This window comes from Phoxinus phoxinus (genome assembly GCF_949152265.1).
Source record: "Phoxinus phoxinus genome assembly, chromosome: 1".
NCBI classification, from domain to species: Eukaryota; Metazoa; Chordata; class Actinopteri; order Cypriniformes; family Leuciscidae; genus Phoxinus; species Phoxinus phoxinus.
Window position 1 is genome coordinate 35,049,582 of NC_136876.1, and position 144,179 is coordinate 35,193,760.

Genomic DNA, 144,179 nt, shown 5'->3' on the forward strand with positions numbered 1-144,179 from the left:
ACTGTCAAAAGGTTGGAGAGATGATTTGCTTCTCCTTCTTGTATGTAAATACCACAAATGGTTCCAATGCCTCTTAAAAAAAGTGTTTAATTGCGGTTCCAAATGGTTATTCCTTATGATTGTAATGAATGGTGATTCGTGTCAGTGAAATATTTAATATCACTTAGAAGTGTTCTGGGAGCACTACATGTGTTATTTAATTTTGCCACATTTCGTACATTGAGCATTTGCAGTTGAGGACAAGCCCGGACTAGTCAGGGGTGCAATCTGACCCCCCACTGCTACAGAAAGGCCATTTAATCCATTGCTAAATTTCCCATAATCCATTTGACATGGTGGAAACAAAGCACAAGTTACAGCAACAGCAGCTGGCACTGTGACACATACCCTGGCGTCCAACATCTGCAATAAATGACAGTCCAACAATCTGCAATTCTCAGAACAACAAAATTAAGTCTCCTCTAAAGGATCGTAGGATCTGGCGAGAATGACGGGTGAATCAAAGGCTTGGATGAGCCCTGGGAAAACAGACAATGTTTATTTGTTATAGTTGCAGAAAAACAGAGGTGCAAACCCAAGTCATCCGAGAGCATTTTCTCATTCAGGAATATTTATTCCAAGGCTGAAATAAATGCGCTGTGAGAGAGAAGGACATGATGTATAAAAAAGGCCGTGGCAGAAGCCAATAGCTCTGTTTATTCTCCCAGCATGGCTGTGCTAGCATTGATAGGATTACAGGTCACACCAGAAGTGAGAGCCAGGGGACTCCGCGGCCCCTCAGAAGCTGCATTATGTTTCCCTGCTCTGGATGCAACCGTAGAGGATATGCTCCACGGGATTTATAGCCCCAAAAAAGACAAATAAATAGAGAATGTTTTTCCCTCATCTGGCTAGAGTACATAGATACTTTTTTCCATCAACTGAAATAGATTTTACCCAGATGGGATGAATATAGTTTCATTGTATCACTGTGTACTTACAAGAATGATATCCAGGGCCATCACTGTCTGGAATCCCATTTCATCCAAGGGCTTTGGAGAAATAAACCTGGAAAAAAAGAAGGAAAGAAACAAGACAGTGAGACACTGAAGCTCCAAGGACAGTCTCACACTTGGCATGAATTGGTGCTTGCATTATTCAATCGAACATTTCACAGATCCCCATTAAATATGTCAAGCGTCCATGACCACCATCTCAAAGAGCCATTTCCCCTTTAGTTGGGGAAAGAGATGACTGTATGTAATATATTGTCAACCCCCCAAAAACAGATAAATGTTCCATTATGTGGATCAGAATGATAAACAGGAGACTGTAGACTGACAGACAACCACTAACCATCCCACTGTACAAGGATACAGTGGGACGCCTTGTAGCCGTCATCCTCACATACAGCTGTTGTGAATTTAACCTCCATCTTCAAAGAATCTGCCCAATGGTTGGAGGGAAAAGAAAAGACAGAGATAAAATAAATAAATATGGAACGGATGAAGGAAGGATGTGCCTTTATCAACATGATGCCATTTTACCACTCCGAACAGACCGCTCTCATTACCCAGAGTATCTATGTTTGTACTTGTGGGTATTAAGATCAAAGGGAGTCAGTTTGCATCAAGGGAACTGTTTAAACTGAATGGCCAGATAAGACAACTCTGTCCTCGAATACAGCTAACATGCTGAAATTGCTTTGTTTACCCTGCGCAAACATTCAAATCCCAAATCAAACAGTTGCGCCAAGCCTTAAGAGTTTGTGTTTGGAAGGTGGGAAAAGGGGATATTCAGACAGGGAGCATCCAGTCTCATTTAGCCTTGCCACACGCATTGAAATGCCATACACCTCTGTTTTGTGCTACACACATTTAAGTGATTATAAATAGCATATTGGTAATCATATCCATTCCTCTGAGATTCTCCATCATTCTGCTCCAGATGCCATGGTGGGATAGTGGGAAGGGGTTGCAGGGTTGCTGCAGGAATGGGGTTGTAGCAGGATCACTGGGCATTCTTGTGGGGAAGCGGGTTGCGCTTGATGGGATATTTCATTTAATTGGAATTCAGCGGTAATGTCTTCAAACGGGGAAGGATCCGGGATGTGGTATGGAGGGCAGATGGGGGAGCCTTTTTTTTTGAGAATGAAAGAGAGGATGGAAGAAAAGAAACTTTTTTCTTCCCTTTTTTGTTATCCACCAGAGGAGGGGGGGAAGGGGGTGAGTGGCATGAATCTGGGAAACAAGCGGAACTTTCGCATTGTGTGGTTTAGTCCTGCTTTTCATTGCACAGATTGTCTGAGGAGTTGGACAAGGAGCCTGTCAAAGTGTTCCTCTATACCAGAGTAAAAAAAGGGTGCTGATCCTAAAAAAAAGAACAGAGGCCGGGGGAGGTTGAACCCTCTGCCTGGTTTCTTATACTTGTTTTAACACATTTTTTTGTTGGCCGCTTCAAAAGATTAACAAAAGATGCTGTCAGTCTGTTAGCAGCACTGGAAATTTTCACGCTTTGTCTTGGACCTGTAGAATTTCTGAATGAGCAACACATTTTTTAAATTCTTAATTATATGTTCCAAATGACCATTTCTTGAGTGTTAATTATCTCGGCTGCTTGTTTTGCAATCAAGCTGTTGAGATGGCAAGGACCTAAAGCATTTAAGTCTGTCACCGGCAGTTGCCGAGCTGTCAGCTGGAAGTCATGGTCAGGGTCGTGCTCCCAGTTCTACAGGCTCTTCATCGCAGAAGAGGCGCCATTTTAAAGCAAGCATAAGGATCATACGGTTGTTTGAAGGCCTCACGAGGTCAGCTGCTGTTGATTGACTGGAGCGCGCCATCATTGTGAGCTTGATTTGAATGTTGACGTTGAGGAATGGCTGGTACTTTGATGTGATTCAACATGCCTGCAGTTGATGCTCCATGTCAGTAGCAATCTTATTCTTCAGAGTTGAATCTAACAAAGAAGTTTTTATTTTTATTTTGCAATAACAAACTGATGTCTGTTTGTGGGACCATTTTGCTTTCTGATAGTCATGTTCTCGTTACTGTAAATGTAAAGAGGTTTGCAAATTTAAAGAGTGCAGTGAACTCTTTACTGTGGGCTGTGACTTTAAATTTACGTTAGCAATAAACTTCACAGAAATCTCAATCATTTACATTTTCATTTACTTCATGCAAAAATAAACAAATTGATATATAGTATTGATAGAAAAAAATAAAATGAATAGATTATTATTTTTTTATTTTTTTGTGGAAAATAAGACCCCGCTTATGTATTATGTATACATTCTAACAGCATCATGTTGCAATGAATAAAAACCTATACATTTACATATTTGTACAATTATTTTCAGCTGCTCCTAATAATGAAACATAAGAAATTAACTGTGATTCTAGCACATACATAGTTTGTTTTAAAAGAGCATGTAGCCTACTACGTCTTGGAAAATGTTTAGGCCTGTTTGCCCTCTTCACCCTCCCCCTCTTTGTCCCGCGTCTGCTGTCCTTTAACGCGTCCTCCCATTGACAGTCTCTCTGCGGTTCCCACAGCACAATAGCCATCGACGCCCCACCTACTGGGCGTGACCAATGCTGTGGGGCAGTTTATAAAAGCCCCTCCGAGTTACAATGAGGAGACTCTCTCAGTGTTACTATGCTGCAGTTGCATGACACGCTTGTTTTTTAGAGTAGGCTATTGGAGCGAATTTTAGATTAATGCTGTGTATAAGAGAGCGTCCTTCTCTTACAGTTTAATAAACATGCTGAAAACGTACGGCAGTAAAGTTGCGCTCTCCCTCGCGGGAGCGACCGTCACCTGTCTCGCGCTACTGTTATTTTTGTCGCAGCATCAGCGGATTCAGATGGATGAGATGCAGAACGAGAGTGAGATCGGGTTGCGCTCACTGCAGAGTCTGGGGGAATCAGAGGTTGACGATGGAGCTCAGCCTGAGCAGAATGGAAAGAAAGGATTCTCTGCCTATTTTTCTAAGCTGACCCGCAGCAGGAGGGATGCGGATAAGCCCACCGAGGCGTCTGGAGCGGCGACAGACGCGCCGCCTGCTGAGGACATCAGCGCGGATGACATCTTCATCGCAGTAAAGACCACTAAGAAGTTTCACCGGCCCAGACTGGATCTACTGCTGGACACCTGGATCTCCAGAAATATGCAGCAGGTATGTCAGTTTACACGGTTACAAAAATGTTTCCATAACTTGTTGCCAGTTTTGGTTAGGTACATATTTCACCAGCCGGAAATAAATGGGATTTTATTTTCGTGATGGCTACGAGTGTTTAATATAAAGTCACGCTTGTATGTATACATTTATTTTACATAAAATATCTTCAACGAGATAAACATATTATATGTAAATATAATTGATTTCAATAGTATCCTACTCATTTGAGATAGATCAGTATTATATACATAATGTAGCACGAATATTTGTTTGCATTTTTTTCCATCAAAATTTTTGCAAGTTTATTTTCCTTTCTGTAGCTTACATTAATGAAATTACTTTACCTGTGAACATTGCTGTTTCATGTTAAACACACAGTAGCCTAGTATAATTGTATTCCACTTCAGAGACCCTTTGGATGATGCCATTTATTAACATACCTAATAATAATAATAATAATAATAATAATAATAGACAGCGATTAAGTAAAAATGTGTGGAAAAATATCTTATCAGCCTATCTATGGTCTTAATACTAACAAAGTGTATCTACAAGCAGGACCCTAAAACTTTTTAAATTGTTGTTCAATATTATAATTTTCATGGCATATTAAAAAAGGGGGAATAAAAAAAACTCATATTCATAGTCTCTCTGTGCTGTCTGTAGCAATTGCTGTGTTGCTCACAGAGTGATGGGTGGCTGTAAGTCCCCCCTTCTCCCCTCCTGCTCCATTGTTTGGGGTGTCCCCGTGAATACGCCAGGGCTAAGGATGCATCACAGCAGCGGCTTCAGAGCTGTCCCCTTCTCAGCACTAACAAAGCGTCTTTCTGAAGGGGGAAAGAAAAGCTTTGCCAGCCCCTTGTCTCCCACTCTCCATGGGAACCGGGGATCTGGAGCAGAGGCTGGGTCAAGCTACCCAAGCGGTGGGAAAAGAGAGTCTTCGTTATAGAGATGCTGGGTGGCACAAAGGGACAGCATCTATAGGCAAGGAAAGGCTTTTCAGCAGCATGCCGAGTGGCTCACAGTATGAAAATACAGCTCTGAGAAACAGGCCTCTTTTGCAGCCAGCACAAAAGCACTCTCGGCACCTCGACAGCAGCAAGCACAGAGCAGTCAAAGTGATTTTACCCACCACCTAGAGTAGTCGCTTATACATTTTTACAAAAGTCAGTTAAATTTGCCTCGGGGCTCTGTCACAATCAGTTTCTCTCACACCTTAGACAAGAGGGGGTTTTATTATTGTCATTTGAATATGACACAGCTATAGCAACACGTTTATATGCTTGCAGAGTCTGAGTACAAAGATCATTATGTCTGTGAAGGTACTCTGAATATAAGAGCACGTGGAAAGTGAAAATTTAAATCAGACAACTTTAGCTTCTGCACTCATTCAGTCAGCTCAGATTTGTTTTTCACTATCCAGCTAAACTGATATGACCACTCCAGGCTTCAGGCGAGATTGGAAAACTAAGAGTTGATGGAAGTTAACCCACAGAAGAGAGAGTTAACAGCAGGGATTAATAGCAGCAGCTGGTGGGGAGCAGTGCAGACATAAAAGACCAGTGCAGACCAGAATACAAGGGGGAGTTCTAGGAGAATGAGTGCCAGGTGGCCTGGTCTCAAAGAACAAAAGATGGCTCGAATGCAGCTATATTAATCCTCACATGTACACATGGAGGGCCGCTCTCAAATTATTTCAACATTCATCAGTGCAACACCTGAGTATGTTAAATCCCAATTATTGTCATCTGAACGGCCAGGGATTATCCCAAGGACTCCGGTGTACTGTTTGGCCACTTGCCACAATGGCTGGCACCAGACAAGTGTTTCAATGGGCCAGGCATTGTCCCAGACCTACAGCATGGGAACTTTGTCACATATGCCAAGTGAGATGTTGCGTGACCGACATTGTGAACATGTTCATAGGGGTTAGAATCTTGTGTAGGAAGGATCTTGCTTACCTACTTCAAATGATGCCCTGACGGGGGATGAACAGCTCACTGTCTTGGGCTGTTTACATGTAAACACTGAGAGTAGATCAAATCTGTGTCTGCTGTTGACACTTATGGCAGCCTGTGGCTCTTCTTGGTGGGAAACTGTCTTGTCTTTGTTTAGAGTTAGTCACGGTCAGCTAGAAGCTCCCCTACCCTTGTCAGTATTTCTCTGAGAGAATGAAACCCTAGAGCTCTGTTGCTTTCTGAGTAATTTTTTTCCCTAATTATTAAAAGCATGCTTTATAATTGTCTTGACTTGATGAGTCAGGACTCTTAAGTAGTGTTATTCTTTTCAGTCAGATCTGCACCATTTTGAATTGTTCACGCTGCAGCTTCTGGCTTCCTCTGTTTCTCTAAATTTCCCCCCTGGAACAATGCAGCTTCCCCAGTGAGAGAAATTCACAACAATGAGAGAACAGCCTGTGCCGTGGCTGTGGTATCCGGTGTCCAGTTACACAGACAGCTACCAAATGCCATTAAGATCAAATGCACACTTGGTTGACGCAGAAGAAGTACCATGTCCAACCTCATTACTTCTATCTGAAATACTTAACTGCATAATTAGTTACTCACTGTTTAAAGCAGTAGTTTCTCTGGCTTAAGCACAAGATGGTGAAAGCTGTGCAGATCTATTGTGGCACGAGTCTGTGCAAGTTTCTGGTCTCTTACTGGCACAGGTAGAGGGAGCAGGGCTGTGTGGTGTTTAATAGAGGGAGTGACATCTATCCACTTCCTTCCTGGGTAGAAGGAGACAGACAGCCAGGCTCCTTGCTCTCCCTGCCCTATGCCAGACCTGTCTTTGGGGGTGTGGGAAGTCCTACCAACCTCTGCCCGCTCATCAGAACTCTAAGCAATCGAACGAAAACCCTCATCTTTCCTTGTGTGCCGAGAATGCTGGGAAAAGTGCATTTAGAAGAAAAGACTTGACATTTTTGAAAGAAACCACAAAAGGGTCATTTTGGCTCACAATATCTTCAATAAAAGGGAAACAGAGAAACAAAGCCTTGTACCACGAGAGGCCCCTCTTTAGTTAACCACTGCAGCTGTATGCAAATCCAGGCAAACATATTTAGGATTTACCCAGTGACAGCTTTACCCACTCCTCATTGTCTCAATGCAAAGGGACCGTAGAAGCAGGGTCGGGGGAGAGTGACCACACACACACATTGTAATGCACTAATCAGCTCTGAGGTTTCTCTCTCTGTCAGTGCCCGGCCTGCCTTGGCAGCTGCCTGTGTGATTAGTCTGTCCTTTCAGCAGAACTCTGTGCAAACAGCGCCAGCCTCTGATCCTTTACCCGGCCCAACCGCCAGCCCTCCCTAAACAAACAGAGGCATTGGGCCTTGGCCCCCGAGTGCTGCGCTAAACATCTGCTTAGAGTTTGTTCTGCAAACCAATCAAACATTATCTGGCCATGTTTGAACATTCAAAAAAATGCGACTGTGGAAAGGAGGAATCAGTCCACGTGTGTGTGCGTGTGTGTGCTGGCATTTGAAAGGCAACAAAAAATGAATCCACTGTTGAGATAAAGATCACAAAAGAGCTGAAGCTCATAAGAGAACTGTTTTGTAGCGTAGGTGTACATGTTCAAGGGCAGTTGGGTGTGTGGAGGTTGATCTGTTCAGACACGTGGCTGTGATAAGGCGGCGGGTGGCAGGTGCTGTCTCACCTGAGGTGGAAAGTAAACAGGTTAACGACAGTGCATGACCAGGGGCATGCCGCCTTTTCATCAGTCTGTCTGAGGCGTGTGGCGTCTTCTTCTCAATGGCTCCTTTGAGCTGAAGCTGCTGCCTTGCACCTGCTCTGTCTTATCTCCCACAATAAGATCCTGATCCCACCCCTTCTATTTTAACGTTAACAAAACCCTGAGGGGTCAGACGTCAGTGAATGCACACTGGGGAGAATGTATATTCATCAATCCGAGTATGTTTGGGAGAATAGGACATGGCGCTCCTTTCTATTCTTCCAAATGACTTGGCCATTCTTTTTTGGGACATTTTTAACATGTCTGAAGTGGATAGAGGGATGAATAATGGAAAGACTTGGGAGGCGGTGAGGGCCAATGGAATGGGGGTGGAGTGTTGGGGGTGGTGGGGGTAATTGGGGTGGTCTACTCCCCGCTTTGTTCTAGGCCTGGGATGCTTTGGGACGCAGAGCAGTTGCCATGGAGAGACTGACAACAAGAACAAGGGGCCTTTATTTTTGGGGGAAGAGTTTGGCTTGTTTAACTTGCTGAGTTTTCCATAGCGTAAAACTCAGACAATGGTTCCTAATCAGTCCGCTTGGCATAAATAGCCCTTGAAGGCACATGATTCCAGTTTGGAACACGCCAATTCCTGTTTCGTCTTTGCTCTGGTGCAGTGATTCATTGATGAACTTGTGTGACTGCATTGAAAAAGCTAACCGGGCTTTGTCTTTGTTTTTGCAGACGTACATCTTCACGGACGGCGAGGATGAGGAACTAAAGAAGAAAATTGGTGAGTGCAGCTTCTTCAAGGAGAAGTCACAAGGCTAGAAATAAGCAGACATTCCCTCTTTGATATGCACATAGTTTGGACTAGTCTTCTAATCCTCTTAAAAATCCTGTGCTTAGCTTACGGGGGCTGGGCTGTTAGGAGGGAAATGGTAATAGGGCGCGTGCAAAGTCACCTGACCTATCAGATAATGGCCATTTCTCAAGTGATTGTCAGTGTTCATGTAAAAATTCACTTATGTCTAAGTATCCATCTTCTTGTCCAAACAGGAAGCCATGCCATCAACACCAACTGCTCTGCTGCCCACAGCCGCCAGGCTTTGTCCTGCAAGATGGCAGTGGAGTACGACAAGTTCATTGAGTCCAGAAAAAAGTAAGCATTGTATGATTATTGTTACATTATGAGTACTTGTTTTTAGCGTCAAAGCAAACCATATTGGATGTTCTAATGCTATCTCTGTCTGGTTTAGGTGGTTCTGTCATGTGGATGATGATAACTATGTGAATGTGAAGACATTGGTGAAGTTGCTGTCCAACTACCCTCACACTCAGGATTTGTACATTGGCAAACCCAGCTTGGACAGGCCAATTGAAGCCACAGAAAGACTTGGGGACAACAAGATGGTAGGTTTCCTAAATATCCTCAATTTGTATATACATTGGTTGTAAAGATGAGGAGGAGTGTTAAGAACAGAAGCTGATGTTTTTGTTTCTCTATTGCAGAGACCCGTCAATTTCTGGTTTGCCACGGGAGGTGCAGGCTTCTGTGTCAGCCGTGGGCTAGCTTTGAAGATGAGCCCTTGGGCAAGGTGCAAAAACTTTTGAACTATCAAAATGCAGCATCTAAGAACACAATGTTTTAAGATATTAATAAACTTTATGTTGACTTTTTTATGACAGTGGTGGCCATTTCATGAACACTGCTGAGAAGATCCGTCTTCCTGATGACTGTACCATTGGATACATCATCGAGTCAGTTCTTGGGGTTCCTTTGACTCGAAGCAGCTTATTCCACTCACACTTGGAGAACCTGCAACAGGTGTCCAAATCAGAAGTACACAAACAGGTAATGCACTTTAATGAAAGCTTGATACAGGAACATCTCGGTTCTGTTAAATACAGTATAGTTGTATTAACGCAGTGTTTCATTCGATTTCATTTAGATTACATTGAGTTATGGAATGTTTGAGAACAAGAGGAATATCATCAACATGAAAGGGGCTTTCTCTGTTGAGGAGGATCCATCCAGGTAAGACAATTTTCTTCACATTCTAGATCATATTTGGATGTTTCTCTTATTTAAGTCTGCATGCATGTACTAATATAACCTCTTTCTTTAAAACTCTCTCTCAGGTTTAAGTCAGTGCACTGTTTGCTGTACCCAGACACTCCGTGGTGCCCTCCTCAGGTTGCCTATTGAGGCGACCGGCTCCTCTGTTGTATCCTCGTCCCTCACTGCCTCGGTATCTGAAAGGCATGAGGGACCAGTGTGTTATTGAGCCGTGTGGCCTCTGCATTTACTCTGCAGTGGCGCACGGCATTCCGTGGTTATACTGGGCTGCTGTGCGGCCCGCCTTTAAACTGTTCCTTCCTGCCTGGTGCCTGATCTTCCTGTCCAACTCAGACATGAGGGAGGGCCCGGCTTTCAGAAGGACGCTTTCAGCAGCAAGCTTTGCAGGCAATCAACTGTGCTTTATGTCGTTATTGTTGCTTGTATCCCATTTGCAATTCTCATAGAATGTAACTTTCTAGTATACCCAAGCCTTTTGCCAGCTTTATGTGCTTAGTTAAGTTCTAATGAGCAAATTAGAGCATACTTTATATTTTATTCTCTCCAAATACCATTCAGGATGTTCTTTCCCTCAGGTTTGATTTAACGATTGAAATCTTTAAAATAGTCGGAGCAGATAAGTAACATGGGTGCTTTATTATTTAGTTCTAAAGGACTCCGGACAAAATTAACGAAATGAAGGTCTTTTATTTGCAAATTTATTTCTTTGATGTCAGTGTTATTATAAATATTATTGCTATTAGTTTTTTTTATGATATTTTGTGCTGGCAATAGGCAAATTTTCCAAATATGCTGTCAGGTTATTTTAATCTGTGGCGTATATGGATTAAGCACTTTTCTCCCTAAATCCTCTGGGCATTTTATGGTGATTGAACTGTTATAACTTAAAGCTGTGTGAAAATGCACCAAGTGGCCCACATTTTTAGATCTTTACATTATTTAATGCCAATGCATTTACACAATCTTGGCAGATAGATATGAGATTTCTGGCATGATTTATTATATATATTTTTTAGCTTTCGCTCAAAGATGTACTGAAGTGGGAGTTGCACAGCTTGGTTTGAATGAACTGTTAGTTGCTCAAGTAAAGTATCGCTTAGCAATCGCTAACTATTTTGAATTGGCACCAAGGCCACTGTCAACACAATGTACATTGTTAAAACAGATGGCAGCTAAAGTTTAAGACGTGTTTATAGCACAGATCTGAGTTCTATGATTCCTCTTGCTCAAAGCGGTCTGGCCTAGAGCCATGGTTTTCCCCATTCCTTCACGGCTGGCAGTTGGACATCACTATGCCGACTATACAAAACATGTTAATGTGTGAGCTTTACATGAGCAACAACAGTGATCCTAACAGAGTTTCGGTTTCTCTGTGGGAATGACCCATATTGGGTGAGTCTGTATATATTATGTAATAGCAGTATTTATGTACTGTGCCATTTTAAAACAATTGTATTTGTACATAATTGTTTAGATATTCTATGCATTTTGGTCTGCTATGAATCAGGCCTAGCTCTGATGAGTCCTTTAAAATGTCTCTCTCTTTTTTAAATGCTCTGAAATTTGCTAATGGCTGTAATTTATAATCCAGTATCTGGATTCTTTGTTCAAATGTTGTCCTCTCAGGGATCACAATCCTGATTTTTTTTGCCATGGGCTGCCTTGGTAATTCCCCAGCTTTTGAATAAAGCAGCATATTCGCTAAGAAACTTTACTGCACTGTTGTTTGTTTTCTTTCTGACACACTACATACATATTGCAGATTTAAAGGCATAATTGACCCAAAAATTAAAACTCCGTCATAATTTACTTACCCCCATGTTGTTCCATACCTGCACAAATGTCTCTATTCTGTAAAAAAACAACAGGAATTTTTTTTATTTATTTTTTATTTTATACAATCCCGTCGAATGGTAACAACAGATTTTCAGTAGTTAAAAACTAAAATTTTTGTTTGTTTCTCACACAAATCTAACATATGATTCATAGGGACCACTTTTTTTTCACCCACAATGAATGGTGACCAGGTGCTGACATAATCTACTTTCAATGTATGGAAGAAAGCAGCGTGGTCCAGTTCCTCAAATGAAAGAAAATCATACTGGCAACGAGTACAAAATGACATAATTTTCACTTTTCTTTGGTGATCTATCACTTTCAACAACATCTAAGACAAACAGTGAAAAGGACAAACTTAGCGCAACACAGACGACTTGCATCAATCACTGGAAGTAAAATCATTGCCAGACCGCAGAAGTTCAGAGGCCAGTGTCTCTTACTCTGTCAAAACTGTTGTGAACTGTTACTGAAGCATGCAAACAAAACAAACTTGGCCTCTCGTGGGTTTCGAGTGCTGGCACTGACCCATTGTGTGTTGCTTGCTGAATTAGTGAAACACATTTGAAAGTTTAGTCTCACTCACACATAATTTATTATTCTACAACAAATGCCATGGGAAAGAACATTTCCTCACTACCGGTTCTTTCAACACACTATATAGGCCTAAGTAACCTCATCTGAGGCCTTGAATATATAGGGGAGAACGAGTTATTAATTTAGCAAGCTGTGACCATGAAAATATTCTAATATAGAAATATGAAATGTTTAATATAGCGGTTCTAATATTAAAACATTTTATTGCGGGTAAGTGAGCAAGTAAAAGGCCTTTTAGTATAATTTTTAAAAATGTTCACCTTCAAGTCATGGCACATGTATTTTAGTTGTAAAATCTTACATTTTTATAAAATAAATGTAAGAATAACTTTTTACATTGTTATATTTCAAGATTATAATTTACTCTGCAGTTACTTGATTATCTATTCATCAATAGAAAAAATCATGTTAAAATGTATCAAATATGACACATTTGAGGTATGCTATTTATACATCTCTTGATCATCATAGTATTTGGCGCCCACAATTAAAAGTACAGAGCTGCGATCATAAAATGTTATCTTACTAAGACATAGTATTGAGAGATATAGAGTTACAACTGGTATTTATATGCATTTTATGCAAATAGTCTGATATACTGGTTAAAAGATTGAATTACATAAGCTGTCAGAATCTTATCATACTGTAAAAAGCCCTCAGTTGACTTAACTTAAAGAGACGAAACCCGTTGCCTAAAAATTATTACGTAAATAAACATTATGCGTAGGCCTAATTGAAAAAAATAAGTTATGTGAACTTGACAAATCCACTTTTTTTTTTAGTTCATTACTTAAATAAAAAAAGTTAGAACCTTAAATGTATTAAGTCAACCAGTCACTTTTTACAGTAACAACAACAAAAACTGCAACAAATATTAGAAAGCATATTTTGTTCTGCTCTACTGTAATGGATGGACACATATGGAGCTGCATGAAAAAAGTTAGATTTAGTTAGTCTGTTCTCATTGAAAACGTCAACAGAGAAAGAATATAATATGATTTACATAATCTGAATCAATAAGTGCAGCAGCCTAGAAAATGCCTAAAAGAAACTGAATTTCTTTCATTGGATGCATTAATACATTTTGAAGACTTTTTCTTGGGATGAAGGAATTCCTCCACATAAATGGGAGGTCAACAACAGAGATGTTGTAAATGTTATTGCAAGTAGATACAAATCCTTTTATTCCTTCAAACATTAATAACAGGCTGAGGTCATATTTTGAGAACTCAACCACAAACATTAATTCCACACCCCGATGACACTATTTAATATACTTTTGAAACCACAATTTTTTACATTCCAGTCAGATCACAAAGATCCTATAACAAACATAATCATGTTTTTATTAAGTCACATCTGTGCCTATTTTAATGGTGTGAGAGTTTATATTCTTAAGCCACGACTGCCTGTTTTCCCATGAGTCTGAGGGCAGAGAGGGGCTTTCTGCATTCTTTAGGGGAAGTCTGAGACACGGATCACCCCAAAATTAACCACTGCACCGAAAAGACTTACTTCAATGAGTCTGAATCATATTTCTTCCTCCCAAAACCCTCTTTAAAGACTTCACACACTCCATATGTCATATGTGGCAGCAGATGTCAGAAAACATGTCTGCAAGAGCCGAAGCATCAGACACATTTGAGCATGTGTTTGCTCTCACTATACTGTAATAAACCAAACCTGTGATTATGGGTACTGACCTTGAAGTCTGCATTCCAAGAAGCCCGACATCTTTTTTATTTAGGCTGAATACTACATTCACACTTAAGGTGGATATAGAGAGATTGGATTATGCAAAGCACTCTTTGCAGGGCAGACAGCCAGAGAAAGGTAATCTGCCTAAAGGAAAGATAACTGCCTAACACTACTGAGGTAGTTATCAGTTAAAAGAGACCAGGTGCCTCTAACCCGACTGTACGCAAAACACCCAAAACATTACGTCTTCAGTGTGGCATATAAACAAAGCTGCCTGTACCGTAACCAAAACTACTTGCTTATGACCTCAAAATTATAGTGAGGGTTATCAATGTGTAAGCTACACCCAAACATTCATGCCATTCATCAACCTGAAGGGTTTATTAATGAGTTCTGCTAACCACTTAGCTAGTTGGTATGACAAACATTACAGAGAACCGAGCTTTAGAAATAGAATCCATTTCCGTTCTCATCCTCATTTGTAATTAAGACCTCGGGGTCTGTTTTGACTGCTTCTGCACTGATGCGTGAAATACAGTCAGACCACACAATGTCTGAGTCCGAAAGAGACTGGAAAATGACTCAAAAAGTAAAATAAAATAAATAAATCTTGGATTAAAACACAACTGATTGCTCCCTTTGACACTTGACCTTGATGTATCTCGCAATGCCAGTTCCACCTCAGAGAGCCCAACAAAAACACAAGAGCTTTACCGAATGCAAAAACATCAGGCCACAAACCCACATAGTGGTTCGCCAGACAAATAAATGGTTGCTTGAGCAAAGCGACCGTGTCATGGTTTCTTGGAAAGAAGATGGCTGTTTTTATTATGAGTCAGAGGGTCCTGGGGTCCTCATATCTTTACATTCTCAAACCTTTTGAACTCTCGAAACTGATCACAGCAAACGGTCTATTTTTTCCCCTGTTTTTGTTCAAGCTACATTCATATCAAACTTGATATTATCTGTCTCCAAGTAGATTTTGTTTTTACTCAAATCCAGTGGCATATTCTATATCCGATTAAAAAAAGGTGGTGAAAGAAATGATGTAACGCCAAATGTATATGTACAGTCCAACATCACAAAACTTTTGGGGTGCGTAAATCCAACAGAAAAAAAGGATCCACACATAGAACCAAGAACAAAAGGATCCTTTTGATCCACAAGAACAAAATAATCCACACATAACGAATAAGGCAAAAGCTCTACAACTGTTCGGTTATTACTTCAACAGAGGCCTCAAAAAGACATTCAAAAAAAGTGCAGTGCAAAATCGTTTTGAGTGCCATATACGATTAAAAAAGGTAACAAAACTGTGTTCAGTGAAGTAAAAGGGCTTGCTAACTCATAGTGAAAGCTTCTGTTAGATAGCAATCAGACAGGCTTAATGCAGAAATAACTCCTCTCATAAAGATGTTACTTTCACTAGCGTTATCATCTTTGTATCGGACGTGGTTACTAAAACGTTCTGAGCATTTTTTACATGTTGTTGTGCGGTTATTAAGGTGTTTTGAGCACTGCTATTGTTTATGTAGTTTGCAGAGTTAGAATACTTTAGGGTTAGGGGTTTGTTCAAGTGAGGTACTTTGTGATTATCCAGATATAAGTTTGAATATTTAATAAATAGAAAGCAATGGAAAGGTTGCTTTAACGTTAAATTTGAAAGTAAACATTTAAGATTAGCATTTACACAACACCGCTGTCATGCTAATCTTAAATGCTTACTTTTAGTCACTTTTAGAAATAGTAATCCCAGAACTAAATTACCAGAACAAATTATTTGTAAATACACAAATATCAGGCCATTCACACATCAGCAAAAAAATACTGGTAAATTCTGTAGGTATTGGAAATGATCTTTAAAAGCAGAGGAGAGGAGAAGCACTTTAGTTTTTCAATCTGGTCAATTTGGCATGTTATTTTTTACATCTGACAGCCATATGGTATGATCACACTGAACGCAATTAAAAATGTGAGACGCGCATATCTAACTGCAGAGCCGTAGCGCTGATGATGATTGGAAAAGAAAACCGGGTCAATAGCACGATGCGGAAAAAGCGGTCAAAGATCTCTATCTAGCGCATATTTACATAGAAAAACTTTAAAAGCATGCAGTGGAACTTTTATGATTGACCCAAAGCACGTTCGGACCTCGTATGTGCTCATACCTGTAATCTTCATTCTTTGTTCACACACAGCATCATACCGGTAATTTACTCTGTTTCAACTTCTCATACCGGTAAATTGCCAGAACTGAATTACTGGTAGATTTTACAAGGTCCTGTTCACACATGATCTCCTACCGGTAATTCTCTTCAGTCAACTCTTTTGAGAGGATATAATTACAGCGAGCAAGCGCCTGCACACCACAGCAGTTCTCCAGGCCTCTCAGCCACTGGCTGGATCTGTAATCCCTATGAACATGTGCTCAAAGGAACTGAGGGACAATCTCCTGATCCAGCTATCAGATATCCTCGGCCATAGAGCCTTTACCTAACAGAGCAAAAATGTCTGTTTCAGGGATTCTCATGGTGGGTTATCAAGCATGCTGAGAGATGTCTCCTGGGTGTCCCACGTGTTGAACTTTTTTTTTTTTACTTCCTTGGCAAAGCTGCCTAGATGAACTCTCACCTGGATGTCAACAAACAGTTAACTAATTTCAAGGTTTTGTTCCACATTTTAGAAACCAGCATACATTTGAAATACAACACCAGGAGACGATGTTCGGCCAATAACGAGGCTAAATGTTATGCGTGATCTCATTCTCTACTTCCTACAAGCAGATCTTTCCAATGGCTCATTCTGGAAAATGTGATCTTTCTTTGGGCCCTTTTAACTTTCTATCATCCGTGTCTGGCATAGACATCTGCATAAATTAACATTTGACGATTTTTAATTGAAACATTAAGGATACAGTCCCACCCAATTTTCTCTCACACACACACACACGCACACGCACGCACATGCACGGACGCACACGCACGCACACACACACGCACACACACCTAAGTGCATTTCATTCGGTCATATTTTACATTGGTTATTGAGGAGGCTGCATCATGTTTTTTAGTGTCCTTGTTACACTGGTTTACATGTTACTGTAGTTATAACTATAAATTATGCATAATTACATGCAACTAACCCTAACCCTATATGTAGTTAATTATTGTCACACAGTTACACGGACACAAAGTGTAATCAAAATATTTTACTAAAATCATATGAGGTACTAAGCTTCATCCAATGGAATGAGAATCTTGCTCCCCCAAAGCTGGGATGAGTGTGTGAACTACTCAGGGGAAAGCGATCTTTTGGTGATTCTCTGATGCAAAGCAGAATGCAAATAAGCAAAAAATCAGTTAAACTCAAAGATTTCTCTCAGGGCAGGACAGGACAGGATGGTGCTTTTAACTGATAAACAAGTTTATTCCCTCTAACATCTTCAGTTTAGCCAACCAGCCACTGGATTGATAAACATCCTGCAAAGGTGCATGACAGGACAGTAATCAATTAGCCCCTTTCACACAGCAATCCCGGTAAATTACCGTAAAATTGCCAGAATGACTTTATTTGTAAATACACAAATATGCTGTTCACACAAAATTCCGGTAAATTCTGTGATGTCAGTCATCGGAAGTGATCTTTAAACGCCGCGTCGTTGGCTTAATCCGCCCACAAAGAGCACATTACCAGTAATGTTACAACTTCCCTTACTGGTAAATTGCCGGAACCAATTTGTCAGGATTTTTGAAAAGGTTCTGTTCACACATGATCTCTTACCGGTAATTCACCAGTAAAGACTGTATGTGTGAAAGGAGCTAATATCAACAACCAACTGTTATGAGTAATAAACCCAACTGCTTTCCTCCCTCCTCAAAGTTTCAGTTTTGATCATCTTCAACGGACACAACAGACCGAACCTCCTTTAAAAGAAATGAGTCATGTTCACTTTAACTGGAGAGCTCAACTCTCCTGCCCTTTAGCACAATGCTGTTTTGGTGTAGAGACGCTTTTCCTGCAGTTGTTCATTCTTGAGGTATTCTGGGGTATTCAGAGGCAACGTGGTGCACTAATGTGGGTTATACCTTGTTAACTTTCCCTTGTCCCTGCGCTGTGGTGGGAAAGAACACGGAGGTATATAAATCGCGACAGTGAGGGGGAATAAAGCTGACAAAATGGGTAAGAAAAGAGCGCAAGGCTCAGAATAAGCAGCCTTAGATGTTTCTGAATGGTGTGGGTATTAGAGAAGATCAATGGGGGGAGTTTGAGAGAAGTTAACTGACAATCAAAGCCAGCACTGGAGGAATGCCTGCTTCTCCACACTGCTCTTCAATAAAGGAGAGGGGACAACAGGATTGAGTCTTTCAGAGCGGCCTGCTCTTTCCTGCTGGTGGAGAATGATGTTAAAAAGAGCCAGTGGGGTGTGAGGAATGGGTATGCAGACCCCCTGAAGACAGCTGCCCCTCTGTATGGATATGAGGAATCTGCCCTGTCACCATGACTCAAAATCTTCTCCATCAAGATTAACTGAAATGGACCTTTCGTTAGGCCCGCCCTCATTGGTTGCTGTTGCATTCTTTATTCTTACACGGGCCGGATTGAATTTTGATATCGGAAAACATTTTTAGGTAACACTTTTCAATAAGATCTCATTTGTTAACAGTAGTTCATGCATTAACTAACATGAACTAACAATGAGCTACATCTTTTTTACAGCATTTATTAACCTTAAAAAAATGTACGTTCATGTTATTCACAGTGCATTAACGTTAATTGATACAAATTTGGATCTTAAAAAATTAAAATTAACATTAAATCAAGATTAATAAATGCTGTACAAGTAGGCTACTGTTCACTGTTTCTTTAAATTAACTAATGTAGTTAACTAATGGAAACAAACCTTATTGTAAAATGTTTTTATTTTCAATGCAGTTTTTATTTTACTTAAAATAAATTGTTAAATTATGCAATGACGTGGCTTTAAAAATGTGGGGACTGGAAAAGTTCTCCAATATTGACAGCATAACAAAATTAACATCCGTTAGGATTAGGAAAGCCCCCAATAGTTTCCTGACAAACAGAAATCATTTTTCAAGCAGATGGTTGCAGATGATAAAACCCCTGAAGATATATCACCTATGATCAGAAACATTGATATGTCCACAAATAAAAGAGCACATCAACAGAAAAGGCCCAACCGTGAAGCGAGAGGAAGCCACACTAAATGTGCTGGCATTAAGCCCTGTGTCTCCGCAAATCTGCTGTGGGGGGTGTTTTACAGGAGCCTGCATGGCATCACCCTCATTTCCATTCACTTAACCACTCCGCTGCATTCGCAATGCATTCCTGAGGCTCAACAATAGGGGCCTAACTCAATTTCCAATTAGGCTGTGCAGAATTCCATTTGCGAGCCCAGTTACGGAATAAACATGTGGCATTTTTGTATTAGAGGGAAAAGGGGTCCTGTAACACATACGCAAGCGTTTCATTTGTGTGGATTGGTAAGCTAATTTGTTTCTTTGATGGCTGTTCACATTTTAAGTTTGTGACTTTGTCTGGCTCTCAAAAACAATATACGCTTTACATTTTTATGGACAATGGAAGGAGACAAGCAGGGTGTGCTCTGTGTAGAGATCCCTTCATTATGTGCTTTGTGTTTTCCCAGAAGTCCACCCTCTTCCCCTTCATGCACACACAGGCCCAGTGAGGCCGCAGCTGCCTGGTGGCTGACAGGAAAGCCACTACGGAGGGTGTCTGTCCTGTTTGTGACACTGACCCCATGACTCATAAACACAACACTGGGATTTCTGTTTTCCTGTCAGCCCCCAGACAGCATTCGATACGTTTGACTTGACGGAAAAATCTTTAGGCAACATTTTAAAACGTAACACACGGAGCTCCAAACATACGCACATTCACATTCAGTGAAGTAGTAGGACATTTTGGTTAGATGTTACAGTGGGTCTTAACAGATCAAACACTAAAGGCACATGAAAAATTATAAAAAATAAAATAACTTTTAACAGTAGCTAATATATCTTTGTGTATGTATGTATATGAAATACATAAAAGATTAATTAAATGCATTATGTAGTGAAATTCAAAACAGCATTGGCCTACTCTTAGTCTTCAGTGTTAGCCTATAGTGAGTGTACATATTTTCAGTAGCCTACGTAAACAATTCCCTATAGAATAGACCAACTACATGATATAATATGAGCAGCAAATATTATAGGCCTACCTTTTTTTTGTGGAGAAATGCATCCCACAATTCTCTCGACCATCCATTTCCAGTGTATTTGATGAATCTGTTGCAATTTTTACCATCTCTTTCTTGACTCATTATTAGCCTACTTAATGAGACTGAGAAAAGCTATTATTATAAGATTATTATTACACAACGTTTGATTAAAAGTTTTAAATGACTAGACAACTCACCAGAAACAGTGAAGGTAAACATGCTACGTGATGCCACGTGACAACAATAATAAAACAAATAGCGTTTGAAACGGTCTTGGAATAATAAACTGTTTCACTTACTGTTTTTATTTTATTTTATAGGTGGTAGGCTATATAGCAAGTAGTAAGCTGGTATAGCCTACCCTTCCGAACTTGTCCATTGTAAAGTACTTTCTTTTTGAATGACACAATGCTGCCCTCTTGTGTTAAGGTTTATACGCTAGAACGAAATCAACGGTGCGCTTATATCCACAAGCCATAGGGGGAGTCATTGAGTATAAAAGATGAAAGGAGAACGTAGGCTACACTCATAATAGGCTAAATACACTCAAAACTTATATACATTTTAGAAGCCGCTTTCATGAAGACAATATAATTGAATAAGTGTTAAAGCTAACGTTGGAGATGATGCTGTAGTACATGGATTCTTTTGCAGATAGGCTACATTATGAAGCAATATATATATATAAAAAAATTTAACCTAAAAAAATTATCATCCTATCACTTTCTCAGGTCTTATATTTCATATAGCAAATAAGTTATACAATATTTCTGATCCTGAACAAAAGACAAAACAATTAAGCTGAAGCTCAAGTGCACAAGTAAAAGAAAAAAAAGTCTAAAAGCTGCTTTAATCACATACATTCTAATATATATATATATATATATATATATATATATATATATATATATATATATATATATATATATATATATATATATATATATTATCTCTGTAAAGTCTTTGCTGTAGTGACACACAATATGTCCATGGCCATTATTTTAAAGAGTGCGGCTTATGTGGTGTGATATAGCCTATAAAAAAAGGTTAATGACAAGTAAGCTAAATATGATTAAATAATTAAATGATCTTTCACACTTCCCATGATGTTGGATTAATCAGAATAAACACCATTAAAATACTGTAATATAAACATACTCACCATTTATAAATGAAAGTTCTGCAGCAGAGAGATCAACAAGCTAAGCTAAACATAAGACACATGCATCAGTTAATGTTAGGTTTAATCTTAAAGTTCAAGCTCAATGAAACATTTACAAAATTTTAGTAACTGAAAAAGGTCATCCTACAGTGAAGTCATATAAAACATCTTGATAAAAGACCAAAATCATTTATTCGCATGAAAGAGACAAAATATGTTGTGTTTGCTAATGTCTAAAAATATGCCAGACAAAAAATTAAAAAAAGATAATTAAAAATGATCTGTTTGTACTAAAACAATTTCATGTCCTTAATGGGCCATTTTCTTGCAAATATTTATTTAATGTACTGTATACATTATTTTTGCAGTATGACAAATTTACCGAGGAGTAAATGGCGACATAAACTCAAAGATCGCATCATCACAAACGTGGTAATTTACAGAGAAAAATAAAGATACTCCCACAACGTCAGGCTCATGTTCACAGGTGTCTCATTTGGTTGCTCAGGCCACACAGAGCTCATAGAAAAAAAGTCCACTTTAAAGATGAAAAACATTTAGAGATTCACAGAAGGTACAAAGCTGTTGGTTATTGGCACAGTCAAGGATGTACAGACCTAGTCTTTGATAAAAAAAAAAGCATCAACCGAGAAACCAATGCAAGCGTCAGTAGCACACAACATGGCTCCACTCCACATTTATAGGATGACCATGCTTTGAGAAGCAGAAAAAGAAATAAAATGCTCACAGTCAAATAATGAGCTCTGTTTGTTTATAGCTGTGATCCATCCCTTTAATTCTCTTCACCATTAAGTTCTTGCTTGTTTTTATAAAAGTCTGGGAGTCTCTGAGCAACTTTGCCAGATTGGGATTAGTTTTAAGTCCCACATCCCCATCCGCATTTACAAAGCATGCATGCATGCAGTGCCCACACGACTTTCTGTGAGATGGAAAATCAGGACTCAACAATATAAACTTATTGTTGAGCCCTGAACATGTGGTAAGGACATGACATGGACTAGTGTCCTGGAATCCAGACGTTGGCAGTATGAGGGAAGGATGTGGTCCTGAGGTGTGTGAACGTGAGACAGATTATGCCTATGGGACGAGAACATTGGCACCTTTACATGAGGTCCAGAGCGGGGACATGCTCACACTAGACTCAGTCTATGAGGTCTTTTGAGGAGAAAGGGAGTTCACCCGGATCAGATGCCAGCTGTTGGCCTCGTCTCCTGTGTGTCTGTGCTCTCATCAAGGGGAAAATATTCAATTTGACAGCACATCACTTTTATGTCTTCTTCAGGGATGGCAAGATTCCTCTTAACTCTGGGAATGAAAGCAATTTGTGGTACAGAAGCAACAAGCCCAGGAAATTGTAGGCTTTTGAAAGTCACACTGAATTACAGCAAAAGTTACTGAGGCTTGTGGCCGCTCTTCTGTTTCTTTGAGTAGAAAAAACAAGACAGGCTACTGATGACTTCACTTCCTGCCATATTGGTGCCCCCCTCCCTGAGGACTCAACCGATCAGCAAAATGAAGGTTCAGATGTTCAGTTTACATTGTGTACAGTACAATGAACTCCTCTCCCAGCCTCTTGCCTGGATATGATAAGCGGTGATGAATCATCTTTGAGCTGGTCCCAGTGTCTCCGTGTTTGTACAGTATTAGGACAAATGTAATGTTCAGATAAGGTCCCAGCATCAGACAAAGCAATTTTAGATCTTTGCTGAATTCAGATTAAATGGAGTGGAAAATATTCGGATGCAAATGCAGTTTGAGGTTGTCCAAATCTGAAATTCTCTCAACTTCCTCTTTGTTAGGCTGGTTTGTCTGGCTCTGTGTTTCCAGGTTTTCCAGCAATTGCAGTGGATATAGCCCAGTTAAATGAGTAGTTTGTTTAATGCAGTCCATGTGTATTGAGAAAAAAACCCAACAAGGATTTCATTAGCTACACAGCATCTACACACCAAAAACTCAAGCCTTTAAATGAGATAAAAGGATCAATTCTTCCCACAACCAGCATATGCTACAGATTTAGGCCTGAAACATACTATACACAAGTACAGAAACACAAAAGCTTGACTTCATGCATCATACTGCAATTATTAACGCAACTTAAGTTTGCTAAAGCGAGCAGTTTTTAATCTTACTTAAAATTTTTAAGATCCATTACTGTCATGACAAAGCAACTTTTTGAAGAGAAACTTGGGCTGTGTTTGAAATCACCCCCTATTGCCGTATATAGTGCACTATTTGAACATTATTGAGTGCACTCATTTAATCCCATAATGCACTGCAACTGACGTACACTCAACAGCTAGCCACTAGAGAACAAGCACAACAAGTGCCGTGCCAAATTAACCTCTGTGTCTCGACATAAGATGGCGTCTTCAGCACTTCCTGTGCATGAAGTGTCCAAATTCACTCTCTCATTATTCACTCCTTATATTAGTGGAGTATATTAGCAGTCAACAGTGAATGAGTGTATATGAGGCAATTTCAGAAACATCCTCCTTATTCGGCTAGCAACCTAAAAAAAACAAAAAACAAAAAACATCTGGCACTCTATCGCCCCCTTGAGTATGAAGGTTAGGGCCACAGGATGTACAATACATTTATACTGCATTTCTGTACTAGCGTAGAGCATGTTTATGGCCTTATTTCTCACACCATTTCATTGAAAAAACTATCATCCCACTTTGTCAACTTAAAAACTGCTATCCGAGCCCAAAACAAGAGAAACCCTTAGACTCTTCCTTAGAGTTGTAAGGGAATTCTCAACGCTCAAGAGTTTCTCACGCTATTAAGATTAGATTGGTCCAGTTATATTACAGTAGATGCCACTGGTGTAAACTGTATAGAGTTGGACGTGGCAGTAGTCCTGAAAGTGGAGAAGGTCACATTACTTCAAATGACCAGAGGACAGAGGCCACACAGGAATGTAGGGTTATGGGCGTTAAACCCTGTCCAGTTTTTCAGTTCTGGACCTTTCTGAACCTCTGGCAAGAGCACCACAATTGAGCAAGGGCAGCATGGATCAACACACACGTCACTCAATGTATCTGTACGTAATGTAGTGTACACACACACGCACACACACATACACACGCACGCACACACACACACACACACGCGCACACACACACACACACAGCTGAGAGTAACCCTTCTGCTGCCGCCACGCTGAACTAGCTGCCTGACCTGAGCCGGCCAACTGGAAACAGCACAAGAGGCCTCTGGATCATTCCTCTGACAGCAGTATTTACATGATGCAAGGACGTCCTTTATCAGCTGGGTAAGAGAGCACGCATCAAAGATCAACATGGCTAAATGGGTAGGCCTGGGGTGAAACTTGTCTGGGCTGTGGGAACAAGACGTGGATGAGGGGTAGCTTTAGACTGAAGGGAAAGGAGACCGTGTTCCTCTAGTTTGCTGCGGAGCTGCTGTTGGGGTCGGGTCGGGCGTTTGCCAGGTACTTGGCCCTCATGCTGGATGTGTACTGGAGGGAAACAAAAAACAACAACATACAAAATCATTTAGATTTTAGACTTACTTTGGCTTTTACACAAAGCACAGCCACTGATATTAAAGCTGTCGCCATATACCAAAGAAAAACTAAAATCAGTCATTTTAAATGCCATGAGTGCATTTAGGCAGTATAATGTTATAATGAGAATAAAAAAAAATTATTTTCACTCTGAGTTACGCTAAAAAATACATTTAACGGTGTTATTAAATGATTAGTGATCTTAAAGATTGACTGGTAATCTAGAAAATTAAGACATTAGCACACATCATTAAATAACCAATATTGATGCCAAAAACTATAAAAGGTCCGTAACATCAGCTAATAACAAATGGCAAAAAATGTTTTTAAGCCAGTTATTTGTATCTTTCGCTGTAGTGTGTCAGTAGTAAATATCAGTTTACATTTCCAAACATTCGTTTTGCCATTAATTGTAATAATCCAGTGAGATTTTTGTATGCACAAGGAGTCTGACAACAGCCAGTATGATCCACACTGAGATCTGATCTCACCATCATACAGCAAAAGGAGTAAATAACTGGCATAAAACCATTTTTTTGGGGTGAAAATACTAACATGCCTAGGACTTTTGCACAGTACTATATAATGCATGTTTTCCAAAAGTTATGATTAAATTGCAATCTCTCCCCCCAGAGTTGTACTTAAAGATTTGATATCCTTGTTTTGAGACAATTACAGTGTTAGTTAAGTTCACAATTGTATGCAGCAGCAGCACTGTTCACTTTTGAGTGAATCACACATGGTGGATGTTGATAACCGTAGTAAAGTGCTAAATAATATTAATAAAAAATAAATAAAAAATCATATAACAACAACTAATAAATAATAATAATAAAACTGCCACAGCACACCTAGAATCATTTATACAGCCTTGGAGATGCAATATTATTGGGTTTGTAAAGAGCGCACTAGTGCAGTTAGTATTTTTAAAATAAATTAAATGGCAACAATTGCAAATTTCAACTGTTCACTAACAAAACAGCAAGCAGTTAAACTACACTATGAAACTAATGTGACTTGATAGTCAAGAATGAAGAGACATATTCCTTTATACTTCTAGTCCTAAAATGCCCCAAAACTAATGTAAAGCCACTTTTGCTTCCATTGAGCTCATTTTATTCTCACTGAAGTCTTTGACTGGGGCATGAATGCACTCTCTCTGCCTATAACATTTGCAAAGTGGCTTGTTCAAACTTAATATAGTTCTCTATATAGTTTAGAGCATAATGACGTATTCCTTCAGTCACATACGCTAGTTTCTAAATGAACGAAAAGCTTGTCCAATCTGTACATTCAAGTCCAATGTACACTGATCCTCAACATTTGACTGGAGCTGACAGCACTTAGTTAAAACATAAATTTGAACACGACACGAGGGCGATATTGACTCCAGTATTAATGATCCCTAATAGGACTACTTAATATTTACTTTTGAAAGATAAAAAGTACTACTGTTGCAATCTGTCAAGCTACAGGAAGTTACTTTCGTTCACAAGACTTAACGGCATTCACACTGAAAGTTTTGCAATGACAAAGCGATAAGTCGTCGATCATTTGTTATAAAGACCAAAATCTCTGGAAAGTTACAATGCTCGTTTGTTGATATTTCTTAAGATTTACCAAAACCTCTTTGATTTGTTCATGATAGTTGTTAAACTCTAACATTAAAATGCTTATTAGTTTGTGGTCATATGTTTATATTTTTTAAAATACAGCAAATTCCCCCAACTCTTGATTTTTTTCCCTCCATTCACATTTGAATATTCATTACTATATAATGAGAGTGTTCTAGGTCTGCGTTTTATTGGTTGTTGTATCCCTTCTCCCTTTACTTTTCCACAGCTTGTCATGCCCATTTCTTGAATGTTTTTGTCACTTTAAAGTCACCATGAACATTCTTACAGTTATGGATTATTGCAGTATTTATTTGAAATGATTTATCCGTGCACTCTTATTTTATTTGTAAATTGCCCTTGTAATCTTTAATCAAAAGAACTTCTCTTTGCAGCAAGATCTCTTCTCTTGTCTGATGACGTGTTTACAGGAGTAAGGTCGGAACAACCTGTCACTCACATGACATCACACCAATAGCAAACCACAACAATCCAAAATCAACAAAATCAAGTCCCGCCCAGTTTTTCGTGTGCAAGAAGCCGCTTCACTCAGATATACGCCACAATAGAGAAGAAAAGACTATCGTAACTTCCGCTTCATGACGACTTTAAACACAGTGCTGATTTCTAGCAACATGACTGCCAGAGACCATTATAAAGAAGACAGAGCTCAAATTTATTCAAACTAGACTTGAATCTATTAGCACTGCGGCTCAATGACCTCCAACGTTTTAATAACTGTCAGTGTGAATGCACCTTTAGGATGCTAATCATTAGCTAAACTAAATTAAAAAGCAGTTCTCTCCCTTAATGTCTGTATTAATGCGTTTATCCCTCTCGGTGTTCTTTGAAATTGGATTCTATGTCAGATACATGAAGAGTTAATACTGGTGGAGGGAGAACATGCTGCCCCACAGATGACAAGACCAGGGAAGCACACAACAAACACCAGGGGCGAGGGCAGCTTGCTTGGGTCAGGGTGATGGTGGTTTGGGGAGGAATCCCACTGTTGTTGTCTTGTTTTTGTAGGGAGGGAGGTGGGCCAGTAAGTGGGAGTGGGGCATTTGAGTACCTGTTGGAATAGCTGAGGCTGTTACCAAAACGAGCGGGAACTCTCCGATGGCTTTAACTGCCAGCTGTGACGGCTGTTACTGTCCGTGGATGTCAAATACAACTGTGTGGATTTGCAGAAAAGAAAACGACAAGAAACTGTAGAGCAGATAGACACCACTGACATCTCCAGCTCAAGAAACACGTACACATGAACTCCCAACACACACAAACCAACACGCAGGGTCTAGAGGACACAAGACCAGACACAAAGGTGTGAGGGGACACAGGTACACGGTGTGAGTGGGAATAACTTACACCAGCAAGTCCAGATAATCTGTAGCTCGCCTACACTACAGGTAAACTACAAAGAATATGTACATGAAATTTACATGAGATTTTTTCTAAATTCCCCCATGTATTGACTGACAGCTCTCCTGTCCCCATACTGAGAGAAATCATAAGTTACGAGGCGTTGTGTGCGCTGTATGAACATGATGCTTACTGTTGTTCTACACTGAATGTGAGCAAGTATTTACTCCTCTCACTTGCACAGAACAGGTTCAGTATTCCTCAAAATTAATCAAAGCAGTTAAAGGCAAACTCAGAATATTACGCACATCTGCATTAATTAAATAATACAAATATGATCCAATTCAACCATCCTTATAAGCAGAAATTTACTTCAGATAAACATCTCGTGTGTGTTTAATTGTTTTATTGCTAAACGTTTTTTTTTTTCATCTGCAATCCAACAGCACTGCAGAAAGGTTTGTTTTAACGGTGCCCTCTACTGTACCGGCGTGAATTTGCATTTCATTCAGCCTGGGGCTTATTCATTTCACTTTTTGTGTGAAAGAGCCTTTTTTAAAATAAAAAAAAACAAGTAAGCCTAGGTGAGAAAAAGCAAAAGTACGCATCACACTACCTTACATACAAAGCAACTAAGTAATGCAATTAGTTACTTTTATAGGGAGTAACGCAATATTGTAATGCAGTACCTTTATAAAAGTAACTTTCCCCAACACTGCATTTGGATGTGTCTGAAAACACACGTCATTATCCTGACTTTAACATCACGTATCCGCAGTGCCACCTAATGTGTGCAGTTGTGATGGTGATAGGCTGAGTGAGCTTATTTTGGTGCTTACAGCAGACAGTTGTGCAAAGGAAAACCAATTTTATAATGTTTATACAAGTCAACAAGTTGGTTCAGAACAATTACTCAACTAGTTAATTATGTGGACACATTCTTTGCGTCCATCAGTGAGCAAACGCCAACAGTCCCACCAAATCAACTCCCTGACGAGTTTGAGTCTTGTTTGCCGGATTCTTGCAGAGACAAGAATGAAACTGGCAAAATAGTGTCTGAACTTCTAGCAACATCCTGTTTTTACTTTTTTTTGCAGTAGAAAATGATAATTGCAAACAGTCCAGAAAGAGTGCGGTCCATGGTGCTTTCTTACATTGGCATTGCACTCCAGTTCTTATTTTGGAAGAATCATATTGATCCAAAGTAAGGTGTTAAAAACGCATGAAAGATCTATGTGAAATGTCGGAGGCAAAAATCTCTAAACGGCGAGTGTACCAGCATGATTTGACCAACAACAGGGGACCGTGTTGACATCTCGCTTCCGTTATCCAAGCGTTTCGAGTTGGTAAGTGGGCAGCTGGCTCGAAATCTCTCTTTCCTCACATATGAAAAATCAATGTGACATTGATCTTTTGCTATTAATTTCCAGTTTTGTAAGCTTAGTCAAGCAAGGCAAGAAGTTCTCACTTTGGAACTTTGCCCAACAACAGTTGTTGCCAGAACCGACACAGGTCTGTGGTCAGTTCTCACTCACTCAATCATCCACTAAGACTTGATTTACTTGCACAGAGTTCAGGGCTCTTTGTAATGACTTGCTGTGTACAGTGATGAAACTACAGTGGGGGAGATCACTGATTTAAACAGGCAAACTATAAGAATGTGCGGTAACACTATTCTAAGGTGACGTAGTTACACGTTACTACATGTACTTACTATAGTAATAACTGTAAATGATGCATAATTACAAGTAACTAACCCTAAACCCAACCCTAACCCCAACTGTGTAGTATGTACATGTAGTTAATTAATATTACTTATTACTTAATTGAGTAAGTACAAAGTAACTACGCCACCTTAAAATAAATGAATGTGCTATTTGTGGTGAATTTTTAAGCATTCAGGCTGTCAAAATGACTCTGTGATTTGTGTGTGTGGGTTGGACGAGTGCGGATACTTACAGATGGAGGAGGAGATTCTCTCCCGATCAGAGGAGTGTTCTCACAGCGAGGGTTCTGGAAGTTTGCATTCTGGGTCCTGGAAATGAGACACGCACACTTTACAAAGATCCAAAACACTCCTGCATTAATGTTATCGATCTATTTCAAATGTATTGTACTTGCTTAATTACACCACGGTTCAAAAGTTTGGGCTTGGTAAGATTTTCTTTTCTTTCAAAAAGAATTCTCTTTTGTTCACCAAGGCTACATTTATTTGATCAATAATAATAAAATGCAGTCAAGTCAAGTCAAGTCACCTTTATTTATATAGCGCTTTTTACAATACAGATTGTATCAAAGCAGCTTCACAGTGATAACATGAAAATAATACAAAAAAAAAATTCATCATCGTCCACCTTTAAGGCAGATCTATAATATTGTTGAATATTAAATGTCCCAAACTAAGCAAGCCAGAAGGTAAGGCAACAGCGGCAAGGAACCAAAACTCCATCAGGTGACAGAATGGAGAAAAAAACCTTGGGAGAACCCAGGCTCAGTCGGGGGCCAGTTCTCCTCTGGCCAATGAGTGAACAGCGTATGATTATGATTCAGGAGCATTACAGGTCAGAAGTTCAGAATGAATCAGAGTATTTGTCCAGTTCCGGTTGGTTGAAGTCGGAGTGGAGAGGAGGAGAGACCGGTTGACACTTCGCAGTAACAGTCATATCATGAAATATGATTAAAAGTTAAAAATGTCTATTTCAATGCATTTTAAAATGATTTGGTGCTTTCTAATGATCAATTTTGAAAACGGTGTGTGATATTTATGCTTAATATATTTTAAGAGTCTTTGATTAATTAACAGTTCAAAAGAAGAGCATTTATTTGAAACCGAAACCTTTTGTAACATTAGAAATGTATTTACTGTCATTTTTGATTAATGCATCCTAGGATAAAAAAAATATATATATTAATTTCTTTAAAAAAGAAAGAAATTACTGATCACTTTTGTTACTGTTAATAGAACTGTGTCATATTATTGCGCAACTTCACTTTTTATATAAAACAAATGAGTTTAATATATCACATTGGTTTCTCTCTCGTCCTGAACAGTACTGCTTGTCTTGTGTGTTTTTAGGTCGTGTTTGCAGTTTTTTTCACCCGTAACATTCTGACAGGTACCCCATATCCCTCTCCTAGCCCCTGCACCCCCCCGTTCCCCCATCACTCCTCCAGCTGGAGAGGAGCAGGTGTTTCACCCCAGCAGGTGTGTGAGGTTCTCTCAGAGGATCTCTCATCCTCAGTTGGAGACACCACACATATGGAGCAGTCGATGGCTGCTGAAAACATCCACCAGATCCCCAACAACGTTCAGTCCTGCTTGTGTGCAGCACATATGGTGTGTGAGAGAGAGACAGGCAGCGCAGCGATCAGCTCGAACGGGATGAAATCAGCCAACTCGTTTTTTTTTAGGATGGATGAATACTGATTAAGTTTGTTTCAGTGTCTGATAACTAATATGTAGAACTAAATTGTGATTTTATATCTGATCCATATATCTTTGACAGAAAATTAATAGTTATTATAACAATAGAAACATAATATGCATTATGACGGTCTTAACAATAACATTATTTTATATAAATAAAATACTACTTGTTATTATAAATCATGAATTTGTTACTATATAACTATTATTATTATTATTACTACAATACAACAATATGGTTTTAATTATTAATTGCTAGTATTTTTAATTATATTAAAATAAAAAGGTTTAATAACATTATTTTCATAAAAATAATAATACTTGTAAACAAATTAATGATTTATAATAACGACTACTGCTACCACCACAATTAATAATAATAAATACTATTATAATACTATATAAATATTAATACATTACAACTATATGGCTATAATAATAATAATAATAATAATAATAATAAGTATTATTATTAATCATTATTATTATTATTATTAATAATAAACATAATATTATACGACTACTATATTTCTATAACAAGAACAATAATAATATGAATAAAGTGGTAGAATTATGATAACAATAACATTACTTTTATCATACAATAATAATAATTATTGTGCTACTACTATATTACCATAACAAAAATAAATAAATACCATCATCACTATTATTATTAAGCATCATCATGTTGTTTAGTGATCTAAATAGTCAAATTCATTTTCATATATTTCTTTAGGTTCTGACTAATTGTTTTGCTTAAATGACTATTTTTCTCACATATAAATGAATGGTGGCACATGGAAGAATCAAAAAGCAATCGAGTAGAAATGTGGGGATATCAGTAAGAAACATCGGTCAAAGTGATTATTATTAGCTATTTCTACAAACACCCCATGGATCCCTCACAGGAGGGTAAACGTGACCTGAATGTGATCAAAGACTGCATGGGTTGTTGATGTTGTGTGTGTGTAACTCACATGTACTCCGTGACGGGAGCGTTGCTGACAGTGTGTGCTCCTGCAGGGATGCTGGTCTCGCTGCCGTAACTGCTGCCGCAGCTGTAGAGGCTCGGCATGTGCACTCGGTACAGGTTATCATGATTCTGTCTGCCTCCATGAGCCACGGACTCCTCCTCACTGTCTTCTTCAGGCCTGTTCGCACAAACACACACAACATACAAATTACTTCTCGCATCAACGGTCGGTCTTTATATTCAAAGTGACTCAATACGGGACAGATCCATCAGATCAAACTGCGTTGAGCTGAATGGTGATAATTCATAGATTTCACAGGACATCCTTTCCCACATCTTTGTGGTTTAGTCTTTCAACAGAACCCAATGTCACGCAAGTTGTGAATTGTTGTGAAGTCGCCTCACTGAAAGTGCGAGCCATGATCGCGGTGGGAGTGTGAATTGGAGAAAAACCGCCAGTTAGTAGTGTTAGACACTGCAGATAGCAGACAAGCATTGTCAAAACTCAGATGGGACCCTCAAGACATAAGAGGAAGCTGTCTTCTGTATACAAAACAAGTCAAATACTCGCTGTCGATTAGCACCAGCAGGATCAATGCTGGGTCTACATAAGCAGAGGAAACACAGAGAAAGTTCTCAATGTCCAGAACAGAAGTAGTAGGTGACAAAACAGGGACTTTTCATTAGAAATAAAGTTTTCCTGATGCATAAAATTAACACAGTGAAACACTACTGTTCAAAAGCTTAGGGTATTTTTTTAAGATGAAATGAATACTTAGGCTCTCATTAACTTTTGCACGTCAGTTTATATTTCAAATAAATGGTGTTCTTTTGAACTCTCTATTCATTCCATCTTAAACAGTACCACCGTTTTCAACTTTGATAATAATAACAAATGTTTCTTGAGAATCAAATCAGCTTATTAGAATGATTTCTGAAGGATCTGAGCTGTAGTGTAACTCTGTAACATGAACTTCTCACATCACTGCTCTACAGTATACCATTTCTCAGCTTTGTCAAGTCACTGAACATACATATCAAATTAGCAAACAAAAACACCAATTTAGATAAATGGATGAATACATTAAGAATAGGGAAGAAATTATTAATCATATTCAAATATTGAGAGATATGTCCAACTGTGCATTAATTCTCTCTGATCTTCACTATTAAAGCACCACACTGTGGTATGGACAGCAGAGGGCGATCTCAGCTGTGTTTCTGAAGACAAACAGGAAGAGCACATTGCACGCACGCACGAGTGACATTATACACTTTTGTGCCATTTATTTGCAGCCGGTCATATTGTAGGTCTTGTGGGATTTTAGATTTGACAGAAATAGCCTACTTGTTAACCTATGATGTTTTTTCTTGAAATTGTGACTTTTTCATTTAGGGTCATGAACAAATGTGCAAATTCTCGACACTCTCATAGGAGTGGAAATGCGTGTACAATTTATTTATGGTTAATTTGATCGTATATTGCATATCCCAAAACAAAAACAAAATATATTTTTTTAATAAATTCAGTTTCTCGACTACACTGAGGACATTTACATTTATGGATTCAGCAGATGCTTTAATCTGAAGAAACTTCCTTTCTTTTCTACACTCCTTATTTAACATTTTTAAATGTTTAAAAATAAACAGTAGAAAAGTTACAATATTGTTGTATAATAATCAATTTGTGTAAAAATAGCTGTTAAACACAATTTTAAAAATCATATATTTTTTTTTTTACTGTGCGAGTTTAAAATGCTAAAACTTAACTGTTTTTAATGATTGAACCCACATTTTTTAACCTAACACTGTCTTTTTTGTAACATGTGCTGGTGGATTTACAGCATAAAGTCACACATCATTGATTTATAGACATAGAAAGACCATGCACTCATATTACTATGAATGGGAGAAAGTGCAATGCAGAATATGGCGGAACAAGCCCCGCCTTCTGAGTAAAAGAGCCAATCGCCAGCTAGTTAAGTCATTGCATCACTGCAGCTGCCATTAGAAGAAACCGCTGTTGCTACATTTGCCGGACCAGCTTGGAAAATACAATCTGTTGTCATGATTTGAGAGTTTAGAAACAATTTATGAGACGGCTATTGTCAGATTTCATTGGTGATTTCAAATGAAAATGATTTGAAATTGAATAGTAAGCTTGGTGACTCAGAATTTGATGTTTCCCCATTCAAAGAGATAGGATCTGCACTTCCATGACTGAAATAGCTACCTGGGAGGAGTTTCAAAGATGGCCGCCGAGAGAAATGACTTGCCTTAAAGGGACTTTGGTAGTATTCAATTGGTCATGTGACCAACAGATCTTCCCCATGAGGGACCCATTATGGTTTTAATTAGGGATGCACCGATATAAAAATTTGGCAGATACCGATAATCTATTATATTTGAATGCCAATGAACTATATATTGGCCGATAAATCTAAATCCACATTTTTATATACTTTTTGAGAGCCTGATTACAAAAACAAAACTCTCACTATGTCCCAAGCACACACTTATAATGATGTTCTCATTACAATGTTATGAAGCCTATATGACAGACTTGCTCTACACATGTTGCACTTAACTATTTTCCTTTTCAAAGTGATATCAATCATATTTCAAGCATTTCAATAACATCTGAAGTGTCTCAGCTGAAGGAAATAATCCATTATTTATCAGCTTTTATATAATCGACCAAATTTTTTCATCAGGCAGATAACAAAAACATAAAAAAATTAACAGATCGGCCGATACCGAAATTTTGTTAGTGCATCCCTATAGATTTAATAAAATCGTTTTTATTAGGCTACTAATGTGACAGCACATCATTTTAAGCTTTTTTATTATTAAAAAAGTACTATAATTTTTTTAATCAGATAAAAAAAAAAATTTAAGTGCAACTTTAATGCCAACAAAAAGTTATTTGAATATAAAAACGTATGCAGCGACATTTGCCAACACTCCGTACAGTGTCTACCTCGACACTGCAATGCCTGCCACAGCCTGCCTAAACTCATCAGAACCTGCTAATTATCTATAATGAAGAGGTAGTGTGAATAGCTGTGTATCATGAGACGTACACTTATGAGTGTGATGATAATTACAAAGCTGGCGTCTTTGTCTTTTCTATCTCTCCCAGCGTAATCCTGTTTGCCTGATGCAAGCCTGTCCTGGCAGAGCCACCGCATGGGTCTAGGTCGGGGAATTATTACAGTTTATGTAATTATGGGAGGAATATATGAGGGGTTCCCACACACAGTGCTTGAAAGGAAGGAACAAGAGGGGAAAGAGAAGGAGCGAGGCAGCTGTTTCCGTTTTGCTCTTGACCGAAGAGTGTGATAGAACATGAGGTGTCTGACCATCTTCACAACAATGCCCACGGACACACAAACACACCACTAACCATTTCCACTGTTGTCTTATCTTTGGTTTAATCCTCTTGAGTGTATTTAACTACAAAAATTAGGATGTTCCACTGAATGAATGTGTCATACCAAAAGTATGCATGGGAAAAGAACAGTAAGTTTTATGACAATAACAAAATTGCACCTTTCATGGTAAATCAAAATACAAGCCAGATAATGCGTATTTATACAGTGGTATTAGTGATATGAATACAGAAATGTATAGCATAAGGTCACTAACATATGCATACTGTTATTATAAAATGGTAGGTAGATATAACACTCGGCACCTCAATTTCACTTTTTGCTTGGCTTGTTTGTTACTATGAGACCAACGGTTGTTTGTTCCACTGGAATACCACTTCTAAACACATTACACAAAAGTTCATATCTTTTGGCAGTGCTGGGTACATTATTAATAAATTGATTCCAAATTACAGACAAAGATTTTGGTTAGTAATTGTATTTTTATATCAATATGGTACAAGATTATCCTAAGAGAAAGAAAATACATTCATTTCTTTGTTATCAACAACATGAAGTACATTACATAATACATCACATCAGGGTTCCCAAATATTTGTGTATATATAAATATATATATATATATATATATATATATATATAAAAAATTACACTCTTAAAACAATTACAAATACAATTTTAAGATATGTTAGTGCAAGTTGCTTTTAGTTGAAACAGCTCAAACATGCATTTTAGTCTGGGACAAGCTTAAGTCTTGTCTGTGAAAATAATTACTTAATTCAGTACTTCATTTTTGGAATCTGATTATGTAATCCGGATTACATTACATTACAGTTACTACCCAGCACTGCTTATTGGTTGGTGATTTCTTTTCCAACAAACAAAGGGTTTTGATGTTCTGAGAACCTATTCTTATTTAAAAAGACAATAAAATGAGACAAAACAAAGATTAAAACAAAACAACTATAAACAAACAAACAAATTTAAATTTAGCCCCTCAACAACTTTTTTCTTCTTCTTTGAAGAACCAGAACTCAGGGATCTGATTTTAAAACTGTGATTTCTAGACATGGGAAAGTCATTTAAATAAATAAATCTTACTCCACGGGTAATTCTGTAAATGTTTTTGAATAAACATTTCCTAGTTATGCCAAGCTATTTAATCTTTTCATCAGGTAGAAACTGCACAAATATTTGTAAAAATCTTTTCCATAATCTTTATCTAGTAAATCACAAACAACTTGAAAATGTATGGGCTCTTTGAATATTGTTGTGGTAATCAAACATGTTGGAAATCACTGATTTAAAGCCTTATTTACATTTACACACTTTTAGCAACTTATTCACACACACCGATTGATTATTGACTATAAATAAACTATTATTGTCATTATATCAGTATATTACATTAAATTATAATTAAATATGATAAACATTACCTGGGGCCACTTTTATATATGTTTCTTTTTTTTTAAAATGAAGATCTCACCTTTTGCCATGCCATGTGTGCGGCACGCTGCAGATGACAGAGGTGAACATGAGAGCTGTGATGAATGAGAACAGCACCAGGTAGATCAGACCCTCCAGCCCATCAAAACACACTCCGGTCAATGCCTGCACATAATCCTGCACAGAAACAGACACGGGCACAATCACACCACTGCATGCTAACACTGCCTGTTACTAGTTCACATTTAAGAAGCGTTTTCTCAGCATTGCCACATTGCATATCTAATCAACTCTTGTCGAACACATTAATTATTATTTGAATTATCACTCAACATGTAATTTATTACGTATTGGTATTTTGGATTTATTTTAAATGTATGATTTAATTATCAACTTTTCATTAAACTGCACAAACCCCCTGCAGTTCCCTCATGAACCCCAGTCTGGGAAACTCTGATATAATGTGATGTTTAATTCACTTCATGTAGTTGAAAGAATGGAATATATACAGTAACATTTGAAGTGGATCAAAACCTTTCATCAAAGTTATACATGAATTTTGAACAATACCCATTCTTAGGACAACTTTGAGGAATCTGTTGATCCACTTAAAATTGAGTACTGTGTGTGTGTGTGTGTGTGTGTGTGTGTGTGTGTATATACATACACATACACAATTTGTAAGTTGTAATCTACCCAGCACTGCTTGCATGAACCTAAACGGATACAGAAACCAGCCTATCTCTGCTGGGTATGTGAATAATAAAAACAGAAGATATGATAACATCCAGTGCTAGACTCTCTAACTGGGAACTTCCTGCAGTAGATGGCACCACATGCTGCAGAGAGAAACAGTGATTTTTAATAATAAATGCTGACCGAACTGCAACCAGCCCTACACATGCTGCTCTCAGAGAAACATGGCAGCGTCTCCTTCCTCCAAATTACCGTCATTATTAACAGCAAAATTACTCCATTTGTAATTACTGCCGGCACTGTTCAGCATCTGCAGCAAAAACTCTCCCTCATACAGCCCAGATGTACGGCTTGGACGACTGTGAAGGGTGTTATTGCTTTTGCAGTATGAAAACCCCATTAATAATGTATAATACATTTCCAAAAGTCCATATTTTATCCGTTACTTTCTGTTCTCATGGGAAGGAGATGCATTTTCAGGACCACCCACACAGCGGGCCTGTCTTCCAGCCATGAGGAGGAACTCTAGTCATGCTAAATCCTGAAATATCAGACATTTCCATCTGGGAGAAGAGGACAGGCTCTGGTGTGGTGAGGTTTAAAGCAGATAGAAGATAGAAACACATATGTGTGTACAAGTGTTTGTTTGTGAGTGGATTGCAAGCCTTTGGTTTTTCATGTCAACAGAAGCCCACAGGTTGAGGGTACATTAAAAATCTTGGCAAGCTGTGCTTTACTTTGAGTCAGAGTGGAACCGGATGTGCAAAGTGGTCATATACTCTAAAACAAAACACTATTTCTCACCATATGCAAACTGCGGCAGTCCACAAGGGCAGTGAGCTGGTGCAGTCCAACCTCAGTGGTGTTCAAACCCCCCTGAATTTGCTCAAGGTTTCCCTAAAACACAAGCACAATAACATGGGTTACTCTAAATGTAAAAATATAGATGGATATGTTAGGTATACACTACTGTTCAAAAGCTTGCTACTTTATTTTAATCAAAATATGATAAAACAGCAATATTTTGAAATATCAAAAATAATTTATGTGAATAAATTGTAAAATGTAATTTATTCCTGTGATGGCAAAGCTGAATTTTCAGCATCATTACTCCAGTCTTCAGTGTCACATGATTCTTCAGATATCACTATATTATAATAAAACTTCTTATTATCATCAATGTTGAAAACAGTTGTGCTGATTAAATTAGTCAAAAGAGATTTTTTTTTTCACTTTCTAGTCGCCAAAGTTCACAATTTCCACGAAAATGTTAACGTATCCTTGCTGAATAAAAGCATATAGTATACATTACTTTAAAAACATTTACTGACCCCAAACCTTTGAACTGTAGTGTCTATATTAATAAGCATAATCAATTTCAAACATTTCACAATTGTAATGCTCTACTCAGTTTTTAGGAGTTCAGCACATGATGGCAGCAAACGCATGACAAACGAAAACATTTACATAGAAGGATGTCAAAGAAGAGCGGCTTGTTTTCTTTCTTTTAAAGGCACAGTATTGTGTGAGGTTTAAGTTGTATAAAGCTGCAGTGGTAAACAGATTTTAGCTGGTTCTAAGGGTGAAAAATTTCCATTGATTCAGCATTTTCTCTCAACGCTTGTGTTCCAGCGAGAGGACGGCTTTCTTTCTCACATGTACTGAATGTCAGCCATCACTTTGTGCCAGAACACACAAAGATGCTGCACAATGACAGAGGCCCAGGGGGAGAACGAACACACACGCGCTTTGGGACATTTGTGTATCAGGAATTGTGTGAAATGGGCCGTACATACTGCATGCATGCTCTGAAACACACACACACACACACACGTGTGGATACTAACATACGAGTGCTCACCTTTGTGTTGGGGTATTCTCGGACTGCAGAGCGCAGTAGTTCTGACACGTCGTCCTGCATTTCCACCAGTGCCTTGTGACTTCCTGACATCTTCTACAAGAAGACAAAATAAATCAGTTACAATGTGCAGAATTGTTATCTTATAGATAAGCTTTTACGCTTCATAAAAACATGGTTAAAAAAATCAATATTTACATTTTCAACATTTACATTCTGCATTTTTAATTTTACTCCATTTTTTTGGACAACAAGAGCACAGAGAGGCAAAGAAATGAAAGGAATCAGTACTTTTTATATACTAGAAGTAATATTTTCTAAAATATTTTTGTAACTCAAACATACAACAAATAAGAAAACAAATAAATTGAAAATAAAGACATTGGTTTAAAATTAACTATACAATAAACAAAAATGGTAATTTTCATAATTGCTTAGCAGACACTTTTGTTGATAAAAAAAAAATGTTTTATAACTATTTGAATTAATTGTAACATGTAATGTATTCCTGTGATGTCAAAGCTGAATTTTCAGCATCATTACAGCCTTCAGTGTCACATGATCTTTCAGAAATCATTCTAATATGATGATTTGATGCTCAAGAAACATTTCTATTTTTTTATAAAAGTTAAAAACAGTTGTCCTGCTTACTATTTTTGTGGAAACTGTGATAAATTGTTTTTCAGGATTCTTTGATAAATAGAAAGTTCAAAAGAAAAGCATTTATTTAAAAAAGAAATATTTAGCAAAATTATAAATTTCTTTACTGTCATTTTTTTTTAAATGTAATGCATCTTTGCTGCATACGAATGTGTGTTTTTTTTTTAGTATTACTGATCCCAAAAAAAAAAAAATTCTCGTTTTATTTGATTTAAAAGTGCTACAAAAGTACCACTTCACCACGTCCTTAAGCATAATTAATGAAATATTATTATATCAGTCATTGTTATTGTTTGATCGTAGTTATGACACAAAACACTTCCTGGCCAGTGTAGAAGTGTAGAAGAGTTCATCCACCACTGCACACTCCACTCTTAGGACTTCAGCAGAGTCAGAGGCAGAGCTGCTTCATAATGCAACAGTGCATTTACACCCAGCAGCAAAACTCAGTACAGGCTCTTGCACCCGGCCATTAAGGACATTTCAAAGTGTCATGGAATATTTCAAGAGCAGAGGTCTAGAAAACATGAATATTTGAGATGCCAAATGGCCACTGTGTCAGCTTTGTCTGTCAACAGTTCTACAATGATAGGCTGGAAAATTTGCTGACATTCACTGTGAAAGAAGCAGTGAAAGTACCTTCTTTACAGAGCGCACAAGAGACTTTTGGTTACAGTGTTACTTGCGGGCAACATTACTAGAAACTAACTTCTGAAGACAAAAGCCAGCAGCTAGGACAAGTTTAAGGTAGGCTTGCTGCTGTTGTCGGTGTTACACAGTGTTTGGCCGTACACCAATTACATGACTTGCTCACCATGGCACCGCAGTAGTCAGATTTCACTTATCACGTGACGAGAGTGAGGCGAGATGACTGACAAAACAGTGGCAGAGGATTTGGTCATTGACAAATATCTTGTGTAAAAAAAAAAAAAAAAACTCGCCTTGGTGAGTCAAGTCAAGTCATCTTCATATATATATCGCTTTTAACAATGTAGATGGTTTTAAAGCGTTTTAAGGTAACAGAGATTGTTTTGGCTTTATAGAGGTTCTTGAATAAAGATATTTTCCAGATAAAGTTAGTTTTGATTGATTCACTTCCATCGTAACGATCATTAGTTATTAAATTAGAGACCGCTAAGACAACATAGTTCTCTCTACACAGACTTTAAACGCGAACCTGTGAGAAACGCTGATGGCGCTCACGTGCGCATTAAGAATTAATTCTATAGTCATGCGCATTTGAATATATGTGCGCAGGTTTGTAATTCCCTATAAACCAAGCCTTAAACTACTTGTCAGGCCTTAAAATTTTAAACAGAATTTTATCACTTCAGGGTAGATATGCGAAACTGAAATTATCCCGAAAAACGCTTTATCTGTAGAGTAAGAGACTTATTTTAAATCATACAGACTCAAAACTTTTAAAATAGTAGTGTACATCCATTAAGTATAAGGGGATTCCAGAAAAACACTGTATAAGATTATATGACCAATAAGTTATGACAACATTTGTTTTTACATTGCTTTAACTCAAAATAAGTTAAGCAATTTTCAACTTTTTTTTATAAACTATACAAGATTCAACTAATTTCTTAAAGTCTTAAAGTATTTTTTAAGTTTAAATGACTTATACATCCAAGTTGATTGTACTTAAAAATGTAAGGTAGCAAAGTTTTTTTTACAGTGTAGTTATTTAAAAAAAAAGAACATGTCTTGTATGAATAGCCACTTTAAGGTACCTGACAGTAGATAAAGTAGCTCTGATGTTTGAACTATAAAGCATTAAAGTGGTTGCAGAATCTTCAAAATTTCTCTTTAAATGTTCCTGGATGACATTGACATTTTAAGCGTAAAATCAATATCCATTTTACTTTTTTGCTGTCTCAGATGTGAATCAGGCAGAGCTCATCTGTATGCTGCATGAGAACTGGAGGAACTCCATTTAGAGGCATCAGCTGAGCTGACAAAAAGTACAACGTTCAATCTCCATATGGGCATTACCCTTGATTCAAATTAAGTGATATCAAGACAATGGAGCTGTCACTGACATAATCCATCAATCATGATCAGTTAAGAGCTGTGATTTGTTTGAATTATGCACATGCATCAGTCAAATAAAGACTTGGAGAAGGACTTCATTAACTAAAGGGAGAGGCAGGAAGCCAAAGGAACACACATTTCCATCGAGCTCTCGCAACGAGGAGAATGCTAATGCACAGGGACAAACAAAGCAGGGGGCGTGTGAGTGTGAGGAGGGAGAAGATTGGCTGTCTTCCAAAGACCAGTGAGATGCCTCGCTGTCTATTGTTTACACTGGCAAACAACAACATTAACGTTCCTTCACAACTCGCGTTACGTGCAAAGGACTAAGTTAATTCTCCCAGAGCATCACTGATGGTATTGTTTACTAAAACTACTCAAAATCCTTTTCAGTAAGTGAATTAAAGATGAAATCAAATAAAATATACATATCAGATGAAAAACCAAAAAAATTATACAATTTTACCAATCACTAAAAGTTAGTAACTTATAAAAATAAGTTACAGGTAAACAGATAATTATAAAGCTTATTCAAAAATATTGATCAATAACAGAATATAATACTAAAATAACACTTAACATTTGCTCAATATTTAAAAAAAAAAAAAGTTGTAAAAAAATTGTTGTCGCAGTTAGTGAAATTGTCAATATCTGTGATAATTTCACAAACCTTATCGCAATGCATTCTGGGATTTACTTTTCCTTGAATCAGACCAGTATTGCTGAGTTAGAGTCAAGCCAAAAGAGGAATCGATAAGGGTGTTTAATTTTAGTTCTCAAAAGTCTTTGCATTAGGAATGTGCCTAAGATGCCAAATTTGTCTAGTTAGGAAGCTCACTAGGGTTTGGAACAGTGCCGAATCTAAACCTCAGAGGTTTGAAGGTGAGGGACTTAGTTCATAGAGAAAATCGGAATCAAAGAATTAAACGGATAGGGTTTAATATCTATGGTTACCTGTTGGTAGGGGTTGACCTGACCCACGTTACATGTGAGGTAATACTGCAGGATATCTGTGAAGAAAGAGAGAGGTGTTAGGTCAGAAGAAATCAGCATTTAACATCTAGAAGATCCACTCATGGCAGTGTTTTCCATTTGCTTGCCTCTACAAACCTCTTATTAAAATTCGACATGAAACGGATGTTGCAATAGACTTTTACTTTCATTTTGTGTCCCATCTCATGGCGAATAACAAAACAATTTGACTTTATTCCACAAGCACCGCAAGCCATTACAAACCTGCAACAAGCGAACAATCTTTTCTCATTTCTTTCCGTTTCACATCCGTCCTAAGCAGATGAACTCACACCGACACACTATCATTTGCTGACCTCAGAAAGCCCACAGCAGCCATGTCAGGTATTTGAATAGCTATTTCCAACCACGAGTCAATTTAGATTCAGTCCACGACTGCCTCACTCAACCAAGATAAGCCTAACATATCATTTCTCTTCTGAAGAGGACAATTTCCCAGTCAATGCAAAATAATTAATAACTAATCCTAGACTACACCAGATTTTTTTTCCACCGATATTAGAGGAAAATCTGTGGAACGGATTTAGACATGCTTAAACATGTTACAATTAGATAAGAACACTCTTATTGGTAGCTTAAACCATTAAAAAAAATAACCCTAACCAAAATATTGAATAAATGTAGGCTTTCAGTCTTAGAGGTGCTCAAGAATAACTCTTGCCTCAGGTACAGTAGGTTGCAAGTTCAGATTCTCTCAACTGGACATTAATAATTGCATATGCTAGTCAGTAAATGTGTATCAGTAATGGTTGTCATATTTGGTAGCAGTTTACATTAACACTTATGATATCACTAGCGTAACGTGTTGGGATGGTAGAAAAGGAGCGAAGCTTCTGACAGCAGACATCTTAATGCAGGTACTATTAGCAAAGGTGATGAGAAATCACAATCACACATTTGAAGAATGCCGATTTTTAGGAGGACTGAAAGAAAGACGAGACTTGAGCAGTAGGGTTAGTACCTCAAACAGTTCAGATTGACACTAGTAACACCAAGGTCATGGGTTCGATTCTCATAATATGGAAACTGAATGCCGATTCGCTGCTCAAGAAACATTTCTAATTGTCAATGTTGAAAACAGCTGTGTTGCTTAATGTAAAAAAATACTGAAAAAAAAACGTTTCTATTTCTGCACAGGAAAAACTAATTCACACAGTCCTCTCATAAAGCTCCACACGCCAACGCAGATGGAGTCTTGGGCCATCTTCATACGCAGCTTGCAGAGGGTTGCGTGGATGCGAATCAAAAACAGACATGCGTCAGAGCAGTGGGTTTGTTGAGGAGGAGTGATGCTTTCATCACAATCATTACACACGTGGACAAGCGCATGGCAGCAGTCACCTGGAAAAGTTCCAGCAGTGGTGTCTGTAAAACCTGCTTATGAACAAGCAAATTCTCCCATCGCATACAACCGGCCTCCCTGACTGCACATAAACGGTATAATTACAGCAATAATGAGGGGAATAAGGATTATAGTGTAGTTCATGGCTGGATTTATAGGTTGTAATAGTATTCAGGCTGTGTGTCAGGGCCCCACAGTCTCACATGTCATGTGTGAATGGCCTCCAGTAATTGGACGCAATATTGGTTGACTGGTGATGCCTTTATGAAACCAAGACAATAGAGCGACTTCCAAACACGATCTGAGAGGAGGCCGAGCTTTAAATCCCACTCACGCTGCGATGACTGCAGGCTGTAAAAGATCCTGATTCATGCAAGAAAGGAAACACGCCAGATCTTCTTTATGAAGGGTTTCACTGCTTTTCTTCAATGAAGATTCTTCTGAGACGTTATCAGATGACTAAACAGTCTATATCATGGAAGACAATTGTAGCATTAAAATAAACGCTTTCCCAATTAAAAGTAAATATATTTTTGGACTATTTTCATCTTCTGGGTTTGAAATCAACATTGAGTGAACGTCACATGCGATTACAATAAACATTGTGACACCCTTGTGAGCAACAGTGTGAATCATTATTGGTTAGCGAATAACAACAGGCGATTTACATATTGAAGTAGCAAAAGCATTCAGTCTAAGGGGCAATTTGAACGACACCGAAAACAGAAAACGGTTTTATTGGTTTTGGCCGTTCATTTACATTTGGGTGCCTGAAAACGCAAACTTTTTGAAAATGATAGTCTCTGTGTAAACTGCAAAAATGTGAATTTGTGAAAACAATGACGTTATGTGCATGCGTATTATGTGTTCAGTCTATAGGCGTTTTCTTTATGCATGTAGTATTTCTTTACAAAGTGACATCGCCAACTAATGGCCTGGCATTAATACAGTGTTTGTCGTTTTTATTTTCAGATCAGTGTAAAAGGGGATCATTTTGACAACGTTTGTCTGCGAAAAAAAAAAAGAACTTCCCACCGAAGTAAAAAATGTTTCTCTTTTTAGTACATTGTTGTCATGTAAACGCACCGATATTCTAAAAGTTTTTTGCAGTACAGAAATTAAAAAAGGACCCTTTTTTACATTTCAAAATGTTCAAGATGTACATTTTCCCCAAGCTAAAAATAACCACAATTGTGTTTTCATACCATTACAAACTCACACCAGTGTTTACTAGTTTTTTGTTGTTGTTGTAATGCCAGGCTAATATATATATAAAAAAAGTATAGTATTAATTATAATATTAAATAGGTTTTAATTATTGCATAAATGCATAACAGTCTGTAAACAACTAGACTGTGTATTAAACACCACAGCACAGAAGACATGCTGGAATACATATTGAGGCTTTCCTCACAGAAGGCAGACACATGATGGCACAGGGACATGCGTGCTGTTTGTAAGTACAGAGAAGTCTGGGTTCTATTCTGGGGAAACACAGTAGAATGACTCATGAGTCTAGGACAGTGATGACCCGAGGGAACACACTCAAAGCTTCACTGATCACTTTTTCTTTGTGGATTCAATCTACAGCCATTAATGCTTCCGGCTGAATCACTGCTCCAAATCTTTTTCTGGACTAAAGGGACGCAACTTATGCAAAGGTGTGAGCTAAACTCGGATGTCTTAGTTTTTAGTTTGTAATTAACAAAAACACTGCTTCAAAAGACTTGAGACCCAATCACACCAACAACTATAAATATTAAGATAACCATAATGATATCTATATTAGCATCAACACCAGTGACCTATATTGTTCTGATTATTCTAAGCGCATGCTTGTCTTTCACCTTAAATGTGCGAGCTTGTTTGCAGCAGGATGGATTCTGATTGGCACATCAACTGGATAAAATAGTTCTGAAAGTGATTCCAATAATATTGTTCCTCTTGTGTCATTATAGCTGTGATGTGGACTTCACTAATCTTTAAAGCTGTCCTCGGCAAGACTTTTTTGATCATATTCACTGAAACCGAAGCTATGCTCCGACAGAACAACATAAATCAGCCAGTTTTAGAAAAAAAACCCACGCTTCTACCTCCACCTGGAGCCTGTTATTTGTTTAGCATAAATCCACCGCTCCCGGTTCTTCTGGTCCAGTCAGCACAGGGGGGTGTGAAATATGACTGTCAATCACAGTTCGTGCACACGCCACAGATCCCCCCTCGCGCACGTTACAATATCACATGCACACACCTAACGTTTGCAGGTGTGTTGGATTGTGCGAAGCGTGATGGCGGAGAGAAAATCTACTAACAAGCATCCAATTCCTCGGTTAACAACCAGAGCTATGAGGTCCAAAACAACCAAGGAAAAGAAAACATGGCAAGTACTGCATGGTGTTGATCGATGCTGAAGAGACGGGCGCGCGTTCACAGAAAATCTGGTGCACACGCACTGACGAGCACAAACTCGATGGGAGGGTGCTCGGTGGTAGTGGGGGAGGGGCATGAGAGTTGTAAACATTCAAAACTTTGGCTAAGTCCACTCAATCTGCCAGACCTGCCGACTGCAGCTTTAACTACCGGTATATCTTTATAGACCCCTTTTCAGTTAGTAAACATGGTGACGTTTGTTTGTGGGCGGAGCTTAGATGGCTGCAGAACGATCCCTCTGGTCGCTTCACTAACACACTAACACTAACTAGTTTGCAAGTTTTGTTAGCTTGTTTTTTTTAACAATGACCGAAGAAAAAGTTAATTTTAACAGACGGAACTGATTGGCTGACCCGTACACGTTCAGTCAATGGATGCACGATCTGACAGGATTAACACGTTAACACTACCTCCGGATGAGAAGACTGACATCTACACCTACCTGATAGAGAATCTGAGCGTAAAGAGAAACTGAGGGCATATAAATCTTTAGATGCCTATAACTATGTGCTGAATGGTCACGTACAAGACTTGTGCGGTACGATCCAAAGTTCTGCCTAGCCAGTGCCAAGAAGAGACCAATGAAAAGAGTGACATTACGGTGCAATTTTAATGATTTTAATATTTTCTAGAAATAAAAAAATTCCAGATACAGCAAAATTATTTTTCGATTCTTGCACGCAACAACACAACAAAATGACATTTAATAATAATAATAATAATAATAATTTAAGCTCCTTATTGTGTAGCCGAATCTGTGCTGGTTTGTATTGGCCGCCTCCAGTTTTCCCTTTGTTTTGCCTCCTGCTAGCACCGTGACGTAGGCTCGGAATTGGTCTGCTATAGTAATCATCCTTGGTGTGAATGGGCTTTTAAAACATAGTGCACAAGTCACATGGACCACTTATAAATGTTGGTGCTTGACTGCACATGGACACTATGAACTGGGTTAGACAAAAAAAGTCAGGGTAAAACAGAAACTTATTATTTTTAATTCCACAGACCCCAAAAAATTACAATTGATATTACATCAGGGTGAATAAATAACAGCACAATGTTAAATTTTGGGTGAACTATCCCTTTAAGGAGTTATTTAGAGCAAATGAGAGAAAGACTGAAGATGGGAAGAACAAAGATAAGAATAGAGCCCAGAAGACATACAATTTCATGGGTGTGTGAAGCTGAGTTTATCATCCTTCAGCGGTTTTCTCCTCTGCTCCTCATATCTCTCTCCTGTATTCTGTTCTTCAGAAGTTCTCTTTGCTGTAGCTCTTCTCTTCACAGCCGACTAACAAATTGATTAATCATAACAGAGGCCAAAGTTGACATATCGAACCTGCTTATGCTTCACTAAAGCATACAGGGATCCACATGCATTCATTATTACACTTCTGCTTACTGCGAAGCACCAACGCTAGAAGTCATTCACTGAGCCCCAATATAACCTCTGCATCTTAATGACAATCGCTCCAATATAACGAAACACATTTAAAGATGCCATATTATGCCACTTTTACAAACTCTTGCTTTTGTCTTTGGGTCTACTAGAATAGGTGTTCATGCTTGAATGTGTTTAAAAGACATTGTTGCAGCACCTCTCTTCCCAGTCTGACAGTGACGCTCCGTTTAGTTCCTGTCTCTATGAAGCCCCTCCTTCCAGCGCAGTGCAGTGTACTCTGATTGGCTGTCTGGACCAGTGTGTTGTGTTTGGTCAGTCGCTTCGAGCATACAGAAATGTCATGCCCCTTACTATAAAGGAGTTTCAACACACTAGTACTAATGCAACTCAGTCAGGCCTTGCACTATTTTTGTGGCTGGGAATTGTCTAAATGAGGAATATTGTGATGTGTACGTTCCTAGAAGAAAACTCAAGATTACAATCGAGGTGTTTAAGGGAGTTCAGAAACAGTTTGACTTTGTAGACCTTTTTCATACTCAAACAGTAACATTACACACTAAAGAAAGTTGAAAATGTAAAGCAGCATAATAGGTCCTCTTTAATAAGATTCACACATGTTCAAGCCAGTGAAAATGCTTCCTTTCCAGGGAATAAGTCACAGGAAGACCATTTTCCAATGGGCCGTACCCTGAGTCCACCTCGATTAGGCTTGACCAGAATGTATGATCTCACTCCGGCCACCCAAAGAGGAACGGCTTGGACACACAAAACAAACACAGGCTGGTGGATAAAACACCCACACAGTTGTCTCTTCCCACTGATTCACTGAGAGCATCCAGCCTCCTGAGGATAAGGTCACTTTGAAGAGGAACTGCTGTGTTGAGTAATGTTGATAAAGTGAGGAAGAGAAAGTCAGATGGAACACTTCCTCTCTGAACCAACAGGAAATGAAAGCCTGTGCGACTGTGACTCCTCAGAGAACACGCTCCTCCGTCAGGATGTGTAGGACAGTCTATATTCAGACAGACTCGCGGGTGATTCACAATAACACCTACTAGATTAAGCGTCTTACTCACAAATCAGAAGGAGGTGGAAGAAAGAAAATGGTAAAGAGAACTGGAGTTGAATAAAACGTACCTTTCTTGATAAGTGTGTACTGCTCTGACACCTTGGTAATGTACATGTCAGGTGCCGCACAGAAGTCACTGAAGCCCTAATATGAGAGAGAAAAGCAATTAAACGAGTTCTACACTTTATAGCATGTTATTTTCCACTGAAGGTCAGAAATGTTTTTCAGGACCAATTAATCGCCTTAGTTTATTCATTAAATGAATCAAAACTGACAGATTTTTATTTCAAATAACGTCCCAACCATGGCAAATTTTCAGTCCGTTGTGGACTGGGGAGGGAGTTTTGCATTGTGAGTGTTAAGGTCCTCCTTGCACCCGAGTCCGAAATTTGTAGGGCTGTAATCTCCCAGTCGATTAGTTAATTATTGGTCGATACGTTCTGGCTCGACCAAAATTCTGATTGGTCGTTTTTTTGCCGCGTTCATTTCATCAGGTGGAAAGCACTAATTGCTAATGGGGAAGTTTTCAAAGCACCCCTGTTTCACAGGTAAACGTCTGTCTTTAACGTTTTTTTTCCTAACGTCATTTTTAGTCGAAAATTTCAGGACTTCAGTCGACCAAGATTTTCTTTGGTTGATTACAGCTCTAGAAATTTGTATGCGCGTTTTTTGTAGTCGTCATTCGGTGGCTCTGTACTGTCAAAACACTTATCAAATGCGAAAAACGCAGAAAACCAAACCCGATCCAAATTTTTTATGATGGACGAAAGTTTCAGAGGCAGTGTGTAAATATGATTGACACAAATTGGTGTCGTATTTAGGTTTTAACGGTCAACATTTCGTACGAGGATTTCGGACTCTGTGTGCAAGTACCTTTTAGAGTACATCTACAAAAAAAAAAAAAATGTCATGATATCTCCCCTTCAAAGCAGTAATAAGGTATGCTAAACAGGCTGCTAATCAGAGATACACTATTACTGGCTGCTTTAGGTAATTCCACAGATATAATTCACGCGTGTGCAGGAAAGATCATAAGAGGAAGCATCAGTACAATACTGTCCTGCCTCTGTGTGGAGTAGTGTTGCCATGGAGACACTCACCGAGGAGACACTCAGTTCCAGACCCAGTGAGCCCCAGCTGATCACCAGCGCCAACACACCCAGAAAACACACCCTGAGAGAACAAAGATAATGATTATCTCAGCCATCATTATATACACTTTATACATGTTATGAACATTTAAATGGTTGGAAACCCCTCAAAGGGTTATTTCTGCTGGGGAAAACCCTTCATCCCACAACAACTTTCATTACTTTCAAATATAATTAGAATTGAATGGTGGTAAAACTATGGAGGCAGCACTGGGATTAAGCACACATTTATTGCCATCATCAATATAGCTTGTTATGAGTATCATCTTTGTGTAAAACATCTGCTCATCTTCACATCTAAAGGCCATATCGGAGCATATATATCATATTGCAGAATAGCAGACTACAAATAATGAATAATAATAATAATTTATAGTATTAAATAATATTAATAAAATGAAATCAAAAATAGTATATTATGCACACACTAATTATTATCATTTTATTGTATTAATATTATGTAATACTTCACTAAAATGCTTCTCTAAAAACGAATATATTTTATATCTTAAATATTGGATATCTTAAATAAGTATATTTATCTTATGGATGTTTATATATTTTAAACAAAAATTCTGAACAAAAATGACAGTTTGCAGTATAAGACTCTAAAGTTGTCTTCAAGAAAAAACAGAATGCATGTTATTGTGATTAATTAAATGTACATTAATAAACATTCTGGCTCCATCTGTTCATCTAAATTAAGGCCAAATAGAACAAAGGGACGGTATCTTGGTATCATGAATTGCCTTAAGTCAGGAGTGAACTATAGCAACCTCAAGATGTCGTGATTTTAGCAAGTAGCAACTTTTATTACTGAGCAAATCAATATCCTGACATTTACCTTCTGACACGGCCTCAAGTCAAACAGGCTTTTTTGCTATATAATGTGAATGCAAAATGTTAAATGTCTGAACATATAATGGGCAAGAAAAGCCAGAGGAAATCGGTAAGCCAGCTACAGGATAGAGATGCCAGGCTTTAATGTGAGCTCTAGCCCAGGGAAACAATGCTCTGCTCCCTTCTTTAAGAAACGGCAGGTTATCAGTGGCCAATGAGACGGCTCTATCCCTGTTTTTTGGCAGGGCAAGTGGAATTGTTTTGCACAATCTACTAAATGACAAAACATGATTGGTCTCACACCACGCACCTGAGGTACTCCGGTGTATACTTAAATAGCAAGCTCCTGACACGAAGACGGTTTCAAAAAGTAGATGAGCAACATGAGTTAACTATATTTTTATTCTTTTAGTATAGTGTGCAACAGCCGGGTCCCAAATTTTTAAATCCTGTTAATAACCTCCATAGAGATATTAATGTTTAACGATAACTTATAAACCTTTAAAGACAGACCTACTGTGAGCTACACAGTTAATTGATGGTATGTGTTTTGGTTAAAGCCATCAGCCCACATAATTTCTACTTCTTTTTTTAAATATTGTGTTCAAGAGAAGAAATCCTTGTGAGAAACTAAAGAAATCTGCACCTAAATCTGTCCCCGCCCACTCCCATGAAGCACTACGATAAACGAGTCAGTCCCCCTGGTTTCACAGACAAGGCTTAAGGTAGTCTCAGACTAAAATGCATTCATCAAAATTATCCATGAATTTTGAACAATACCCGTTCTCGTCTTAGGACAACTTTGATGAACTTTTTTGATTCACTTCAAATGTTGACTACTGTATATCAGTGCCAATAGCTATGTTTACATTGATACTTTTTGCTTCAACCATAATTAATTAATTCCAAATTCTATAAGCACTTGAAGCTCTATTTTCCTTGATGTACCACACATGACTCAAAGACACATCTATAAGAACTGTCTTACCCAATCAGAGTTCCTTTGGAGTTGCGTATGAGACCGAAGAGCACCAGAAGGCAAATAAGCACATCAAACAGCAGCAGACCCAGGTAGCCCAGCCACCTAATGAGGACAACACATTAACATAATACATTTAGGCCACAGCAAATTCTACAGCACATTAATGTCACTAACACTAACAGATCAGTTGTCTATTGTACATTTAAGTATATTAAATACACTACCACACCTTTATTGCGCAAGGATGCATTACATTTATAATGTTACAATATATTTCTATTTAAAATAAATGTTGTTCTTCTGAACTTTCATCAAACAATACAAAAAATGTATCACGGTTTCCATAAAAATATTAAAATATGTACTGTTTTACTTGTACTTTTTGAACAGTAGTATATACTACATACCTAAAAAATGTCTAAGTCTCATAACACATCTATTTAAATGCACATACCCTAATGAAGATCTTAACTTTTTTTTAAGCTTACTCATGCAAACTTTCCATCACAATGATAGGGGTTGTTGCTAGATGGCATAAATGTGGCAACATTTGTAAAAAAACATGCTTAGAAAATGAACAATTTGGGAATCCATACCAAAGATGTTTAGTTTTATAGGCTTATCCTGTTTTGGAAGCCTGGAATTAAACCACTTTGACTTTCTTTCACTGAGAAATGTAAATGGTTGACGGGAGGTGGAAAGAGACAGAGAGTGAACAGAATACTAATTTGTGACACAGAGAAATCCTTTGAGCTTTTTTTTTTTCTCCTGATTTTTTTTGGGGGTGTTAGAAAGGTTTTACACAAACAAAGTACACTTCATAATGAGTCACAACACGAGGTATAAAAGGAATCCCCTATTTAAAGTTAATATTTGAGAACACCCCGCTCATATTTTTACAGTTCTCTGATGCTGTTTTTTTTTTTGGTCATATGACATATGAGTTAAACTAATAACTTTTTTAGATTGTTTTAATTTTAAACAAAAAAGCAAGCTATTTTTCCTTTATTAAAAAGCACTAAATGTATAAATCCTTGCATCCGGGTACTGGAACCTGTATTTAAAAAAAAAAAATTTTAGTATCGCCTTGGTACTGAAGTACCAGAAAGTTTGACATCCCTACAGATTTCTTTCACTGATCTCTTTCTGTGACAGATATGAATGTACGTACCTATACCAGTCATAAAGTTCAATCTGGGTTGCCAGATCCTCCAGGGAGATACTGAGATTGTTCCAAAAAGGAATGTCAGCCATCTGACGGACCAGCTCGCCCCGCTGAGCCTGGAGTTTCTGTATGATGGACAGGTAGTCTGTATGCTTTGCATACTGCTCCTTCAGTAGCTGAAGATTCTCATCCACAGTCTGGCTCTGAGCAGATGTACTTTCTGACACCTAGAGAAACATACATTTGCTTTATAAGCTCTTTTCTCGTGAGCTAAGTATCAGTGTAACAACTGTGAGTAAGTCAGTGAGAATGTCAAGCTCTTGTGTGTTTTGGAGCGATGGAGCAACATTTGAACATAACCCAGTGTGCATCAGTGCCTCACCAGTTTGTTTATTCCTGACACGGTGCGGTTGGCATGGCGGAGGGAGTAAGTAAGTCGATTCACGCCGTCACAGGTCTCTCCGTTCCCGTAGAAACCAACAGCAATGCCGGCGCTGTAAGGACACAAAGAATTAAGGCCTTCAGTAGAGCCGTGGTAACCCTGAGGAATAGGTCAGTAATATCTCAAACCCTTCAAACAGCCGGCAGAAGATAACACAACTGAATAACATATGATATGAATCACCCATCAAATAATAGTTAAGGATCTTAGATAATTCAGGATACTGATGTACAGCAGTCATTCCTGACCAGTGGCACTTAAAAGGATAGTCCACCCAAAAATGAGAAGTCTGTCATCCTAGTAATAACTGTCATTCAACAACCGGAAATACAACAAATGTGTTTATATACACCACCATTTGGGACGTATACAAAAAAATTTTTTTGTGAGAAATTAATACTTTATTTTTATTATGTATTTTTATTATGTATTATGTACGTTATTTTTTATGTATATGTTGTGATTATTTTAACTCCTTTTCTATGTAAAGCACTTTGAATTACCATTGTGTATGAAATGTGCTATATAAATAAACCTGCATTGTATATGCAAAATATTTCCATTTCAAATAAATGCTTTTCTTTTGAACTTTCTATTTATCTAAGAATCCTGAAAAATCATGGTTTCCACAAACATTTAACAGCTCAACTGTTTTCAACATCGATAAATGTTTCTGAGCAGCAAATCAGCATATTAGAATAATTTCTGAACGATCATGTGACTCTGAAGACTGGAGTGAACATGCTGAAAATTCAACCGTTTAAAAATGGTCAAATCTTACCGACCCCAAACTTATGAATGGTAGTGTATATAACCAAAAAAAAAAAACATACACACATTAGTTATATGGACATTTTATGGGTTGGAAATTGGGAAAGAGAGTACCGATACTGTTTGAGGGAGATGAGTCATGACCATTATTGCATTATAAATGGCTCAAAACCAAAATGTTGCTGGTTTAAGGCTCATGAAGACCAACCTGTGAATAAGACAAACAGCCATTTGCTCTAGGGATGCACAATATATGGCCACCATATCGGTATCGGCCGATATGTGTTCATTTTTAATGTTATCGTTATCAGGCCGATAAGAACATTTGGTCGATATAAAAACTGATAAATAATGGATTATTTCCTTCAGCTGAGACACTACAGATGTACACTGTTCGCCATGATGTTATTGAAATACGATTGAAATCATTTTGAAAATGAAAATTAAGTGTAACATGTGTAGAGCAAGTCTGTCATATAGGCTTCATATCATTATAATGAGAACATCATTATAAGTGTGTGCTTGGGACATAGTGAGACTTTTGTTTTTGTAATGCTCTCAAAAACGAATATAAAAATTTGGATTTAGATTTATCGGCCATAGGCTTTCAGATATAAAGAATTATCGTATCGGCCAAACTTTTCATATCAGTGCATCCCTACTTTGCTCCAAGGGGAGGTCCCTAAAATTTAGCATAATCTAAATGACTACTTGCTTACTTATTCATTTGTAGAGTTAACAACTAACAAAATGTTGTCTGTGGCTTTATACAGAGATCTAGACAGAGAAATATAGTGGTCAGATATCACTCTGTGAAACTCAATGCACCACTGACACCACAGACTGTTGGGCTACTACAACAGCGCTGGGAAAAGAGAGATGAAAACGAATCGATTGCGCTAACAGCTTTGACCGACAGGGAATCAGGTTACAAACATTCGCTGCCCCACAAACCCACTGAACCAGCAGCGGACAGATGACCATCAAAACTTGAACTTGTTGCCTCTCCACCAGGTGGCACAACAGTACAACCTGCCAATGGGGCTTTCAATCCCACTCATTCCCATTCCCCACCCTCTCTCGCTCAAGCATCTCACCCAACTCCATTGTAAAGCATTCAATGGCAGCTACAATCAGCAGCCACCCCGTTACGGGGGTTCTGCGGCTAAACAAAGAGCTATTCACCGCGGGACAGGCCCACAGTTCTCAACTAGAGTACATTTAAGACGCATTCCATGCGTTTGCCAGTCTTATTGTTTGCTTCGTGGACAGGCCAAAGACTAAGTATTAAGATTTCACAATAACGTGGATTTGAAGGTCCTATTGTCAGTGAAGCACTACGCAGGAAGGAAGTCACTTGAGTTGAATCGAGTGACAGTCTCTTAAACTAGCTCTTAAACTGACTATTACATTTTCTAAACAAACAGTTGGTTGTGTTAAACTGATGCATGGTGTTTTGGTTTTATGCTCCAAGCGTTGTCGTGTTTAGCCGGGGCGTGTTGCGGCACGAATGTGCAGATCATGGGAGCAGATGTCACCTCGTCGTTTCCCCCCGAGGCCACGGTCATGTGACCCATTAGAGAGGGCTCAGTGGAGTTCCGAGCATTCCTACTACACTGCAAATCTGGTTGATAATCTGCAATAGCAAAGCTAACTAGATAAACAAATACAGGTTTAATCTCTCATAGCAGGTCATGAATGACTAGACTGTGATATGTGGGCCATTTAAATTTGCTCAAATTATAATGCTACTTGTGTGTTTACACAAAAATGGTGCAATGACTTCACTAAGAAATTACTTGTTTGTAAGAAGCAGGGGTTCATATTTGTTTAGTCATAACTGCTGCTCAGAATAAAATGTCAAGGAATACAAAAAATTAGCGTGGTGATAACCTACAATTTCAGATTGCACACAGAGTGGCCCCAGAAAATTATCTGCACAATTTTGGACACTGTGTGTTTGAATCTTATAGGATTTGAAGCAAAAAAATCAAACCAATGGCTTTAGAAAATAAGTGCTTGAGCTTTTCTCAGAAGACACATTTCAGCAATGACTTTTAATTATGTATGAAGTCAGTTCTCCTCAAGAACAGGTGTCCAGTCGGAGTTCACCACATAAATACGAATACTTTGACTAATACTTGACAACCAGAAAGTGTCATCTTTGACATTGTATCTACTTGGTTTTGGTCTTTTTTTTAAGATTGTAAAACAACAAACTTATTTTTGTTAACCATTTTGACTTGTGTAGTGTACAGTTAATATACTGTTAATATAAAAATAAATGCCTCTTTTTTTTAAATATAAATAGGGTATACTTTGGCTACTATATACAATGATACTGTTTCATTATCATCATAATATGCCATGGTATTTAAATGATAATGTAAGGTTCTTCAAAGAATACTATGGTATTACCATTGTAGAGGTGTCAATACAACTTGAAGAAAAAAGCAAAAGAGGGAAGCAGTGAGGTTTATAGGATCAGATGCATTCAACCATACAAGAGACATCTCCGATAATAGTTATGCTGAGAGATGGGAAGTGATTGTGGGCTCTAAAGCAAGATGTGACCCGAGGACAGATCAATCAATGGTCCCGCAGCTGCGGCCTATGGTGGGCCGACATCACTGTTATCCTGTATTAATTAAAGTTCAGTCTGTTAGACGGTCTCTATTCTGAGCCTAAGCTCTCACGGGGCAATACAGACATGCAGCTAACAAATAAATAACAAAAATAAGCCACATGACTCATCTAAATGTATCCCAGGGCTCGCTGATGCTAAGAAGCAGACTTTATTTGTGTAACATATAGAATAAGTAATGACCTGTGAATGTTGATCGATGTGAATGGGGTTAAACGCTCCTTAGAGAATAACACTCCATTGACTGGGCAGATCACACTGAGCGATCTCATTACTTATGCTCGTTCTGGTGCACCCATCCCCCTGAAGCACAGCGTCCTGAACCAGTGGGGATTTGGCTAAGTGGAGTGTCACACGGTTAAGATGAGACCGGTTTGGTCACTATGTGCCTGAAAATTGAGCGGCCTTTGGTGTTCTTACAAAAACAAAAGGCTCTCATGTGCTGATTCATTTAAAGTCCCTGTAAAGGCAATTCTACAAATAAATTCTAAACACATTATAAATGCTGAGGATCACCGCAGAAACCCGCCTCTGTAGTTATCATTTTACATGGGATAGTTTTATAAACTTTAGTCGGAGACAACTGGGATTCACTGATAATCCGCTGTTACTGGTGAATGGGGCCGAACCGACTATCTCCCGCCTCGGCCTTCATCCTCCCGTCGCGCCGACAACTGTGCCATCATCGGCAGTACGTGCCCACCAATGAGTGTAAGTTGCAGCGCGGCCAGCGGACACACCCCCAGCGTTTGAGAGCAGATACTACTGCTCATTTTTTCAGCTTATTTTATGTACTTGCTGGCATTTTTTATCATTCAAATGTGGCTGTGTGGCTAATAACACATTTTTCTGTGGTGTGACAAACTCAGAAAACATACTTCATTTTGACTTTACAGGGATTTTAATGAAAAAAAAAAAAAAAATGAAAAAAAGTTTGCATCACTTTTCAATAGGACAGTCACAGAGTGGGGTCACTGAGTGCTGAGGCACATGCTGCGTGTAAGTTAACAACACTGCTGATTCCATAGCTGAAGAGTTCCAAACTTCCACTGGCATTAATAACAGCACAAAAACTGACAGTGACATGATGTGAAGGCCAAGTATGGTAAACCATACTCAGATGGGTTAAATGCAGAGGACATAATGAAAACAAACTTTGATAAAAATAAAATGTAAATGTACAAAATTAATACAATTCTATCAAATATTCTTTAAAATCAATTGTAAAACAAAATTCTGGATCCATAAATAAGTCCTTAAAAGTTTGTCCTGATAAAAACAAAGCCTGTCTCAACATTGAAGATTAGGCAGTCCAAAATAATATGTTTTACAGACAAGTTGGCACAACAGTATTGACATTTTGGTGTTAGTATGGACTATCCGACACCTTGGACGTGTTTTGATTTAAAAGGGTATACACATCTTTTCCCAACCACAGAATTTATTTCAAATAATTTTCTTATTCTGACATTCTACCCATCTCTAATATATATTGGTTGATTAAGGGATTTATGTCCCCATCCAAGTTAGTGAACACACATTTAGGAGCAGTGAGTAGTGAACACGCACACACTGCCTACTGTGGACACACCCAGAGCAGTGGGCAATCATTTGCTTTGGCACCCGGGGAGCGATTGAGGGTTAGGTGCCTTGCTCAAGGGCACCTCAGTCATTTCCTGCCACAACTTTCGGGATACCAGTCTGCCTCTTCTAACTATTAGGCCACAACTACCCCTAAAACTGTGCGATGGGAGCTTCATGGAATGGTTTTCAATGGCCAAGCAGCTGCATGCAAGCCTCACATCAACCAAGTACAATACTTTTTAAAGTGTATATAAATGTATCTTTTTTGAAGCTCTTTGAAGGACAAAGAAACATAATACACAGAACAAGTGGCAGGTCTAACTCCAGCACCTAGAGCAGGTATTGAGTGGATTCTTTCTCCCTAACTTAATCACGTCTGATTGGCCATTGCATTCATGCGGTAAACAGTCATGATTGGCTACAATGCTAAAACGCGTAAAAAAACAAACAAAAAAAACTTGACAGTTTTCACAGATCACACATAAGATTAACTTTTAACATGATATTCACTATTTTATGTTATATTGTCAGCAAAGATATCACGATAACATTGCTATTAAATATTCAATGGATTCCCAAGCCCTGTCCAATATTAGCAGAGACAATTTAATAAGTACGAAAAATTGACATTATAACTGAAATGTACCCAAATAAATCAGAATTTAATCACAACTGGAATCAAGTGCTTGTGAATCAGAATTGAAAAAGGAATTCTGCTATAATTAATTCATTTGTATAGTTTACAGTGATGTAGAGCTGGACAGAACCATCATATTGAAGGCATAAAAATGTTGAATGAACACAGATTATATGTTCCAGTCTCAGGCTCTTCAGAATTCCCAAATAAGCTGCTGTGATGCTATCAAAGTCTTTGAAGTGGCTTCAGTGTCAAGTCATCAGCTGCTTAGCATAAACGCTGTAAAGGTTTCAGAGTCTAGCTCTGGATTTCCATAATCTTTAGTTATGCAGCGCTACAGCTAAAATGTGCCTGAAGCCACAGATATCAGAAGTCCAAGCATGAAACTTAGGTGCTGTGCATCAGAAATGAGTCCTCCAGACTGTTTCACACAAACTACATTCAAACTATCTGACAGAGGTGTGGATCAAACTTTAATCATTGAAAACAAAGCAAATTCATGTGTCTTGACCTAAAAGCCTTCACTATATCAATTCTGATTGAACAGTGTGCATTTGATGGGATTTCATCAGGACTAAATAATGCATGTGGTGCAACAGAATCAAAATAGACGTCAAAGAAACACTACTATAGGAGTAAATACCAACACAGACACTAAATGTTACTCACAACAACCAACAGGAAACATTTAGAGTAGGTGTTGACCTACATTACTGGTTGGACGGTAGATGAATCACAATAACATGCCTTAAGTTCTGCTGTTTATGATCGCTCCTCTGCGTCCTCATAAATCATTGATGCAGGACAGAGGATTGCATGTCTTAACCACATTTTGTAAAACATTCTTGTACTTTCTGGTTTCTATTGGAGTACTCAATGTATCCACTGAGATTTCTTGTAAAGCTCTCAAAATATGTGCCTTCATCAGCAATTCTCAGGAGATTTCTCCATACTTCCAAGAAAGACCAAAAAAACACTTCATTAAAAACAGAATTAGCAGACATATTTAATACTCCATCCTATGGCACAAGTTAGCCTTCAGGTCGAGACTACAGAGGGTATTTATTACAAGGGCTTCTTACTAAACAACCTGTTCCTGTATAGGCTGTCTAGATCCACAGGGTGTACAGCAAAACTGTCCACTGGACGGACGCCATGAGCTCGTTTCCTCCTCATGCATAAGTGATGAGTAGTCCATGCCGAATCTGCACTTTTACACATTTATGTGCTGATTGGGGAGGAATATCTGCATAGTTTTGCAGAATAATCTCAAATATGGTACATTTCCGTCATACGCAAGAGGGGAGAGGTCATTTGTATGACAGACATGTAATTATTTTGTATGTCAGAGCTTTCAGTGGAATTCTGATGATGCCGTTTTTATGCAGGCGTGTTTATGTGGAATACCATTTCTGTTGTGTCACTGTTACGTCCTCCCCTGTCTAGGGTAGAAGAGAAGGAACCGGAGAAGGGAGAGTTTCAAAATAAAGCTAAGGAAACTAAATAAATTAAAGTTACAGAGCCCCGGTCTCCTGTCCCAGCACTTTTCAATAAGAACATTTTTCAAAATCAACAATGTTTTAAAGCTACACTGTGTAGGAATTACTCCCATCTAGCGGTGAAATTGTATATGACTACCAACTTAATATTCTAGCCCCTCCCATTCCAAAGGCGTTTTAACTCCTACGGTGGTCGTATTATTTCAAATCTGCCGGCAGACGCGCGTAATCTCCCCCTCGCATTCGTCACGGTGCCACTGAATGTAAAAACGCGAAAGGCAAAGCTTGAATTTCCCGGTATGTCCCTCCTTGGCTAATGTATTTTCAAGATGGAGGTGCAACATGGCTTCCGCCATTCAAGTAGCTCATCCGTAGGTATTATAAATAGCAGATTCTACGCTTACGGGAATACTTGATTAGTTGGTAGAAGTAATTATACATTAATGAGCACATATAAAAAAAACAAAGTGTTATAAACAAAGTGTTTTTTTGCTAAGAATCAACTTAAATTACACAGTGTAGCTTTAAGGAACATAGTAATCTACCTGCTTCAGTCAACTAAATTATCTAAAATAAAGATGCAGTACTAAACATAACTCCCTCTCTAACTAAAAAAGAGAAAAAGACAACTAAATAAAATGGAGCCCACCTCCCTACAGCTTCCTTAAATTTCAATAATCAATGAAGTAACAAACAAACTCAGGGTGAGTGAATATCCAATTAACAATCAGTGCAACAAATCTTCCATGTGATAGGAAAATTTAGCAAATGTTTGGCACAGGAGAAAGGGACCCGAACTTAAATCCAGCCTCACGTCTCCGCAGCATTCCAACCTGGTTGGCTTTTATATGGGAGCACAAGGCCACGAGAGCGAATCAGAAGAGGGAGACAGTCATAAGCTCCGATTAACATCAATTGTCAATTGTGGGTGTTTCAACACACTAACGCAACTCAACCAGGAAAAGATGGCGCCGGTGAGGTCGGCTGCCGTCACGACTGCTCTGACCACTTTTTCTTAGTTTTGTTTTTAAGTCAGTTTTTAGCATCTTAAATCAGTAAATGATTACTATTGAGTATATTAGATATGATAGAGACACTCTTGTTTCTATTGGTGGATTATGTACTCACAATTCGATGTTTTTAACTCTGGACCCGAGCTGGCCGAATGAGATTCTGAGGGAAAACAATGGACGCGGCGCGAAGAAGCGGCGGCCACGAGGGAAACGAGCTGGCGTCAGGAATAGGCTGAGAGCTCGTGCACACCGCACACCTCTGCCTAGTATCCTGCTCGCCAACGTCCAGTCACTGGAAAACAAACTCGATGACCTCAGGGCAAGGATAAAGTTCCAGAGAGACATTCGGGACTGCAATCTCCTCTGCTTCACCGAGACATGGCTGAATCCAGCGGTGCCGGACCACGCCATCCAGCCGGCCGAGTTCTTCTCGGTTCACCGCATGGACAGGACGCGGGACTCGGGGAAGTCAAGGGGAGGCGGCGTGTGTTTAATGGTGAACAGCAGCTGGTGCAACAGCGCGAGCGTTTTTCCTCTCACACACTCTTGCACACCAAATCTGGAGCTATTGTCCATCATGTGCCGCCCTTTTTATCTTCCTCGGGAGTTTACATCAGTCATAATCAGTGCCGTTTATATTCCACCACAAGCGGATACGGACACTGCCTTATGTGAGTTGCATGAGGCACTTACACAACACCAGACACAACACCGGGACGCTGCACTTATTGTGTCGGGGGATTTTAATAGTGCCAACCTCAAACGCGCAGCGCCAAAACTTTTACCAGCACATTTCCTGCCCCACCAGGGGCGAAAGGATACTGGACCACTGTTACACTATGGTCAAGGACGGCTACAGGGCACAATCTCACCCCCCGTTTGGTAAATCAGACCACGCAGCCATCTTCCTCATGCCAAAATACAAACAAAGGCTGAAACAGGAAGTTCCGGTTCAGAGGGAGGTCGTGTGCTGGACGGACAAATCGTTGGCTGTGCTGCAGGACGCACTTGATGACGCAGACTGGGACATGTTCAGGAACAGCTCCGGTGATGACGTCAGCGTGTTTACGGAAGCGGTTGTGGGATTCATTGGGAAACTAGCGGAAGACACCGTGGAGAAAAAGACGATCAGAACGTTTCCCAACCAGAAGCCGTGGGTGGATAAAACCGTCCGCGACGCTCTGAGATCTCGCACCACTGCCTATAACACGGGACTTGTGTCGGGTGACATGGAACTGTACAGGGCTGCGTCATACAACGTGCGGAAGGCGGTGAAAGAGGCGAAGCAGCGCTACGGCAGGAAACTTGAGTCACAACTTCAACAGAGTGACTCTAGGAGCCTGTGGCAGGGACTACGGAAAATAACGGATTATAAAGTAAAAAATACCGGTATGATGAACGCGGACGCGACTCTGGCAGATGAGCTGAATATTTTCTATGCTCGTTTCGAGGCTGCAGCTAAAGACGCTAGCGATGTTAATGCTAGCGGCGCTAACGGCTGCAGACAGGAGAACAACAATGCCGGTACCGGGGGCGCGTTCGTCATTACCGAGCATGATGTGAGGAGAGCCTTCAGGAAAGTGAACACCAAGAAAGCAGCAGGACCAGACGGCATCTCAGGCCATATCCTTAGAGCCTGCGCAGACCAGCTAGCACCTGTGTTCACTGAGATATTTAACATCTCTTTATCTCAGTCGGTGATCCCCACATGCTTTAAAGAGTCCATCATTGTTCCTGTTCCGAAGAAACCTTATCCTGCTTCCCTCAACGACTATCGCCCTGTGGCCCTCACTTCAGTGGTGATGAAGTGCTTTGAACGTCTGGTCAGAGACTTCATCATTTCATCATTACCTGACACATTGGATCCACTACAATACGCTTATCATCCAAACCGCTCTACGGATGATGCTATCTCTCATCTCCTTCATACATCTCTTACTCACCTGGACACCCGGAGAGGGAATTATGTGAAAATGCTTTTCATTGACTATAGCTCTGCTTTTAATACCATAATTCCCTCCACACTCACCACCAAGCTGGAGCACCTGGGACTTAACTCATCAATGTGTCAGTGGATCTCCAATTTTCTGACTGGCAGACCACAGGCAGTAAGGATGGGCGGACATGTCTCAGCCTCACTCACTCTCAGCACTGGAGCCCCCCAGGGGTGTGTTCTGAGCCCCCTGCTGTACTCTTTGTACACTTACGACTGTGTGGCCACTACCAGCTCCACCACCGTCATTAAGTTTGCTGACGACACTGTTGTGGTGGGCCTGATCACGAACAACAATGAGTCGGCTTACCTAGAGGAGATTGGAAATCTGGAGAGCTGGTGCCAGAGGAACAATCTCCTCCTGAACGTCAGCAAGACAAAGGAGCTGATAGTGGACTTTTGTACAAAGCGGGAGAGGAACTACCAGACCCCCGTCATCAACAGGAGCCCTGTGGAGAGAGTGGATAGCTTTCGATACCTTGGTGTATACATCACGCAGGATCTATCATGGTCCAGTCACATCAACACCGTGGTGAAAAAGGCTAGGCAGCGTCTCTACCATCTAAGACGCTTGAGAGACTTTAGACTGCCCTCTAGGGTGCTCAGAAATTTCTACTCCTGTACCATAGAGAGCATCCTGACGGGAAACATCACAACCTGGTTCGGAAACAGCACCACGCAGAACAGACGAGCTCTACAGAGGGTGGTGCGATCAGCTGAGCGCATCATCCGCGCCGAGCTCCCTGACCTGCACTCGATTTACAACAAGCGGTGCTGGATCAAGGCCAGGAAGATAGTGAAGGACCCCAGCCATCCTAACAATGGTCTGTTCTCCCTGTTGCGGTCTGGAAAGCGCTTCCGCTCCCTGAAGGCCAACACAGAGAGACTGAGGAGGAGCTTCTTCCCGCAGGCGATAAGATCTCTCAACCACAACACAACACAGGACTAATAATATATTCTTGCAATATCCATCACTGACTGGGTATCCATGGTCACCCTGGCCACACTCATGTACACTTTTGCACTACATATTTATATTATATCTATATTAGATTATATTATATTTATATTTTCATATCTTTATCTATTTTTTATTTATTTTTTATTTTTTTTGTAATTTTATTTTATTTTTATACTGTTATACTGATACTCTTTTATGGTCAATGGCAGTCGTGTAAGCATTTCACTGCATATCGTACTGTGTATGACTATGTATGTGACAAATAAAATTGAAATGAAATTGAATTGAAATTGAATTCTCATTCTAGGAGAGCGGAAACAAAATAGACAAACAAACAGGAATACACAACACAATTACAAGATTACGTACTGAGACGTACTGGCCTGGGTCTTGCCATTCATTAGAATAGATAACTATGTCATCCAGTTATGCACAATTTGGAATGTTAGCCTTATGCATCAACATCGGGAACGTCGCCAGTGCATTTCCATCAGCCTTTCAAAAGATCAAGCTTGTTCACATTAGCAGAACAGACTCTGTCCACACAGTCTTTTAAGTGAGGCAATGGAAAATAATCTGGCTAATAATAATTGTGGGCAGGCTCTCAGGGCAATAAGAACATTAGTCTGACTCGGAACATCAGAAAATAAATTAGGATATTCTTTGATCAATTTCACACTTCACTACCGTATGTTGTTGTTCAGGAAGAGAAGACAGGTAAGAGTCTAGATCAGACAGCATGGCAGAGTTCTGCAAGCGTCCGCACGAAAGCTTAGCATCACACGCAGTCAGTCAATCCATCGTCTTCAGGAATGTAAACGGTTTATTCCGATACTTTAAGTGTACCACTTAAAAGTGAGAATGAATGACTGCAGGCACATATTATGAGATATCACATTATGAGAAATACGGAGTCATGTCCCTCGCAGGTGTGATGATTATTAATGGTGTTTGTGTTGAAAACGAGTTCATCTTCCTCCCCGTGGGGGGAAAAGTCAGCAGGGAGCCTGTGAAGACGACAGAGAGAGTGTTCTCCGTATTTCTACTTCCACAGGACCAGATGTGCATGGATAGACTTTCACAGAAGGGAAGATGCTTGCTCTACATGCACACTCACAGCAGTGTTAAAGTTAAAAAAGAAAAGAAAGAGAGAGAGAGAGAGAGAGAGAGATAGAGATAGAGATAGAGATAGAGATAGAGATAGAGATAGAGATAGAGATAGAGATAGAGATAGAGATAGAGATAGAGATAGAGATAGAGAGAGAGAGAGAGAGAGAGAGAGAGAGACTCTTGGCGAGTAGGTAGAGAAAGTGAGAGGATGTGTGAGACTAGCTCATCATGGATGAAATTAGGCCAACATGAAATACATACTTTCAAAACCAACAACAAAAAACCCCAAAAGACATTAACAAAAAAAAAGATTCCAAAACTGAAACCACCAAACAAATAACAAATAAAAAACACCACAAACAAACAAACAAACAAACAGTTATGCTCTATGGTATATGTTATACGTTATGTGTAATGTTATATGTTGTGTGTTGTTACATGTTCTATGCTATTTTGTTATGTTTTGTATATTTTTTTAAAAAGTGCACTGATAAATCATTCCAAATAAGACCAGGATGTGTAACTGTGTATTAAGTAAGTATTAGGGCGCATTTTGCCATAGTGGCTTTGAGGAATATATGAAGAGACAGCAACACTCCTTTGTCTTTTTGACTTGTCTCTGAGCTCTTTATAACTTCCGAGCTGGGGGGAAAAATGTGTATTAAAGACATGATTTACTGCTTGGTGTGTAAGTCATGGTGACCATAACGTTCTCACCTGTCATCTTGCCTGACAGCTAAGAACATGAACTGAAGGAGAGAGACCCATAAAACCACACAGCAGCAGGCCCTCTCTCATACCGACACAATCACAGGCGGACTCCCTGTAGAGCTAGCGCACGTTAACATGATGGACAAAACATGAGGAGCGGTCATGAGATAAGGGGGTGGTGATGGTGGAAAAGGGTGGTGGTCTTTTTGTTTTTGAGTACACAAGTTAGGCGCTGCCGGGAAAGACATTGCCATAGCAACAGGACGGATAATAGTCAAGCCTCAACTTTCCCACCAAAATCTTTTTATTCACATTGTCCGTCCATTTCGCTTTCGAACATCATCATAACAAAAGCCAGCATTACTAATGCAATCAGTTTATGAATCCTTCTAGTGGTTTGCATTCGCTCAAAGAAACGTCTTAACATCTTGAATTTTTAAATGGATTATAACGCACTTGAAATAAAACAGCAGCACTACGGTCGATTTAGAAGACATTGAAGAAAAACTATAGTGAAGGACAACAGAAACACTCTTAATAGCAACAGCCCTAGAGAGAATGTTGCATTTGAAGTAAAGACTTTCTCATGCACAAACCCACGTTATTCTGCAGCTCAGCACTCAGCGACAATACACTAGGAATAGCCAATGAAACGGTCAATGCTTCACCTCAGCAAATTTTATCAACCAATCAATAGACATCCCGTGATTAATCCAAGCAATCCAATACTAGTGTGGAGGGACCCAGAGGGGATTCAAGACTCCAGAAAAAGTCAAACATGCATTTTTTTCTCAATTTGCATTACAAATTCAATTCTTCTTTCGATGAGATCCAAATGACTTTGACAAGATCATAAAAAGTCACCTAACAAATCATCAAAATTAAGATATTGGTGTTGCACCAGATAATTGAACAAATGACTGAAAGCTGTTACACATTTTCCACGTAGTTACTAACAGAAAATTATGCATAGTTGCATGCAACTATCCTTAACCAAACCTTATAGTAAAGTACATGTTGTTAATCAATATTACTCCTGTTTAATTTACAATATTTCACTGTAACAAGGGCAGCTTAAAATAAAATATTTTCTAATATAAAAATATTTTCTATAAAATTCGATAAATTAACAATAAAATTTAACAAAAAATGTACCTAAATTTAACAATAAAAATAAAACCTTGATTGTTTTAAATTCTACGACTAAATTATATCACAACATTATAATGTACATGGAAATTCATTTTGAGATTTCCTAACGATTACATTGATTTAACAGTATTATTAAATTATCAGTATCCTAGAAAAAATTTGACTGAATTTTTTTTGGGTAGCAGAAATTTCAATGCACCCCTACTGTTTATTTAGTAACATATTCTGACTATTCAGCTCTTTTTCAAACCCTGGGAACCAGACAAGACAAAAAATTAAGCATGCCATGGCAGAGAAACGGTCTGAAGAGAATCTTGCTAAACACGCAGGTTCAAGTTCAGCTACCTGAATGACAAATTGAATGGCACATGGATATGCACTTCATTTCCTACTAAAACTTTGATGCTATTAACCTGACAAACTTTGGCAAATCCAGAGATTAGATCTTCTTCAAAAGCACTAACCATATTCAGCTTTTACCTGCTTCTTAACACAAATTCTTTACCAGACCGACGTACTGAAAAACAAAATCTGTGCTGTTAATCCCTTAAACTGCATAAATCCAGCCGATCAGCCACAACTGTCCATTTTTGCGTGCAATTTGCATCAGACTACCTCCAAAATCGCCATTGACAGATATCATTCTGAATAATCAGATATCGGTGGAGAAATTTAGTATTGGTGCATCCCTAACTTAAACCCATGCCTGCAGCTAGCTCCAAATAAACTGGAGAGATTAGTGCAGAAATGAATTCCCTTCCAGAAATGAAACCCTACCGCCCGTCAGATAATGCAACACGTCTTTTACACTCCAACAGGATGGGTTTTTCCAGCTGGGGAACATTTGATAAAAGCATCTCACTGGAGCCCAAACTAAGCAGTGACTGCATGCATCATCTTCTGCCTGAATATGACGCTGACAGAGCGGATATGAGGAAAGATGCATTCAGACTCACCTGCAGACGAGGGTGGCGATGATGACGCACCAGGCGGTGCAGCAGCAGTCTGCGCTCGGCTGCTCGTCGCTCTTCTTACGGCGACAACACAGCCAGCAGGAGTAGATGAGGAGGAAGAGGAGGTCCAAAGCCAAGCATGCCAGAGCTACACTGCCCAGCAGCAGGATGGACTGCAAGAGGAAAAGAGAAATAATCTTAGAGATGGGGGAAATTCTGGATACATAATATTCAAGACAAGAGCCATTCTTTACGAAAGTCAACTGTTATTGAACCTTCAATTTTGGAATTAAAAATTAAAAAAATAATAATAATTCATGCATACACTAAGATATGCGTACGTACAACTAGCATGATGCAAATTTCTTCAGCAGCATAGTATATGGGTAGCCAGATTTTTCGACCCATGCATCAACTGTACGCTCAGTTTGTGTATGCGCTTTGAATTTTCTTGTTGGCGACATTGGCCCGGGCTGTTTTTTCACAGTTGAAAAAGAAACGAGAAACTAGGCACAACAACAAAACACGCCTGTCCTGACGACCACTTGGGTGAGGGGGTTTAGAGACACCACGCAACTCTAGTTAAAATTAATACAAGGATATTTTTTCGGTCATAACTTTTGGAGAGAAATAGTAAACATTTGCAAAAAAAATTATAAAAATTATCCTTATGGTACACTAAGTTTACTGATTAAATATGTCATAAATAAATTGAAAAAAGAATAGTGCAGACACTGAACACGGATGAGATATTCTAGTGTGTGACGATCGCTTGTGTTCGCACACACTATCAATAGAGTACACTTTGATACACTATGCGTTCAGCTGTACAAAGTGCTCTTAGATCAGGGTTTATACTTCATTTAAATCCACTGGCAGCTATCTTTGGAGTACCATCTGAAATTTGCTTTCCAGTATCACTGCAAAAGGTTCTGGCCTTCACAACTTCATTAGCAAGATGTCTCATTATTTTAAAGTGGAAGCCTGTGTCACTCTCTACATTTAACGCTTTCCTCGCCAGCGTTTAAAAAAGGCAAGGCAAGCAAAACATCAAAAGAACGCTTTTAAACAAATCACCTTTTTGACTTTTGATATGGCCTCCCTTTTTGGATAAAGTACTGGCTTACTCTACAAACAGTTAAGCTGGGCACCACATTTCTTCCACCCCCTTTTTTATTTTCATTTTCTATTTATTTCATCATTTATTTTTTAATGATGTATTTGTATTTATGTATTATATTGTTCTGATTTTTTATTTATTTATAGATATTTCTTCTAACCGTTTTATTGTACTGTCTGTTTTACTGTATTATAAAACACTACAATTATTTATTATAATTATATTGTTTTGTTAGTCAGGGTAATAATTTTGTGGAATTTGAACTTGTGACGAATGGGTTTGATTATCTGTACACTTTTCCTGTGTAGATAAATCCAATAAAATAAAATAAAAACTGAAGTATACTTCAGGCTTTAGCCTCCAAAGCAAATAATAAAACAATTGTATATCTAATGTTGAAAAAATAAAGGAAAATAGTGTGCCTTGATATTAGTTCATAAACGTGAAAAAAGCTATAAATGACCTAATTTGTGTTAGATTTCTTTGCAGCTGTTCATTTCAGTTTTATGACTCGTTTGAGTTCAGAATATCACTAAGACAACTCGTAGGCACCTTGAAACGACGTCTGTGCGGGTTGCTCTAAGCAGAGTCTCCCGCTGAAAATCACGTGACAAATAACCTGCAGGGGAAGTTTTGTGTATAATGAGGTCAGAGCTATTCTCGGTTAAGACACACACTTCACTCTGACAATCTTGTTGTGACAACCACACAGGGATTAAGCACTTTAAGATTCCACACTCAAATTCCTCAAAAACTGACCCAATTCTGGTCGCGCCTGATTACCGGGAGAATCAGTCAAATGGAGACACCCATGATGGGTTTGGCCTGGTATCCAATCAGTTAATCTGCACAGACTCACTGAACCCCTCTTCACATATAAGCATTTCAAACCTCCCAAATCAAGTAGTTTCCATTCGGCTCGGTGTCGATTCAAAAGGGGCCCAGCAAGTCAGACTGGAAAAGCGAGCAGGTCTTAAAAGCAGAGTCTGTACCACTTAAAGGGCATCAGTGCTCAATGCATTTACTTTGAAAACACAAAGCCTGATTGTTCACCTCAAAGTAATTCCTTAGGCGTATTAGGCTCAGATGAGTCGGGTGAATCTGGTGCAGAGAGTATGCAGGTATATCAGACTGCCATGAAACAAAGTTGTTTACATTGTAGCAGACTGCCACAATGACACCTTCCGAGGAACAACTAGTTGCTGGAAGTTGTGGATTAACAATTGTGTCATTGAGTCTTGAAAATGAAAGAGTTAGAACATAACCCCCAAAATTGTGGATTTTAGTGTTTTTTCTACTCATTTGTTTGTCACTGTCATTGCTGCAGCTATTTTGAACGGACTACCACATTGCACACTGGTCTATTATTGTGGCATCATTAAATTCAGCTCCATCCGGACACTGTCTGGTTATTTTACATGTCAGTCATTCTGTCTTTTCCAGATTAAGTGGACTGTTTCCAGCCAGCATATGGTACAATGTGCACCAGACTGATAAAAGTCTGCCTCACCATTAGATTAATAATTATGTCAATTACAACACTTGACCAGTTCAAATTCGAGTTAGGGTAATGCAACAGAACAAGTATGCTTCACAGTTCTTCTTTACTAGACATAAGCCATGTTAATTAGGTTACCTCAGTTTACCCACTCTGCACTCAAAACCAAGGATCAGTCACGCATGTCGACCAGCTGATGGGTCTTTGGCCATTGCAGAAAGTTAAAAAGATCAACACATCTGTAGATTTAAATTCAAGACCACTAGATTACATTTTCAGAATGTCTATTACTTCACTACGTTTTGACGTTGTACTTACACAGTTCGAATTAATGTGTGATAGAGAAACATGGGAAATTATTTCCAAAAAACGAGACAACTCAGTCCCTTCAGGCAAATGCTAAACCCTGATCTAATTTTAGAAGCACAATTAAGCTTTGTACAGTATTGACTGTGAAAACCACTTGTCCACAAAACACAATGCTCACTATTCACAGTGGCACTTCAAGAAAAATTAATGTTCTGTGAGGCCCTCTGTCTGTTTTTGAACTCTCACACAGTGAAAGATTCAGTGAAGGTTATGGCTACTGGACTTTACGTTTAAGATTCTTTTTAATCCAACAGGTGAATAACCAAATAGAGGCATATTTAGGATAAACGAACCAACCGAGATAATTTTCCTGATGACTATCTCTAATAAATAGAAGATGGAGCATGAACCTCTTTCCTGGTCAAAATCACAAACCGACTAAACATTTGTTGGATGATTAGGGGTTAAACCGACCGTATTTGATCCGTGATCCATACGGGCCAGGCTCCACGGTTCGGCACGCATGAATGTTTTGCGGATCAATTGCTAAGTTTCACCATGAATTCGGTACTTGCCCGCTGTAATCTAAGTGCGCAGAGAGGCACATTTCAGATAGCAAGAGAACAGCGAATTGATTTCTCTTTTGCATCTCTATGCGCTTGAATAGACATATACACACAAACTTATTTAAAAATACCAGTCTCTGCAAGTATTCTCGTAAACACAGTCGGTTATGTCTTAAGTCAATGTAAACAGTTGAGAAAGAAATCGGATGTGTATCATTGTATTGGATCAGTGGATTCACTCTTAAAGTGACAGCAGCATATAAATACCTGCTACTGTCCAAGTCATTAATGTTAACCAAACAACAAAACAAAGATGAATCTACATTTAATTTACAGTGAACACTATTGTGTTATTTTACATTTAGGTCTAATTATTATGTCCGTAGTCAAATACTCCACAGTTAAGCCCAATTTATACTTCTGCGTCGAACTCACGCCGTAGCTATGTCTGTATGTAGCACGCATACCCTTCGGTGTACCCTGACGTGCACCTCTCCAAAAATGTAACAACGCGTCAATTCTACGCGTACGCAAGCGCTGTGATTGGTCTGCTAGAACCCCTCCCTCGGGTTTCACACGCTCCCTCTACATTTGTAATTGCGCGTCAACGCGGACAACGACGCAGAAGTATAAATGAAAACCAACGCGTAGTCTATAGCGTAGAGGTCCAACGCAGAAGTATAAATCAGCCTTTAGACCTTACCTTGTTTGCAACTTTGTTATATTGCATTTATCTATGCTTGTAATCAGTGTAGGCCTATTTGTTCTTATTTTTTACTGAATGTTCACTTGCCTTTAATAATGTTTGAACTAGTATGGCTAGTAGTTTTTGCTATCGTATCAATGTACTTAAAGTGTGCTTTAAGTAACAAATGGAAAGTAAAGTTACATTTCAAGTCGGACTTAAGCCCAAAACCATCCATACAACAATAGGTAATATGAGCCAGGAATTCATCAGAGACAAATGAGGTGTGAATGATGATGATGATGATGGGTGAAATGACGACTCAGGATGAGGAAATCTGTGCCAGCATTGGCAGAATGGCAAGTAAGCACTCTTAATATGATTAATCAGTGCTTAAATACTCTCATTTACAAAGAATAACAGCTCCAACCAGAATGGCATAGCTGACAACCTCTGATAATGTGTTTGGAGAATATGATTAACAGCCTATGCGCCTATGATCATCTCAGCGTATTGGCAGAATGCTGTGGCTTTATAAACATACAATGCGATCGAATAATCAGCACTAGTAGAAGATGGTAGAATAAACATGAGATTTGGAGGTCAATTTATCATCTACTAAATTGGTTTTAAACAAGAAAACCAAGTTTGAAATAAGAAAAAAGTAGCACAAACAGTAGAGGATGGTACTACTTGCAACACCAAAGTCATGGGTTCGATTCCCAGGGAATGCATAAACTGATCAAATGTGTACATTGAATACAATGCAAGTTGCTTTGAATAAATGCATCTGCCAAATGTGTAAATGCAAATTTAACACAATCTACATGTTTTCGAGAGGCCTCCTCGCCGGAAAGAGGTTTGAAACACAACTGGCCTTTGCCAACGTCTCATGATTGTGTTTTCCTGTGAGAACTTGTGCCAAGGAGGTCACTGCAATTACAGAGATTTCAATCCTGCAACGTTTCTCCTTTTGCTGCTAACAGGAAAAGACCCAGACTCAGCTTTTCTAAACAGACGGTAATCTTCAGCAGATTATCTTAATGGATCTCCTCTTTCCATATGCCGATTCAGGACGCAGCACAGCGAAAGACCCCGCTGAGCGATACCACTGCCCAAGAACAACAGCAGCATTTCAAACACAAGGTCACTGTGGTGAAATGTGCTCCTGGCTGTAGGCCATCCTCCTGATATTTGCAAAATATGCACCACCCTTTATTTTGTTACGTTTCAGAGAAAATAGATTTTCGCCATACATGGAATCTCACTGTGCACTACTACCGTAATAAGAGACACCTTTTTCTCATTTATTTACTATTTAAATTGGTTCACCACTATATAACCATAGTTCACCACTATATAACCATAGTTCACCCAACTATGACAAATATCATTTTTGCGTTCACATTTTCCACAAAAGCAAAATAAAAAAAAATCCATGAGAACATTTCAATGACTTTCCAAAACAGGACAACAATATAGAGTTACTGATTACAGTGGTCAGAGGAGAGATGTCAAATTTGCCGCCACTACCTTGTGTCGGGTTCAGACTACACAATATTTTTGTCTGTTACGATAGTCTTGGTGTCAGATTATGTGATTTTTACTCCTAAATTATTGTGTTGTGGATAAGAAATGTCTAGAGAGACAACACGTTGCTTCCCAACCAACCATCGCATGCCATTTTTAATGACATGCGTGATGTCAACGAGAAGGCGGAGCTAGAGATTGATTTCAGGAAATAAGAGCTACCGAAGCTGTGAAGGATAATATGAATTATTAGGAATTATTATTATTCCAGTATTCACTGGGTTTCTGTAGCGCCTCTGATATCGTTCGCCAGCATTTATCTTTTTTCACTCTAACGTGGTAGTCCCTCGAGGATATCATAAACACCATAATAGCTCCACAAACATTTCCTCCATTGCATAATATCACCTAGCAGCACCAAAGCCATCATCTCTCTTTTCGTTTCACCATGTAGAGCTTCTGTGTTCCTATTGGTCAACGTCACAGATGTGACGTTGTGAAGCATCATTCTATAGAATTAAAAAAGTATAGAACTATAAAATGAACATTAATTAAAAAAAAAAAATTCAAAACAAAAAAAACTTTGCTTATAAGACACTATAAATAATCACTCATAGAGATGCGATTCAGAGGAAAAAAATACGGCTTCATCAAGTGACGTAATTGACTTAATCTTCATTTCAGAACTGTCTATGAAAGGGCTTCATTCTCCTATAGGAGACAGTGGATGTGGTTCTTTGGATGTGGTTCATTGAATGAATGGCATTTCATTCAGTCTGGCAGAGACTGAAGCTCAAGACCTTCAAAAAACCTACGATAAGAGTACAGGATAGGTCAGCCTTAAGCTCTTGAGTGAATGTCATTGGAAATATTAGGAAATTAAATTGGAAAATGTCACAACTGCCCCAGGAAATGACACATTTTTGTATTATAAAAATACGTGGCTTCAAAAACAAAATAGAAACTTAAACTACAGGTTTGAAAGATCATTTAGTTTCCAAAAAAAGCATCTTTGTGGGTGGTGTGGTACAGATGTGGGTAACAGAAACCATGCAAGGTGCACATTTTATTAATGCAAAAGAATATACTAGACTAAAAGACTACATGCATGACCACTTCTGACTATTCTACGGACAGCCCTATAGTTTTAAATAGTGAGAAATAAAATATAATTCTCATTTATATTTTATATTTGAATATTCTAAATGTAATATTGGGTAGAAAAAAGAGATTATGCACAAAGCTAAACACGCCTTCAAATTGAACACCGTTAAAACGCTTGAGTTTATGCAGTTGTGGTCAGAATTAATGGCACCCCTGGTAAATATGATTTAAAAAAATTGTTAAAAATAAATCTGCATTGTTTATGCAGATTTTATGCAGATTATGTCCACATCCAAAGAACCCTGTGCCGTTTGAAGATCCAGTCGTGTCTGACAACTTAAATTGCTGGAGTTTGTTTTTGGATGAGCGAGGATAACTTTTCTTGAAACCCTCCCAAACAACATGTGGGGATGTCTGACCCCAAGACTCAAGTAATCTCTGCAATTCTCCATCTGTGGTCCTTGAAGAGTCTTTGGCCACTCAAACTTTCCTCCTCGCCGTTTCGGGATTCGTAACATCTTTAGTTGATTGGAACTTCTTAATTATTGCCCTGATTGGTCAAGTTGGGGATTTTCAATTATTTTGCTATTTTCTTACAGCCACTTTCTATTTTGTGATGCTAGAATATTTTGATGACCATCAGAACTATATTCTTTGGTTTTACTTATTGTGATGGATGATTAAGGGAATTTTAAACTCATGTGAAACAATAAAATAAAAAAGTCATAGCTAGACAATTTCCTGTTCCTAGTCACCCCGGTGTGCTAAAAAAGGTAAATATTAATGGGAATATACTTAAGATATATTTTACTCCTAAAAACAAATCTAGGGGTGCCAATAATTGTGGCCAATGTGTTTCATAATGTGATTTTCCCCCTCACTATCAATTATTTTACTTCAATCATTAAAAGGTTAGATTTTTGCAAAAAATGTTAATGAAAGATCAAAAGGATAAACAATGATTTATTTTTTATAGCCATTTTTATCATATTTACCAGGGGTGCCATTAATTCTGACCACAACTGTACACGAAATTATATAGCTGCCATTTAGGAAACCATTAAAAAAAACACACACAAAAACACATACAACAAACTATCTCATAGGCAGGTATATTTGTTCCTTCTGAAAAAGCAAAGCAGTATAATTTCATTTTTAAGCAAATCAAACACTCTAAAAAGAAAAATGTTGTTGTGCTTAAAGCCCAACATTTAAATGCTGATATCCCAAAGCATCGCTTTCAACTGATTTGATTTTCCTCAGGGAGCGATATAGCTTCCACATTGTCATGGAAAAGAGTGAGGCTCTTTTCATTTGCTGTTGGAGCAGCAAGGGGCCAAATCTGGGTCAGAGATTTCTTTGGGAAACCAAGAGTAATCTGGGGAGGGGTTAGAAACACTTTCAGAGTGGATGCTAAAAGCATTTCAGCCTTTGAAGGCAGACTGTAGGCAATAAACTGTCCCACACACATGCACAGGAAGTCAGTAGTTAACACCTAACTGCAAATGTAAACTGAAAAAAAAAGAAACAGCCACGCAGATCAGATTTGGAGTCAAACCAAAGCAGAGACATTAATATTTCAAATAGGATTGTGTTTACATCGTTCCATGAATGGCTTACCTCACAAATCCTTCATAACTAGCCAACCACGTGATGAATTTATTGGCAGTAAGCCACAATGAGAGACAGCTTGTGTTTCCTGCCTGGCCTGATGACAGGACGGCCTCGTCAGTCTGTGTCGCACCATGCAAACACGCTGACAAAACAGATTAGCAGCATCCCTGCTCTCGCTTCCTGTGTGCCCGGCGAAATCCCTGAGAAGGATGCGCTAGAATGACTAAAATGATTCAACAAACACCGGCGGTACAATTATCAAAAATGGAAATGTTTCCAGGCCAGTCACGAATTTCTCCAACCTCCCCCACAACCAGCCTGGGGAGTGGGTGTGGGAAAGCATGTAGGGGTTGTGCTTTTCAAATTTTCACTTCAAGCCGTGCTCAAACCCACATTCCCACTACAAGGCAAATTAACAACCATGCTCTGATCACATTTTTAATAAAAAAGTGGTGAAAACTGTTGAAATCAAAACTGTGATTCTTTTAGTCCACATCTGTTAGCTTGGATGTCAAACTCAAGTGAGAACACAAAATTCACATACATTTTGCAATATCTTCTGGCAAAACTGACCAAAAATATGAATGATTCTTCTGGCACACACACTCTCAGAAAAAAAAAAACCTGTCAATAGGTGGTACCCTTTTAAAAGGTTCTAAAATGGACTATTAAGGTACTAATGTGTTCATTTTAGGCACCAACATGTACACTTTAGGTAATAATATGCACCCTTTATGGCAGAGATGTCCAATCCTGCTCCTGGAGGGACACCGTCCTGCAGATCAGAAATTGGTTTCCACCCCCAATTAAACACACCTGAATCAAGGTAAACATAACAATGTCTTCAGGATTACTAGAATCTTCCAGGTAGGTATTTTGGGACAAGTTGGAGCAAAACTCTGCGGGACGTTGGCCTTGCAGGACCATGATTGGACACGCCTGCTTTAGGGGTAAATAAGGTACAAGGGTGAGTACTGCTTAGTGACAGCTTTTGCACATTTTTTAGTTCACACACAGGGGTTAATTTTGTCAAATAATTTGCTTCTAAAAGAAGAAACGTCTTATCCCTCTAATTATAAATACAATCTCTTTCCAACTATCACTAACAAGAAGCAAATTATGGTTTGTTTGATTACGTCGACTATGCACTGTTTATGTTCATCCGTAATCCTCCGGCTCTCCGTGAGTAAACTAAACTCGTCATTATTATACAGTTCACTATGGCTTGCGCATTACATGACGTGGCAGCGTAGTTGTCCAGTGCAGTCCGGTTAATTCAGAGCGGGTTTGTCGGGAATGCGGTAGCGAGTCCACTAAATAAATAAATAAAAATAGCTGAAAAAATTAACACTAATAAGAAAGGCACACTGCATCTGCTTGTTGTACTCCTTTAAATGTAAAGTGTGTGCTGAACCCTATTGAGAATAGTAAGCTGAAGCTTGACTTTGCAAAATTAAAATCGCAATATCTGTCAGAAAAATCGCAATTAGACATATTAGGACTGTGCAACCACAGATCGCACAGTCCTAATATGATTAGTTTCTTACAGAACTGAATAGAATCTGGGTAGATGATGCTAATCAAATTTCCAGTAGAGTCTCTGAATACAATTATGAATCTAATTAAGGTTCTTACTAATAATCTGTCTTTAAGCTGCAAGTAAAAAGCCTTGTTTATGGATTTAAATGTTTACTTTGAAACAAACAACGGCAATATTGGAACTTTAAATTCAAATACACTTAAACTCCAGAAAAATGTGCTTAGAAAGAACAGTCCAAGCAAGTAAAAGACATGGTTTAGTTGAAGAGAAGACTAAATATCACCTCTTTTTACAAGGCAATATGAAATTATGTCCGTTAAAAATTAAGTCCGTTTATTCTTAACTTGTTCACATACCCATTCCCAACTCTGGATGGAAATCAAATACCGTACTATACGAGATTTCCCAAACTATATTTAGGTTAATCAACTTGTGGCAGACAACCCAGTGGCGGCACACTCAAGTTAGCCTCGTGTGCCCTCTTCATCCGCTGGCAGGTCTGTCCTCACCCAAACAAACCCAGAGCTCCAGTCTCATCCATCATCCAGCTGACTGGACCTCCCCCCTTCATAGCGTGGCTTTCATCCACGACTATTCGTGAGAAGCACTGCTCAAACTCCCACAGTCCTGGCCTTTGTAAACATGCGAGACATGCTTCTCTCAGTGCAATACCCACTGATGGCCAATGACAATTGTTTGGGGATGCGAAAGGGTGAGGTTCAACTAGAATATTAGACATTGATTCAGTGCACTCGAGTAAACAAACGGAATGGTGGCCACAAAGATTTAAGAGTTCGGCCAATATGAAATATATTTTACATTTGTCTAAAGAGTTTGTTATACTTTAATCGGGCCTATAAATAACAGTTAATCATAATTTTTTGCAAAACTCAGAATTCATTTTACATCATCAAATTTACTTGTAACATTTAAAAATAACTTGGTATTGACATGATTTCAGGCAAACTACAATATTAATATATATATATATATATTTAAAATAAATCAAAAGTTTGGGGGCAAGTATATATATATATTTTATATTTTTTTTTATATAAATTAATATTTTGTATGTAGCAAGGACTAATTAAACTGATCAAACGGGAGAGTAAAGAGGTTCATATTGTTACGAAAAATTATATTTCTAATAAATGCTGTTTTTGACTTTATAGACTATTCATCATCAGAATTTAGCTTTGACATGAATGAACTACATTTTAAAAATAGAAAACAGTTCTTTTAAATCGTTCTTTTAAATTTAGCAAAATACGGTTTTACTGTGACCAAATAAATGTAGCCTTGGTGAGCATAAGAGACTTCATTTATTATCTGTACTTACAGTTAAACGTTTAGAAAATTACATTTTAAAATGATTCATACATAGTTCATGACGTGGCAAGCACAACTACCGGTACTGTATGTTGTCAATGCTATAAAATAAAGTTAATTTTATGAAAAACTATTTTCACAAAGGTTAATTCAAGATACAGCTACAACTAAATACATGGCATATTTACACAGACCCATGACCCAAGCCATCTTCAGTACATGCATTTATTGCATTAGATAGCAACTTCACATTTCTTGACACGGTCTACAGAGCAACATTAACAACCTGTCATCTGCAAGCCCATGGAGTCCCCAACAACTGAATATTTAGGCTGCAGCATTATTAAATAATGATTTTGTGCTAAAAGAGAGTCTGCCTTTGTTCTTTTTAATGGAACCAGACCATCAGAAGTAAAAAATACTGAGCTGAAATTAAAACTAGTACAAAGTTCCCAGATAAGCGCATCAAGGAAATCCCAAGGGGCATCAGGACTCAGGAGTGAGCTTAACCCCTAACTAGTGGCCAAACGAGATGACATCTCTAGTTAATTCCAATCCTTGAAACAAGCGCCATTCAATGGACAGCAGGTGTCCTCTCTCTCGCTCCCCCTTCCCCATCCTCAGCTGTGCTGTCTGCTATCATTCAACTATGTGTGCTTTGACTCCAAGACAAATGTTAGAGAGAACAGGCTGCTATACAAGCTGCTTGAGCGTCCTGTCAATTGCAAATAAGTAAACAAATATTTCCTCAGTCAATACATTAGTGAATGGTTGGTCTTATCAGTAAAGTAAAGTATGTGATATAATTTACAGAGTTATTTTTTTTAGCAATTAAATCATTTAAATGTAATATTTTGTATGCTTAATGTATTGACAAACTGTAATATTATCAGCAAAAAATGTAAGATATTTTTAATAGACAGATTTTTATTATTCTAAATCTAAGAAAACTGATAATATTATTTAGCTGATGTGGTGAAAAAAAATCGAAATGTTGATTTTCCAAGAAAAAAAAAAAACGCATTTAAATGATTGAATTGCTAAAATGACTACTTGGTGCGGCAAAAGGGCACTTGTCAAATTATAACAAATACAACCTAGTGGATAGGAGCCAGACCTTCCTCTCCATCCATGGCAGATGAGCTTCTAGACAGTTCACGTGTTATCTGTAATGCTATATGCAACTGATGTCAATTGCATTTGGCAGGAGGGATAGACCCCTTAGCACAACTGTAAAAACAGAGAATCTTTGCTTCATCTAAGTCTCTTGCTTAAGACTGCTCCTGCCATGCTGTTTTAAGACATTCTTCCAACCCTGTTGGCTCGGTGAAACATATTTTCAAACAGCTGACAGTCTATCCTGGGCTTTATGATCTAGAAGCACTGAATTTTCTGACTTTACCTCTGCTCTGCTTTCTCGCGCATCTTAACATCTCAATGACCAACTTTTCAGTAGAAAAAGCCAGAAGATAAGCAGGAACTGAGCATTATGTCGGCTGTCAGCTTGCAACTGCTGTGTCTAAATGAATCCACTCATTCCTTGATCTAGTTCCACTACACTTGTAGCTTCTAGTTTTGAAAGAGAAGTGATTCTATGTGCACATATACACCGGCCCCTAGCCAGTGTCTAAACACATAAGTCACACTTATACATCTCATTGCAATTCATTAAAAACAAAAAACAAATATAAAATCAAATGGCATCTGTTAACTAAACAACTAACTTCAGTTTTTTCGCAATTACTTTTAATCAAACAGTGTCATGGTGATACAGTCCAAAACTATGTTGGCTTTAATATAACTACTAAATAACATGTAGGTTAGCACATTATACATTAAATATTTTAAAATATGAAACATTTGTACTATTTCACAATATTGCAGTTCTAACCTTATCTTTGATCAAATAAATGCAGCCTTGATGAGCATAAGAAACTCTTTTCTAAAACAACCACAAAATCTTACTAACCCCAAACTTTTGAATGGTCTGCATCCTGAAGCCAAAACTGTGTTGACTATGCCTAAATTATTACTACAGTACCCAATCAGTCATTGCCACACAACCAATTTATCACCTGTATGACAGCATAATAGGCTTGTCAAACATGGCAGTACTACCGGCGCTAAAAAAAAAAACCAAGTTGACGGTATACCAGCATTTCTGCAGTACCAGTACTGAGTATCGGGTATATTCGGTACCCGCCAATAGATGCTACTTTCAAACACTTTCGTTTGTGTTTGAGCATCAAAGGTTTCTATTTACAGTGTGTTTTTACATGCATGTAGCTAAATCACAATCATATCTGTTGAGTGTGTGCCTGTGAACGCAATGGCTTATCAGAGGCGCTAGTAAGTAAGCTGAAAATGTACAAATAAAACAGCTTTTTTTTTATGCGAGTTTTATAATAGTGTGATCATTATCAAATAGTGTGTTTTCGCAAATTCTAGGTGCAGAATTCAGTAAACTTGCGCTTTTGAGATTGACAGCCCTAAGGTCCACCGCAGCGCTCACCATGGTCACTTATTACCCAGCCAATCACATTTGGAGGAGGGGCGGGACAAATAAAGCGCTCTCAAGAGCCCACAGGTAGGGGTTTTCAGCTGGCTAAAATGTTTTGGTGGACACGCGACCTTAAAGATTATAAAGGGAGCCTTTCTCCTGCTTAGTTTTTCACGCTGATAAACACTGCAAAATGTCTTGATTGACCATGTTTAAATGCTCGATTGAATTGGAAACTGCGATGATTGGCAGTAATAACTAACGGACGAGACAAAACGCGACAAATTTGAACGTATATAATTCAACAGTTTTTGCTCAGGTACCGAAATTGGTACGGAGAACCGCAAAATTGTATAGTGACAGCCCTACTGCATAATTATAAAAACGAAACAAACAAATACCATATTTTGTAAAAAAAAAAAAAAAAAAATCACAGTGAACCATTAAGTGGACCATTTACAAGGCATCAAATAGCTATTGTGACCGTACATAGAGCACCTTGAATAACCCTGTTATAGGTGCAACAACAAATCATGATTATGTGCCTATGTAGTTCTGACAATATATGGTACTGGCTTCTCAATTTCATTCAAATGTCTAAATTTGTCATTCAAAAGTTGCTCTCTGATGGCCAGCCACAATTCTGGCTTTTATACATTAGTATTCTATGATACCAACTGGTTTATTCCAACACTCCATAAAAGCGAACAACAGAGAAGGCCAAACTTGATTTAAGGAGCTTTGATTAGACAATGTCACGAGGCTGAAGACACTCCTGGCTTGTCTGTAGGACATCTGTTGTCTCTATGACGAAAGCCTACAGCCAAGAAGTTCAAAGGGTCCTCCGAAGCCAACCTTCAACAACCACACCTGGGTGTGTTCAGCATTAGAGACATGCAAGCATTACAATAACAATTATGAAAGCATTATAAAGATTGAATGATCGCCATTGCATTTTTATGGCACAAAATGCACATTAAAAAAACAAAATCTGTGTAATCTCTTTAAGCTAGGGCTGGGCGATAAAACGATAACGATAATTATCGCGATATAATTTTTCTCGATAAAACGATATCAAGAGCTCGATAAATGTTCGATAATGTTTTTGCGCCAAAAGCGGAACGAATCTCATTTGAACCGCGCGCCACACGGACCGTTTATCCGCTCGGCTCAAAGTCCAAACGGGAGCGCAGCGCGAGCTCACTAGAGCAGACGCGTTTACTCTGATCGCTCTCGGTCAGGAGATCCAGTGAGAAGCGCTTGAATTCAGCGAGGAACACACGTCTCAGTGATTTAAGCTAGTTTAAAGGCAGATGAAGCGGCGCTGACGAACAGGAGACGCACTGTGAACAACGATACAGTCAGAAGCTTCTCCGTCGACACATTCCCATCATTTACCACGGATTTAACGTTACTGTAACGTTAGCCTAGTAATATTAACTGCACCATGAAATGTGGGATATATATATTGAATTGTATAATATTATTAATGTAGACAATGTATTAAAGGACTAATGGAATATAATTACAGTTTTTAATAATGTATTTAGGCTACTGATTTTCATAAATACCATAGAAACCATAAAGTTACATTTTATCTGTGGTTATCATCATGATCTAAATGCATGACGCTGGATGACCAATGGTAACTTTTAATAAAACTAAAGAATATTACATTTTACCAAATAAAAATAATGTTGTTACTTTTTTTTAACAGATGTTACTGTTTTTGTTAATGAACATACCGGTAAATTGTATAAAGTAAATCTGCATCCTAACTCAAGCTAATACTACTGAAATAAAGATATTTATTTTAAGGAAAAATGTCAAATGTTTGAATGTTCTACCTCAGATTTGTGAATGTTCACCTGTTTGGCAAGTGTTTGTCATGATATGTTCTGACAATAAAGAGTAGTTTAAAAACACAACGCTCTGGTTTCTACAGCTTTCACTTAGGAGTAAAAATCTGTCTTTAAACTAGAAATAAATAAAGATTTGACATTTATCGATAATTATCGATATCGACTGATATAAAAAAAAAATATCGTGATTTTTTTTTTTGGCCATATCGCCTAGCCCTACTTTAAGCTATTAACTCGAGATAAAATTAACAGTTTGTTCTGGTCCTATAATGTGATAGACAAAGAAATGTTTCACATCAAAGTATCAGGATTTCTCGATGTGTTGAAGTCCTCCTGGGAAGTTCGTATTTAAATTGGGAAGTCGCGACGTCAGGTGCGTTCAAATTAACTTTGGTTTAAGCAAGATGACTTGCTTAATGTTTTCTTTGGCCAATGGCACCATAATCGAAGACAATATATTATGCAATATCTTTACCACAGAAAACTGTTTTAAAGAAAACGCTTAAAGTTTCACATTAAGCGTTTTAAACTTGCATCCATATTCTTGCGCTTGCCTTTATATAGAACGCATCAACAATAAGGTGTATATTGAGTTTGCTTTTAATATCAATGTCTTGGTACACCAAGCTTTTCCTTTTATAGGTTTTTTTAAGGGGGAAAAAACTTTTAATGTAAACAAAATTGAGTGGGTCAGGTTCAGGTATGACGCATTTTTTGTAGGCAAAAACTCGGAAACGAGTTATCATTTTAGCACTTCCGGTACCATCGTCCCAGAGTCTGTGTTTTTTTAAATGGGATTTTGGTTAAATTACTTAAATAAGATCTGTGGTTAACACAAGCTCAAGACACTTTAATGTTTTATATTACAACATAAAATACATTACACCACTCATGATTTTTTTTAAAGCGGTTACGTGTTACGCCTTGAAAAAGGCGGTTGCTAACGAGTGGCTAAATTGGACAACAGAGGCTGTCGGGGACATTAAACGTTATCACAATGAATAAATAAACTCAGTCCGCTTTTACAGCCTATTTATGCTTACAATTGTGCTCTTATAAACTATTCTAACTCAAACTTTCAGAGAAAATGTTTTTAGATAAAAACTTAAATAGTTGTCAGAACCGCGACACACACCGAAAGGGTGACATTTCTGTCCCCAGGACATTATATGTATAAAATTGCAGGAAAATTTACTCTAAAATACATTTTATTATTAAGCAAAATGTCTTGCACATTAAGCTAACTACAAATTTAAAATGTATAATTAAAAACATAAATTAAAACTACATAGAACACAAAAAAATAGCATTTTCTGCATGTCCCCACTCTCTATCTCTAAACTTTACCATAAAATATAATGATTAAAATCCTTCAGAAATCTGAATTTTGTTGCACTGTTGTGTGACTTTATATCCAATCTATGCTTTAAAATGTATTTTTTTCATGAGAAAAAAATATTGTATCTAATATTTTAGATAAAATACATATTTTAGTCGTGTCCCCGGGTTTTCACTCAGTCCTGTTACCCTAACACATCCCCCCCTCTGAAAAACTTGGAATATTCCAAAAGACACATTTTCAACCGGAAGTTGCATCATCTGGGTCTTCTGAAGGCAATGGGAAGACCATAAGTAAGTACTCTCATTTTAATTTCTGTATATTTGATGAAATTGTAACTATGACTGAGAAGGTTAATCTCAACATACTGTCCTGTTACCTAAATGATTTCTTAAATTGTATTTGTTTATTTTAAAAATATTAACTTTTGGCAAGTCACTAGAATTTGCTCAGTGTCCTCATGCTATTAACTGTATGCTATGTGGCCACATGCCATGTATTTGATAACGTTTTGCTTAAAAACTCAATCCTGTTACTTTCAGTCCTGTTACTTATATGGAAAATAACAGGAGTGAGTTAAAGTAACAGGAGTGAGTAGAGTCCTCTGTTTTGTTGATTTACTACTGTAAATATTAGTTGATATAATAATTTTCACCTGAATTATGAGTTTTAAGGTTACAATTACTTATTTTGTAGACATTAGCATTAGTTTTACAATGTGAACACCATACTTCCAGGAAGCCAGTCCACCACGAAGTGACTTAAACGTTTTGTCTTTGTATTTCTTATATTTTTTAGAAGATGGAGAGAAATCCTACTATACCAGTGCCAGAAACACCCATATTATGGCATATTGCAATGGAAGGAGCGAGACACACCCGCAACCATCTCTTTTCTCCCTTTTTTGTCTTAACTTCCCTCTTTCTCCCTCCCTCTCTCTTCTTCTCTCTCTCCTTCTTTCTCTTTCCACCTCCTTCGCTGTGAAGTATTACTAGAACATATACATCACTTCAACACAGAAATCATGTACACTAGGGGTGTCGCAATATACCGGTATTGACGATAATCGTGATATTCAAAGCATGAAATATCGACATCGTGTTAATTTAGAGTGTGACAATATACCGGTATTGGCGATAACCACAATGTTTAAAATGAATAGGACTCTTATGATAAGATGACATGTAAATACTCCAGCGCCAGTACCTCGTTGACCTCTCAGGTGGCACTGTGGCAGTATTGCACCCGCTGACACCTATCAAACAAGAAGATGATGCAGCGCGCGCCCGCGCCGTTATTCTGAGAAGAACCATGTCGTCTAACCAAGAGAGTGAAACGCTCTGTCCACACCCGAAGAAAATAAGCAAGCCAGTCTGGGAGTTTTTTGGTTTTAAAGAAAATGCCACTTTAGACAGCCCAATCTGCAGAATCTGTCGGGCTACGGTCAGTGCGAAGGGGGGAAACACCGGCAACCTTTTTACCCATCTCCTTGTCCATCACCCTGCAGATTTCGCCATTTTACAGAGAGTAAGTTGTGATTATTTTACTAGTCATGGAATGGGAAATGTGACATTAACCTGTTAACAGCGGGTTTCTATGTTAATATATTTAAATAAATGGTGATTATTAAGTAGCCTACCTCGTTTTCTTTACTCGTCTTTTGTATGTTGTATTTGCACGTGATTTTTTTTTTTTTGGCGCTGGTGCAACGATAGGTTTAAGAGCTTAAAAAATGGGTAACGTTACGCAACTTAACAGGTTAAAGTATCAGTGTTGATGTTAATATTAATTAATCACACTGTTGACTTTTCATCACACTTTTCAGTTCTTCAGGAAACATTCAGACAGTGTTTCGGTCCAGTTTGAAACCAGATAAACTTAACATGCTTGTCTTCCTTCATAAAAATTTGCCATAGACTGCATAGAACGCAAATAAAAATGTATGTGCCGTGTCTATCAGTATTCCTTGTTATGTAGTATTCCTAACTAAATAAACAAAGTAAAAATGAATTTGACTAATAACTTTTTTCTACCAAAGTTTCTATAGATATCGCGATATATCGATATTGTGAATTCTTTTGGCCACGATAACCGTGGTGTGAAAAATCTAACATCGTGACAGCCCTAATGTACACACAGTCATGTACACTCTCTCATACACACACATGCACACACATATGGACACTCATTCCTGTTACCCAATGTTCATTCCTGTTACCAAGTAACTCATTCCTGTTACCAAGTAACTCATTCCTGTTACAAATTATTTTCATTTTTCTAAAATAAATAAAGTTAAACCACTGTTTTAATCAGTTTTGTTTGGTCCATCATTTATACATTTGTTTAATCAATTAAATTAGTTAAAAAATTATAAACTTGAGGCTTCGGCCTTCTTTAAAATGAAAAAAAATGGCTTTGTGTTTTTTGTTAATACACCCTTGCCTTAATATATAGTGATTTTTTTGCCACAAATATCAATTATTTGAACATATAGCCAACAATTTATTTAAAATAAACATTTTCTTGTGGGGAAAACAAAGGAATTAATTGACATGCTTTTAAACATGCTTTTTAAATGGCACATGAGTTTCGGTAACAGGACTGAGAAAACATGCGTCCATCTTTTGCTTAGAAACCTTGTAAAAAATTAAATAAAGTTGCCTGAGATTGACCAATACACATTTTGAATAAGTAAATATGTGTAGTATTAGATTCAGTGTTGAAAAATAAAAAAAAATAAAGTTTGATTTTGAAAAGTTACAACAAGTAAATGTCACCCATTCGGTGGAATGGCTATTATAGCTTTTTACTACTGGTGACTGCATTTAGGCTTCAATATTTCAAAAAACGTCTTACCTGCACCACTCTATTGTCTTTCTGCCTGGATTACAGTGCCATTGTCTTAGTAGTAAATGAGTAGTGAAACAAATGTGAAAATGAAATTTGGTTTTCCCTGGTCAGTGTTTTAGCACATTAAGCCACGTTAAGCGTTTTTCACGCTATATTTTTTAGGGTTTCCCTTTCCCTTTCCCAAAAACAATATTTTTGACACCAGATATCTCACTATGCTGGAAAGTGCAAAATGGAAAACTAACCAAATGAAACCAAATTGTCACCCCATCTCGTTGAAGCCTAACCCTACCCCCACACTAAACAATTCAATTTAAAATTGCTTCATTAGCAAATGTTACAATATTGCCAAAGCTTGAAATGTGTATTCTTAATTTGTTCTACTTCAGTCATGGCAGTAAAGGTCTATTCAATTTATGAATAATATGTTGGTCTCTTATTTGATTGATTTGAATTTGTGACAGTGAAGGAGGAAGTGCATTTCTCCTGTCCTACAGTGAGCACATACTCTTTTCTATTTTGTTATCCAGCTCTTTCTGTGTCTGCAGGTCTCAGCGGCTAGGAACGAAATAACTAGCCAATTTATGTCTCCAACAAATTACTTAATTCAGGTAAAAGCACAATTATGTTGAATATAAGCAACACTTGCTGTTATGTGCCTTTTTAACACACAGCATTTCATATTACATAACAGAATTTCATCTACACGTCGCAGTATCAAACACAGTGTAAAAATAGTTGCTGCCTTAAACTGTACGGTACAATCAATTTGCATGTTTAAGTCATTTCAACTGAAATTACATTAAACTGACTAAAAAATTAGTTGAGACTTTGTATAACTTATAAATAAAAGTTGAAAACTGCTTTCATTTTAAAGAAATAAAGCAATGTAAAAAGCATTAAACATAACACAATATTAAAAAAGTTATTGATCATAATAGCATATATATATATATATATATATAGCCTATATATATATATATATATATATTTTTTTTTTTTTTTTACAATGCATCATGGACTTACCTGCTGGTATGACGAGTCCTCTGGGCGAAAATCACTGCTGGTTTGTTCAAATTGCAGATTAAAGTGAGGCAGTCTGTGTATCAGGTTAACCCACCACGGAGGAGAGTAATTCACAACGGCAGCCATAATCTTTATGGCAATAACACTCCGAGCCCAGAGAAACTAAAGAAGGAAGTTTAAAACTTCTGTCGGAGTTTAAACAATGTCATTAGATTACAAAGTGACACATGGATCTGCTCTTCCCTGAAAATTGCACATCTATCGTCCTTCACCCATAGTGCTAAATGCGATTAGTTGTTTAAACCGCCGGCAGTGCCCTGGAGAGAAACCGAAAGCTGGTTGTTAAGTAAAGCGAGGGGTTTAAACAACACGCAACGGCAAAGAGCTAATTATTTAGAGAATCTTCTCTGCTTAGAAGCGTCCAGCTGTATAAAACAGGACTTGAGCTTTCCTTTCCCTACCGGCTGACTGTGTAAACACAAGGGAAGCGTGTATTACAAGACCTTACTTCCTTTTCATAACTGCCTATTGTTTGGATACATTAAAACTACACGCATGCACACCAACCCCGAGATATGCATTAATTTAGAGCTGAAACCTTCCCAGATCCAAGACTCAGTCCTCAGGTTGCTCGCAATGCCAGCCAGTTACGAGATGTATCTCCCTTGCTTTGGCCGAGATTAATGCCAAGCGTTTGTCTGCGTCTGCGTCTCCGTCATTCCCACGGTGAAACTCCTCCGTCCTTTTGTTCTTATTAGTCATAAATGACCGGGGAAGGTGTTTATGAAGTCAAAATGTCCGTGTGTGGGTTAGCAGACGCCACGCGACTCCTCCCTGCCGACAAAACTCGGTGAGATGATCTCTAATCCAGTGTGAGTGTGTGAAGAACAACCAAGAAGCAACGAGCCGTATGCCCAGATTGCCCACCGAAACAAACTCACGCCGAGATAGTGGAGGTTTATCGCGGTATGAGGCAACTGTTGAGAACAGGGACATCTAGTGGTCAGACACAATAATACACACGAGGCTTATTGGAGAAACCACAAATTAGGACAGTCTCTCATGTTGTATTAAACTAGGAATATTCCATTTTTATGAATTTTATTTTTATTTTTTATTATAAAATAAAATTGAATAATAAAATAAAAAATAAAAATGAAATCAAACGAAACGTTTACATAATATTTTGTGTAGTAGTAGCCAATAGGCTTATAGAGGTGACAAATCAATGTTAAAACGTTGCATTCACAATCACAGCCTCAGCAAACAATGATACAATATATCCTTCGCACATAGAATTTTTATTTATTTGTTTAGATTATTTCATACCATCTGATCTGTAAACCTGGAAAGACTTCTTGTCTGTTACACTGTAAAATGTTTCAACCCACTTGAAAATATAAAATCTATATGTAATTGCTGCCTTACATTTCCCCCCCCCAAGGGCTAAGGGACAGTTCACCAAAAATTTTAATTCTGGCATAATTTACACCCTCAAGTTGTTCCAAACCTGAATGAGTTTCTTTCTTCTGTTGAACACAAAAGAAGACATGTTGAAGATATTTTTATATAGGCTATTCTTTTGTGTTCAACAGAAGAAAGAAACTCATTCAACTTGAGGGTGAGTAAATGATGACAACATTTTCATTTTTGGGTGGACTGTCCCTTTAATGCACATCCTCACAGGAAGAAACCATAAAAATAACCTTTGACCAAAAGCTTAAGGAATTAAAACCCAAGCAAAATTTAGTTTGTTGGTAAATTATTCATGGCAGTATAAATGAATATCTGAATATCTCTGTGCAAGACAGACAACCAAAACATTTTCTCAAAACAAGCCTAAATGAAACCTAAAATTGTGTGATGGTTCCTGCTGAATAGAATATGCAATTTATCCAATAATTAATAATACATCTCTGAACATAAAGATATATGCCAGGATGGAAAACCCCCAAAAATGAAATTGGTGTTAAATTTAAGATGTCAATGAGTCAATATACAATGTCATCAAAGTAATTATTAATTAGTCAGCCCTTGAAATAGTGTGAAAGTCTGTCTGAATATAGTGAGACTTTTTAAGCAATCTATCACTAATGAGCAAAAATAAATACATAAAACAAAATAATGCTTCAAAGTTGCATCCATCTTAAAAATATATAAATGAAAGTGATTTTAGAAACACCAAACTTGTAGAACATACAGATTTTAAGGTGTAAAACCCTGTTTTACAGGTCAATTTATCTTAAATATGTCAGGAATGACATATGCAGTCTTACAAATGATTATTAACCTTTACTTCGTGAATCAATAATTGCATAATTTCAGTGCCATAACCAAAAACTGGTAACTGTCTAACTAAACCTGGTAATAAACAACAATGCATAGATACTAGCAGCAGACAACTTTAAAATACTGCCTTGGTTGAGTCTAAATAATTGCGCCTTTTCACTTTCACTTCCAATGTGAATACTTCCACAAAATTATATTTGCATATAAGTCATTTTGAGCTTTGGCATTTAAGCTTCACAGAGCAAGTATACATGATGATAATAAGTCAACAATATGCTATACTGGAAATGTTAATGCAATGTTAATACAGAGGCTATTTATGTCTCAAGGAATGGGTCAGTTAGACTCCAAATCAATGCACAGATCAATTTTTGCTAACTTGTAATGTGACCTCAGCTTTCCTCAAATTTTGTTGTCATGTATTCACGGAATATATATATATATATATATATATATATATATATATAGATATTTTGGTTGCATTTGAATTAGGCTAGTCTTAAAACCGTTCTCAGCCAGAGGGGAAAATTTTACTTAATTTGATTTCAAATAATTTATGACAAATCAACCCATCATGACTTTTTTTAGTTCCTTAAAGTTAAGTTGGATTTAGTTTAGGATGTGTTGTTTTGTCTTCAACAGAAATATATTTTGACTGAAAGAGGAACAATGAACTGGGAAAGAGATTAGAGGTTTATGCTCCTTGTTCGTGCATTTTTCGTCTTCAGAAATATCTGTATTAGTAGGCAAAAAAATATAATAAGCAAGTTGCAGCAACAGGTGGGCAACACTTAAAAAAAAAACGTTATTATAATGGTAAATACTATGTTGCAATATGACATGTTGTGAGTAATTTTTTTTTTTTTTTTTTGCTTTCTCACTTCCCATGGGTGAATTACATTCTAACCACACAAAACCAGTCTGTAGTGTCATAAAGATATGTTTGTCCTAAAAGAGCATCATGAGGCTCCAGCTCCACCCACCCATGTCTGTCACACACAGCCTATAGCCTACTACCATGTGTTTCCACATCACTACAACTTTAAGGCGAAGGACATTCCTACTCTTTTCTGCAGGAAATCACATGGAGGTGCTATCGCTCTCACATGACATCTAAACTATGGCAGGGGACATCAATGAAGGTAGGGAATAGACATTACGGTCATTTAAGCTAAATATCGCACAGTTTTAGATAATGTTTTGCTGTCTGTTTTATGTAGTCTATGTATGTATTTGAAGCTTTGTACTAATTTGCTGTATTTGAACGGTTATCTGCGAATTTGTTTTCTTGATTTTGCTGATGATGATGTTTTGAAAATTCGCGACTAAAAACACGAGTCACTTTAACGCGAGTTAGCTATGCGTTTTACTTTGTTGTCTTTTTGCGTAAATGTTTATTTTTATTGTTGTTTCTCCTGTTTACTGACTTGTTCATCGAAGTTGTCCAGATTGACGACTCCAAGTTTAAACTGTCTTTATAATACTAGCTATTGTATCGATTTGTTCACGAGTTGGCACAGCAAAATGTTTGATTGCAATGATTATGCATGCAGTGAATATCCATTCCTATACGCTGAATGTTGCCATAGAGACTGTCAGTGCTGCCGTGAGAATATGCTTTTAAGCCAATCAAGTCTCTGCGAAGGCCAATTTATATTTCGAATGGGAACTCAAAGCCAGTATTTATTTACCCCTTTATTTATTAACTGTTAAATAGCCCCCTAAAACTGTTTCTGTTAAATAAAATTAATATGTTTGTTTGTGATATTAATTTAGTTTCTGTTGTGTATTTAGGCTACTTGTGCAAGTGCCTAGATAAATAAATAAAAAATAATACAAATGTTTTGCTCAACCACAATGTCATGTCAGTGTTTTAGGGATCAGCTTGTTTGAAGAAGAAGAAGAAGAAAAAAAACTGTTTCCTAGTCACAATCATAGGGTCACAATTCTTCTGTCAATTTGTCATTTCAACACAGAGCTCTTAAAGGGATAGTTCACCCAAAATAAAAATCTATCATCAATTTAATGTTTAATGTCATCAATAACTCACTCTTCGTTAATCTTCTATATTTGGATATTTTTTTTTAAAATCTGAGATATTTCTGTCCCTCCATTCACCCAAAACTCTGACAGTTTAAGCATGCTTGAGCTGCCGTTTACCATATTTGTTTGCTGATCAATGTTTACATGTGAATAAAGCCTTAATTAAATCTGTTCATCATATAAAGTGATCATGTCTCTAAACTGCTCCATTAATATGGATTTATTTTACTATTTATGAAAGTTTTGAACCCTCTGAGTTTTGAGTGAGACTTTCAATGCAGGGACAGAAATGTTCATTTATAAGATGGATACAAATAGCTTAATTTGTGTTCCAAGGATTAAAGAAAGTCTCATGGTGCTGCTGAGTAACTGATGACAGCATTTTAATTTTTGGATGAACTACTATTCCTTTAACATATAGGATCCGTCCCTTCATACTATCGTGAAGTGCATCAAGCCATCTGCTCCAGAACTGATGAACGAGTGCCTATCAGTGTATTCCTGAGAGTTCTCAGCAGAACATCTCTTTCCATCACCGTTCAAAACCAGGTGAGACTTGCACCAGGATTACGTCTTATTATTGGTTAGGAAGACCATACAGTAGCTGACAGTTAGCTCAATTACATCCCACAGGCTTTTTTTTCTTTCAGTGACCTTATTTACAGCTGGATAAGAATAAATATCATGATTTTGTTGGGTTCTCTTGTGGAACCATGACTTATTCTGCACAGACTGAAAGATATGTCATTTACATTTTAGATAACCGAACATGTAAACAATAGTGATGGATTCCTAAGTAAAGTCTCGCTGTATAAAGGCTTGGCTCTCATTGCCCTTGCTCAACAAGGAAAACCACCAAGTCCCAAACTCCTGGAGAATTTCATACAAGGTAAGCAAAAGCAGATCAATTCCTCAGCTGACTGTAGTAAATGTGTAGCTTAATCAGATGCAATTTTAAAGTCAGTAACTCCAGTTAGTCTCCATAAAAACTGTCTTGTGTTCGACATATCATGTGATATTGTATTGCCTCTCACATGCTGTCCCAACTAAATTATATCCAAGCTGCATTTCACTGTCACCATCTGTTTGCAGTGATTTGCACAATATGGGGAGGTTTTATATTACTGATTTCAACATCAGCATTTTTCACTGTTATCATGTGCACCTATACAGCATGTGTGTATGATTTACATTCCTCTGGTCTATGGTTATGTTGGGCTGGTTGTTCGATGGCTTATTATATGCTTTTTCATCAGCTCTGAAGGGTTAAAGTTATTATTCAATACAGGCCTCTTGTGTTATTTCAGGTGTTGCCAGTATGACAGTTGACTGTGCACTTTAATAGTGAGGTTTCCTGTTCTCTCCTCTAAGCAAAACCAAGTTTCCTGTCCATTGCATGCCAACTGCTTATCTCTCTATGGAATGGCCTAGAATGGTTTTTTGTTGTTGTTGCATTTTACCAAACAAAAGCAAAGATCCTGGTTTGAATCTGCTGAGACAACTTTTTGTTAAGCAGAGTCACGTTGGTTTTTCCCGTTTTCCAGATTTTCTTTTCTAAATGGGGCACACAAACCACAGAAATCCACCGGAAAAAAATATGGTGTGCCACATAGCTCAATGTTCATTGTTTTTCTCTCATTCCTTCTCGTTACTTTTGAGCTTTCCTTCATGCTGTGTTATTAATGTGCAGCTGTCATAAGACTGTCGCGAAACAGAGACGGGAAGAAAGTCATCGTCTTTGTCTTCTTTAAAGTGATTAAGTATGAAACTGTGATCACCCGCACGTAATCACATCTGGCTGTCACACTACGCTAAATACATTGTGTTGTATGTCATGTTTTTTAAGAGTTCCCAAAGCCTCAGCTAGGAGAGCCGAAGGAGCTTCAGAGTCTAAAGATGCAGTCGGTTCAGGAGAGTCCTCTGATCTTGTCCGTGACTCTGGCAGAGCTGTTGAAGAAGGACACCGTCAAAGTTGACCTCATTCCTGAGAAGAAGGGACTATTTCTTAAACATGTGGAGTATCAGGTCACCAGTGAGGTGAGTGAGTTTAGAGGCGGCATTTCAAGTTGACAGTTTTCTGTCATTAATCAGACAAAACCGATTGGTCCAAGTCTACACCCTAACAATGACTCAACTAATGGTTTAGGCCCTAAACCAATAGTTGAGTCATTGTTGCAGTGTCATGCTTGCCATGATGCACAAACAAACAAAAATCAGACTAAAATGTGGGGCAAATGAGCCTAACCATTTTTTCTCTCCATATTAAGCTGAACAAATTACTCACTTCAGCATTAGCATCCGTCTTGGGTGATGCCATCACATGTGTACACCCTAAAATAAATGTGTAAACCGAGAGCAATGAGTCTTTGTGATCACACTCTTAAAAATAAAGGTTTCAAAAGGTATTTTTTGCTGAAGAAATATTTTTAGTTCCCCAAAGAACCTTTCAGTGAACAGTTCTTAAAGGGATAGGTCACCCAAAAACGAAAATTCTGTCATTAATTACTCGCCCTCATTTCGTTCCAAACCTGTAAGGCTTTTGTTCATCTTCGGAACACAAGTGAAGATCTTTTTAATAAAATTGGGGAGCTTTCTGTCCTCCATTGACAGCTATGCAACTACCACTTTGACGCTTCAAAAAGTTAATAAAAAGATCATAAAACTAATCCATATGAATTAAGTGTTTTATTCCCAATTTTGAATACAGAATTTACATTTTTGAGTGAACTATCCTTTTAAAAGAACCGTGTATTAATAATCCAAAGAACCTTTTTCTATTATAAAGAACCGTTTGTGGAATGGAAAGGTTCCATGGATGTTCTGAATGGAACTATCAATGCCAACAAAGAACCTTTATTTTCAAGAGTGCAGTATCTTAAGGGGTTCATATAATGAAGGATCAATGTCCTTGATCGTATGAGATAAAATAGCTTGATGAGCAAATCATCATATCCTCTCCAGTCTGAAAAGGAACGTGGTGCATTTCAGCGCAGACTGGTTTGTGATCCCGTCACAGTAATCCTGACTTTGCAAAGAGGCTGTTATTGAAAAATGAGGAAGTTAAAATCTATATTTGACACAAAAGAAAAGCCATTTCATAGAAAATTATTACTGGTGCAAAGTATAGTATTGTAAACGAACCTCAACTGGAAAAATACAATTAAACAATATTTATTTTTCAATATAATAAAAGTATGACATTCAGTCAAGTCATTTTTATTTTAAATGACTGTTGAGTCATTGCAACAGTTACAGTTGAATTATTTAAATGTATCGGTGATAGTTCATGTGCCATGTGCTCTTTCCAGTGTTTTACAGTATCGGTCTATCGGCGATACAGCGATTTTGATGTCTTCCATGAGCTCCTGCTTCAGAGATATGCTTACAGAGCCGTGCCGGCGCTTCCTCCCAAAAGGGCGCTGAAAGGAGGTAGGCCGTTGTTTTATTCACTGTAAAATACCAGTCTGTGAAGGGTTTGTGATCAAACCTTTAGATTATAGTCTTGTTCACCTCTCACTTAGGCTGTGCTGTGACATTCAATGCTTTCTGGGAATGCACCAGACAAACAATCGCGGCTCTGCCAAGGTTAAAAAAAAGTAAACTTGTTCTGATTTTCTGCAGACTTCAGCAAGTTGTACTTCCATAGTAACTGAGTACCAGAAAGCTCCTTGCTGTGTTGTATTAATGGAAGGACTATGTTTTGTTGTTTCTGGAAAAGTTTAATCTTTTCTCTGTTCTTTGGCCCCGCTGCAGTCCTGACCTCCATGTCAGAGCGAGAGTTCATTGAAGGGCGGAGACGAGCCCTGGGAAGGTTCCTAAATCTTGTGGCACGACACCCTGTCTTTTCTGAAGATGAGCTTGTGAAAACATTCCTTACCTTCAGTGGCTCGGTATGGACTTTTTTGCCAAACCTGCACACCAACTTAATTCAAAGTTCTAGAATAGATAAACAGGATTGAATTTTATGATATATTATAGTGCAAGAAAAATAAATTAGATATGCCAATTTTGGGTTGAGAAAATATATGTATATTTTTTATGTTTTTCATAGATGTTCATCAGGTTGTGACTTCCCATTTTTATGTCCCACAGGATGTCCAACCTAAGCTTAGAGATGCTTGCAAAAAATTGGGGGATGAGTTCATGACCTGTAAATATGCAACGCAGGCTAAGGTTTGATTCAGCTTTATTTTACTCGTATGTAAAATATTTGTGAAATATTTATTAATAAATATAGCCTGTATTGTGATTTCTCCTTCAGGATTACCTCCCAGCAAATATCCAAAGTCAGTTTTCGTCCAGCAGGGAGCTCATCAGAAATATCCATAACAGTTTTCAGAAGCTGCGAGACCGGGCAGAGAGGATGGCCGAGCGCTCGAAGGAGAACGCCACAGATCTGCTGATGTTTGGGAAGGAGCTCAGGTACCAACTCACCCTGAGTGTTGTGACTAAATCTTTGCAGTGTCTCTTAGACCAATGGTTCGCAAAAACAGCACCAAAACATTATAAAGTATGAGCTTCAGATCATTTCATTAGGACAATCTTACATTTTAATCTTCTGTGAAGGGCTTTGATAAAATTGTCTAGGTGTGTCACGTGCAGAATAGAACAGATGAGGCGGGGATCTATACGCAAACAGTATTTATTCAACAAACACACAAAAAAAAAAACAGGAGACACAACAGCTCTACAACAAAGATGTAAAGACATTGGGCCCTATCTTGCACCCAGCGCAATTGACTTTGAACACCGACGCATGTATCATTCCTATTTTGCACCCGCGCACAGCGGACTTTTCCCTCCACAGACGCACGTCGGTAAATTAGGAAATGAACTTGCGCTCGCGGGGGCGGTTCAGCGTAAAGAGAAGGCGTGTTCCGGCGCAAAAGTTCACTGGTGCTATTTTCCAGTTTTAGAAAGCAATTGCGCCACTGACCAGGAAAAACCCAGTCTAAAGACAGTGGCGCGTTAGTGATATGGTATTTTGAGGGCGCGTGCTTGGCCATAATGTAGCGTGTTGACGCGCATCCACTTTGATTCTCTAAATATAAACAGACGCAGCAGTTTTCATTTTTGCAAATCATACATTATTACAAGGAAAAATATTAACACACGAGGGAAATCATTGTTGTGTCCGTGAAGATGTGGAAAAGATCTATCTAGATAAAAAATAAAATAAAATCTAGATTAGGCTACACATTTACCCAAATTATACGCCTGTTTAACCGAAGCTAATTTGGGTGGGTTCCTCCCATCATCCCCAATGTCACTTCTCTGTGTTTTACGGCCCTGACGAGAACGTCGGTCTCCTCGGTTGTGAACCGCTTCTGCCGTGCGCTTGCAAATCCGCCGTTATAATAGCGATCCGCCGTGGAACAAGCGCGCCTGCTCTTAAAGGGAATGTGAGAGGACGCTCTGATTGGTTTATTTCACGTTACGCCCAAACCACACCTATGAATAATGAAGCTACTTCAGAGTCAGACCAACCCCTTTTAGATTTGCGCCAGGCGCAAGAGGCATTTATCCCGCCGGGAAAATAGCAACAGCGCCGGGATCCGCCCACAAAGTTACTTGCGCTTTGCGCTTTGACACTTGCGTTTCAGATCGTTAAAATAGGGCCCAATGACTGACGACAAAAGACTCAAACATATAGTATATACAAACACGAGGATAACAAGGCGGCACACAGGTGAAACTGATTAAATGACTAAAAAGGGTAACTAAGGAAACAAAAAGCTGTGTCCAAAATTGCCCACTATGGTTTCAGACTTCACTACAAATGGCTGTCCCTTTATGTAGTACACTATTTAAGGGTATAAGGGGGGATTTCAGACACAGCCAAAGGCAGACAGGAACTAAACACTGGAAAAGAAAACAGAAACATAGAGGCAACAGAACGTCAAAATAAGGGTCCTATAACACAAAACACAGTGGAAATCATGACAGGGTAAACTTTTTTTAAGGGCTGTGCTGCCATTCTGGATTGCAGAAAAAAAGGATGCAGGAGAAGAAAGTTTAACACATATTTCACCAATAATAATAATTTTACAAAAAATCTAATCATATTTGCTTATGGTTAACTGAATCATCGAAGGTCAGCAGCAAGTATATTGGTCAATAAAGTGAGATTAAATGCATACAAATATTTGTTCTATTTAACATATTTAATTATTGGAGGTTTGCGTAGTATTCTGACCTCTCCTCGAGTTGTATTATAAATCATCGTCTGACTGACTGCAAGTCGAGGATTCCACAGGGAAAAGTGAAGGAGGATGCGCAGGATATTTTTGCTTCAGCTGCCATTACAATCAGCCTTCCAGTTTTAATTCAAATTATGTAAATGATAACATTCAATGAATAGGTAAGCCTTTTTTTCCAGACGTATCTGTAACCTACCTCATCAGACAATGATTTATCAGCAAAACTTTACTTGGGCTTGCCTTGTACCCCAGTGAAAAGGGTCTCCCTACAGATTGATACAAGTCTACTAATCACCAGTGTATTCATTTTTTTTTAATGAAATTGACTATTTGACTGTACATCTCGTACACACAATGGTACATGTAATTTAACATGTTTGAATAGTTAGAAAATACTGGAATATTTATTATTGCAGTGGTTTTAGAGAGCTTGATTGGCAGATGTTTGTGACTATTGGCCGTATAGATTTAAGCTTCGGTCTCTCTCTGCTCCAGTTCTTTGGGATCAGATGAGTCACCTGTGCCTGTCCTGGCGTCCTGCAAGAGTCCCTGGGCTGCTCTTAGACACTCTGTCAAAGGGCTCTCTGTTGAGTTCTCACTTCTGTCTGAAAGAGCTGCCCAACAGGTACTGTGCCGCCCACACATACCACGTGAATTGGTGGCACGCTGCTACTGAGGAATTTAATTTGTTTACTTAATACAGGGCAGAAGAGAGGAGGATGATGTGGTGGAAAAACTAAATCTGTTTCTGGACTTGCTGCAATCGTACAGGGTGAGTACTGATGCAGTTTCATTTTTAGTCTCAGCTGAGAAGTATTTCTTTATTTTTTTGTCTATTTTTAGGAAATAATCTGAAATATGTTTTTTTTTTTATATATATATACACTACCGGTTAAAAGTTAGGAATAATTAAGATTTCTTTAATAGTTTTTGAAAGAAGCCTCTTATGTTCACAAACAAATTTATTCATTTGATCAAAAATACAGTAAAAACTGTGAAATATTATAAGTATTATTGTACCTTTATTTATTTCACCATTGTCACTTGATCCTTCAGAATCATTCTAATATTCTGATTTGCTGCTCAAGAAACATACGTTACACAAACTCTGTTTCAAATAAATGCTGTTCTTTTGGTATTTCTATTCATAAAAAAAAAATCACGGTTTCCAGCAAAAACCTTTTCAACATTGATCTAATAAGAACCATTTTTAAGAATATAGCACCAATTATAACTGAGCAGCAAATCAGCATATTATAATGAGAGAGGACAGGAAATAATGGGAATGAGTAACTAAATTGACATGCGTTGCGAGCTGGATTCAAACATGTCACCCACATGAGCACTAAAGCTCAATGTGCATATAAGGTAACCAATAAGCCAAGCCACACCGGGATCTTTTTAATGAGCGTGCATGTGTGTTGTCATACAGGACTTGTGTGAACGGCACGAGAAAGGGGTCTTGCACGAACATCAGCGAGCGCTACAGAAGTACAGTGTCATGAAGAGACAAATGCTGAGTGCCACCGTGCAGCCTAAAGAACAGGTTTCTGTAGAGCAGCTGGAGTCCCGCATCGTCCAGGTCAGTGCTCACACACTCAGACATACACACACACACATTACAGCTATAGCAGCTTGTGAGGTAGAATCAGCCGAGGGGAAACGTGGGGACTAGTAGCTTCAGGGGAGCTGATGCATTTCTTTAATTTATAGGTGAAATTGATCTGAAGGACTTGAAACTAAAGCCCTAGAGCAAAATTTGTGTCCTCAAAATCCCTTTAGGGATGCCGCAGGAATATGAACTGGGATCTCTGCCTTGCCTTACAGAGATAACAGGAGGCCTTTTTTTCATCTTGGGTTTAGACCAGGGGTTTGTGAATGATTTGAGTTAATATATATACGGTATATATATATATATATATGTGTGTGTGTGTGTGTGTGTGTGTGTGTGTGTGTGTGTGTGTGTGTGTGTGTGTGTGTGTATACGTAAATAAATGCTGTTCTTTTGAACATTCTGTTAATCAAAGCATCCTAAAAAAATGTATCACAGTTTCCACAAAAATATTAAACATCTGATTTCAACATTGATAATAATAAAAATATTTGCACCAAGTCATCATATTAGAATGATTTCTGAAGGATCGTGTGACACTGAATACTAGGGTGATGACTGCTAAAATACATAAATGAATAAATTACATTTAAAAAAATATCAAAATTAGAAAATTGTGTTTTTTTTAATGTAATATTAACCAAACTGAAAAAAACATCAACACTATTCTAATGTAATTTATTTGCATCAAGAGCACTCAAAATATTGCAAAAGCAACCAAGTAATTCCAAGCAAGTTTATAATCTATATTTTTACTGGCCAGGTTTGCATTTAAGCATTTAATTGATCATTTGACTAGCCATTTTGCACATTTATTTCATTTTACCATTTTGTTAAAGCTGCAGTCTGCAGTTTTTCCTCTTTGTCGCCATCTCTGTTCGAAATCTGCAATTGCAGTTATTCGCGGAATTATCGAGTTGTGCCTCGACATGGCACAGCGCGGATGAATCCAATGTTTTGAGGACAATGTGTGGCTGTCAATCACCGCGCTGGTGTGGATACTGTCATTCGGAATCAGATTATACTTTTTGGAAGTACAGTATGACCAACTTAAGAATTTTCACCGGAAAATGTCATCTGAACAATTAAGTAACATCCACTTTTGTTCTGACCAACTAAGGGGGAAAAAGCATTGCAGTAAATTGCTCTGATTAAATCTAACGATCGCTTATCATATCACGTCAAACCTTGCAAATTATAATTTGTTCTCAAATTGTTAATGTTAACAACATCAGCATTGCATGACTACATTTAATGCCCTTTCGATATTATCCTTGTTTTCGCATGAGCCCGGTTCCAGTCTCTTTTTTTTTCTGTAGCCACTCCGAAGTCCAAAGTCTTTTGCATTTTACAACGGGTGAATATCCAGTTGTCACTGGGTGATTGTCGTTTGAACCTTTCTAAATCCGCCATCAAATTGATAAGTTTAATTATATCAAGTGCTGTGAGAGGCTATAAATCTCCACCTCCAACATCCTCACACGCAACATAGCCTACTAGCCGAGACTCCTTCTTTATGTGTTCAGATGTGACGTAATGACTCAAAGACATGCTCGAATTTCCCACGGGAAATCCACCAGTACCACTGGAATTAAAAACATTATTACAAGCTTACCGTTTTGAATCGAGCTAAGGCAAGCAGATAGTTTTGAACACTGATTGGTTATATGTACTTGCTCAAATTTATTTTGGATAATTTTCAACCCAAAAAAGTTACGGACTGGAGCTTTAATTATTTTAAGGATTTATCAATTGAATTTTGTTCGAAAAATAACTTTTATAAAGGCCCGTCCTCTTTTTATGCTTATAAAAGCCCGGCCAGCTGGAGGACAGGATGTCTCATTATGATGCAATGCCAAGTCATGTGAGGAGGCACACACTTAACCTTCTAATAACAGTCATGATCCAGTGGGTTTTAACTGCTGGATGGCTCATTATGAGCAAGTAGCAGAAATTGGTCACTACAGGGAAGATGATGACGATAGTTAGATGATAGATGATGTGACCACACTGTGACCTCACTCTGATCTCTGACTCACGGCAGCAAGAAAACGCCATTCAGGTCATGGAGCTGCGCAACTACTTCTCCCTGTTCTGCCTGCACCAGGAGAGCCAGCTCATATTCACATACCTGCCCATCACGTCTCTCATCCTGGGGGCATTTGTAGACTCACAGGTGCTGGGACATAAAGATGTAAGCTTATCCTTTATCTAGTATCAACAGTACAGTATGTGTGTTAGAGTTATTTTTTTCAATAAGTGCCAAAGCTGCTTGCTTTATTAGATGTTAAGAAAACCGTATCATATTTGTTGATGTGTCTTATTTTGCTCTGATCTAGATGGGTGAGGTGTGGCAAGATCTTCATTCCAAGCTTAAAAGTCTTTTTGGGGACGGTAATGGACGGTCTTCGCCTCTAAGCCCAAAATAGCCTCCCTTCTGTGCCTTCAGAATCTCAAGAAGACAATGAACTCTAGCCTGATTTGAATTGCAGGATCTCTACAGGAGTTACAGTCAGTCAATATTACATTAAAGCACCTTGCAAAGAATTATGGGAAACTGCGTCTGTTCATGCAGCAGATCTTTAAGTCTTACTGAGGTGAAGACGGCTGTCGATTTCCTACAGCTTGGGCAAATGGGCGGCTAAAATAAATGTCTATGCTGTTGAGAATCATTTTAGGAAGACACTGTATTACTGTTTTTACATGTAGCCTATGCAAATATGATGTTGCTGTTTAGAAATGTAAGCTAATCTGAAAGAGAATCATTTTTACATTGTACAAAACAGTGTAGCGCATGAAAAACGACCTATTCTAGATGCTATCTTAGGTGCAATAAGAAATGAGCTGAGAAGCTAATAGCCAGAGGTTGCAGTGTTCAGTTGAATATACATATCAAACACAGAAAATATGCAGAGATTATGCTGTTAGTTGCAAATGCACTGTATTATTATTTGTTTGTGGTTTCAGCTGCCAGTCTGATATCTGTTGTGTATTTTCTAATCTGCACTCCATGTGCTTCCAGCTTTTTTTCACATTTCATCATTTTTAAGGAATAGGCTATACACTACCATTCAAAAGAGGTTAATTTTTTATTAATTTTATTTATTTCTTAATTATTCATCAAGGATGCATTAAATTGATCAAAAGTGACTGTAAAGACAAGAGTAAAGACATTTAGGATTTATGTAATCAAAGAATCCCGAAATAAATGCATCAAGCATTAAACAACACTTAAAAACTGGCCATCACAGGAATAAATGACATTTTATAATAAAATAAAATAAAATATAAAACAGTTATTTTAAATGGTTTTACTGTATTTTTGTTCAAGTAAATGTAGCCTTGGTGAGCATAAGTGACTTTCAAAAACATTGCCGTGAGATATTCAAACTTAAACTAGTGTATAAGTGAAACATAGCCTACTTATAATTGTCAAACAGTCCGGCCTTGGATCGAGAGGGTCATGAAATGAAGCAATAACTACAATTAGCATGGAATTATTAGTCGCTAGCTGCTCTATAGTCTACACCAGACCAGACCTGTTTTCACTCATTTGATAAATCACGAAGGTCTGAAATTCTCAGACTGCTTGTAAGCTACTACGTGAACTTTACTTTGAAATATGTCTGCCAATTTTTCATGTTGCATAGATTGACACATTGCTGTTGTTGATAACGCATGTATCATGCGTATTTTAACTTAATTGTTTAACATTCTAGTAAACACATTCGCAGAGCTTATTATTATTATCAGTTGTTCATGTTTGATGGTTCGGTTGAGGAAAGCAATAAAGGAATGGAAACTGACTGTTTTTGTACTCTAATGCATATACAATTCTGCCATCTGCTGGCACAGAGAGTAAATGCAAGTTTGAGAAGTTTGATCAAAAGTGTCAGTAACATTCATAATGTATAAAAAAGATTTCAATAATTTGTAATAATTTAATAATAATAAAGAAATGATTACCGTACTGTTTCCACAAAAAAATTAAAGCAGCAAAACTGTTTTCAACATATATGTTTTTGAAACCGGTTAATATTATGCAGCCGTTTTTTCCCCCTAGATATTAAAGTATAGCAAAAAAAAAATATATATATATATATATATATTTATCATATATAATTTTAAATCGTTGAAGAATGCACAAAGATGTATGTCAGGATATTTAATGAAATTCTTCTGATTAAACTTGTTTTTTAGATGACAGGTAGTTGAAGATGAAATAACTTTATGTACACTTCTGATGGAAAATCAGTTATAAGAATGAGGAACAAAGAAACATGTAAAAACAAAACATCATGATGCATTTGAGGATTCAACCAAAATATATGAATGAAATATTAATTAAATTAATATTATTATTAATGAAACATCAAACTAATGGATAACGCTATTTTCTTATGCATGTCGTGCTCCATGGAGTCATGTACTCATTTGTGTGAACATCAGATTTTGCTGGATAATTTCCACTGATACAGTGACAATGTCCATCAATGGTATTAAAACCCCAATCAAACGTCGTCCACCTCCTCCAGTTTGTGCTCCACTATCACATCATGACCGAGGAATTTAAAATATCCCAAGAACTTCTTTTTCTCAAGCATCAGTGGGAACCACTGGACATCATCTGCCCACATCTGGCTGAAAGGTATCTTGTCTGTGTCAAACCACTGTGGCCTCATCTCTGAAAGACAAAACAAACCGCTTTAGTGGCACGTTATTAGACCTTCTGTCTCCGTATGTGTCTCACAAACTGGATCATAAAGTGATGTGGAGCTGTATTACCGTCTGATTCGGTTGGCTCTCCTTTATAGGTGTCAGCTCTGTAAATGTGGACATCGAGCAGTTCTGTTTCCCCAATAAACTCAAATTTGATATTTCCAATCTTGAGAAGGGTGTCAACAGTGAGGCCACTTTCCTCTAGCAGCTCCCTGTCAAATTAAATGGCATTTTGTTTCAGCTGGAAACCAATAAAAGCAGGGAAGATTGAACATGACCAATCGCTGACACCATTGTTAAGTTCAACAGTGAAGTAAATAATATCAAACATTCACAGCGTTACAAGGTTCAAACTGTTTAACTTTGATGTGTAGCTTCAAGGAAGTGAAAAAACAGACACTGCAGGAGGGAAAATGATGGCTTTTCTAAAGTGAAACATGGTACACCTACAGTCTTCTTGGTACCAGAAAGAAGACTATTCTTAATGATTTTTACTCCTGAAAAACACTGCTATTATTCAGTGTTTGAACTGTAACACAATTATATTAATGGGTGACAATCTTTGGTGTCAAGTTCCAGGAAATGTCTAATTTTATAACAAATACACTGCAAAAAAATTCTGAACACAACATAAAACATTAAAAAAAAGTAATTACTGTATACAGTATATTCACTGTTTATGAAAATGTAAATATTAAATACAATTAGAAACTTTCAAATATATTTGTTAAATAGGTTTTATAAAGTCATCATTTTGTTATAATATCGTTTTGATACAATGGTTACTATTATTTTTCATAGTGTGGTTTTTGGTGAACTGTAGTAAAACCAGGTAGGGTTTGTTAGACCCGCAAACCTCATTAATAATTATAACCAGTGTTGGGGGGTTAAATGTAATGCAAGTTATGTTATTGGATTACTTTTTTAAAGTAACTACTAAAATAACGCATCATTTTAAAATGTACAATACTATATAAGTTACAGTTACAAATAAGTGATGCAAGTTACTATGTATCCCCATGTATAAATTGACAGCTCTCCTGTCCCCATGTTGAGAGAAATCGTAGGTTATGTGAGTGCGCTGTGTGAACATGATGCTTATTGCAGTTCTAGACTAAATGGGAGCAGGCTCACGTTTCCTCATCTCACGTGCACAAAAACAGAATCAGTCAGTGCTTCTTTAAAAATGAATAAAAACAGTGAAATGCAAACTCAAAATATTACGCAAACCTTCAATTATTAAATGCTAAATAACACAAATGTACTGTACGCATTTATTCTTACTTTATTAACCAATGTTTTTGCTGCTGACCTTCGATGATCCAATTAAACCTTATTTGTAAGCAAAAATGATTTTAGATAAACATCACATTTTCGTTTTTATTGTTGATGTTAGAGTGTTAACTTTCTTCTCCTGCGTTTTGGTCTTCACATTTGCCAAAAAAATTGGATTTTTTAAAAATGATTAGCACAGCCCAGGTGAGAAAAGGTAATGTAACGAATTCCTTTCCATAAAAAGTAACCAAGTTATGCAATTAGTTACTTTTTTAGGGAGTAAAGCAATATTATAACACATTACTTAAAAAAGTCATTTTCCCCAACACCGATTATAATAACAGTATATGAAACCCACAACAATTAAAAAACAACAAACATTAGATCTTAATATTTTAACCACCGAACTAGGAAATGGTCACGGGTCCCATTTCAGAAATTTGGTCACATTATATTAACCAGTATTATTATTGTTAACAAATTATAAAATAAAAATAATTGTCATTACTTGAAATAAAATAAACATTAAATAAAAAAAATATTTAAAAACTCATAGTTTTGAGTTACCAAAGCAACATTTCTCCTTTTTGTTTAGTTTAAACTTAACGACTAAATGTATTAAAACTAAAACGTAATAAAAACTATATAGACATTTTTATTAGACTAATAAAAACGACACAAACACTAAACTCAAACTTTAACACAAACTAAATGAGAATTAAAACAAAAAAAATTAAACTAAATTCTAATTAAAAATGTTAATTAAATCCACAATAGCATATGGATACTGAACTCTTCTGTGGCATTACTGCAGAAGAACACTTCAGTGAATGGGTTTTGGACTCACCGTCGGGCAGCCTGCTCTATGGTCTCTCCTGTCTGGACTTTCCCTCCAAACCCATTCCATTTGCCCGCTCCAAAGCCTCTTTTCTTCATGCCCAGTAACACCCGGCCAGGCTGCACTACCAGCACCAGGGTCAGCAGTTTAGAGCTCAGCATCGTCACCCTATACATATAACACAACATGCTGTAATACAATGTTTTTATATATGGGCTAACGTTATATCATTATAATGTTATGTCTTTTAGCAGTTGCTTCCTGCAATATAGATGATTTGTATTTTAAATAATATATTTCATTATAAAGATCAAGTTCTTACTTTTATTTACACTACCAGTGCAGCATTCAAAAGATGATGAACGTAGCTTTTCTTAAGAATCTATAAACAAGCGACAAATGATAATTTATAGGGATGATTAATATAGGCTAAATCAGTACAATGCAGTTTCTTAAGTTGATTCTACCCATATAATTAGTTTACTTTGTCCAACGAAATCAGTAGACAAAAAAATGTAATAACATATATTAAGACAGATGCGTACGGATATTAGAGGCTTATAGTTTAAAGAATCGGTCGAGCTTGTTTCCCGCGTGTTGCTCGCGATCACATGGAGGCTTCAGGTTGACAACAGTGAATTTGGTCATCTTAGTGATTGACGTCCACATACAGGTTATTATTGTTCCAAATTCAACAGATGATTTACAGATCTGCAAAATATATGAACTCCGCCTACCTACGTTTAGTAATCGAGAGTGCAACAGTGAAATGTTCTCGATCGGAAATCCGACTCGTTTCTGTGAATCGGTTCTTTCGAACAGAACTAAACGAACAAAAATAATAATATGTAAACCACCTACAATCAATTAATAGTTTTTTATGTTTTTGAAAATATATATCAAATACGTTTTATTTAGTAATATTTCTGCTATGTGACTATTAAAGGCTGTTATTTATCCTCATTCCGTCACATGCAGTTCATTGAAAAGATCCGACTCAAAAGAACGAGTCCTTCACGTAGTGTGCAACAGTCAAATATTCTCGACTGAAAAAAATATTAGACAGAAATAAATTCAAGGATGGCCATTTAAAACTGTGAGATTATCGGATATATACATTAATAAATGTAATCTAAATGATTAATACGTTATCCTAAAGACAAATGCATTATTTGAAAGGTTCTGCGCAAAGTTCGCGCATCTTTGACATCATGCGGACACCAGGCGCACATGTGTCTTCATGTAACGTTACTTCTTCATTAATTTCTTCTACAGGTCACTTCTTTGTAAATTATGTGGAAATGTATACAGAGGTCGTGCATTCACGTGTCAGCGGTCTATCTAAAGAAGACGCCTCTGCACATGAAGGGGAAAAGTGCTGCTGATCAGAGATGGCTGGTGCGGCAGCTCAATGACCCTTTCGTTAAAGCTGCTCACCTGCAGAATTACCGCTGTAGAAGCGCCTTTAAACTGATCGAGATAGATGATAAATACAGACTTCTGAAACCTGGTTTAAGTGTCATAGATTGTGGTGCTGCGCCTGGTGCGTGGAGTCAAGTTGCCGTCCAGAGAGTCAATTCAACAGCAGAAAGTAAGTGAGCTGCTGAATTGAATTGAATTTAAATGAATTAATCACTTAGCCTATATGATATCACATCATATGGTATCTAACTTATGCATGCCATCTTGTGGGGCAAATACGAGTGCCTAGCTGGTTAGGTGAAGTGAGTTAATATATTACATATTTTAAATAAATTATCTTCTTTTGAACTTTTTATAAAAAAAAGTTCTGAACATAAATTGCAAAAATATTACGCAGCACAACTGTTTTCAACATTGATAATAACAAGATGATTATTGAGCATCAAATCAGAATGTTAGCACAGGTCAATCGTTTGGACAGTGATATTGTGAAAAGTATTGCAATTTAAAAATATTAAAAACTGCATTTTCATCAGCCATTCTCCAGTCTTCAATGTCACATGGTCCTTCAGAAATCATAATAATATGCTGATTTGATACTCAGTTATGATCAATGTTGGAAACAGTTGTGCTACTACCTAATATTTTTTTTGGAACCTGCGATATTTTTTTCATGATTTATTGATTCATAAAAAGTTAAAAAGAACAGAATTTATTCAAAATAGACTGTTTCCAACATTGATAGTAAATCATCATATTATAGTGATTTCTGAAGGATGGTGTGACACTAAATACTGGAGTAATGATGTTAAAAAAAATCAGCTTTACCATCACAGGAATACATTTTAAAATATATTAAAATAGAAAATAGTAGTAATAATATTTCTCAATATTACTGTTGTTACTGTATTTTAATAACATAAAAGCAGCCTAGGTAAGCATACGAAATAATAATTTAAGTCTTACCAAGCTCAAATATTTGGACAGTAGTGTATACATGGGTAAAAAGAAAAGGAAAAATATAGTTCTAAAAAAAGTTAAGGATAAAAGATTAGTGCAGTCCACACCACAACTACCGATAACAACACAGATAAACAATACTGTTGGAATCACTTTCAGAACGTTTTATTTGTTTTCAGGCTGAACGATAAAAACATTGGCAGCCAATCAGAATCCATGCTGCATTTCGTCCGCTGGTGTGGATGTAAATATAGTTATCGTTATCTTTATAGCTATCGTTCTTGATGTGAACAGGCCTTTAAATGTTTATTAAATTCTTTATTCAAAGCTGATATAAACACCATACCTTGTTCATTCCAGGTGCAGATCTTCCAAAAGGAAGCGTAATAGGAATAGACATATCACGCATCGCCCCTTTGGATGGAGCTCAGTTTCTGTCCAATCACGACGTCACTGCTCCTTCAACTCACATGGCGCTGGAGAGGCTCCTCCCTGAAGCTCGAGCAGATGTCATCCTCAGTGACATGGCCCCCAATGCCAGTGGGCTCAGGGAACTGGATCATGAAAGACTGGTCACCATGTGTCTATCAGCGCTGGACTTAGCTGACAAGGTTTTGCGTCCCGGGGGCTCTTTGATTTGTAAATTCTGGGATGGAGCTCTGGCCAATCAGCTCCAGCAGAGACTTTCCTCTATGTTCCAAGATGTAAGAACTGTAAAGCCAAAAGCAAGCAGGAAGGAGTCAGCAGAGCTTTTCTTTCTGGCGAGGATGTTTAAAATGAAATAGTATGAAGTCCTATATGAAATATAAATAAATATATATTTAATAAAAGAAAGTAGTTGGGTTTGTATTGCGTACCTGCAACCTGATCAGTGCATTATAAACTAGAAACCTAATATCCTGAACATAAACAAATGCTATAGTAGAATAAATATGAAGTCAGATTTGCATATGATTTTCAATTTATCAGTAAGGCCTAGCAGCGTTAAAATCATTATTTCAAATAATTTTATAAAGACATGGTTGGCATGCATCTAAAATGCTTGTTAGTGAGTAATTTCAGATTTATAGTATATTTTACTCTATAAGAGTGTATAGTTTCCTCCTATTAGTAAGTTGAATCATTGCGAAAGGACATACAACATATAGTATTTGATGGATTAGATCAGTGGTTCTCAAATGGCCACCTGTGAAGCATTTGTATAAAGTTGTGTAAAAACGAAACGTAGTAAAATCATTTGAATTGACTAAAAGTGACTCAAATTAACTGATTGTGTTTGCATTCATTTTATAGTTTGTGTTCTCTAACTCCACAATCCAACTGCTGACCTATCAAACAGGTGCTCATTTAGGTTTTACCAGCTAACCTTTATTAGCGAAGAAAGTAGCAATGTATTTAACAAAACGGCAGACTGCCACAATTGTAGTTCTCCAAAATGTATTTCATGATTCATATTTATGATATAAATTTTGTACACATGTATTTTATTTAAGTATACCCGAGATGAGCGCTGGCCCCCTGGTTGAGATTTGGGGGGTTAGGTACTCCAGTGATACAAAGTACTGGAGTAAATGTGATTAGTGACAAGTACTTTAGTATCTTTTTGACTGAGTATAAAATATATTAGCAAATTTTACTCTACTTGACTACATTTTTGAATAGTATACTCTTTCTTTACTCCAAAACATTTGTGATGAGTAATGCATGGCACCTAGCTTTTTCTGAGGCAGTTTATTTCTGCTAGAAAAGACGAAGTATCTCCATCTACAGGGCATTGAAGGTATTATATCTTGTGCATTTTGTCCCTACTCACCCAAACTTGTCAATAAAGCTAATGTACCCCATTACAAGTGAATTAGCAGGTAGTTTCTGAATCACAGGTGTTGCATATATCACATGAGATGAGGACATGCCTGCAATTGGTGTTGAGGCCGATGGCATCCAAAAAAGTTGCCCCGTGCATCATTACCTCAAGACTTTTACTCAAGTTGTATTGGAATTGGTGACTTGTAATGAAGTCATTTTCGCTGTAAGGTATCTGTACTTTTACTCTCAAGTATGGTTTTCAGGTACTCGTCTTTACACCTCTGGGTACTCCACAATTTTTGTTTTACTCTTGAATGTTCCCCACCTAACACTGGATTGACCAAAATTCAGTTGGACTGAAGATGGTGCTCTTGAGTTGCCAGTACGAAAGCAGCAGAATAATAGCTGTACACACTCTCACACACACCCCAGCAGTTTGAAGAAGAGGTGGCGTGGACCGGCTGTTATTGGAACCCTGTTTTCCCCGACCGTTTGGGAGTCGAGTGCTCAGGAGTTAAAAATCCTGCAATGTCATTTGCATTTTTAGCAAATTCTTGAAGTGTGGCTTATTTGACAACACTTTAATCTTGTGTTTCCATAACCGGAAAGCTAAATTGTTTGCGTAATACTGAAAAAAACGTTTTTCCAGTTGCATAGAAAGATGCAATCATTCTCTCATTATAAGCGAGGAGCTGCAGAGAGGATGGATAAGTGTCTTATAGACAGTATGACTAATGAGAATCCTTTGTCCCTGTAGCAGTGCAGTCTCACAGACATTAGCCTGACACATTATTATCACTCTCTTTCTACAGTCCAGCTGTGAATGACATCCAGCTTGTGCTTCTTACGTGGAGAGTTTAGACCTAGCATTTGTTCAAATATGAAATAGAAATGTTAGAAATAATAGAAGGTGTTTTAATGATTCATAGAGGTTGGAGCAGATATTCATCACTAAGCCTCATGGAGTTGGGAGTTTTATGGTTATACATTCCTTGCCTATAATGCTCAACTCCTCAAACTTTAAGTAGCTCAAACTGAACGCATGCATGTTTGATTTGAAAGCACTAGAAAAAGAATGTCAGGTCCGACTCTGGGTTGCTCTAATCTCAGGCTCAGGGAATCTTCAGCTGAGAGACTCAAACATACCTAAATGAATTCTGCCGGCAGCTCTGGCGCTTTCATATTCGACTGAGCTGCAGAGTGTACCGTACAGTATGGAAATTCTTGCAACCTCACTCTTTAATCTGAGCATCTGTGTCAGCAATATGTTTAATGTGTGACGTTTCGGTCAATTTGAATGCTGTGGTTTTTGATCATCGCTCTGACGTATCAAAAACGTACGTTCGGGGGACAATCCACTCCTGCGTCAGTGACATGTCAAAAGAGCCTGGAGAATTCATTATAGAAGATTAAGGAATTTATTTGAGAGCTTAGTTTTATACGCCTTTTAACGGTTGTAAAAGTGGAGACTATAGTGTCTGCAGGGGTTCAGCAACACTGAGGGATATGGAAATACAAGTGATCGTGCTAAATTTATAATAGGTTTTTTTTTTTTTGGGGGGGGGGGGGTATCATCTTGATTTTAAAAGTTTTTTTTTCTCTTTCTTTTTATTTCTTTATGGTTCATTGCTGTTAACTCACATCCTTCAGGTTTCCTAGAACATCTCAAATACCTCTCAGAGGTCGAAGTTCAGGCACTGTAATAATTTGCTGTCTATTATTGTGACAGACTTGAGAGTTAATAAGCTACTGGAGCAAAATCTTTATATTAGGATTTGTGCTCTATTCAGAATTATTGAAAGCTTTTTTGAAAAGAAATTGAATTGCATTTGTTTTTAGGTAGTGAAAACAATGCAAAGTTGAAATTCAAATATAAATGTAAGATAGAATTAAAGTTCTAAATGAAAATAATACAAAGGAATTCATATGACTTTTAAGTAAATTGAACACCTTATTAAACGCATATGTGCATATGTGGTACTTTCAGGAACATAATTTTCCCATTTATATTTCATTATAGGTAATCAAGGATTTTCATTTTGTGGAGCACAGTAGAAGAACACTTCATTTGCTATGAATCATCTCAGCATTGCCCATTGAAGCCTAAGGAATTTGCTCTGCCTTGACAAGTGCAAATGTGTTGACATATTTATTTTTTCTTATTTACATTCCAGAGCTGATAATATATATTATGATTGAATGACTATGGCCTGGTTTCACAGATAGGGCTTAGATTAAGCCAGGATTAGACCTTCAATTAGGACATTTAAGTTACTTTTATAAATGTGCCTTAGAAAAAAAACAAAAACAAAAACAACAACAACTGGTGTGCATCTTGAGACAAAAAAAATGGCACTGACATATTTTAAGAAGTGTCAGTGCAAGTTGCTTTCAGTTAAGACAGCTAATACTGGCATATTAGTCTGGGACTAGGCTTAAGCCTTGTTTGTTAAACCGGGGGTAAAAGTGTCACGGCTGGTTGAAGTGCAAATGAGAAATAAAAGCTGGATCCATTCGAATGCAGTATTTTATTCTAAACTCAAAAAACGTGGGAGTGGTTAGTTGTCACAATGAGCGAGAAAGGTTGACATGAAACAGCTAAATCTCAAACCTCTGGGTTTAAAGCTTTAAAAAAACGCTGAACAGTGAAAAGTCTGCTGGGAAAAAAGGGAACGAGACAGAGCTCGTAATAAAACAAGAATCAACATTGCCTTGGCTTCATGGAGATGGTGAGAACTGAGAGATTTGGAATTTGAAAAGATTGAAAGATTTGCGACACGGAGATGGCGTTTTTGTTACTCAACAGGTGAGTTAGGTATTTTATTGAACAGATAAATTGCCATATAGCTCTCTAATAGAGTACATTGTGTAGGGATCTACAAATTCTATAGTGAAGACTTTTATTTTGATTTTTGACATGAGCGGCACCATTTTTGGTATGACGAGTTGAACGTGAAGAGAGCGGAGAAGAGCAGCGGTGAGCTGAAGATGAATGTTGATCTCGGGTATTCGATCACGATAAAAAGTTAAGTTTAGACCCGCGACATACATAAGAGTTGCATATAGTTGCTTCTGAGTCTCCATTTCTGTGTACAAGTTTGTTGAAGTAAGTGTTAAACGAGTTTTCTGCCGTGTTCGTGCGTGAAGCTGGGCAAAAGGCCTGTTAGTTTTCAGTCAGTTAAGTTAGTCGTGTAGGAGTTGAATACTCTCGTGTTTTCTTTGTGTTTATATAACAGTTTTTGTTTCATTTGTTCAAACGAACTTGAAAACAGTGAATACTGTTACTGATCGTGTAAGAAAAGGTTCGCTGAGTCGTCGGATAGGGTCGTGTGTTGTTCGTCTTCTCATTACGTCTTCATCAGCTGGGATTGCGGCCTCGTTGAATCAAGCTGCCGTTGTCAGGATCGCGAGGACAATCGCTGAGGGTTAGTGAGTGAAGAGACAGTACCCTGCCATCCGTTGGACATCATTCAGCGCCTCATCCACGAACTAAGAGTGGTTATGTACACTTTTCCTATTTTTCTACTGAACACTGGTAAGCAAACTAACATTTTCTGTCAGTGAGTGATCAGAGCTGAACTGTTCAATCGTGCAGTTATCATCTATGGAACTGTGATTTTCCTGCAAAGGGATTCATAAACTTTCTTTTGTGCACAAACCTGAACTTTTTTGGACCCGTGAACTCAAAAGTGGACAGAGTATAACTTCATTTCTTTCCCTGGATTTTTGAACTGAATCTTGGATTTTTGAAGTGAACTTGATTTGAAAGGTTGAGTTAACTGAAGTGAACTGTGAAACTTTCAGTCTACTTACAATAAGTGACACTGTTTGAGTTTGAACTGAAACTGACACAAATGTGTTTATTTTCTCTCTTTATTATTTTCAACATTTTTATTTCACTTTTATTTGTCTGCACTTGAAATTGTTTTACACTTCCTGTGAAAACAAAGAAAAGAGAATAATTTCAATTTCATGCAGTAGAAATAAATGTTAATTTTGTTAGTTAAACTAAGACTGCTTTTCTAATTTTGAGTTATTGATACTAAGGAGTGGGGGCGTCTTACCTATCCTGTTAGATCCGGGGAGGGCGGGTTCTGCAGTCAGCTAGGTTTAACCTGAGTTTTTGACTTGCACACACACACACTTCAGGTGGCTGCCGTGTATTGAGTAAATCCTGAAGCCCACCTCACCGCCTCTTGAGCATATACTTTGCAACACGATAGAAACCACATACAACTAGGCTAACAGTTGTACTAAAGACTAAAAGCATTGGGTGGGGGGACTAGGATCCTGTTGCTCACTCAGTCTTCCTTAGAAAATTGCTGAACATTTCCCCCACAAGGCGGTGGCATATTTCCCTCCGCCACATAATGGCGTCACGAACAGGATAAACTAGCGAGTATTCTAATTAAGTGTAAGTTCCTGGTCTTTGAGTCAACGCGATGGCTGAACTGGAAGAATTAAAAAGACAGTTTGAAGAGATGGAAAGGAGGTTCGGTGAACAGGCGGATATCTTGGTACAGGCCAGAGCCGAACAGAGAGAAGCACTTTCACTCGCTAAAGCTGTTATCGATCAACAGGCAGTTGCTCAGAGAGCGCCATCTACTGTTTACATCCCAAGAGACCGTAAACTTCCAGACTTCAGCGGATGTCGTTCCAAGCCGGGTGAATCGAGTGTAGAGGATTGGATAAACTCAATGAAGTCCGCCTTTAAAGTAATGAAAATTCCTGAAGAAGACAAAATTGAGTTTGTTAAGCAGTACCTCAAAGACGAAGCTAAAATGACAATTAAGTTTATGCTTAATGGAAAAGAGAAATCAGTTGATGAGATTTTTGATGCTTTGGATCAGACTTATGGGGACAAACTTCCCATCGGCAGCAGACTGAAAGAGTTTTATGACCGCAGACAAATGCCTGGAGAAACCATCCGCTCTTACGCTTATGACTTGCAGGAGAAGCTGAGCATCATCCAGAATCGTGAGCCGTCTAGAGTTCCTGATGCTGACAGTGTACTGAAAGAACAGCTGGTGTTAGGTCTCAAGGATGACTCGCTACGACGTGAGATGAAGAGGAGAGTCAAAGCTGAGAAGGACCTGACATTTATTCAGCTTATGCAGGAAGCGATTACTTGGTCGGAAGAAGAGGAGGTGCAAGTTCCATGCAATTTGAGAAGCAGTACTCGTTCACGAGGTGTCGTCCAGGCTACCACTGCAACGGATAGCTCTTCAGCTCCACTCACTCTGGAGAAGCTTCATGAAGCTATTCAACAGATAGCTGCCAGACAAGAAGAACTCTTTCAGATGGTGAATAACAAAGAGAAAGTGAAACCTGTAGAAAGGGAGGGCAAAACTAAAAGTGCACCTTTAAAAGACAGTGAAGGAAGATACATCTGCTATACGTGCGGTAAGCCAGGGCACACTAGCCGACGCTGTACTCAGAGCAGAGAGAACTCAAGTGGAGTGCAACCTCAGAGACACAATGTGGAGATGGTAAAGGCAGTTGATCAAGTTACATCGGTGCTAGAGAGTCCAGGTCCATCCGTTATCAGAAGTCACACTGCAGACTGTGATGCAGATAATGTTTCCAAGGCCCTCTGTGAAAGTGCTTTCGGTGACTGTCTTACCATCGACCTGAGAATTGCTGGTATTAGGACTGTTTGCCTCTTGGACACAGGGTCAGAGGTGACTACTATCACCGAGTCTCATTTTAAAGCTCACTTTGGAGAAGTTGTGCTGTCATCGGCCAATTGGGTCCGACTTACAGCGGCAAATGGCCTAGACATTCCCATTATAGGATGTCTGGAAGCAGACATTGAGTGTATGGGGAAGACATTGCGTGGAAAGTGTGTGTTTGTGATCAGAGAGAACAACCCCAATGCAACAGAGTTGAAAGGATTACCTGGCATTGTTGGTATGAATGTGTTGAGTGACCTCAAAGATCTATTCATGACCACTGGAGGTATGAGGAAGATGGACCGGTATAGCCATGGTGTTGGGGAGGCAAAAGTCCAGCGAATATTGGCTAACATTCAGATGCAGACTGAGACTCTGAGCTGTGGAGACCAGATTGGTTACGTGAAAGTTGCAGGGAAGCAAGCAATCACTATCCCTCCATTCAGTGAGCGTGTTTTGGAAGGTCGCTGTAGAATACCACCGAAAGTAAGCTGCCAAGTGTTGGTTGAGGCCTCATCAGAAGTTAGCTTGCCCAAGAGTGTTTTGATTGCTAATGTGCTCGCCAAGGCAGCTGATGGTAAAGTCCCAGTCAGAGTGTTGAATTCTAGTGAGAGAGCTGTAAAACTCATGCCGCGATGTAGGATAGCAGCACTGTGTAAGCCACAGGAGGTTGTCCCAAAAGTGCTTGTCGAGTTTGAGGAGAAAGAGGGTGCTTTGCATGTCAAGGTTGTGCAGCAAAATCAGGTAAAAGCGGAGAAAAGCACCACAGAGCAGTTGCCTGTTGCAGTTCAAACAAATCTTGAAGATCTCACAGAAACTCAGCGTGGAAAACTCCGGGACATACTGGCAAAGCACAGTGACGTGTTTTCTAAGAACGAATGTGACTTCGGTTATACGACAGCTGTCACACACAACATCCCTACAGGAGATGCTCCTCCCATTAAGCAAAGACATCGCAGAATCCCACCCCAGGTATTTCAGGAAGTGAAAAAACATGTTCGAGATTTGGTATCTCAAGGGGTACTCAGAGAAAGCTGCAGTCCATGGGCTTCTCCAGCTGTAATTGTGATCAAGAAGGATGGCAGCGTGAGGTTTTGCTGTGATTACAGAAAGTTGAATAAAGTGACCTGCAAGGACGCTTATCCCCTTCCACGTGTCGAGGAGTCACTTGATGCCTTGGGAAATGCACAGCTGTTCTCCACACTTGACTTAACTTCAGGCTATTTCCAGGTGGCCATGAGTAAAGAGGACAGAGCAAAGACCGCTGTCACCACTCCTTTTGGTCTATTCGAATGGACCAGGATGCCATTCGGACTTTGCAACGCTCCTGCGACTTTTCAACGTCTGATGGGAGTGGTGCTTGGTGATCTGACGTTTGACATATTGCTCATCTATCTTGATGACATTATTGTCTTTTCAAAGGACTTTGATAGCCACTGTCAAAGACTGGAAATCGTGTTCAACCGGTTGAGACAACATGGATTGAAGCTAAAACCCAGCAAGTGCTTCCTGTTGAAACCGGAAGTGAAATTCCTGGGTCACTTAATTTCCTCCAAGGGAATACAGGTGGATGGAGAGAAAACCCAGGCATTGGAAGCATGGCCTGTACCCAAGAATGTCAGGGAGTTGAGGCAAGTCCTGGGATTCATGAGTTATTACAGGAGGTTTGTTCCTGGTTTTGCTCAGATGGCCCGGCCACTTCATTCTCTGGTTGGTAAGGGACTGAAAGGGAAGATGATGGAACCTTTTAACTGGACAACTGAGTGCCAGACTGCACTCGACAAACTCAAGCAGTGCTTAATGTGCCCACCAGTCCTCGCGTACCCAGATTTCAGCCAGCCTTTCGTACTCACAACTGACGGGAGCCTGCATGGTCTTGGGGCTGTATTGAGTCAACGACAAGGAGAAGTTGAGCGTGTGATCGCGTATGCGAGTCGAGGCCTTCGTGGATCAGAAAAGAACGATCAAAATTACAGTGCTTTCAAGCTAGAGATGCTTGCCCTAAAATGGGCGGTGACTGAAAAGTTTAAAGAATATTTGATCTACTCAAAGTTCTCTGTGGTCACCGATCATAACCCTTTGCGCTACCTGGAGACGGCAAATTTGGGTGCTGTTGAACAGCGGTGGATGGCTCAGTTAGCAGAGTTTGATTTTGAAGTCTACTACAAGCCAGGACGACAAAACACAAACGCTGATGCGTTGTCAAGGATCCCATCAGTTGAGGAGCCAGAACAGGAGGACTCTGCTAAAGACTTCATTAAGATGAACTCAGAGGAAGTGCGCACATGCTTATGGCCAGTCTCCAAAAATCAGCAGAAAGTACAAGCTTCGGTACAGGTGTCTGTGACAAGGAAAGTTCCTGGACATAGCTGGAGTGAGATAGAAGAGCAACAAAAGGTTGACCTTAATATAGCACCTATCTACCGCGCTGTACTGACCAAAAATAATCTGAGTCCGGTCGAGCAGCGAGGCATGAATGTGGAATCAAAAAAACTTGCAAGACAGTTCACACGACTGAAGCTTAAGAAAGGATTGCTGTTTCGAACCATTCTTGATCCTCGTTACGGAGAAGAAATTTGTCAATTGGTGGTTCCAGAATCCTTGCGTTTCAAAGTGTACGAGAGTCAGCATGATCATTGTGGCCATTTTGGAGAGAGAAGCACGCTGGAGCGCATGAGGAGAAGCTATTACTGGCCAACAATGGTTAAGGATGTTCAAAGTTGGATTCATGAATGCAAGAGATGCACTCTCGCAAAGGATGTTTTCCCTAAAATTCGAGCCCCAATGACATGCACTAATGTTTCTGCCCCACTGGAAGTCCTCGCTATGGATTATACTCTCTTGGAGGAATCTGTGGGAGGATATGAGAATGTCCTTGTCTTAACTGACATGTTCACTCGTTTCACGGTGGCAGTGCCAACCAGAAATCAGACTGCTCACACCACGGCAAAAGCACTGGTACAGCATTGGTTTGTCCACTACGGCTGCCCTGCACGATTGCATGCCGACCAAGGTCGATGTTTCGAGGCCAATGTCATCAAAGAGCTATGTAAAGTCTATGGAATCGGAAAGAGTCGCACAACTCCGTATCACCCCCAGGGTAACTCCCAGTGCGAACGATTTAATAGAACTATGCACGACATGCTAAGGACATTACCTCCAGAAAAGAAAAGGAACTGGAAGCAGTATCTCCCTGAGTTGGTCATGGCTTATAATAGTCGAACCCACACTTCAACCGGCTATTCGCCATTCTATTTGATGTTCGGAAGGGATGCTCGAATGCCGCTGGACATTCTGGGTTGGAGAGACTTGGAGGACAGTGAAGTTGACAATCTTGATGACTGGGTGAAAGACCATCACAACAGATTAAAGACTGCTGTTGAAGTGGCCAACCATGCAGCACAAGAGGCTTCAAGAAAAAGAAAAAGAGCCTATGATCGCAGATCGCATGGAGCACTCATGAGACCTGGTGACCGTGTTCTGTTACGGAACCATTCACATAGGGGAAGGAAGAAGATACAAGATCACTGGGAATCCCTACCTTACATTGTGGTGAAACAGAATCACGCAGATACTCCAGTCTATACAATTCGTCCAGAAAAAGGGGGCCCATGTAAAGTTGTACATAGGGATCAACTCAAGCATTGCACTTTTCAGTCATCACCACTACCCTGCACATCTAGACACAAATCTAGAGAACATACAGAACAGGAACACACTGACTCAGAAGATCCTTATGTTCTTGCAGTCCCTGTTGTTACATTTGCACCCGACATACACACAAACACAGGGTGTCGAGGGGAAGATGGGGATGGATTAGACACTGGTAGGGATCATGACAATGAGGTGTTAGCTGATGGTTCAGTAGGTCAGTCAGTACTTGGGTCAGTAAATTCAGATGAATCTGATGCGGAAAGTGAAAATGAAAGTATTCCTGAACCTAGACGTTCTCAACGTCATAACAGAGGTACATTACCTGTCAGGTATAGGACTGACTATGTCTTAGAATAATTATATGCAAAACCTGAATGTTTGGGAAGTTTCTTTTAATGTGAATGTTTATCAAACTTCCTAGTTGAGTAACTTTGAACCTTTTCATTGTTGTACTGATGTTTTGCACTGTGAAGAATTTTAACCTGCTATTCTCTGTTATATATTTTTCAGGGACTGAGTTGCTGAATGGAAGTCCGATGGTATGGCAGGGTTTAGCAGGGGGGAATGTAGGGATCTACAAATTCTATAGTGAAGACTTTTATTTTGATTTTTGACATGAGCGGCGCCATTTTTGGTATGACGAGTTGAACGTGAAGAGAGCGGAGAAGAGCAGCGGTGAGCTGAAGATGAATGTTGATCTCGGGTATTCGATCACGATAAAAAGTTAAGTTTAGACCCGCGACATACATAAGAGTTGCATATAGTTGCTTCTGAGTCTCCATTTCTGTGTACAAGTTTGTTGAAGTAAGTGTTAAACGAGTTTTCTGCCGTGTTCGTGCGTGAAGCTGGGCAAAAGGCCTGTTAGTTTTCAGTCAGTTAATTTAGTCGTGTAGGAGTTGAATACTCTCGTGTTTTCTTTGTGTTTATATAACAGTTTTTGTTTCATTTGTTCAAACGAACTTGAAAACAGTGAATACTGTTACTGATCGTGTAAGAAAAGGTTCGCTGAGTCGTCGGATAGGGTCGTGTGTTGTTCGTCTTCTCATTACGTCTTCATCAGCTGGGATTGCGGCCTCGTTGAATCAAGCTGCCGTTGTCAGGATCGCGAGGACAATCGCTGAGGGTTAGTGAGTGAAGAGACAGTACCCTGCCATCCGTTGGACATCATTCAGCGCCTCATCCACGAACTAAGAGTGGTTATGTACACTTTTCCTATTTTTCTACTGAACACTGGTAAGCAAACTAACATTTTCTGTCAGTGAGTGATCAGAGCTGAACTGTTCAATCGTGCAGTTATCATCTATGGAACTGTGATTTTCCTGCAAAGGGATTCATAAACTTTCTTTTGTGCACAAACCTGAACTTTTTTGGACCCGTGAACTCAAAAGTGGACAGAGTATAACTTCATTTCTTTCCCTGGATTTTTGAACTGAATCTTGGATTTTTGAAGTGAACTTGATTTGAAAGGTTGAGTTAACTGAAGTGAACTGTGAAACTTTCAGTCTACTTACAATAAGTGACACTGTTTGAGTTTGAACTGAAACTGACACAAATGTGTTTATTTTCTCTCTTTATTATTTTCAACATTTTTATTTCACTTTTATTTGTCTGCACTTGAAATTGTTTTACACTTCCTGTGAAAACAAAGAAAAGAGAATAATTTCAATTTCATGCAGTAGAAATAAATGTTAATTTTGTTAGTTAAACTAAGACTGCTTTTCTAATTTTGAGTTATTGATACTAAGGAGTGGGGGCGTCTTACCTATCCTGTTAGATCCGGGGAGGGCGGGTTCTGCAGTCAGCTAGGTTTAACCTGAGTTTTTGACTTGCACACACACACACTTCAGGTGGCTGCCGTGTATTGAGTAAATCCTGAAGCCCACCTCACCGCCTCTTGAGCATATACTTTGCAACACGATAGAAACCACATACAACTAGGCTAACAGTTGTACTAAAGACTAAAAGCATTGGGTGGGGGGACTAGGATCCTGTTGCTCACTCAGTCTTCCTTAGAAAATTGCTGAACATTTCCCCCACAAGGCGGTGGCATATTTCCCTCCGCCACAATTGTTAAGCGCACTAACTATTGTGAAGGGTCATTTCAGTTCATTTCATTTGAAGGAAGTCTATTAATGTGTAAAGCTACAGTAACATATTTAGCTAGTCAGCTTGAGATCCGCATCTAAACTGGTTATATGTCTTAAGCCTGGTAGTAAATGTTTAATGAGCAGTAAGATAACCTCTCTCCCTTTTTTAGTCATGAAAAATAACCATATTCATATGCACACTTGTAGAGAGCCAAAGCACGACTGCAAAAATGCATGCATGCTTTTTTTTTTTTTTTTTATATGCTAGAGGTCCAAAAGTTACATATTGTACAGTTAATTACTGAATTAATGGACTATTGATTTTTGCTATACATGTTTATTATAACAGTATTTCTCAACCCATTTTGCACATTTCTCCAAACTAGGATACATTCCCAATAGTCTCAAAACAATTAATTTTTCTTAAACAGTTTGTGCGTTTTCATTTATTTTATACAAATTACAATGTTTTCTTGACATACATCAGTTTCCAATTCAAGGCTCATGCTGTCCAAAAGCCAACACAGAAAAACTAAAGCAAAGCTATATATTCCCGAATACACATCATGCTGTCAAATGCCGTCATATTGATTTTTGGTGTAATACACAGAGCACAAGTGCAATTTACTAAAATGTTCAATCATACATTTTCTGTCCATACAAAGAAACATTGGAGGACCATGGAGAATGAAAAAGAAGGTTGGGTAGCACTGAGAATGGATCAAGTATAGGGAGAAACATGGGGGAAAGAGCAAGAGGAGATGGTGAGAGGAGGAGAGCAAAGAAGAGTCTCAAAATGAGATGAGAGTCACTCCATTGACCATTGGTTGACATGGTTGGACAGAAGGTTCAGCTCAATGTCAACAGATACTGTAAGCATTAACGAAAAAGGAGCCGAAATGGAGAATGTCAGTCAATGCAGAAGCCTGCAAAGATATGGGTGTCAGGATTCAACATCCATGCCCTTCTTTTCTTTAGATGCATCTGAAAAACATACGTGTGATAGAGACTTCATGAATAAGCAATTCAGTGACAGGAAAGTGTTTGTGGGCTGACTTCATATATATTCACATATTTTATCTATTTATTTTTTGCAATATGCAACATGTAGACTTACTTGACATCCTTGTCTATATGTAACCAACAGATAACCATCCAGTATTACTGGTGGGAGTATTTTCTTTAAATAAATGTTTTCCCTGAAAAGGATGCTGTGAAATTAAACTGCTAAATTCACAGTCTGTTTGGATGACGGTTTTATCTTGTTTTGAGAACACTGGCCCATTGATTAGAGAAATAAAATTGATTGACAAAACTGTCTCTCCAGATCAATATTTTACTGTATATAGTCAACAAATTAAAATTTAATTACAAATTTTTATTTTGATAAAGTGGTTTGTCTGAACCACAAAACAATGTGGTGAACATTTTGTGGTACTGTATGACAAAACAATATTATAAGGTTAATTGTTTTGACAGTATTTAAAATAGTTTAGTGAAATATGTCTTTGACCAAATTGTATGCTCTAAATTAGGGAATAATTTTGCATGATTAGTCAAATTTAATGATGCAAGTATTGCACCAATGATATGCCTTTCTTTGTGCAATGCTGTACATTTATTTGAATTGCAATTCAGTAAGTTCATTTTCCTGTCATCCCAATTTAAATTCAACATCCTCAATTAACACACTGCCCCGGGTAATACATGTTGCATGAATAAATGCCCTTCGAATTAACATAGTAAACATCATGTTGCAATCTGTTTAAACCCCCAAATTAGGGGGTTTTGAAGTCGGATTAAGCCATACAGTGTAGTTTGCAAACCTTATAATAGAATTTGCATGCATTTATGAATTTAGAGAATTGTTGTCATTCCAGCAAATGTGAGAATGACCCCCAGCTGCAAAAATATAAAAAATACAGCTGTCTGTTATTCTGGGAGGATTGTAATAACTTAAGCAGAGTTAAAGACTTCTGCCCCTCCACTAATTCCCTTCTTTAATGTTTTGATCACATTTGATACTACTCCCATGGCAATAAATGCTAAAATATATTTGTATTTAATCAAGCAATTCCCCGGCAGTTGGCGTGCTGTTTCGCACAGGTGAGCAATATTAAATGAATCTGTTCCAAGAGCGTTCCAAGGGGATGGTGCACTGTCAGGTTAATTTACTTTTGTTAGGACAGCTGGTGGCTTGTATGTAAATATCAGTCAATTAAGGAAGAGAAATGATATGCAGAGACTATGTATACTTCCAAAAATTTAATTATGAGAAAACGAGATCACCTTTTTAATCTTGTGACTTCTGGCAAAAATGCAAACCAACCTAGCGGAGATAAAATTAACTTGCTGAAAACTTGATTTGTTTGGTGATACAAATAAAGATACGCTTAAAAACATTTGATGGAGTGCCGGCTTATTTGATCAGCGGCTGTGTAATGCTCTATATGGAACTGCAGAGTCTGACAATGAAACTCTCAGATATGAACAGATACTTGCACTTTCCAGCGCTGAATGAACACAAATCTGCTTTCTGTAGGCCTGGAGGAAAGAGATTAGAATGTTTTCTCAGAGAGTTTTCTTCTCACAGGTCTGTCATAAAGGCCTGAATGGGAAAATGAATCAAATATTTTGACAGGATTTGGAAAGATTGAATGACAAATTTCAAATGGTCGAGGAAGCATGTAGCAATATCTTACGGGCAAGAGTATGGACCCCTTAAAAAGGGACATAGTCATGGAAAAAAATGAGATGGGAGGAAAAGTTCTATTTCAATGCTTTTGCGTTCGCTCGCAAAAAGGTTTGCGTAAAAGTATAATTTACATTTAGTGTAAGAAACAAAAGAGAAGAAAAATGAGATCGGAGGAAAAAAAATTTCCTCCCATTTCCATACAGTTATGCTGAATATCAGCACAGCTGTATTCATATTAAGTACAGCAGCATGGTATTGCTATTATACAACAATTTAAACACTATAGCCTTTAAAAGTTTGGGGTCAGTAAGACTTTTATTTGTTTATTTAATTTAATTTAGTTAAAATGTTTTATAATTTTTTTTAATAATTAAATAAATGTATTCACCTAAGATCAAAACTGACAAGAGAAATTTCGAACGTTACAAAAAATTATATTTCAAATGAATGCTGTTCTTTTGAACTTTACATTCATCAAAGACTTCTGAAAAAAAGCATCATGGTTCCACAAAAATTTATTTATTGACAGCCCAGAAAGCAATTATTTCTAAAGCTCTTTGGCGTATCCCTTGTCCGTAGTGCATAATCCGAGCATAGCGGATCTGCATTTCCTGCCTGAAGACGGGCGCAGCCGACCCCCCTGGGAGGTATGGACAGGACCATCCTGGTGGTGGTGGGGAGGGTGGAGGTAATTTTCGCGTCAGCATCTGCAAACTCAAACATGCGTAGGTAACTGATCTTTTATACAGCGAGTATAAGGACATGATTGAATAGATGTGAAGGTAATGAGTGACGTAGTAATTAAGTCTTCCTGGCAGAACTTAAAGCTTTCATTTCTGTTGTAAAGATGATCAATTATTAAATTAGTTCATTTCATCTATAAAGTAGTTCTGCAGAAAACAGTGATTCCATCATCTAGCTCAGTTCAGTTTTCATACAACAGTGTCAGTGCAGTCAAATCAGTAATATTGCTGAATATTAAATGTCCCCAGCAAACCAGAGGGAACAGTGGCAAGGAACCCAAACTCCATCAGGTGACAGAATGCAGAAAAAAACTAGGGAGAAACCAGGCTTAGTCGGGGCGCCAGATTTCCTGTGGCCAATGAACGAACAAGGTGTGATTATGATTCAGGCAGCATCACAAGTCAGAATTCCAATCGGGTCGGTTCCTTTTTGCTTGAAGATCGGATTCATCACACCAGTATGGAGACAAAGCTGGTCATAGGTCTGTGCAGAGGACTTTTCTGGTTCTTGTGGTCTTTGCTGAGGATCTGTTAAACAAAGTGGACTCGGGTAATCCAATAAGACAGACCACAAACAAACCAACATGCTAGAAACAATACCGGACCCTGAACTGAAGAAACAAAAGGTGATGAACTCAAATACAAACAGGTGTGCTCTAGTAACATAATGAATAACAATGACAATTAATGAAAAGCAGGAACAAAGGAAACAGGAAACAGAGAGAAACATACTCAAAGACTTTGAAAACGAAACCCAAAACAGACTAATTGTGACAGTTAACTTTACCCCTAAACGACAGGCAAAATTGAAACAAACTGTAGCTGTTCGCTTTATGTTGTTTAGACAGTCTTTTCCCATCTAAGTGGGCGGTTTTAAGTCTGGCTATGTGACACTAGTAATGAGTGGCTTTGCACACTCAAAGCTATAAGGCCTTCTCTCGTCAGAAAGAATGGGAAGTGGAGCATGAGTCTGAATATTCATTGCTTCGCAGACATCAGGTTGCTAGAGTCGCATTCAGAGAGGTCTCTGTCTGTGAAGAGCCTCTAAATTGCGAAGAGGTTTTCCGATGAAGCTCCTGGCTCCCAAGATTACAAATGTGCACCAGGCATAATGCTTATTCCTATAGCGGCACATGTCTAAAATAATCAGCCGTGTGTCTTATTCATGTGTCTTCAATTGCCTTATTGCATATGAACACAAACAAAAACTTTAATGATTTCATGTAAATCCATCAATCCATCAGTCCCTTTTCATGTGAGAAACAGCTGCACAATTTTAGAGGACAAAAAGGGGAAAGGGAGTTTAATGCACGGCATTTTCTATCCTTAACCACAACCTGCCCTTAAAATCATTGATCACTCACCTTATTATTGCAGGTTTGTGTAATATTCAGAGTTTGCGTTGTACTGTTTTTATTCATTTTGAGGCATACTATAGCTGTTTTTGTGCACGTGAGATGAGTAAATGCCTCTGCACGCAATGCCTCATAACTTAGGATTTCTCTCAACATGGGGGCAAGAGAGCTGTCAGTCAAAAAAGTAACTCAGAATGCATTACTTTACTAGTTACTTGAAAAAAGTAATCTGATTACATAACTTGTTACTTGTAATGTGTTACCCCCAACAGTGGTTATTTCTATCCAAATAACCAGTGCAGGGCAGGTGTGGATTGGTACATGGGATCAGAAAACACAATCTAGGTGGGCACCAGAGAAACAAGAAGTTAAAAAATAGGACACAATAGCAAGAGGCATGGCAGATGTTACACAAAGTAATTTTGGGATGTCTTTATTTAATCCATAACCTGCCAAACAGGAGGAAATGTGATATTAGATCTAGATAAGACAATAATTAAATGTTTTAACCAAACAATCAAAAAGTAGCCTACATGGTTTATCTGTTGTTTGTCCCATAAAACTAGGACGGTTTACATTTTGTGCTTGAATTACATTTGTTCTAAATTAATCATTGTAACACTGATAAAAATACATAGTTCTGTTTCTGTATATGTGTACATACAGTATATGATGTTTTAAGATATACAATTCAAAGGTTTGGGGTCAGTAAGATTTTAATGCATATTTTAATACAGATTTTAATACTTTTAAGATATTAATACTTTCATTCATCAAAGATGCAGTAAAATTGATCAAAAGTGACAGTAAACCTTTATAATGTTACAGACCATTTTTATTTGAAATCAATGCTAAGCAGCACACTGATGTTAAAAACAAATGTTTCTTGAGCATTAAATCAGCATATGATTCCCTATTGTGGGGACATTTTAGTAAGGCATAGTAATACCACAAATCTTGTGGGGATTTGTTTTTTTTGGTCCCCATGCAAATCACACTAATGGGTTTTTTTTTGTTTGTTTTTTTGGAAAATGTAAAAATGCAGAACGTTTTCTGTGATGGGTTTAGGGGTAGGGTTAGAATACAGTTTGTACAGTATAAAAATCACTGTGTCTATGGAAAGATCCCATAAAACACGGAAACCCAACATCTGTTATTCCCTGTGCTAGATTTCCAGAGGCCCATGTGAAAAAGCATGATTACATTTTAAGGCTTTTCTTTAACATCTCACTAAAGCAGATCAGAGTTCATCACCTTCATGCAGGCTCATAATTTCAATAAATGATGGCTAAATTCAAACCCCATAGAGTCCACCACATCCACTTAGCATTTCCAGTTCTGGCTGAATACCCCTCCGGGTTGCTTAAGGAGCCCAGATGGAGGCTGGGGAGTCTTTTTAGAGCACATGGTCATTAATCTTTCTAAAGATGCTGAAGGCATGGTTTGACACATCGCTGTAGTCAGGTCCACAGGGGTCCTACAGAGGGGAGAGCTGGGTTTGTCACACATTGAGGCCATGAAACCTCCCACTTGCTTTTCACAGGGTCTGGCAGTCTATTCAGATAACCGGCAGGCCTTCCAACATCTCCGGGAAAGTAATCTCTCGGCTGCTGCCATTCTCATGACAAGTGCAGTCTCACCTGAGGAGTGAGTGTGCAGCTGCCAGCAGGAGGCCAAAGACAAGACTTTTGGCAAAGTGTCTAACACTTCCTTCATGATGGATAACAGCGGGAAAGACACACAAGAGGAGTGTGACTGATCTCGCTACTGAAACATAGCTTCCAGTTAAATGTTTTGATTTAAATTCATGAAACGTTTCACTTGGAAATGTATCAGTTATCTTTCGAGACACAGTGGCTCTTGAAGAATGATCGGGGAATCCCAGGAGCTGCTGATCCTGAATGCCAAGGCATCTTTATTGAAGTGACTTGGTAAAATATGTGTCCATGTACCACGTTTTCACAGTGTATATTTATACTTAAACAAATACTACTAATAATGACTTTCTGTAGGAGTATCTGAAATGCAAAGAAACTATTACATTAATGTATTGAGTGGTTTTACACAATTTCATAAGTGCCTCATGCAGTTTGACCAGATATGCCAGATTAAACGTTTTGCCACCCTAGGGTTAGTTTTCACAAAAATAACAAAGGTACAATATTTAACTTTTTTTGTTCAAAATTAACAACATTTATATAATTAGTCAATACATCATCAAGCCTTCCTCTAAAACGTGTTTTTGTCTTACCCTAATTCACTGTAAGGCTATAATAAGTGTTTATTTAGGCCTGCTGGGATGGTTTTCGTGGGAAATTGCCCATACTTCACTCGCCCACGTGTTTCTCATCATAAACGTAAATAGAGAAAAGTTGCTCCGTTGTATAGTGAGTGACAGGTTAGGTTAAGTTTCTCACAATGAGTGAGAAAGGTTGGAGCAGCTAAATCTTGAATCTCTTGGGAATCACCCGTTTGCTGCACGTATTTCAGTTAATGAACATTCAGTAAATTACATTTCATATATATTAGTATGTGTTTAGAGCAGATTCTGAAATGTGTATTTACAAAATTATCCAAAGGAGCATACATTTTTTTCAGGGATTGAAGTTTTTTCATATTTTCCAAATGGCACAACCAATAAATGGGTATAAAAGGTAGACAAATGACAGGTCCTAACTCAAGAAACATGATTAATTTCTTCAGTGAAAGTCAGATACATGTGAGCCAAGCAATCGTTTGATTTCAAAAGCTGATGGGAGTCTTAACCAGCAGTTATCTGCTGTTATCAAATATTTTGTTTAACAGACAAGACATCCTATTACTTTGGCTCTGGGTGTCTGCAAAAAAGAAAGAAAATTAATACAAAATTATTGTTATTCTTAACATGAGAAGACTGCTGACATGCTTATCAGACAGAATGACATTTATCATGTTGAGATATGTTGTCTATAATGGTTCATTTTTCAATTAGGATTAGGTTGAACTATTGAACATGTCAGTATTGAAAATGTCTGTCTTTGGGAGAACCGACACAGATTATCTCAGACAGCAAGGAAGAGGTTGAGAATTAATTAGGAAAAGAAAAAGGGAGGAGCAAACGACAGACACAGTGGGTGAGTTTTTTTAAAGACCTTTAATTGAGTAACATTTTTCACATAGTGTCAGGGTTCTGTCACTCCTGTAGTCTATTTCTTGGTTTTGTGACAGAGCCCTGACACTCCTGTTTTGTCTTGTCTGTGTGCCTTGTTTCATGTCTTGTCCTGTACTGTGTATCACAAAGCTGTGTGCTTTCATGTCGTCATATTTTGTGTGAACACGTGGCTTATGAGTGCTTTCATTAGCTGCGTGTTCATGTCTCGTTTTGTGTGAGCACATGGCTGGTGATTTTTTTTACTGGCCATGTGCTTGTGTCCTAGTCATGTTTGGTGTGAGCACATGGCTTGTCATGTATGTTTCCTTGTGCCATGTGCTCTCCTGTCTATTGTCTAGCCCCACCCATCTTGTTACCTGATTATTGATTAATTTGCCCCCACCTGGCCTCCCTCGTTGCCTCCTTTGTTTGCTCTCCCTATTTATTCTCCTTGGCCGTTTCTCAATATGCGTTCTTGTCTGTACTTGTGTTCTTGTGGACTTGTGAAACGTCAGCAGTCGCTGCCCAAGTACTGTCCCAATTCAAAAGTTCACATCTAGCCAAGTCCAGTTCAAATCCCCGGATGTGTTCTTGATCCGCCCCTTTTACCGAGGATGCATGTAGAGGTGACTTGTGCAGACTTGAGACAGACAGGTATCCCAGAATGCATCTCATCCCACCAGCAAGCGTCAATGGCAGAGGAGAAAACCCGCGTAATATCAAAATGCTACTGTTATCGTGTCACGAAATGTAATTCTAAAAGTGTTTCAGTTGAGAATGTAGTTGTTTAAAGCTCAAATCTGTGGTTTATTTATAAAGATAGCGCCTATTTGAAAAATGTATCTGATGTTTTCGGAGTTGTGAGATCCAGGCGATCACCGGGCGCTCAGCGCTCAATAACCCCGACTGGACCAGCTTTTCCTCGGCTAGTGCTTCTGATTTTTGCCGCTGGCTGGTGTCTCTAGTCTAGTGGTTAAACATGAGATATAATTCGTCTTGTGTATATCTAACGGGCGATCTTTGGTCTCATTAATCTATAATCTGTTCCATGATGGAACATCACCATGTGATTTGATGATAGTGTGTAAAGATGAGGGCCAGCAGTTGAAAGCATTAAAGCTGAAGAGTGTTTGCAAAAAGTTTTGGAGGTGAATAAAAGAATGGTGGCAGGAGAGGTGTGTAGGGGAGTTATCTATGGTATTCCCATAAACAAGGATTTGGGAAAGCTGGAGGATAGTATTGAGGGAGGATGTGCGATTAGCCTGAAGAGGCTCAAAACATGGAGGTCTGGAGAGAAGGTTGATAGTCTATCAGTATTGGTGGATTTGCAAGGGGAAAAGCTAAATATGTCACTGTTGGATATCTGAACTACAATGTAAGGAGGTATGTGCCCCCTCTGTTGCGATGTTTTAAATGCCAGAAATATGGTCACATAGCTGCTTACTGCAAAGGCACACAAACATGTGGGCTCTGTGGAGGAGAACATGTCTGTATGAATGTGGAACTGGGGTGCAAGAGAAGTGCGTCAACTGTGGGGGAGCGCATAGTGTTGGGCAAGAGCAGGAAAAGCCTCAGTTGTTGAGGAATTTTTGAGTGTTAAAAAGAAAGAGTTTCTGTGCTTTATTGCGGAAGTTATAAATTGTACGTCACAAGCAAAACACAGGTCTGAGAAGACAGCCATTGTGGTTAAAAGTGCAAATAGATATCTGGGTTTTAAAGATATTACGTGGGAGAGTATTTATGAAGCACTTTAGAACAGAGATACATCTGAGAAGCCAGCATCCCTATCACAGCAGTCTTCACAGTTATACACTATAAATATATATACAGTGGAATGCTAGAAGCTTGATGCTCAAGAGGTTTATCTCTGAATTAGAGACTAAACCTGAGATTATTTGCATTGTTGAGACATGGTTGAAACCTCATCTGAATTTTGTTTTAAATGGGTATGTGTGTGAGCGAAGTGATAGGACTGATAGTAGTGGGGGTGGATGTGCTACTTTTATTAAGGTGGGGGTTCCCTACAGAGTTTTAGGTAAAGATGAAGGATTAGAGTATTTAGTTACTGAGGTTTGGTGTGATAATGGTAGCTTAAATGTTGTAAAATTTTATAATCCCTGTAAAAGACTTGATATTGATGCACTAGAGTTGGTTGAATGGCAAGAAGGTGGCAAAATAATATGGTTAGGAGATTTTAACACACATAGTTCCATGTGGGGAGGGGATAAAACGGATCACAATGGCTTGGTTTTAGAAGAACTTATGGGAAAGGTTTGGTTTGTTTAAATGATGGGTCACCTACTCGTATTGGGGTGAGGGTGCAGTCCGTATTAGATCTGACTTTAGTTTCTCAGTCTCTTGCAGGTCAAATAATATGGGAAGTTTATAGTGAGTCAACGATTGGAAGTGACCACTATCCGATTATGTGTAGGATGGGTAGCAGGAGCGGCAATGTGACCCAGTGTTTCTCTGAAAGATGGAATTTTTTAATAACGCTGATTGGATGATGTTTACATTTATAAGAGATAGGAATATGTGTCAAGTTGAGGTGATAGATGATATGGATGAATTTACTGAAAATATTAGTATAGCTATGGTGGAAGCTGCAAAAGCTTCTATTGCTGAGTTGAGGCCGGGAAGTAAGAAGCGGAAATTGGTGCCCTGGTGGACAGATGAATGCACACAAGCAATAAGCAGTAGAAATAAAGTGTTTAAAGATTTAATATTCATCTTTAAAAATAGTTTAAGCTCTCAAAAGAATTTTGAATATAAAAGAGAGCAGGCTAAGGTGAAGAAAGTAATTTAGGAAAGTAAAAAAGGATTACTGGATAAAGTATTCTAACACTATAGGAAGGCAAACCTCCATAAGTGATGTATGGAGAGTTGTTAAAAAAATGAGTGGGGTGTGACAATCTTGGAGCTATCCAGTCCTTAAAGGGATACTCCACAGTTTTTTCATATTAAACTATGTTATTCCCTTAACTAAGACGAGTTGAAACATACCTCTCTCGTCTCAGTGCGTGCACTTAATCGCTCTGGCGCGCCGCGACACTTTGATAGCACAGTTCATTCAATAGGGGCCAAGCAGAGAAGCTACCAAACACCTCCACGTTTTCCCTATTTAAATACAGTTACTCGAGTAGTGTAATTCGACCTAGGACGGTGACGCAAAACAAAACGTTGCGCTTTTCTAAGCGTGTAAAATGGATAACTATATTGTATGGCGGAATACCATAGCAAGTGCTTGGGAGCACTTCGACTTGGCGCAGTAATATATTCACTCGTGAAAAATCCTCTCACTGGCCCCCACTCCCTCTCCCAGAAGATATTACTGCGCCAAGTCGTGGAGGTGTTTGGTAGCTTTTCTGCTTGGCCCCTATTGAATGAACTGTGCTATCAAAGTGTCGCGGCACGCCAGAGCGATTAAGTGCACGCACTAAGACGAGAGAGGTATGTATCAACTCGTCTAAGTTAAGGGAATACAATAGTTTAATATGAAAAATACGGTGGAGTATCCCTTTAAGAATGGTGAGACTATGGCAGTGAAGGATGAAGATAAAGCAGCGTTAATGGTCAAAGATATAGCTAATGTTCATAGTAGTCTCAACTTAACTGATGATGAAAGACATAAAAGAGCAGCAACAAAAAGACAGTATCAATATCTTTTAGAGAATTTTGAGGATCGAGATGATAGCATGAACAAGTTTTTCAGTAGGTGAATTAAAGGCTACAAGCAAGGCGAAGGTAACCGCTTCAGTAAAAGATAGAATAAGTTATGCAATGTTGAAACATCTTAGTAATGCGGCTCTTAATACTGTTGAAGTTATTTAATAAGTTGTGGGAACAAGGAAAAATTCCAAAGAGCTGGAAGATGGCTGTTATTATCCCAATTAGAAAGCTGGGGAAAGATCCTACTGTGGCTACTAACTATAGGCCAATTGCTTTGTCGTCTCACCTAGAAAAGGTAATGAGAGAATGATTGTGGAGAGAATTACTTTTTTTGTTTAGTCTCGGAATTTGATAACGCCGTTCCTAAGTGGCTTCAGGAAAGGAAGGTCAATTATGGACCCAGTTATTAAATTGGAGAGTGATATAAGGAAGACCCAAGTGTGTAAAGTAGTTGCTGCTATATTTTTTGATATGGAAAAAGCTTATGATATGCTTTGGAAAGAAGGTGTGTTAATTAAAATCCGAAGGCTTGGAATAGACGAGAAAATGTATTACTGGATTAAAAACTTTTTAAGCAATAGACAAATTCAGGTGAGGATAAACTAGCTTCTCTGATTGCGTATTTGTGGAAAATGGTGTACCCCAAGGAAGTGTTATTTCACCAATTCTGTTCTCTATTATGATAAATTATATATATGATACACTTGATTATAGTATAGACAAATCATTGTTTGCAGATGACGGCGCTCTCTAGAAAAGAGGTAAAAATGTTCAATTCCCTGTTAAAAATTTGCAAAAAGCTATCGACTCTGTTCAAGAATGGGCTGGGAAATGGGGATTCAGGTTCTCTGTTGAGAAAACCAAGATAGTATATTTCTTGTTTAAAAAAATTTAAGAAAGGTTTAAATTTCAATTGTATGGTAGAGAATAAAAAAAAAAAGTAAATTGTATGAGATTTCTAGGTATGCATTTTGATTCTAAGCTTACCTGGCCTAATCATATTGACAAGGTAGTTGACAAATGTAAAAAAGTAATTAACACAATTAGGTGCTTGTGCAATAAGGAGTGGGGAGCAGATATGACTTCAATGAAAATATTATATGTTGGATTAATTAGGTCTATTGTTGACTTCGGGTGCATGGCTTATGGGTCTGCTACAAAGTCTGAATTAAAGAAGCTTGATGTTATTCAGGGTTCAGCTCTCAGGATATGTTCAGGAGCAATGAGAACCTCCCCTATATCAGCTCTTCAGGTTGAAGTAGGTGAAATGCCATTTGATTGCCATTATGTTCATTTAAAAGGGCATATGGAAGACCATCCAACTAAGAGTGTCCTAATTTCAACATGGGAGCAGGCAAAAGGTAAAAGAGAGTCGTTCAGTGCAAGTATATATGAAAAGGTAAAGCAAGCAGCTAGAAAATTTCAAATTTAGTCCATCTGTAGTCTATCTACCTCACCCACCGTGGCTGCTACCGGTTCCAGACGCTGATATAACTTTGCATAAAAAGATAAAATATTATAAGGGGGATAGTGGACAAATGGCTATGTGGATAACTATTGTATGTGCAAATCTTTACTGATGGGTCAAAGCAACCATACACAGGGAAAGTGCCAATCGCATATGTGACACCCGAGTTTGATATTAAGTTTTCTGCAAGAGTTTTGGATCATTTATCAGTGTACTCCGCAGAGCTGATAGCAATTGTGATGGCGTTGCAGTGGGTAGAACAAATTAAACCACTAAGAGTAGCTGTATGTTCAGATTCGCTGTCAGCCTTAGAAAATGTTAAATTGGGTAACTCAAGTGAAAGGTATGATATTGTGTGTGAGATACTGACTTTGCTTCATAGTATTCAAAATGGGGGGACGCATGTAAAGTTAGTTTGGGTTCCGGCTCATGTAGGTATGGTTGGTAATGAGCTGGCAGACAAGTTTGCTAAACAGGCTTTGAAAGCAACAAATGTGTCTATTCAGTGTAAAATATCAAAATCAGAGGCTAAGTCAATGATTAAAAAACATGTTAAAAAGTTGTGGCAAGATAAATGAGATGGGGGAGATAAAGGGAGGGGTTTTACATTGTAAATCCTGAGGTTGGTTAGGCTCGTCTGGTAATAAGATGTCGAAGAGAAGAGGACATTTTTACAAGAATGAGAATAGGGCACACCGGACTAAACTAAACATTACAGCTAATAGGAAAACATAATTCAGGAAACTGCAAGATTTGTAATGTGCCAGAAACAGTGGAACATGTCTTTATGATGTGTAGGAAATTTAAAAGAGAAAGGGTTTTAGTTAAAAGGAAAATAGAGGACAGTGGGGAAAGGTTTATCTTTAGAGATATTTTGTCTAAGGCTTCCTCTCTCTTTCGTGTGTCGTCATCAAATGTCCAGCTCAGTAGAACTCAGCCACGTTCTCATCTCAGGTCCCACGACGAAGAGGCCGGCTTCCGAAGGTGGTTTATACAGTGGACAGGTGGTGATTATGTGCTCAGCGGTCTGCTCTGGCTCCCCACACTCACACACTGCTCTGTCCTCCAGGCCCCACTTCCTCATCGATGCTTTGTAACGTCCAACCCCAGTTCGCAGGCGGTTTAGCAGAGTCCATTGCCGGCGTGGCAGATCCTTTCCTTCAAGACCGCCTCCAGGGTCATAGATGTAACGGTGGATTCGTTAGGGCCCTGCTGAATCCCACTCCTGCTTCCAAGCTGCCGCGAGCCATGCCTCTGTAGACAGGTCCTCAGGGATGGACCTGAGCAGATCTTGTGCCGCCTTGTTGTTCGGGTGGCGGGACTTCAGTCTATGAGGAGGCAGTGCTGTTGTGGTGGTATTGTGCAGGATATGCCAGTTGTATCTTTGGGCTTTCCTTGCAAGAAGCCTCTCGTCGGAGGCCGGCCGGGGCAATTCCCGCTAGTGTTGGCAGATGGTAGACAGGGGTAGAGTACAGGCAGCCAGTTATAGTCCGAAGGGCGGTGTTTATGGCAGTGTCGACTTTCCTGGCATGTGGGCTTCTGCACCAGGCTGGGGCACAGTATTCAGCTGTGGAGAAGACGAGAGCTACTGTTGATATTCGAAGCACCTTGGCAGTTGCACCCCAGCTAGTACCAGCCAGACGTCGAATTATTGCGACCCTTGATGACACTTTGGCCGTCACTTCTTTAAGGTGTTGTTTGAATGTTAAGGATCTATCCAGGCGTACGCCAAGGTACCGTGGGGCTTGCTGGAACTCAAGACGCTTGTTATTAACGAATATGTCCAGTTCCCGTCTGGCCTCACTGTTGTTCAGGTGCTAAGCTGCTGCAACTGTCTTGCCGATGCTGAGCTGTAAACGCCAATCACGCAGGTAGACTGCCAAGGTGTCCATGTCCTGGTTTAGGCTGGCCTGCATCTGCTCCCATGTTTGTCGTCTCATCATAATGGCCAGGTCGTCAGCGTAACCATATTTCCGGGATGTTGTTTCCGGTAAGTCATGGATGTAGATATTGAATAACATCGGTGCGAGGACAGAACCCTGCGGAACACCATTCCTCAGCCTTCTAAGCCTCCTGCATTGACCGTCACTGGTCTTTAAGGTGAAGCTACGGTTCGTCACCATCTCCATGATGAACTTCACCATGTGCCGGTCGGGAATGATCTTTAGTAGCTTTAGGTGGAGTCCGCGGTGCCAAACGGTATCGTAAGCGGCTGTGAGATCAAGCAACACTACTCCAGCCTTCTGTTTTTCCTGAAAGCTGTCCTCAATGTCTTGGGTGAGCAGTGTCACCTGGTCAACCGTTGACCGACCGCGCCGGAAGCCAGCTTGTTCCCGTGGGAGTTGAGGGTCCACTATTGGCTCGATACGATTATAGATCAGCCTCTCCAGGATTTTGAATGGGACGCAGAGCAGTGAGATGGGTCGGTAGGATTTGGGGTCTTCAGCAGGCTTGTTTGGTTTTGGAAGGGCTATAACAATAGCGTGGCGCCATATCTTCGGGAGCTTGGACCTCCGAAGGCATGTCGAGTAGAATGAGCAGAGCCATACAGATGTTCTTACACTCTGATGAGTCACAAACTCAGGGTGGATGTAATCATGGCCTGGTGCTTTCCTTTGTTTGGTCTTCCTCAAGGCAGTCTGGAGTTCCGCTGTTGTAAATTCCCCTGACAAGTTGGCGTCCACACTAGCTGCTCTACACAGGGAAGTCACCTGGTGTGATGTTGTGCGGGCAAAGTTCTTATCAGCTTTAGGGAAACAGCTGTTCTTAAGGAGCTGGGATGCGATGGCGTTTGCTGTTATTGGGCACCGGGAGATCGATAGTGTTCTACCTGTCAGCTGGTTTATTGTCCGCCACGCCTTACGGGTGGAGTGGGTGAAGTCAATTCTAAGGCTTCCGATCATAGAGTAATAAAATATGTTTACATTTTTAAAGAACACTGGACTCATTGACCGAGTATAGTGTTTTTTTTTTTTTGCAGGCTACATTATTCCCAAAGATGTAAGCCATAGTGATGATCGGGCACAATTTATCTGGAGGGTGGCGGTAGTGCGCTAAGTTAGTCCGCATCCGCCGTTAAGCAGCCAAAGAAGAAGAAGAAGCCTGTGCTGTTTCGTCGTCGAATGTGTCCTGCCTAGATCCTGTTGCCAAGTCCAGTCCAGTCCAAGTCAAGTCTATTGTTTTCCCCCTCGGGTAGTTTTAAAAAAAAAAAAAAAAAATTTTATCATCATTAAAAGCCCATTTTTCTCTGCACTTGAGTCCTCGCCTACTTCCACCTACCCAAACCCTGACACATAGTATCTGTGTTTTAATTTTCAATTTCTTAGTACTTTTAACAGCTCTGGTTCTTTCCATACGTGGTTTAAAGTTGTATTCCAACTTTCTTTCTAAATAATAGGTCACATAAAGTCTATCATTCTAAAATCCTAGAAACTGAAACATTTTATTGTGGGTGGGCAACTGATTTGGATGAAATTGTCACCCTACACGTTTCAGAAGTCCCTCATGAGTCTGGTTTCATATTCAGCAGTCAAAGAGTATTATCTTGGTTGAATGAAAATGAACGAGTTCTTGGTTGAAGTCACAGCACTTTAGGATGTGGGGCCTACAGTGTTTCCCCGCAGGCAACAAACTGAAACTGCTGTTAACTGTGATATTGAAAGCTTGTCAATCAATGTGCAGCAACAGAGCACAGGGAGTTTGGAGTTGAGAAGTCTTGGGAAATTGTGCCGAGGCAGATTTACACTGACATATCAGCCGGTTAAGTAGGAAATGTCAAATGTCATGTCATCAATATATCATATAGGACAATACAAACCACTTGAAACCTTAAAGAATGACTGAGTACTTCAAAAAAAATTGTCATATTTACAATATCTGATAATCTGTGTCCAATGACATAAGGCACTTATTTTTTTCATCCTCAAGCCTTGCTTCTGTCTTTCTTTTGGAGCTAGTGATTCTGCGTTTGAAGCCTTTCATAATTCAGTGTTGTTGGCTGTATATAGATTCAGGGTTTCTTTAAACCCAAGGGGGACAATTACTATCTATATTCTCTTGCCAGGCAGCTTCAGCTTTGTTTTCTACACTGGTAGGGTTGTCATTTACGAGCCCCCCAGAGTAAATGAGAGTCTAGCTTGACTGACACTGTTTAGAGACCACATTTGGCTCAATATATGTGGATGAGTGATCAAGGCAGGGTTGGGTTTAGCACACCAATTAGACGTTTGACAAATAAACTTTACTAGTGTAAAATTGTAGCACTTAAAGACAACTTTTTGAACCAACATATTTTCTTTTTAAATTCTTGTTTCAACTGCAAAAAGCTACAGAGTATAGCTGACAGCGCAACATGCAGTAGGGTCAACAAGTCTGGAGACTTTGGAGACTTTGGACACTCTAGTAACTCGTAACTTTACAACAATAAGTCAACTAATTCTCAATAGAGTTTCTGTCGGAACCACTATTGTCGACTACGATTGACAATTAGCTTACATTTTGGATTGGCGGTATGGTTCCGTTCTGGGCGAGAACTCCCTGCGTATCCATGCAGCCTAGCATGGATAAGAGCAGGGAGAGCAGCAATAACCCCCCTTAGGGTAAACAGAACAGAACCAACATGAATGAATTCAGATATCATTAAATCAAGATTTTAAAGTACAACATGAATTCGAGAATTTATTCTGATTCAAGGGGAATCAGAATGCCAAATCCTGACTGGGCGAGAGGAGGTCCTGGGGATGGAGGAGGGTAATTAGCTCCTGAGAAACGCGATAGCTGCTGATAATACTGAAGGAGCTTGTATATGTATACAGTTATAGGCGTATATATTCAACATGTTATCCTGATAATAAATCCTGATGTGTGGGGGGGACCCCAAGGACAAATGCGTACCTACTCTGTTGATTGTCAGGTGGAACGAAATGATACATCATCAGAAAGCGAGCTGACAGAAGACAGAAGTTTAACAACCGCAGTCATGGCGAAGCACAGAATGAAATGGATATGGACACCAAAGATGGAGGATCAGCTTGTCGATTTGTGGCAATGTTCTGTCAAAAGCATTCCAAACACTATCATAGCAATTTCTTCCTGCCTATCATCTGCCCTGTTCATTCTGAAGTCTCGAGAGATTTTGTGATATTTCCCGTGTTCACAGTCGGGACTATTGTAAGCCCGTCTAAATCGGTCCAATGGCGGCATCCAATAGAACGGCTGAAGGTGCCTGCGTGTTACTTTCTTTCCTTTCACACAACACAACAAGATTAAATTAAATACATTTCTCATATGTACTACCTCGTTATTTCATCTGACTCCATAAATGAAAAAGGTTTTAATGATATCTGAGCATCTTTAAATATGAGCGAACCTTTGATTATTCTTTTTAACTCTTTACTTATATTTTACTCGTTCATATTAGGAAGCTATGTCACTTTGAGGTCCTCACGTCCTCTGTTTAATGACCAAAACTGACGAGCTTGTGATCGTGAGACCCGCGCTAAACAGAAGGCGTGACATTTGAGTGACATTTGAGATGGTCACAATTCACGCTTATACAATCAAAGATACTCTGGTATAGCCCCCTGTGGTTTCTCATACGCTTGAATTGAAGTCGACCAACATTACTTCTCTTATAATAGCTTTGGATAGTCAGAGTCAGTCAGAATAAAATCAAATGTAACAATTTATTATGTCGGGTAAATGTATCATGCCAATTTCATAATCAAGATAATCAATTTAATAACATCAAATGCTCAGAGATAAAGAGTCAAAGATGTAGGCTAAACCCAACATTTAGAAAAATACATAATGCTGAAGTCTTTGAGTTTTGACCCTGTGTATCTGTCCATTAGTTTACAACCCAAACCACTGATAAATATAGAACAGAAGAAAAGATGATAAGCTGTTTGCCTATAAGATAATTTTCTATAGCAACAAAAACAATCTGATTATTTAAAAATCCTATCAGCCATCTGCTAAAAAGGCAGTTCCTTGTGGATATCCGAGAAGGAAGATGTATAAATAAAAACAAAAAATGGCCATGAGACATAATATGCCTAATGACTACAAAGAGAAAAAGATATTAGTGTTGACATCTGCTCTAAATGTGTCTGTGTTTGCTGATTTGAAAAATGAGATTTGTGCCTTGTGCAATGAGAGAGTGAAAGAAAGGTGTATGGCTTAATGTAGATAACAAAATGCAATTTCCTTTTCCAAAATGTGAGAAATGATGTCCCAAAATTGATGGATAACCCATCCTCAGTAATGCTATTTTGTTGAATTTGTTTGGATTACAAAACCTTAAAAATCTACAGGTGAAAAC

At 38.4% G+C, this 144,179-nt stretch overlaps 5 protein-coding genes across 12 annotated transcripts; 3 read left to right on the forward strand and 2 right to left on the reverse strand.

The window, feature by feature from the left end:
• The first annotated feature begins 3,613 nt into the window (after positions 1–3,613).
• Positions 3,614–11,627, forward strand: lfng (LFNG O-fucosylpeptide 3-beta-N-acetylglucosaminyltransferase). Its single transcript, XM_079628707.1, has 8 exons — positions 3,614–4,153; positions 8,579–8,627; positions 8,894–8,996; positions 9,094–9,247; positions 9,347–9,432; positions 9,524–9,689; positions 9,787–9,872; positions 9,977–11,627. Exons 1-8 carry the CDS (start codon positions 3,740–3,742, stop codon positions 10,041–10,043), a joined length of 1,125 nt encoding a protein of 374 aa, XP_079484833.1. The 5' UTR covers positions 3,614–3,739; the 3' UTR covers positions 10,044–11,627.
• Positions 11,628–22,227: 10,600 nt separating this feature from the next.
• On the reverse strand, positions 22,228–91,208 carry ttyh3a (tweety family member 3a). Of its 2 annotated transcripts, XM_079606063.1 has the most exons (15): positions 90,221–91,208; positions 69,352–69,521; positions 54,261–54,372; positions 53,885–54,105; positions 52,720–52,815; positions 50,841–50,913; positions 49,809–49,884; positions 43,423–43,478; positions 39,772–39,864; positions 38,715–38,807; positions 37,255–37,391; positions 32,378–32,551; positions 29,930–30,005; positions 27,681–27,782; positions 22,228–24,947 (listed from the first exon to the last, which is right to left on the reverse strand). In XM_079606063.1, the coding sequence occupies exons 1-14, from the start codon at positions 90,344–90,346 to the stop codon at positions 27,702–27,704; spliced, it is 1,584 nt and encodes a 527-aa protein (XP_079462189.1). In that variant the 5' UTR covers positions 90,347–91,208; the 3' UTR covers positions 22,228–24,947; positions 27,681–27,701. The 2 variants fall into 2 exon arrangements, with proteins under 2 accessions (XP_079462189.1, XP_079462190.1); XM_079606064.1 differs by lacking the exon at positions 27,681–27,782.
• On the forward strand, positions 78,653–105,663 carry snx8a (sorting nexin 8a). Of its 3 annotated transcripts, XM_079606091.1 has the most exons (15): positions 78,658–78,741; positions 89,743–89,805; positions 93,586–93,651; positions 94,974–95,101; positions 95,312–95,441; positions 96,399–96,589; positions 97,861–97,981; positions 98,306–98,442; positions 98,645–98,725; positions 98,814–98,974; positions 101,248–101,377; positions 101,456–101,524; positions 102,185–102,334; positions 104,409–104,558; positions 104,704–105,663. In XM_079606091.1, the coding sequence occupies exons 3-15, from the start codon at positions 93,630–93,632 to the stop codon at positions 104,791–104,793; spliced, it is 1,560 nt and encodes a 519-aa protein (XP_079462217.1). In that variant the 5' UTR covers positions 78,658–78,741; positions 89,743–89,805; positions 93,586–93,629; the 3' UTR covers positions 104,794–105,663. The 3 variants fall into 3 exon arrangements, with proteins under 3 accessions (XP_079462218.1, XP_079462217.1, XP_079462216.1); XM_079606092.1 differs by lacking the exon at positions 89,743–89,805 and having other exon boundaries at positions 78,653–78,741; XM_079606090.1 differs by lacking the exons at positions 78,658–78,741; positions 89,743–89,805 and having other exon boundaries at positions 93,487–93,651.
• An 828-nt stretch (positions 105,664–106,491) lies between these two features.
• nudt1 (nudix (nucleoside diphosphate linked moiety X)-type motif 1) lies at positions 106,492–110,760 on the reverse strand. 4 transcript variants are annotated; one of them, XM_079606171.1, is made up of 5 exons: positions 109,742–109,842; positions 109,519–109,578; positions 109,206–109,364; positions 107,150–107,295; positions 106,516–107,048 (listed from the first exon to the last, which is right to left on the reverse strand). In XM_079606171.1, exons 3-5 carry the CDS (start codon positions 109,355–109,357, stop codon positions 106,876–106,878), a joined length of 471 nt encoding a protein of 156 aa, XP_079462297.1. In that variant the 5' UTR covers positions 109,358–109,364; positions 109,519–109,578; positions 109,742–109,842; the 3' UTR covers positions 106,516–106,875. The 4 variants fall into 4 exon arrangements, with proteins under 4 accessions (XP_079462299.1, XP_079462300.1, XP_079462297.1 ...); XM_079606173.1 differs by lacking the exons at positions 109,519–109,578; positions 109,742–109,842 and adding an exon at positions 110,634–110,760 and having other exon boundaries at positions 106,492–107,048; XM_079606174.1 differs by lacking the exon at positions 109,519–109,578 and having other exon boundaries at positions 106,514–107,048; positions 109,742–109,874.
• mrm2 (mitochondrial rRNA methyltransferase 2) lies at positions 110,269–112,505 on the forward strand. 2 transcript variants are annotated; one of them, XM_079606120.1, is made up of 3 exons: positions 110,269–110,292; positions 110,472–110,787; positions 111,939–112,505. In XM_079606120.1, exons 2-3 carry the CDS (start codon positions 110,490–110,492, stop codon positions 112,361–112,363), a joined length of 723 nt encoding a protein of 240 aa, XP_079462246.1. In that variant the 5' UTR covers positions 110,269–110,292; positions 110,472–110,489; the 3' UTR covers positions 112,364–112,505. The 2 variants fall into 2 exon arrangements, with proteins under 2 accessions (XP_079462246.1, XP_079462245.1); XM_079606119.1 differs by lacking the exon at positions 110,269–110,292 and having other exon boundaries at positions 110,389–110,787.
• Positions 112,506–144,179: the final 31,674 nt, after the last annotated feature.

What these genes read in the sequence shown, in the direction of transcription:
- ttyh3a (XM_079606063.1), bottom strand. Translation starts at nt 90,346, where the DNA reads ATGGCTGCCGTTGTGAATTACTCTCCTCCGTGGTGGGTTAACCTGATA. An exon ending in GTACACACTTATCAAGAAAG is followed by an intron (nt 43,479 to 49,808) that starts GTACGTTTTATT and finishes CTTTCTTCACAG; the next exon opens with ATATCCTGCAGTATTACCTC. An exon ending in CACACATGGCATGGCAAAAG is followed by an intron (nt 32,552 to 37,254) that starts GTGAGATCTTCA and finishes TTGTGCGAACAG; the next exon opens with GCCTGAAGAAGACAGTGAGG.
- mrm2 (XM_079606120.1), top strand. Translation starts at nt 110,490, where the DNA reads ATGTGGAAATGTATACAGAGGTCGTGCATTCACGTGTCAGCGGTCTAT. An exon ending in AGTCAATTCAACAGCAGAAA is followed by an intron (nt 110,788 to 111,938) that starts GTAAGTGAGCTG and finishes TGTTCATTCCAG; the next exon opens with GTGCAGATCTTCCAAAAGGA.
- lfng (XM_079628707.1), top strand. Translation starts at nt 3,740, where the DNA reads ATGCTGAAAACGTACGGCAGTAAAGTTGCGCTCTCCCTCGCGGGAGCG. An exon ending in GGAACTAAAGAAGAAAATTG is followed by an intron (nt 8,628 to 8,893) that starts GTGAGTGCAGCT and finishes TTGTCCAAACAG; the next exon opens with GAAGCCATGCCATCAACACC. An exon ending in GACTTGGGGACAACAAGATG is followed by an intron (nt 9,248 to 9,346) that starts GTAGGTTTCCTA and finishes TCTCTATTGCAG; the next exon opens with AGACCCGTCAATTTCTGGTT.
- nudt1 (XM_079606173.1), bottom strand. Translation starts at nt 109,357, where the DNA reads ATGCTGAGCTCTAAACTGCTGACCCTGGTGCTGGTAGTGCAGCCTGGC. An exon ending in ATAGAGCAGGCTGCCCGACG is followed by an intron (nt 107,296 to 109,205) that starts GTGAGTCCAAAA and finishes TTAATTTGACAG; the next exon opens with GGAGCTGCTAGAGGAAAGTG. An exon ending in AGAGCCAACCGAATCAGACG is followed by an intron (nt 107,049 to 107,149) that starts GTAATACAGCTC and finishes TTTGTCTTTCAG; the next exon opens with AGATGAGGCCACAGTGGTTT.
- snx8a (XM_079606092.1), top strand. Translation starts at nt 93,630, where the DNA reads ATGGCAGGGGACATCAATGAAG. An exon ending in CAAAAGGGCGCTGAAAGGAG is followed by an intron (nt 97,982 to 98,305) that starts GTAGGCCGTTGT and finishes GCCCCGCTGCAG; the next exon opens with TCCTGACCTCCATGTCAGAG. An exon ending in TCCTTACCTTCAGTGGCTCG is followed by an intron (nt 98,443 to 98,644) that starts GTATGGACTTTT and finishes TATGTCCCACAG; the next exon opens with GATGTCCAACCTAAGCTTAG.